The sequence below is a fragment of the Rosa rugosa genome, chromosome 1, assembly GCF_958449725.1.
Source record: "Rosa rugosa chromosome 1, drRosRugo1.1, whole genome shotgun sequence".
NCBI classification, from domain to species: domain Eukaryota; kingdom Viridiplantae; phylum Streptophyta; class Magnoliopsida; order Rosales; family Rosaceae; genus Rosa; species Rosa rugosa.
Genome location: NC_084820.1, coordinates 25,862,234 through 25,979,875, shown reverse-complemented (window position 1 = coordinate 25,979,875; position 117,642 = coordinate 25,862,234). Strand labels below are relative to the sequence as shown.

General features: G+C 39.2%; 12 protein-coding genes, 1 long non-coding RNA gene, 1 other non-coding gene and 1 pseudogene across 26 annotated transcripts; 10 read left to right on the top strand and 5 right to left on the bottom strand.

The window, feature by feature from the left end:
- The first annotated feature begins 5,230 nt into the window (after positions 1-5,230).
- Positions 5,231-6,216, top strand: LOC133724565 (uncharacterized). The gene is made up of 2 exons (XM_062151329.1): positions 5,231-5,514; positions 5,710-6,216. Exons 1-2 carry the CDS (start codon positions 5,343-5,345, stop codon positions 5,901-5,903), a joined length of 366 nt encoding a protein of 121 aa, XP_062007313.1. The 5' UTR covers positions 5,231-5,342; the 3' UTR covers positions 5,904-6,216.
- A 5,851-nt stretch (positions 6,217-12,067) lies between these two features.
- On the top strand, positions 12,068-13,731 carry LOC133724434 (uncharacterized protein At5g64816). 2 transcript variants are annotated; one of them, XM_062151167.1, is made up of 2 exons: positions 12,068-12,221; positions 13,150-13,731. In XM_062151167.1, exon 2 carries the CDS (start codon positions 13,183-13,185, stop codon positions 13,558-13,560), a length of 378 nt encoding a protein of 125 aa, XP_062007151.1. In that variant the 5' UTR covers positions 12,068-12,221; positions 13,150-13,182; the 3' UTR covers positions 13,561-13,731. The 2 variants fall into 2 exon arrangements, with proteins under 2 accessions (XP_062007151.1, XP_062007150.1); XM_062151166.1 differs by having other exon boundaries at positions 12,070-12,221; positions 13,122-13,731.
- A 92-nt stretch (positions 13,732-13,823) lies between these two features.
- LOC133724433 (uncharacterized) lies at positions 13,824-14,912 on the bottom strand. Of its 2 annotated transcripts, none has more exons than XM_062151164.1 (2): positions 14,533-14,912; positions 13,824-14,203 (listed from the first exon to the last, which is right to left on the bottom strand). In XM_062151164.1, exons 1-2 carry the CDS (start codon positions 14,775-14,777, stop codon positions 14,005-14,007), a joined length of 444 nt encoding a protein of 147 aa, XP_062007148.1. In that variant the 5' UTR covers positions 14,778-14,912; the 3' UTR covers positions 13,824-14,004. The 2 variants fall into 2 exon arrangements, with proteins under 2 accessions (XP_062007148.1, XP_062007149.1); XM_062151165.1 differs by having other exon boundaries at positions 13,824-14,197; positions 14,533-14,897.
- Positions 14,913-14,949: 37 nt separating this feature from the next.
- LOC133725221 (uncharacterized) lies at positions 14,950-16,622 on the top strand (annotated as a pseudogene).
- A 2,813-nt stretch (positions 16,623-19,435) lies between these two features.
- On the top strand, positions 19,436-25,003 carry LOC133724429 (disease resistance protein RPV1-like). Of its 5 annotated transcripts, none has more exons than XM_062151160.1 (7): positions 19,436-19,901; positions 20,139-20,334; positions 20,441-20,964; positions 21,258-22,371; positions 22,454-22,729; positions 22,822-23,756; positions 23,859-25,000. In XM_062151160.1, exons 3-6 carry the CDS (start codon positions 20,465-20,467, stop codon positions 22,834-22,836), a joined length of 1,905 nt encoding a protein of 634 aa, XP_062007144.1. In that variant the 5' UTR covers positions 19,436-19,901; positions 20,139-20,334; positions 20,441-20,464; the 3' UTR covers positions 22,837-23,756; positions 23,859-25,000. The 5 variants fall into 5 exon arrangements, with proteins under 5 accessions (XP_062007144.1, XP_062007143.1, XP_062007141.1 ...); XM_062151159.1 differs by having other exon boundaries at positions 20,109-20,334; XM_062151157.1 differs by lacking the exon at positions 20,139-20,334 and having other exon boundaries at positions 20,475-20,964; positions 23,859-25,003.
- A 575-nt stretch (positions 25,004-25,578) lies between these two features.
- Positions 25,579-27,505, top strand: LOC133724431 (DNA-directed RNA polymerase II subunit 4). The gene is made up of 5 exons (XM_062151163.1): positions 25,579-25,822; positions 26,010-26,087; positions 26,623-26,656; positions 26,754-26,822; positions 27,267-27,505. Exons 1-5 carry the CDS (start codon positions 25,665-25,667, stop codon positions 27,342-27,344), a joined length of 417 nt encoding a protein of 138 aa, XP_062007147.1. The 5' UTR covers positions 25,579-25,664; the 3' UTR covers positions 27,345-27,505.
- A 502-nt stretch (positions 27,506-28,007) lies between these two features.
- On the bottom strand, positions 28,008-31,485 carry LOC133724430 (uncharacterized). The gene is made up of 8 exons (XM_062151162.1): positions 31,406-31,485; positions 31,180-31,291; positions 31,004-31,087; positions 30,818-30,915; positions 30,426-30,718; positions 29,428-29,662; positions 28,639-28,843; positions 28,008-28,485 (listed from the first exon to the last, which is right to left on the bottom strand). Exons 2-8 carry the CDS (start codon positions 31,270-31,272, stop codon positions 28,360-28,362), a joined length of 1,134 nt encoding a protein of 377 aa, XP_062007146.1. The 5' UTR covers positions 31,273-31,291; positions 31,406-31,485; the 3' UTR covers positions 28,008-28,359.
- A 152-nt stretch (positions 31,486-31,637) lies between these two features.
- LOC133724428 (DNA polymerase alpha catalytic subunit) lies at positions 31,638-41,837 on the top strand. The gene is made up of 31 exons (XM_062151156.1): positions 31,638-32,885; positions 33,033-33,203; positions 33,312-33,395; positions 33,535-33,609; positions 33,843-33,907; positions 34,095-34,185; positions 34,294-34,482; positions 34,756-34,919; positions 35,045-35,159; positions 35,679-35,858; positions 35,997-36,110; positions 36,689-36,808; positions 36,918-37,235; positions 37,343-37,435; positions 37,564-37,682; positions 37,798-37,870; positions 37,993-38,049; positions 38,174-38,266; positions 38,770-38,892; positions 38,971-39,068; positions 39,183-39,228; positions 39,375-39,488; positions 39,597-39,680; positions 39,796-39,909; positions 40,014-40,103; positions 40,187-40,260; positions 40,612-40,831; positions 40,993-41,046; positions 41,142-41,261; positions 41,356-41,430; positions 41,529-41,837. Exons 1-31 carry the CDS (start codon positions 31,743-31,745, stop codon positions 41,673-41,675), a joined length of 4,623 nt encoding a protein of 1,540 aa, XP_062007140.1. The 5' UTR covers positions 31,638-31,742; the 3' UTR covers positions 41,676-41,837.
- A 906-nt stretch (positions 41,838-42,743) lies between these two features.
- On the top strand, positions 42,744-44,890 carry LOC133724505 (nudix hydrolase 26, chloroplastic-like). 2 transcript variants are annotated; one of them, XM_062151260.1, is made up of 4 exons: positions 42,744-42,851; positions 43,418-44,067; positions 44,348-44,462; positions 44,578-44,890. In XM_062151260.1, the coding sequence occupies exons 2-4, from the start codon at positions 43,553-43,555 to the stop codon at positions 44,641-44,643; spliced, it is 696 nt and encodes a 231-aa protein (XP_062007244.1). In that variant the 5' UTR covers positions 42,744-42,851; positions 43,418-43,552; the 3' UTR covers positions 44,644-44,890. The 2 variants fall into 2 exon arrangements, with proteins under 2 accessions (XP_062007244.1, XP_062007252.1); XM_062151268.1 differs by having other exon boundaries at positions 42,816-42,945.
- Positions 44,891-45,318: 428 nt separating this feature from the next.
- LOC133727625 (U6 spliceosomal RNA) lies at positions 45,319-45,419 on the top strand. Its single transcript, XR_009855303.1, has one exon. It is a non-coding gene; the product is annotated as a U6 spliceosomal RNA (small nuclear RNA).
- A 1,045-nt stretch (positions 45,420-46,464) lies between these two features.
- Positions 46,465-84,424, top strand: LOC133724426 (disease resistance protein RGA2-like). Of its 6 annotated transcripts, XM_062151151.1 has the most exons (6): positions 46,465-49,223; positions 49,772-49,889; positions 51,099-51,224; positions 51,329-51,387; positions 51,477-51,774; positions 52,168-52,721. In XM_062151151.1, exon 1 carries the CDS (start codon positions 46,552-46,554, stop codon positions 49,198-49,200), a length of 2,649 nt encoding a protein of 882 aa, XP_062007135.1. In that variant the 5' UTR covers positions 46,465-46,551; the 3' UTR covers positions 49,201-49,223; positions 49,772-49,889; positions 51,099-51,224; positions 51,329-51,387; positions 51,477-51,774; positions 52,168-52,721. The 6 variants fall into 6 exon arrangements, with proteins under 6 accessions (XP_062007135.1, XP_062007137.1, XP_062007136.1 ...); XM_062151153.1 differs by lacking the exons at positions 51,329-51,387; positions 52,168-52,721 and adding an exon at positions 83,972-84,424; XM_062151152.1 differs by lacking the exon at positions 51,329-51,387 and having other exon boundaries at positions 49,796-49,889.
- Positions 53,082-58,364, bottom strand: LOC133724425 (S-adenosylmethionine carrier 1, chloroplastic/mitochondrial-like). The gene is made up of 6 exons (XM_062151149.1): positions 58,153-58,364; positions 57,549-57,644; positions 56,191-56,242; positions 54,999-55,060; positions 54,682-54,762; positions 53,082-53,442 (listed from the first exon to the last, which is right to left on the bottom strand). Exons 1-6 carry the CDS (start codon positions 58,270-58,272, stop codon positions 53,317-53,319), a joined length of 537 nt encoding a protein of 178 aa, XP_062007133.1. The 5' UTR covers positions 58,273-58,364; the 3' UTR covers positions 53,082-53,316.
- A 417-nt stretch (positions 84,425-84,841) lies between the features above and the next one.
- On the bottom strand, positions 84,842-103,601 carry LOC133725203 (S-adenosylmethionine carrier 1, chloroplastic/mitochondrial-like). The gene is made up of 6 exons (XM_062152360.1): positions 103,169-103,601; positions 102,785-102,875; positions 102,181-102,276; positions 100,825-100,876; positions 86,923-87,296; positions 84,842-84,967 (listed from the first exon to the last, which is right to left on the bottom strand). The coding sequence occupies exons 2-6, from the start codon at positions 102,818-102,820 to the stop codon at positions 84,842-84,844; spliced, it is 684 nt and encodes a 227-aa protein (XP_062008344.1). The 5' UTR covers positions 102,821-102,875; positions 103,169-103,601.
- Positions 97,841-98,443, top strand: LOC133707656 (uncharacterized). The gene is made up of 3 exons (XR_009845251.1): positions 97,841-98,026; positions 98,119-98,217; positions 98,302-98,443. It is a non-coding gene; the product is annotated as an uncharacterized LOC133707656 (long non-coding RNA).
- A 278-nt stretch (positions 103,602-103,879) lies between the features above and the next one.
- On the bottom strand, positions 103,880-105,930 carry LOC133725195 (uncharacterized). Its single transcript, XM_062152350.1, has 4 exons — positions 105,763-105,930; positions 104,694-104,826; positions 104,285-104,392; positions 103,880-103,996 (listed from the first exon to the last, which is right to left on the bottom strand). Exons 1-4 carry the CDS (start codon positions 105,928-105,930, stop codon positions 103,905-103,907), a joined length of 501 nt encoding a protein of 166 aa, XP_062008334.1. The 3' UTR covers positions 103,880-103,904.
- Between the last annotated feature and the right edge of the window lie 11,712 nt (positions 105,931-117,642).

Genomic DNA, 117,642 nt, shown 5'->3' with positions numbered 1-117,642 from the left:
ACGAGCCAGGCAGTCTACGGCTCCGGCGCTCGACCCAGGCAGTCTACCTCTCTCCTCCAGACTCAGGCCGCCGACCACGGCGTCATCACCAGAGGAATCGACCTCGACGACTCGGTCCAGATCGGAGTCGACCTCGACGACTGGCTGGTCCTAATCCAGATTGGAAGAACGCTGAACCTGAAGGAAGTGAATCGGAGATTGGGGATGTTGACCAGGCTCCTTCGCCTCCTCCAGCCACCACTTCTCCGCGGATCACAGCGCCGAATTCGAAGTCGACGACTTCTCCGCCAACGATGACGGCGGTTCCACTCCCAAGTCCTCCTCCGCCGCGGCGATTCATCGAACACCTCGAGCTACAGGTCCACTGGTAGCCTCCGGGAACTCGATCTCATCCCCTCCGATGCGGTGATTGACCTCCTCAACATCACAGAGCAGATGATCGCCGCGGGGGTTTGATTATTAACTGGGCCTGTTTGTTTTGTGGAGTTTTGTTTAATGAAGTGGATGATGTACTGATTCTTGAGGAGTGTAATGGAATTAAGATTCTTGTAGCTTGTGTGTTTTTGCCATGGACTTTGTTTGATCAATGCTAATGAGATGTAGGCTTACCTGAAGCTGTTGGTGTTTGGTTTCATATAATGGATGTGGTTTTTGGGGCTTTTGTCGTATTTTTGTGCTGTTCTGACAACTATTTGGCTTAAAAAGAAAGTTCTATTGGGGCAATAGAGGTATATTAAATGTCTATTAGGGGGCAATAGACGTCTATTGGGGGGCAATAGATATTTTCAATCGATATTATCTCCTCGTTTTTTTTCTTTAATCAACATTTTATTTGTCTAAATTTAAGGAAATTAGTTCCAATTCTGGCGACCGAAAGTTCTATTGGAGGGCAATAGACGTCTATTGGGGGGCAATAGACCAAAAGTTCTATTGGGGGGCAATAGAGGTCTATTGGGGGGCAATACATGGTTGATAGACGTCTATTGGAAGGCAATAGAGGTCTATTGCCCCTTTATTGGTGGGCAATAGATGTCTATTGGGGTAATAAACATTTCCGGTGAGGTTTTCTAAAGGTCCGATAGGCGGCGGCCGGTGACCGGATTCCGGCGGCCGGTGACCGGATTCCGGCGGCCGGTGACCGGATTCCGGCGGCCGGTGACCGGATTCCGGCGGCCGGTGACGGGCTCCGGCGAAAGTCTCCTATGGCTTCTCTCTCTTCCATTTTCTCTCTCTCTCTAAGTAACAAAGGGGTGAGGGGTAAAATGGTATTAAAAAAAAATTAAAAACAAAAAAAAAATCTTAATGGGGTATTAGGGAAGAGTCCCTTAGAGTGTATTGGGTAAGAGAGAATTAAAAAAACTTAATCGGGTAAGTGGGAAAAAAATCCCTAAAAATGGGGTAAATGGACAAAAACCCTTTTATCAAATATCAAGACTCTTATAGCAATATCAACAGTCATATCCATCCACTTGGAAATTGTTCATACCTACACTAGCAAGACTAGTTTGCTATCATCACCAAGCATAAGTAACACCCATTTTGGGACATCAACGAGACATGGCAAGGCCCAACCGAGACTTGCATCGTGTAGCCCTATGTTCAAGCTACGCCACGGTATCCGGAAGTCACAAATCCGACGTCGGGAAGCCACCTTTCCGCCCTTGCCAAGATGCCACCACAACATAGCTTCCTACATGCTTTTCTAGACTAGAATAGTAGCTTTGCTTGTCCCACATCAAAGAACAAGTAGAGGAGATGGCTTCCTTGACTTATAAAAGGAATGCCTCCTCCCACTTAAACACCATCTCATTACACACTTTGTAATCTTGTTAGGCCGCAAGGCTCAACACACATAGTTAAACATTCAAGTGGACGTAGTCTCCCGTTCATGCGGAGGCGAACCACTATACTTCTTGTGTCTCCCTCTCTCTTTCTCTATCTCTCTCTCTTTGATGCTAACTAGAGTCCGCCCGGATTCTAACGTTAACATTTGGCGCCGTCTGTGGGAAGCCGACACACAAAGGCTTCGTCACTTACCACGAACTTCGACTCAAAAGTATCGACTCAACACTCATTCAAACATCAAATTATGGTTGGTCAACGCCCGGCGGGGTCGGTCAACGCCCGGCGGTGTCGGTCAACGCCCGGGGGGGTCGGTCAACGCCCAGCGGAGTCGGTCAACGCCCATCAAAGCTTGGTCAACGCTGACCATGGTTGGTCAACGCCCAACTCAAAAAAAAAAAAAAAAAAAAAAAAAAATTTGCCGCCAAACTTCTCTGGACACCCAGCAATTCTCTCTGGGCACCCAGAACAATTTTTCAAAGTCTTCAGCGGTAGTTCTTTTTCCCGCCAACGCTCCCCTCTGGTCACTGCCTGCAAATTGCTCCGCCAGGCTTCGCAGCTACCCTCCGCTCCACTGACCACATCCCCTCCGCCAGAGGGACATCCGCCCAACTCCGTCAAGCTTGGCTCCACAAATCCAAGTCTCCGCCCAACTCTTGCGTCTCCACCGGACTGAGATCTTCCGCCAGATCTTATCCGCCAGCTGCAACTTCGCCGGTCGACGCAACTCCTCCGCCCAATGGTCCTCCGCCACACTTATCCAGCGGCTAAACCTCCGCTGAGCTCCGAAGACCCGCCAGCGACCGCAGTTCCTCCGCCACCACTAGTTCCGCTGGACAACTCCTCCGCCAAGCTTCCGTCGGCGGCACCGCCCAACTCCGTCGAGTGCTCGGCTGGCCATCCATCAGCGGCAAACCTCCCGCTCACCTACATCAGCGGCGGCCCAGCGGTATATATAAAGAAAACCCAGCGGTAGTATCGCCGACGCCGGCGACCCTCCTCACAATTAAACCTTCTCTTCATCCAAACCGGAGAACAAGATAAGCTTTCAAACCATGTTTAAACATGCCTTATTTCTTATTATTATAATGGGTTGGGGAATGTTTACAGTACAATGACCGCATAGCTTCTAACACGTGATCTGCTATGCTCTAATTCATGACACGAAACCATGTACTTGTGCAAAAGCTATACCACACGTGTAAATTGATTTGACTTGCTATGCCACTTGCATGGTCTCTCTGCCATGTTACTTAATTAGGCACCTTCATCAGCCAACTCACACATGCATAAGGCTATTTCACACTTCACTTATTTGCTTCCGCCGACTATTCTCTTATGATTACAATTAAGCATCAGTGCAGAGCTTGTCTTGATTAATGATTAATGCTTGCACTACATTATCTCATACATAGGTTCCAGGGCCTATCGAAAATACATAGGTTCCAGGGCTTTGAGAACTTCAGCGGCACACTATTCAATATGCATGCTATTTCTCATCAACTACTACATATACACTTTGCTCAAAATTTTATCAAAGTACATATGCAAAAACACATGCAAATTATTGGTGTCGATTTTACAAATCCACATACTAATCATCCATTTTTGCAAGGAAATTCAACTATTTCTATCAAGCGTTCAAGCGCAACTACGAGTTGACGGACATTATCGGAGTACTTTATCAGCCCCAAGCAATTGACCGTCACACTCGGCCAACTCCGCTAGCCTCCAAATCGGCATAAGATAAGTAACTTCATCTTATCTTTTACGCTCTTGCAATTTGAGCTACCGCCGATGCCATGACTATACATGTTTCTATAACTCTTAAGCATGCCTACACAATGTTATTAGCAACTTTCCTACAAGTACATGCTACACACATACATGCTTAAATTCACTTTCATGCGACATTCATTGTGAACCTTGTCACACTTATAGCTCAATTAAACATGCTCGGATAAACGCTTGCGAAACGGTTACGACTCGCTTGGGTATCAAAGCATGGCCGTGACTCGCTTGGGCTACGCCCCGCACAGCGCCTACACCCAACTCGCTCGAACACCTAACTCGCTCCACTTATCCAACATGTTTTAGTTGCGCTCTCGGTTCACAATGCTTCTTACATGTGGTCTAGCCTCCGGGCACTACACTGTTTCACGTTTTCTTACATGTGGTCTCGCCTCCGGGCTCCACGAGTCTATGGTTGTGCACCTCCGATGTACCTACATATACGATTTTTTTTTTGGGTCTTTTGTGATGCAGGATAACGAGTCCCTTCTTGCTTGCGGAGCTCGGGGACTTGTAGGGGCCGTGCGCCTCTCGGGTATTACTTATGCTTGATGACTTCATGATTTGAACTCCCCAACCAAGAAGCTACTCTTACTCGGGGACTTCGGGGACTTGTTCATACCTACACTAGCAAGACTAGTTTGCTATCATCACCAAGCATAAGTAACACCCATTTTGGGACATCAACGAGACATGGCAAGGCCCAACCGAGACTTGCATCGTGTAGCCCTATGTTCAAGCTACGCCACGGTATCCGGAAGTCACAAATCCGACGTCGGGAAGCCACCTTTCCGCCCTTGCCAAGATGCCACCACAACATAGCTTCCTACATGCTTTTCTAGACTAGAATAGTAGCTTTGCTTGTCCCACATCGAAGAACAAGTAGAGGAGATGGCTTCCTTGACTTATAAAAGGAATGCCTCCTCCCACTTAAACACCATCTCATTACACACTTTGTAATCTTGTTAGGCCGCAAGGCTCAACACACATAGTTAAACATTCAAGTGGACGTAGTCTCCCGTTCATGCGGAGGCGAACCACTATACTTCTTGTGTCTCCCTCTCTCTCTCTCTATCTCTCTCTCTTTGATGCTAACTAGAGTCCGCCCGGATTCTAACGTTAACAGAAATATTTTCACCCAAGCAATTTTGGGAGATCAGAAAGTATGAGGATTACAAGAATTACAATACCTGAGAATGCCTGAGAATGCGTCTTGAGAATAACTTTGTTTTTTCAAAATTTGTACATTTTTTTTTAATCAGATTAAAAACTCAAATGCTACAATTAGTCTTTCGTGAGTCAAACTCACAACCTCCTACTTGCGAAAGAGAGACTATACTACTAGATCAAATGATGCTTTGCAAAATTTGTACTTTTCGTCATTCCTCGCTAGAAAATGATATAAGTTAAAAAAAAAAAAAAATACACAGTACGTCATTTGTCTAATGTTGAAGAGTTAAATTGTTTAAAATTCTCATATAACGGAGAAAATTGACAATCTAATAAAAAATCAGGGCCGTGGAGCTTAAAACATCTGCAAATATATAGTATAGACACGGGGTCAGGAATGAAATATGTAGTATTACAAAGGACTTGTTAAACAAAAGAAAAGGGCGAATCTCTATTAATGTTTAGCGGCCAGAGATTCAAAATTTGAAACACACTCCCTGTATTTCACAGAAACAGAAAGAGAGAGATAAAGGTTAGCGATGGCAACGAGATCGAATATGAAGGGTTTCTACAAGCAAAAGAAGAGCACCACCGCCGGTGGTATCTCCAAGAAGAAGAAAACCCAAGCCGCTTCCGCCGCCGCCGCCTCTTTGGGCTCCGACGTCACCCAACCCTCCGCCCTTATCTCCCACGGCGCTCCTGATCTCAAAGGTATACACATCTCTGATCTCGTCTCGCTTTCAATTTTGGATTCGAGTAATGTTGGGGTTTAGTTTTCAATTCTGAAAATTTGTTAGGGTTAGGGATTTAGGTCCCAATGGGGGGTTTCTGATTTGGTAAGGGAGGAATATACTCTTCGATACCGTAACAAACTGACTAGCTGATTTGATTGTTTTGATGATTTAGATGATTATGATGAGCAAGAGGAGGTGCTGAGGCAATTTGATTTGAACACGGCGTATGGGCCGTGTTTTGGGATCACCAGACTCGCAAGGTGGGAGCGTGCCTGCAAGCTGGGGATGGACCCTCCCAAGGAAGTGGAGAGTCTTTTGAAGAGTGGGAAGGTTCGACTCGAGTGCTTGTGGGATGGTCGCATTTAGAATTAGGGAATGTGCTTGTTTGTGTCATCTGATGTTACTGGAGTTGCTGTGGTATTAGAGGTGAAAGTTTTCAGCATCTTGCCGAAACATGGTTATGTTTTACAATGTATCTCGACTACTATATGCAGATCCTAGTATCTTTAGCTTAGCACTAGAAACTATGTTATAATTTATCTAATTTGATGTGTGACTACTGGAGTTTGATGTGGTTGGGAGTTGAGGGAACCGTTTAGCATTTGGCTGGAATATGCTTTTGTTTTGTAATGTTCTGAACTTATTATGCTAATCTTGATCATGGCGTTTCATTTTCGGATAGTTTCGTCTACAATTAGAAGTTATCCCTATTTGTTCAATTTGAAGTATGACTTACCTGGGTCTGTTGTGGCTTAGAGTGGGAGAAAGCATTTAGCATCTGGCTGAAACTTGCTTTTGTTTTATAATGGATTCAATTACTATATAGTATATACTGATCCTAATCCTGTTGCATCACAACTCGATGATCTTGTTTGCATCCGACACAAACTTTTTGGTGTTATCAATTGTCTCCCCCTCAACATGATCCTAAGAGTTGCTGGCAACAACTAAAGCTTCTTGCAGTGCAATTGTCAAGCCTGCTTCTGCGCTTACTTCTTGGGTTCCCTTGGTTGTTTTCTTGAAGATCCTTGCTCCTCAATTTTCTAGTATGTGAATTTAACTCAGATGCCAGCTTTTTGATTTGGCAATCTTTGGTGCTATATATTCTGTTATCAATAGTTTTCTTCTTGGTCAGAATTGTACTACCAATGTGAGAGTCTAAACTTCTAATTGCCTACCACTGCAGGCCTTACTACCACTTGAAGGGGTAAATAACCTTGTCCTAGAAAGTATAGTTTCGGAAGATTTTCTCAAGAATTTTGCAAAGATGTTGTTGCTCTATTCCCCTTTTCTTTTGAATGGGATACTTAGGAATTTATGACTATTGAACTGACAATTTACTAATGGAACCATACTGTTTTCCCTAGCAATAGAATGAGGTTGAAACTCTAAATCCTGTTTTGTATTGGTAATAGTTAATAAAAAAAGGTGCATTAGTTTTTGTGACAAGTCGTTCTTCAGTAACGATGGTCCATCAATTTGGCCTCGCGCTAATTTTATCGTTTGATATCCACTTTCAAGTATTGGTCAACCCTCTTGTGATCCTAAAAGAGGTTATGTTCCAAACTAAATTTCATCTTTATTCACGACCAGACCTATTGCCTAATATTTTTTAAACATTTCGCAAGCTCAAGTAGAAAATAAATGAACAGAAAAGATGGTAGATCACTATTGTACATATATCTAGCTAGCCTAAATGAAAAAGGAAAAAAAAAAAACACTAGTATTCTTCTAAGGATTATGAAATGGCACTATCATGCTGAACAATATGTCCCAAATTATGGGAGGTTGTTTTCAACATTTATCTCACATCAGTACCAATACGAAGTTAAAAAGACAGAGTTGATAGTAAAATACTTAAGTTCTTTAATAGCACCGTACATCAAAATTATTATAAAAACTACGTAAACATAAAACAATAGATGAACAAACTAAAGATATATCAAAAACTACTTTTCTTAGACTTATCAACTACTTGAACAGTTTCTCACTTAATCAACAGTTTATTACCATTTCGTGTTCAAATTAAGTGGGCTAAAAGAATCGTTATGCCCACTTTTTGGAGGTGGGCGCCTCGGGGTTGGCGGGCACGTAACTTGCTCTGGTGGAGTCAGTTTGCATCCTTTGTCTTTTGGGGTTGTTGAAGATGTCCACTTGTTGGCATCCGTGACTCCATACTCTTGTGAATTATTTGAAGAACTCATCTTTTGAGAATAAATATTGACTAAAATTTTAAACGAAACTTGCTGAGAATAAATTGAGAATAACAGGACCAAGGACCAAGGGCTTCTATATATAGGGCTTGTTTTTCCTTTCCAAAATACGAGAGGAATTTTAATAGGATTAGGAGTAAACTTTTCAAAACATAATAGGAAAAATTTCTTAATCCAAAAGGAAAAGGGAAAAGTTTTAACAGATCTACACACCTAAGGGACAGTTTTCGAGGGACTGTAAGGGACAAGTGGATTTGATGGCCACGGCTTTAAGTTGTTATGATCTCAGTCTTTGAATTTAATACAAATGGCTGAGATCACTTTTCCCTCACGGTTCCTTAAAACTGTCCCTTACGTGAACATTCCTTAAAGTTTTAATCCATATCACAATAAGAAAATTCAAACTAAAATGTATTATTAACTCTTGGTTTATCAATATTATTACACCTTGATATACAAATTTTTATTTTTGTACAACCGATCTGATCATTTGGAATGTCGCCAACTTGGAAGTCATGTGTTGAAGTCCAACTAAAACTGTCCCTTAAGTGAGCATTCCTCAAAATCTTAATCCATATCACAACAAGAAAGTTCAAACTAAAATGTATTATGAACTCCTGGTTTATCAATATTATTACACCTAGATTGATATATAAATTTTTATTTATGTACAACCAAGCTCATTTGGAATGTCGCCTACTTGGAAGTCCTGTGTTGAACTCCAACTGTGTTATAAGTCCACAATGCCTCTAGAATCCAGACACTAGAGTCATCAACTTTGCAAACATCATTTGAACAAATCCCACAGAGTAACCAAAATCAGTGTACTTCCTCAGTTTAGATAAAAAGGAAAAATAGTGTACTATTTCTCAAAGCCATCAGCTAAAGAGAAAGGATCGAGTGGCCAAATTTTGTGTGAAAGATAGAAGTGGTGGTGAGCGAAGTTTTCTGTAAAACATGCTCTTGTATGTTGGCTTTGCTTATGAATGATGTCTGTATATATTTGTAGTTTGGTTGGGGAGATGGGCTGCACTCTGAAACAACGAATGGTTATGCCAATCTGCGCTACTCATGTTAAAGAGTTTGATGCTGCATGCTTGAAAGTCGAAACCAATGTGTGAAAAGTAAAATATCGGCATATATATATATATATAATTATCTTCTGGGGTGTTTGTGTTAAAGTTATGGAGATACAGACGGCGCCACTACCCTTTTGTAATATGTTTACTGTTTGTTTGAGATAAAGCTATCAATGTGAAGGTAATCACTTCGAAGCCAGTGTGGTAATAATATTTCTACAATCTTAAAGAATCTCGTGTACTAATGTTACTTCCGTCTCAACCCTACAATTGCATTTTAATTTACAATTATGGTACTGAAAACTGATGAGAGCAATTTTTATGCATTTTGATAAACTGTAATGGTTTTGTAAGCACCTCTTGTTATAATTTTTTTTTTTTTGAGAATGTTGTTCGATCTGGTAGGGTTGTGCAAAAACCTGTTCAAACCAACTGATCCAAACATTTAGTCGAGTTCAATTCCCCATGTCAAAAAATTGAATCTTGGTCTAAATGTAACTAAACGGATTTGGTTTGGTTCACGAGTCTCTCAAACATATGTTAACTCAACCAACCACTGGATGTACAATAAAAAAATTGTAACAGAAATTTGCAATTGCTCAAGGGGACTAAGATTCTTCGCAGTAGAAGAATTTTTTAACATGTACTGGGGTTTATCTAAATGAAATTGCATGAAGCAGTCATTCTTCAATGTTTTCGGTTTTACAAGGACAAAAGGTTCGCCGCGCTTCTAGCACAACAGGATCGAACACCTTCTCCCTCACTATATATCTTTAGCAGCAAGTTAAACCAGAGCTAACTGGTTCCCGAGAAATCATCATGGCTACCAGATCAGGCTTTCAAATGGTAATATCCGATGATCTTTCTTCTACGATCATTTCATTTTGTTTCACTTGTAACTGCCCAATGGATTCTTTTATATTTACTGGTGCTGTCATTGCAAAGGTTTAAGTGTACAATAACAAGTGATTAATCAATCTGAAACATACAAGCAACTGTTTTAATTAGCTTTGTTCAGTGACGAACCTCTAACAATCAAAGTATCAAACTACCTAGTTCAGTGATCAAGCTGTTTTAGAAATTTGAAGACCTTTGCTTTTTTTAGGCCTCAGGCTCCGATAATGCACTCCAAATTATATTGTATTATTTTCTAGGGAAAACATCACAAATGGTGTATGAACTTTAGGCATTTCTACATTTTGGTGTACTAATTTTCATTACTATCAGAATGGTCTATCAAGTTTGCTCCAATCTTTCATTTTGGTGTACGCCGTTAAATTTTCCGTTATCTTTGCCAAAAAAAAAAAAAAAACTGACAAAACTAAAGGAAAGATAACGGATTTTTTTTTTTTTTGGCAAAGATAACGGAAAATTTAACGGCGTACACAAAAATGAAAGATTGGAGCAAACTTGATACACCATTCTGATAGTTATGAAAGTTGGTACACCAAAGTGTAGAAATGCCTAAAGTTCATACACCATTTGTGAAGATATCCCTATTTTCTAACACTCTAAACAGTCGGAGCTAGCATGAGTACATGATAATTCTGTCGGAGTATGAGTCCAAATAACATTGGGTTTTGTCACCTTTTCATAAAGATAAGACCAGTTTTACTCCTAATCAAAGTTATCAAACACGTGACGAGGTTCAAAGATAACCAGTTAAAGCATGATGAACTTAATGCGAAACAAAATTAAAATAACGCATGGTTGTAAATATGACTCATACAAGTAGTTTCTTCCTAAGTTCTAACTGCTTCTAAGTTTTCCTCCAAAGTTTATTCTTCGTAGATGACATCTTTGAACATGTTTAACTCCACCTCTCCAAAAACTGGCAATCTTTTGTTTTTCCTTGTGCCATCAAAGAACTCCATGTCCAGCCTTTTGTATTCCTTCTCGTCGTTCTTCGATATAATGTGATCCTTCGACGGAGTCCATGTCGAAACTAGAGCAGTCGTCGGTTTCTTTTGCGTATTCGAAGATGGTATGTTTGGTGAAGGTTGTCGTGGCACATACTTGTTGTTCTTGGTTAACTTCTTCGTGCTTTTTTTCTTCATATCTTTTAGGTAGAGCAATAACAAGCAAAACGTTTTATGTTTAGTTAGCTTCTTCGTGCTTATGCGTACGCTGTAATGAAAAGTTTCTGTGGTTTGGTCGTGTATTTATAGAAGAAGAGGGGCAAGATTATCCTATTCAAGGTTGGTTTTGAATTTGGAGTAAAAATTATTTATTTGGAAAGCAATTATGTGCCAACTTTGAAAAGGATTTGAATGGACCATTCAGTAACTTAAAACGTGACCATCACCTATAAGATTATGGAATTATAACTCCTAAAGTTTTTTTTTTTTTTTTTTTTGGAAAGGAGCTCCTAAAGTTTATCAGATTGAGTTTTATTGTGTTCTTTTTAGCCGATTGCAAATCAACATGACAAAAGTAACTATTACGTACTTAGACAACTTCATAAACACATAAAGCAATACATCATGAGACCATAAAATCAAACAGCCCACAAGTTTTTTTTTGACCCATGTACCGAGAAGTTACATATCCCACCTATGGAGAGTCAATAATCATGATATCACTTAATTACCCGCGTATGAAAAAGGTTGGGAGGCCCAAAAAAAGGCTCTAATCCACAAACAACAACATCACCTAAATTCTAAGATTCAATGAAATATGTTCGATATAAGAACAGAGATTTAATTATATTTGATATAATAGAGATTTGAGAAAATATATCTGGTCAATTTTTAAAGAACAAGTATAATGTGCAAAGAGTAATTATTCTATAGTTAGCGGTAGTCTGTAAGAGCATCTCCAACAGCTTCTCTATAATTTCTCTATTATAGGGAAGCAAAAATTAAAATCTCTAAAAAAATTTATGCTCTAACTCCAACAGATTCTCTATTTTACAGATTCCATAATTCTTCCCTAAATCCTTCCCTAAAATTTTACAGATTGCTGTAAATATAGAGAATTTTGTTTTCTCTCTCATCACTATCTCTATTTTAGGGATAATTATAGGGAATCTGTTGGAGCAAAACAGCCAAATTTTTCTCTAAAATGGAGAAAAATCATGATATGGGGAATCTATTGGAGTTGCTCTGTATGTCGGTACTAAATTTCAGAGACATCCGATAAAATTAGAATGAATCAAATAATGGTTCACTAGCTGACCAAAAAGAAAAGAACAAACGGTTGACTTTTAATATTTCTGTTTTGGGCCAATGTCCCGCTAATTCCGTTAAAACCTAACCCGAGAGGCCCACCTTCAGTCTCTGTTACTTCTCTACTCCCTCAGTCTCAATCTCTCTCTCTCTCTCAAAGTCTCAAACTTTGAAATTCCCAAAACCCTTTGGGGAGTGGAGCTCACAGATCGCCTTGTATTCCAGGTATGCTACTTAAATCCCCAATTCCCTAAACCCTAAAACTTGATTCACACACGTCTGCTCTACTTCTTTGTAAAGTTCAAGTATTTAGGATTCTAATTTTTCTTGTGCATTCAGAATTGTTGAAATTTCCAACGATTATTGATCATTTTGAGTAAATTTTTAGTATTATGTTTTTGCCGAGAGCAATCCAGATATGTGAGGGGAAAAAAATCGGAAATTGGGTTAAAGCTTTGGGTGTCTGGGGTTTAATCTTCCTAGTCTTGCTTAGGTTGATTTAGTATTTTCGTTTTCTTGTTGTGATTACTCTTAATTGGTCTGGTTGAGTGACAAAGAGCCCCTCTGCTTGAAATTGAATTGAGCAAAATTGTTGTTAAGGGTCAGGGTATGAATCGCAGTTAATGTTTTTGTGGGACTGGATTTTGGTTTAGTTTCTTTGTAAGTAACCATGGTCGTTAATTGGATCATAAATATCTAATGGTCATTGTGATTGTTCTGTTGTTCTCAGTTGCTCTTGTGAGTTTGGTTAAGTATATGTTAAAAATGAGTGGAAACTATTTTGGCAGCAAAACTACAATCTGTGTTAATGAGTGTGTTGTGAGTTGAAATCATGAGAAAGTTGCTTCTTTTAAAGTGAAATTTCAAAAGCTTCTCACCATCAAAGTTATAATGTTTCTACGCTGACATTACTGAACTCTGCACTATATCACACTGATAACGATTACAGTTAATGGTTTTCCTCATCTCATTTCCTGTAATTTTATGGTTTTGTTGACATTATTGTGTTCCCTTCTTCCCGAATTTCTTGACTTCTATTATATGGTCAATTCAATATGTCACAATGACCTGTTGAAATCTATAAAGTAATGCATATCCTAAAGTGATGACTAAATGACTATCTAGGTTCATTGTGTTTCTGTATCTGTTAAAGACTGCTGCAGAAGAGATTGACCTTGCATTGGTGATGGTGGATGCGTGGTGGTCCCTGTTAGCTGCTATCCCTGCAGTGGTTGCAGGACAAGCATATCGGGTCAAGAAAAGGCGCGCTGAAGAGCAGAGATTAAAGAGTGCTAGGGGAAGGGAGAAGAGTTCTGATGAGATTTTTGTCTGTGAGAGGGTATGCACATCAAAGAGAATGCTCAAAAAGGTAGGTGCATTCTCAAAGGACCCTATTCCTGATACATGTGTTACTGTATGTGGTGTCTCTGAGCTCGATGCATGCGCTGATGCATGTGCGCGCACTGTTTGCGTGAACCAACACCAAGTGCCCAACTGGAATGACATCTGCCTTCGGAGATGCCAGAGTGAATGTCTAAAACTCTCTTCCTCCAGTTCTTCATAGGACATTCTATTTTGATTTGAAAGAGAGGTGTGTATAACAAGTTGAGTTATCATAGTGTTGTCAGCTACTCCCATTTCTGATATGTATTTTCTGATTGCGGATGTCATTGAATTGGTTATCAATATTAAGCTTACAAGCATGAACTAGGTATTGGTGCTGCATTTACTTCAAGGCTTTTTGTTGCACAAACTTGGTTGGTGTTGGTTAGAAATTAGTCTTTCTGGTGAAAGTACCCTTTTCTGTCTATTTTGACAAAAAAGAAAAGAAAAAAAGAACAGCCCTTTTCTGCTTATTATTCATCCATCAATAGCTTCCCATCAGTTATCATTGATTGCTTATTGATTAAGTAGCGAATCCATCCATTTCTAAGAGAAGTTATGATGTTACAATGAAAAAGCTCTTAAAGCCGAAGCCTTACCCTTAACTAATTCAGCACTAAAATAATTAAAGCTCTGCAGCAGACTCATCACTGGCAACAGCTTCCTTTACCTTCTCTGCTGTCTTGTGCACAGCATCAGCAGCTGATTTAGCTGATTCCTCTACTGTATGTTTGCTTGTTTCGAAGCTCTTCTGAGCTGCGTCTTTCATCTTATCTCCCACGCCTTCACCCTCAGTTTCGCCCTTTTTATCCTGCCCCCTGAAACTAATTCACCGATTTAGAAGCTTGGCTTCGAAGAATTAACATAACTCAGCAAAAGTTTATCCTCATTTCAAAAACTAACCAAAAGTTGGGATGTGTAAGGAACAAAATGCGGAATTTTTCAAGAATCCTTATTTTCAAAAGAGGGGATAAACTTTGTTACGTGTTCTCAACGTTCCCAGTTTATCATCCCGCACTCTGTAAGGAGTACAAGATAACAAATTGATATGTTGGGACACCATTGCCATGTACTTTTGCTGGTTTGGACAAACCAGCGACATTGGTTTATGATAATGAAACAATAGGTCTACTATATCAATAATTATACTTACTCTAAAGATGGAGGCATAAACTGCATCTGCATATCTGATATGACGGTTTTCATCTTATCCCAGGCAGATTGATGAGACTTTTGCAGCATAGAGACTGTGTCTTGCAGCACAGACAGTGTCTTTGTATAATAGGTTTGCTGCTCCTCATTCTGTTGTCCTTCTTCTCCAATTGTTTTCGGAATCTGTAGTGAGACGATGATGAACCAGAAGAGGAGAAGTGCAGTTCTTCTGCTAAATTTGTCCATGCCACTAAAATTGGAGGATTAAAATAGGAGCTCAAATGGGTCATATCAATTATCATACATTAGGTTGTTGTCTGAAATTTGAACACTTTGTAGGCTTCTAGCTAGTTACATATGTAAGGTAACGTGGGGTGTGCTTCTTGTATGTAGGATTCAGAATTTGAATATGTCAATCATGGCTGAGATTAAATGGAAATGTAGGCCTAATGATTTATGGCTTGCAATTAATATTGACCAAGTGCAATAACTAATCATGTGGATCTCTAGCATGTTAATCTGATCTCAGTCGCACTTTTCCTGTTAAATCTCCTCTTACAATTTCATTTTAATTTTTGCCGACAAATTGGTGGTCGCGAAGTTGCCTTTTTATTTCTTTATATACACAATTACTTTTGTCAACGAAATCAATTGGCGGAAGAAGTTGTCTTTTGATTTTCTAAACAATGAGTTTTTGCCCATGAAAATGCCGTCACAAGTTTTGCCGACAAAGTTTTCTTAATAGAAATATTCGTTTCAAACTTGATAATATTCATTGTGTTTGTCTATTTTCAATAGGTCTTTATCTATGCTGAAATTGGGTTTATATGATTTGACTATAGTGTTGTAATTGAATGTATGATATTGATCCCCTATTTTCTCAATGATATATAATTTATGATTCAGTATCCTACATGTTACTAGAGGTTTCTTGACCCTCAAGGGATTTCATGCTTAGCCACTTCTTAAGGAAACCCTAGTTGCACTTTCATCAGGATGAACCCGGAAAGGGGCTTCCAATTTCACAGCCACCACCAACATACACCACCACCGATTGCATAGCAAATGCAATAATATCATGGAACCACTTCATATAAAATTATAAATTCTTTCGGAAGGATATGTAGAAAATTGTCATTGCTGTTGACATCGATGAGGTTTTGGGGAACTTCATGTCGGCTCTCAAGTCTCAACAGTTTCATTACTGCCGTCTACTACGTGTATGACTACAACAAGGTATGGAACTCTACGTTCCGAAGCTGAAGCTGATACGCGTGTACACGAGTTCTTCAAAACTTCGTATTTCAAGACTGGAATCCAACCACTCCTGGGTGCTCAGGAGGCACTTCGTAAGTTGTCAGCAAGTTGTAACATGTCAGTTGTAACTTTGCGGCAAAACATTCTTAAGCAGCAGACAGTTCAATGGCTTGAAGAGCATTATCCTGGACTGTTTCAAGGGATTCACTTTGGCAACCAGTATGGTCAAGATGAATGGAAAGTCCAGGCCTAAGTCAGAATTTTTCATGCCTACGAAAGCATTCACACTTTGGCATCTTTAACTTTCAAATAGCTTTATATGTTTCCATTCGGTCAATTTTCTAAGTTTCCATTCATCCATAGAAGTCCACATTGGAACCTGCTGGAGGGTTCTTTCATTATCTTTTTCATGGAATGATTGAATGGAACCTTCAAAGTTAATAGAAAAACTAGGGTACATCGGTACATGCATGCACATACCTATTTTAAGGGTGGGCGCCAATTTCGTAGACTGACCATTCCACTATTCCAATTTAGTTTAGACTGCTCTTTTTTTGAGTTGAAAACCCCATTTTCTGAACCTTCTTGTTACAAATCTTTTGGCATAGGAGCAAAGGTTTTAATTGACGACAATCCAAAATATGCAATTGACAGTGTCACAGTGCCAAGGTTGGGATTAGGGTAGTTCTACTATTCGATTATGAGAACTCATATACATGGTCTAAGACGGAGTCTATTAATCAACCCCCCTTGATCACCAAGGTTCATAAATGGGAAGCAGTGGAGAAGCAGTTAACGGGATTAATACACAAGACTAGTGATCCTTATTATTAGGAATAACAAAAGCATTTCTACTGGAAGTTTATATATAGTGGATTCGTCATATTAATTACTACAAAACTCCACACTCTAGGGTTTTTAGACGATTCTGTTGGCCCTCATCAATGGCTTTACACTCTTTTGAATTTGACCTATCACCACACTTCTATTAGTTTCAGATGACTGATAACGGAGTAGCTTCACGTTCCGGGGTTACATAGACTCCCATCATTTCAATTGCAACGGTATTCGAAATGCAAAATCATTTCAAGTCTCATATTTGGAATATTTCCATTTGGATACTTTGGCAGTTCTTTAAGGACTCTTACTATTACTATTACATTTCTTCATTGTTCGAGACTTCCGTTTGACATGCAGCGATCGGTTGATCAAGTTATTAGTCGGCCATATATTCTCTATGTGGTGATCGTTTTTTCATTTGGCACTAAATATAACAAATCGAAGCTCACAATTTAATTTGATTAGTACGTAAATTTATGGTGGTGAAGTTAATTATAATCTACAAGTATATATAAAAATGTGTTGAGGAAATTTTTAAGAACAGTAAATGAATTTAAGGCCACTCTGAATTAAGGTGGCCAACGTTTGTGAAAGTAATGGACTATGAAACCCGACCTATTTTTCATACATGCCGTTACTAACTCTGTTAACTCTATATTTTTATTCTTTTTTTAAAGGGTATTTTAGTATTTTTGCTCTCTCTCTCTCTCTCTCTCTCTCTCTCTCTCTCTCTCTCTCTCTCTCTCTCTCTCTCTCTCTCTCTCTCTCTCTCTCTCTCTCTCTCTCTCTCTCTCTCTCTCTCTCACTTTCAAACTCAAAGCCCAATACTTCATCATCACCATTTCTCTCATCAGGTCACTCACTGCCTTTAATTGATTTTACTTCTTTTCTTTCTCTTATTCATTTCATGTAGCAACTTATTAACTTTGATATGATTTTTTCTTCATTTCTATCCTTTTGTTGTGGATCAGTAGCTGAATCCAAGCATAGATAATGCAGAGGAACATTGGCTTCTGCAAAAGCATGGTGAAAGATCACATTACTATCATGACTAAGGCCACTGATGGAGATTCCAACAACCACAAGATGATCGAAGAATATTGAAGATGATGAACTCTCTCTCTCTCTCTCTCCAATCCTCCAAAGAATCCATTACTCTCTCAATCTTTGCTCTCTAAAGAAATCCAGAAAAACCCATTACTGGGTTTTGAGTATACTCCAAAGAACCATATCTTCTCTCTCAATTTTTGCTCTCTAAAGAAACCCAGTATACCCATTACCGGAATTTTTGAAGGCCGGTAAGCAAATTTCGCACCGGAACTGCCTCGATCCTCACCGCTCTGCTTCTTCTCCTCCCCGCCACCATGAACCGACTCCACAGAAGCTTCATTCTTTTCATCATCCCCGGTGATCTTCCCCAACACCGAGTCCTCACTGGAGGTCTCCTCCGCGACCAAATTACCGTCCTTAGAATTCAAATCTACGTCGCCTCTCGCGATCGGCAATCCGACTCGGCCCTCGCACTCGTGACGACGACGCCTCCGGCGAATCTGACATCACCATGGAAACTTGTTGATTTCATGCTGGGATGTACTGAAGGAAGATGGTGAGGACAGAGATAACTGGGTGTAGAGAGAAGTTTTGGGTGTTCATAGCAATTGCTGGTGTTACATATCATTTTTTTTTCAATCAAACTTGAAGAGACCGAATTGCCCTTATAAATATGACTTTTGGCATCCTTCATAACGGAGGAGATAACGACATGTATGGAAGGTGGGCTGGGTTTCATAGTCCATGTATTGAAGTTGGGTTTCACAAACGTTGACCACCTTAATTAGAAGTGGCCTTTTTTTGAAGGAAAAATTCATTGAATTAGCGATTGAAATCGCTCATAAGGACATCCCAATAGGGAGCATACAAAGGACAGAAATGGCTTTGGCCTAGAGCTAAGGTAAGACAAATCAGAAAGTGTACTACACCAACCAATTGTCCTTGTACAATAAAACAATGCTCTGAAACTTTTCTAGAGAAACTAACAGAAACTGAAAATAAATCTCCAGCCTCCTCAAGATAATTACCAACAATAGAAATATTATCACGACCTTGAGATTTGTAGATCCAACCATTAGAATATGCAATATGGATATGCAAAAGATCAGCAGACCAATCAAAACTAGACTCATCCCAGTATAAAGAATACTGCTGGCCAAGGCAAGCAATTGTGGTACTCACAATGTAATTACACTGAGACTTCTTGTAGAATTTAGGAATGAGCAGTTTACCTGTGAGTAAAAACAACACATCCAAGGGAATGAAAATAGCACAATTAAGCAAAAGACTCGGTAAAAGGTCTCCTGGGTCCCAAATCCAGACCCAGGGATAGAGCTGGCCCACCAAATCAGTGAAATTGGTCTCAAGATAGCCCAAAAAGCCAGGTAACCTAGAATGATGTGGACACCCATGGCAGCAACCTCCCGCGTGGCGTTGTCTTCGATCTTCCTGGCCACCAACTTAGAGGCCCACCACCTCCCTGAAACATATCTGCTAGCCCTAGCGGTAGGACACTAACGCCACCCATCCCCATAGCTGTGAGCGACGCCAACAGTCCCGAAATTGAAGCCAAGATCCAGCCGATCCAAAACAAACTCACCAGAAATCGAGGACGTCACCGAAGACGCCCACGCTTAAGCCGTGGCCAGAAGTCGCCCAGCCCAATCATCGCCATCAACCACTGCAGCAGAAAGTCCCCGCATCGGAGAACAGGTTGATTAAGGCTTGAAAACGGTAGGCGGGGTAGCGGCCTCCGCCGCTGGTGGGAAGGCACTGAGGAATCCCATTGGTGACGCCTGGTGTCGGCGACGCTTAGACGTCGAGAGTTTTTGCTCTCGCTAGGGTTTTTCATGCGTATATCATTTTAATTCGGAGTGCCTTAAGTTCATGTACCATTCTTAAAAATTACTCAATGTGTTATATATGATGACTAATGATGTATAGGTAATTCGGTACCAAAACAAAGACGAGTGTGAAGGATTAAAAGGGATCATGAAAAAAAACGTAAGGGTCCAAAATGAAAAATGCTCTAAAATTGGGACCTTCAAAAGAAGTTTCAATCCCTTGACTCTTGATGCCATGTCATTAATTAAGATTTAAGAACCCTGCCACTCCTGCATAATTACAAAACGTAATGCCATGCCCTTATGAGAAGACTTTTGCATCATTATTGCAAGACTATGCTCTTGGATTCTTTTCTTCCTCTGCAGACGAAATCCAAAGGTACATAAATTTCATACTCGATTCAGTTTACCATATTTGTGTTATTCTTCTTTGGATCAGTAGTTTGCAGTATATTTGTGTTTTTTCTTTTTTGAATAAGTGGTTTGCTGATTGCATGGTCTGCATTTGCTTCTCATGTTGATGAAATCAGTTGTCATTTGTATGCTGGGAATCTTACATAGATTTTTCGTTTTGGAATTTGATTAGGTTTTTTACTATTGTAATATCTGGCTTTAGGATGTCTGATCTTTCCGAAGTTTGTTGAGCGATTAGAAGTCAACTCCAACCAATAAGATTTTTAAGAAAGAGGAAAAGACAACGACCAACTCCTTTTATCTTTTGCAACATTCTGATCTTCAAGACTTTAACTATTATAATTTATAAACGCCTTTGTGATAGATGTATGTGAAAAAGTTGCAGCTGAATTGATAAAGTAAGGAGGGAATTGCAAACTTCCGCCCTCTGTTTTTTTATTTTTTATTTTTCAATTTTTTATGCATTCATTGCATATAATTAATCACCATTTCCAACTCTTTCAGCAATCTGTTTGTTCTCAAGCAAATATGCTTTCAGATACCACTGAAGGAGATTCCTCCTCTTCTTCACTCACTCCTCAATGGAAGTTCGATGTCTTTCTAAGTTTTAGAGGTGAAGATACGCGCTATAATTTCACAGACCATTTGTACAATGCATTGCTGCAGAGGGGAATCAACACCTTTATAGATAATGATCTTGCTAGAGGAGAAGACATATCAGGAGAGCTTCTCAAAACAATTGAGGATTCAAGGATTTCAGTCATCGTATTCTCTGAAAACTATGCATCGTCAAAGTGGTGTTTGGACGAACTTGTTAAGATCCTTGAATGTAAAGAATCAAAGAAACAATTGGTTTGGCCAATCTTTTACAAGGTGGATCCATCTGATGTGCGGAACCAAAGAGGTAGTTTTGGTGAGGCAATTGTGCAGCATGAACACAAGTTTAAGGATGACATTGAAAAAGTCAACAGATGGAGGGTAGCTCTTTCAAAAGCAGCAGATTTGTCAGGCAGCCATTTCTTTGACGGGTATGTTTCTACAAGAATAGAGGTCTTGTGTTGTATTTGTTGCTTTACTTTTGTTAATTTTGGTATTCTTGATTGCCATCTATTTGTTTTTTTTGCATTGGCTCTGCAAGGATCTAGGTGTAGTTCTTAACACTTCGGTGTGTGTTTATATATATATATATATATAACACAAAAGTACAGATTTTATTACTCAGTTGATCTAGCATTCTTTTGTATGATATTCTCTGCCTTGCTAAAAGATAAAGGGATACAAAATTCTACATTAGTTTCATATGCTTAATTCTATTTGGCAGTTATGAATCCAAATTTATCCATGAGGTGGTTGAGGAGATTTCGGTCAAGGTACTACGCCGCACATATTTGAATGTGGCTAAGCATCCAGTTGGGATACAACGTCGTCATCAATGTGTGGAAGAGCTCTTAGGTGTTGGGGAAAATGATGTTCGAATGGTAGGGATATGGGGCATCGGTGGAATTGGTAAGACAACACTTGCTAAAGCTATTTATAATTCAAATGCGGATAAGTTTGAAGCTAGCTATTTTATGTATAATGTTAGAGAACATTCAACGATGGTTGGAGGCCTAGTCCAACTACAGCAGTCCTTTCTATCTGAGATTATGGGAAAAAAGACGCTAGCAGTGGTTAATGTTGACAGAGGAATCAATGTGATAAAGGAAAGAGTGAGAAATAAAAAAGTTCTCTTAATTCTTGATGATGTCAATCAATTGGACCAGTTAAACAACTTAGCCGGAGGGTGTGATTGGTTTGGTTCTGGCAGTAGAATTATCATAACAACTAGAGATAAGCATTTGCTAGATGTTCATCAAGTTCATTCAATCTATGAGGTTGAGGGGTTAGATTTTGATGAAGCTCTCGAGCTTTTAAGTTGGAATGCCTTCAAAAGAAATGTACCTTTAGATGATTATATGGAACTTGCAGAGCATGCAGTAAACAATGCCCAACGCCTTCCATTGGCTTTGACAATTTTAGGTTCTCATCTTTGTGGTAGAAGCATAGAGAAATGGAAGGCTGCACTAGAGAGTTACAAAAGAGTTCCTAACAAAGACATTCAAGGCATTCTCAAAATAAGTTATGATGGATTGGATTACTCTGAGAAGGAAGTGTTTCTTGATATTGCATGTTTCTTGAAAGGGAGGAATATGGACTATGTGAAGCAAATACTAGAATCGTGTGACCTCGACCCTGTCATTGGTATTGAAGTACTTAAAGAAAAGGCCCTCATAACTATTACTAAATGGAGCCATGGTATTGAGATCATTTGGATGCATGACTTTTTAGAAGAATTGGGAAAAGAGATAGTACACCAAGAATCACCCACTGAGCCAGGAAAACGTAGCAGATTGTGGTTTCATGAAGATGTATACCATGTTCTGACAGAAAATACTGTAAGTAGAACAAAGCTGTAGAACACTTCCTTTGTTTATATATAGAGCCTTGGTTTTTAAATACTATTTCTTTTCATACTAGGGAACAGATCAAGTTAAAGGCATCATGATTCGGTTACCCCGACGAGAGGTGATATGTTTGAGTGATAAATGCTTCTCAAATATGAAAAACCTTAAATTCTTTATAAACTGTAATGCATCCCTCTCTGGAGATGTTGATCATCTCCCCAATGAGTTAAGGTTCCTTGATTGGCCTGGATGTCATCTACAATCTTTGCCTTTCAATTCTAATCGGAAGAAGCTTGATGTACTGAATATGCCATACAGTCTCATCAGACAATTGGGGGAGGGATTCAAGGTATGTACTTCACATATAATTTCAGTTTCACATGTAGTTTATGTTGCAAGTTTCTTTGAAGATTTTTATTTTTTTTCTATTTTGTCTCACAGATATGCAATATCTGAAGTCTATTAACTTGAGATTTTGTAAGTACCTCACAAGAGTCCCCGACTTTTCTGGAATCCCAAGTTTAGAGAGGTTGAACCTAAATCTTTGTAGACAATTAGTTGAAGTTCATCCTTCTGTTGGAGTCCTAGCTAAGCTTGTTAGCTTGAGTCTTGTGAAGTGCTCCAACCTTGAGAACTTTCCAAGAAGACTCAAGTTAAGATCTCTAGAAAGTATTGTTCTTCAAGGTTGCAGAAAGCTTGAGAGTTTCTCAGAAATTGTGGGGAAGATGGACAACTTGAGATATATGAATCTACAGGGAACTTCAATAAAAGAATTGCCTCCCTCGATTGGATATCTCAGTGGGCTTGAAATATTAATTCTCGATACTTGTGAAAGCCTTACAAATCTTCCATGCAGCATTTATGAATTGCAGCATCTAAGGGTTCTTCGTCTCTCTAGGTGCTCAAACCTTGTTGAATTTCCAAGTAGAATGAACTCTGGAGCTTCGTCAAGTGCATGACCACTTCCATTGCTTCTTTCAAATAATCAAAGCCATGATATTAGTTACTCAGCTGTGTCACCTTGTGAGCAATTTCATTTCAATCCCAAAAGAGGCTTGTCCACATTAGAATCATTTGATCTATCAAGAAGCAATTTTGTTAGTCTTCCTGTATGGATTAGCAAGTGTTCTAACTTGTTGAGGCTTAACTTGTGTTGTTGCAAGAAACTTCAAGAAATTTCAGAACTTCCACCAAAGATTAGATGGCTAAGCGTCGGTGGTTGTGACTCACTGGAAATATTGCCAATATTGTCGAACTTGGTGGAACACAATGTGTTGCAAGGCCTTCAGTGGATCGACCTGTCTCATTGCCACAGGCTCCTTGACAATCTTTGCTATGACACAACAAAGATCGATAATGCTATTCGACGAAATCAGGTGTCTATCTCTGTGTGTGTGTGTGTGTGTGTATAGTTGAGGGTGTGGTTTGGCATATACAAATTGGGAAAACTTCTAAGAATGGATTATTGTGTTACACAGGTGCTATCTTGTCTGGATTTTGGTGTTATACTTCCAGGAAGTGAAGTTCCCCACCGGTTCAACCCTTTGAGGAGTTGCAGGAGTTATGAGATTAAAAATTATTGTGACATTTGCATTATAATACCTCCACCTTTGAATTGGAAAAACTCAAGATTGACTCTATGTGCTGTTATAGGAATAACAAAAAATGAGTCTGGTCCCGGTAGAATTTCAGCCTCAAGTTACCTCAACCAGCTAGTGATTGATGAATTTGAAGAATATATCTATCCCTCAGACGAATCAAGTACTGATCATGTGTGGTTGCGCTATATTTCGTTATCAGGTATAGCTTGTGATGACATGATCCTTAACTGTCAAGCTATATTTTCTTCTGAAGGGTCCGTGGCATTAAAGAGCTGTGGAATTCGCCTAGTATATCCCCAGGATGATGATGATGAGAATGACAAAGAGCAATGGCTTCCTAGTACTTCTTTGTCTTTGGAACCAATGAATCCTCGAAAGCGGAAACATATAGAGGAGGATCATAACCTCGTCGCAGTCAGAAATAGTACTGCTAATGTTGATGATGCTCCACAGAATGAGAAGTGGCTTTCGTTGTCCTAATGTTGATCAAGCTTACAAATTAATAACTATGAGTTGGCTCCTCCTTTTAGGAAACCTCTCTGATTTGGTCTGAAACTCTGACTTGCAAGTTGGAGTGTGGCAGTAGATTTTGGCTTTCGCTTTGCTCATCAGTTTCTATTCTCTTTTCCTTGTTCTGGTTCATTTCCATGAGTCTAGGCATTGCAGCAGCTCAGAGCCTCCGTCTCCTTTTGCAGATTTCAGTGGTGCATTTGGCTTCTATACACAGCAATTGAGCCTTTTTTTTTCCTTACTAAGCAAGGAAACGTAGCTAACAAGCTATTGTCTCCTGTGTACTGCATCTGATATCGACCATCATTGATGCTAAAGTTGCAGTTGTAGTACTGGAGCCTGGAAGTCAGTATGATCACTAGGAAAACTTTGCCATATTGTTTAATAAATTCTGCCCTTCAAAACAAAACAGAATATCACTTTCAGTCTTTCACTTCTCAGTTGATCTTTTGCAAAATAGTTCACAATTAATTAGCGAAAATGTGAATGATTTCAAAGTCCGGCACTCTGTCATCTTCAAACTCATCACTGTTGTTGGAGATTTCATTGCCAACATTAGTCGATGGGTTTCACTAAAGCTAGTCTCAAGGTTGATTTTTTTTCTTTTTCTTTTTTTCTCTTCATTTTGACATTTCATCCTACCAGCCAATGTAGAACACCACATCTAAAAGATCAAAGGTAGTCATTTTGTTTCCTCTCTCGCATCAAAACCAATAGGTACAGATTCTCATTATTCTAAAACTTAATCAGAGAATCATACGTAACATGTGACACGACCGTCCCACCCAAGACTTTCTTAACTAATAAGTAAAATCGTAAACTTTCTCAAATACAACTTTTTTCTCTAAAAAGTCGTCGACTCATTGTAATTTCTTTACTCTATTATTCAACAACTTTCATTGTCGCCGCCGGTTGTCGTAAAATAAAAACAAAAACTTGTGTTATTGAGATTTAGGCAAATTGGCAAAACGTCCACCCGAGATCCGCTTCTTCAAATCTGGGTTCTGAAACGGGTAGAGGCCCAATCGAGCCCAACTAAGGTCGGCGCTTCCCAAATATAAAGTCCAAATCGTTTCGGTCTCGGAGAGAATTGAAATTCCTTTCTCCAAAAAAAAAACAGACTCGATCGTTCTCTCGTCTAGGTTTCCGTCACCGTCTGCTAGTTCGTCAAACATGTCCGGCGAAGAGGAAGAGAACGCCGCCGAGCTCAAAATCGGAGACGAGTTTCTCAAGGCCAAGTGTTTGATGAACTGCGAAGTTTCTCTGATTCTTGAGCACAAGTTCGAGCAGCTTCAGCAGATGTCTGATGATCCCAGGAACCAAGTCTCTCAGTGAGTAATTTCGCTCGCTTTAGGTTTAGATTTTAGTCAAAGTTACTGACTAGTTGATAGAGAAAACATATGAGATTGTTATTCTGTGACTCTAGGCCATTATAGGGTTAGATGATTTTGGACTGTTTTATCTTTAGAAAACTTGATTAGGGTATTGATTGTTTTTGTGTTTATGTTACTTTGTCAGAGTGTTTGAGAAGTCTCTGCAGTATGTGAAGCGCTTTAGCCGCTATAAGAATCCTGATGCTGTGAAGCAAGTGAGAGAGTATCCTTTCAGAGTTCGATGATAGATATGCACATTTCCATATTCATGCACATGTACATTTTTGTAGCTTGTGGTCTATACTAGAATGAAATAGCTAGGGCCTTGCGAGTTGGGATTAGGTTTTGTGAAGCATGTTTCTGGGGTTCGCGGAGTTGGGCTTTGCTTGATCTTTCAATCAATCATGCACCTGCTTTAGAGGGTGGGGCTCCGATCGTGTTATAAGTCCTACATTTTGATGTGTAGAGCTTAAGGAGTTCACTCATATGTTAAGTGCATGTATCTAGTCAGTAACTTATAGGATTTCCGATAATGGGTTAAAACTGAAGGATTCATTACTTCTATCGATTGGCAGAGTTGATATGGAGGTCTGAATTGTATCTGTTAAGTTCTTAATGGGGAAACATCAACATCACTAGTGATTAGGAGATATCTGGTGGTTTGTGTTAGTTACTTTTGAACTTCTGTTCTTCAAAATTTTGTTCTATCTTCTCCATCTGCTTCAGGAGTTGAACCTTAACTGAAATTCGAAATTCAGAATCCTCAGTAGATATCAGTTGACTGAGTTTGAGGTAATTGCCCAATCTTATACAATTAACTCTGAAGAATTTTTCTTTTCATTTCTAGCACAAGAATGTTGTAAATGTTGAATTGCTATCTGTTGTGCAGCTTTGTGTGCTTGGCAATCTCTGCCCTGAAACTGTCGAGGAGGCTATTGCTATGGTACCATCTATAAAGGTATATCTTATTCCTATCACATTTTGTATGGTGTTTGTGATTTTGTTAGTGGCGAACTTGGGATATATGATAGTCAGCATACTTCTACATTCTCATGTTAGTGAATGATGATAAGAACTGGTGTGTAGCTGCAAATGGTTAGAACATATGACTGGTGTTCATGTTAAAAAAGAACAAATCTGAAGAACTTTATTGATTATTTTTGGCAATGAGGATAATTGTAGTTCCTTAAATTACAGAGTGATTATCAATAATTTGGTTAATAGTTGAAATTAAAAAAAATAAAGGGGTGGGGGGAGGGAAGATACAATCATATAAGACAGGTAAGAAGTTGGTTTTTTGCTTCAGTTCTCAATCTAGTGGGAAGGAGAAAAACTACGGCATTTCTTCTGGACTTTTTGGTGAGCAAAATTAGTATCTATTAACGAAGCATCTCTTATGCAGGCAAAAGGACGTGTGCATGATGATGAGGCAATTGATAAAATGTTGAATGACCTGGCACTAATCAAGAAATTTGAGTAGTGGCTGATACCTCTGTCTTTTGTTTCATAGCAATGTAGCTTTGGATATTTGAGTATTGCCTGCTGTAATCTGCCAGTGTAGCAAAACGTTTGAACACTCTTATTCGACCCACTGTGGATCTTACCTCACTAAACTTGAATATCAATAACTATTGTAGAACATGGCCAGTGGTACGTTATTGGTACTTGTATTGTGAAAAATTTTAACCTCTGGCATTATTCCGACTTTCCACTAGAGAATTGAATGGTATCATGGCACAGATGTAGAAGTCTCACCAAGTAGAAATCTCATCGCCCTTTTAACACATTCTTTTTCAGTTTTTCTTTAATGAAACAAACCAGAGAGGACTATTTTTTTTCCCCTATAAGTGATTTTGCTTCAAGAAAATTTTAAGCATCAACAGCTCTGTACAATTAGACATGGGCTTATGGAATGCACCCATTAACTGTCACCTGAGTAGAATTTAAACAGTAATTTCCAACTCTCCATCCACTCGCCGGCCAAATCTAAGGTGAGCAAGGTCCTGCCTCTGTTGGGTCACTGGGTGCAATGACGAGGGGCTGATTTCATAGAAGCTCCGAGTTAACTGCCAACTTCTGTGGTTTTCTTAAACAACGGGAACTGGAGGAAGTGCCATCGTTGTGTCCCCTTGACACAAAACTATAGATGGAAGATCGATTTTAAATTATTTCAGACTGTTGATAGCACAACAGACTCGTAAACTCATTTCAAAAGAATACATTCAAAATTTCTCTTGAAAACATTCAAAATTTCAAGAGAATACAATCGAAACTCTTTACTGATACATTCAAAATTCTTTTTTACTTTACCACAACTATAACTATTATAGTCAATAAACAAAACTTGGATTCCACTTTGGTTCTGTGTCAATGCTACACAGCAACCACCGTCAGTAGTGAAGTGAAGCCCCTACTGCCCTCTCCTGTATACAATTTCAGCGGCTGGAATGAATCACCTGCTTCCATATTTTCTTCTTGCCCAGAAGCAATACAGATTATGATGAATAGCTATGTTCGGCTACCCCGGGAAAGGATTTCTCTAGTTGTACAAGAATAGCTTCCTCTGTCACAAGCCACTTCCCAGTGTTTGAATTTCCTTGATCAAAATGTTGAGAACAGCTCTGAAAAAGGTAAGAAGATTTACACTGAATTACTTTTAAAGAAACTTTAAGGATCACCCTACCCCCTACTGAATAGCATCTGAGCATGGTATAAAGTTATAAACAAATTCAAAAAGCTTTGATTATTCAAACTAACTAGCAATGTTGACTTACCTGGGAACAAGTATATACCATAAGTGTCATCCAGTTCCAGTTCTCCAGTGACCGTCTTTGGCAATCATCGGCAGCTCCTTGTAGAAAATATAATAATGGAGGCATTAGCTGCATTTCATAATGCCTTGATCCACCACACAATGTACATCTCCCAGGGTCGCCTTCGGCTTGTGTAGCCAGGAGTGGATTTCCACCATATGAATATCTGAAGTACAGAACATTAATAAGAGATAAGAAAGGCTCATCGGGAAGTTGAAAAACCGACATGAACACCAATTATAATTGTGTACACCAATTTCAAAAACCTACGGAAGATATTGTTAAAAATGCTTCCCATACTTTTAACATAGTTCAGATAAAAGATGAATAATAACATTGTCATTTCAAAAAAGCCAAAAGAAAACAACTTCAAGTCACCAGGGGCGACAAATAAGGGGTAGTAATCAATCTTTATCAGAACGAAACACAGGAAACATTAAAAAAAAAAAGAGCAGCTAGGTAAACAACTAAAAGATTTTCATCCTTGTCGTATACAACATTTGATAATTTCACAAAATCAATTTTCAAAAACATGAATAAAAAAGAAACTCAAACACACATAATGAATGTAAAAGTTACAAAACCAAACATATCCCACAGTTATGAACTTCATTCACTTTGCATCCTAGTGACCCTCAACATTGATATTGAGTCATTCACCACCAAATGTACAATAAGAAACTCCATAGTTTATAACTAGTCTGGAATAACAACTTGCATATAAAAACCATCAAATTATGAAATTAATACCTGAAACATTGTTCTGGGTTAACATCCAATCGTTTCTTAAACTTAAGGTATGTCCTGTCTGCAGTCAAAGCTTTATCATATTCATAAGCTTCCTCTGCCCATGTTTCACTTTGTGCATCATCCTCATCATTTGAGTTATTTTTGATGGAAAGCGATGAGTAGTTCGAACACATAGAAGTAAGGTTGTCCTTTGAAGATGCCTCTTCTTGAGTGTATAAATAAAAACAAGGCAGCACTGCAACAAGCACATCAAACGAGTTAAAGCTCCGAAAAGAAATACATACTAACATACTCAGATGCTAAACCAGTTTTTATTCAAAAGAATGTCAACAAAGAGTTGTAATATGAGCTTCCAACTCTGATCAGTTCCTGTAGATACACCCAACTCCCAACAGAAAACAAAAGGAAAAAAGAAAAGAGAGAGAGGCATGTGGAAATTATTACACAAATACTAAGTGTGACTGTGTGAATTGCATAAATAAATCTTGCTGAACAAACACCAAAACATGGTTTTTCAAACTAATAAGACTTTGAAACTTGATGAAGAAATGATTTTTACAATTATGTTCAACATTAAGAGAAGGCAAAAACTAATTTCTGGATAGCCTAAGTTTGATTACTGTCACCTTGTCTTTAAACTCAAAAGGAAGAATTAAAGCCAATCTCCATGTTCTTTATTTACTTAAGTTTCATACTGCCACATCTTAATGTTTGTAGCAAATTTGTTTTCTTCTATTTTGTGCAATTTCTCCAATGTCACTATATTATGTTCAACAGCCAAGAAGAATTTGAACCCAAAGAAACCGTGAAGTGGCAGCTTCTGGCCACAGGAAAATAAAAAATAAAAAAATAAAAAACTGCCACAACAACACAACAGTACAAGGAATAAATAAGCTGCGGGTCATTAGTTGGGAGACCATAGGTATACATGCAACTAATAAGAGCTGAAACGCAGTACAGGGAACATAGAGATTTATACTTCTAGAGTGCATTCATACCGGGTGTTAATGCGTCTACCACTTTTTCCAACTGACTTGAAGGCAATGGTCTTGCAACAGGCTTACTACGTTCATTCACATGTGGTTTCTTGGTATGAGAAGCGAAGCTCGCAGCACTATTAAGTGCTTTACCCAACTCCTCCAAATCGATATCTCCATCTTCATCATCCAAATCCTCCCACCAGCTTTTGTTTGAAACTGATACAGATGGTGAAGTCTGAGGCACCACTTCCTGAGAAGTGGTATTTGATTGCTCCGCATCGTCTAATTTTTGAAGACGAAGAGCTCGCCAGCTGCATGTCATGATCGCAAGTATAAAGTTAAAAACATTTGCACCAGCATTAACACTTAATATTTCAGTTTTGCAATATCAAAGAGATTCTTGAAAAGACCTAAGAGGAGTGCTCCCACACTTTTCCATCAGACAACCAAAAACAAAAAGAACACGCTCTTCAACTCTTAAGTTTTCACTTGAAACTGGAGCATAAACCTGGAACGAAATACATAATAAGTAGCTGTTCATTTCAAATGAATTCTTCCAAGAAAACTATGAATTTATCAGTTTCTAGAAGTAAAACCTGCGCTACAAGACATAGTTTACTTCCACAAGCACTACATTGAAGCAGATTCGGTGGCACGGATTCCTCAGGAAGGGGCCAATCCTGTTACAAAGAAATTAAAAAAGGGCTCAAAAACTCAAAATCAGCAAACCCTCTAACATAACCTGACATAGAGATAAGCTGTAATTGCTCACAGGTAGTCCACCAATTTTCGTTGTATAATGATCAGATGATTCACGAAAATCATCCGCCCATGGTCCCGGCATGCCTAACAGGACATTCGCCATCACTAACGCCACTAAAAGCCTACAGCAAAAACAGCGGCAACAACAACAACAATCAAAGGTAAGCCCAAAAATTACTCTTTGGTAAAAAGAAAAAAACTATTATTACCGGAATTTGAAACTCCGAAGAGCTTACCAACTTGGCTTTCAGACCAACGACGGCTCCGCTTTGCTGAATACTATTTGAACTTCCAAGATGGTAGTGCTGCAAACTTGGTCCCAGTCTTTTCAGAGATGAACAAAACTTTTTCTACAAGGACACTCTAGTCATTTCACCTAGCGAATGGCAATTTGGTCATTTCAATGATAAACCACTCGGCAGTCGAGCCAGCTCACCGCTCCCGCCAAAACCACAAAAGCCTTCCCGCCAGATTCATTTTTATCAAAACGAAGCCTCTGAAAACCTAGAGAGAGAAACAAAGCGACGACGCAGACACTCAGATCCAGAAGAGAGAGAGAGAGAGAGAAGAGCTATGGCGGACGACGAGCAACCGATCGTGAGCGGGAGGCGCCGGAGCCGAGGAGCCGAGGCTTCGGCTCGGTCCAGCGCCCTGGAGCGCCTCCGAGCTCTCCGGCAAGGCGGCCGCCGCTCTGAAAACGCCGACGACCGGTTCCAGATCAAGATGGAGAAGCCGATCTACGACACGGTCGACGAGGACGAGTACGACGCGATCATCGCCAAGCGCCGCGAGGAGTTCGGGGACTTCATCGAGGACGACGACGGCCTAGGGTACCGCGACGACGGCGAGGAAGAGGACTGGACCCGCCGCGGGCTTCCGACGTCGTCGGATGAATCGGACGGCGATATGAGGCCCAGGAGGAGGAAGAAGGTGGAGAAGAAGGAGAAGGAGAAGGAGCCGCGGCCCAAAAAGCCCAATTCGTCGCTTACGGCGGCGGCGGCGATGATGGGGAAGCAGAGGCTTTCGTCGATGTTCACGTCGTCGGTGTTTAATAAAAGTAGGGACGGTGACAAGGCCAAAGGATTGTCTTGTGATAGCATTGTGGATGATGTGATTGCCGAGTTTGCGCCGGACGAGGCTGATAGAGAGAGACGGAGGAGGGCACAGCCGGTGAGGAGTTTCGTTCCGATTACCGGTGTTAAGAGTGAGAGAGTGAGTAATGGGGGTGTTGAGTTATCAAGGAGGCCTGAATTGGATAGAATTGTTGCAAATGGTAGTGGTTCTGTGCATAGTAAGGAAATGGATAAAGATTCTGAGGGCAAGAAGGAGTTGGATTTCGGAAATTGTCAGCCCCAAATTGAGCAATTCCATGATTTTTTGGAGAATAGTGAGGTGCCCGAGGAGAAGAAGACTGAGGATTCTGCTGAGGTGCAGGCGGAGCCTGTGGTGAAGAAGGAAGAGGTTTTCACTTTGAATGCAAAGATTAAGGAAGATGAGGATCCGGCATTGAGTGCTATGGCAGGATGGAAGGCCGCTATGACTAGTGGGGCAGGGGTTACTGGTGGCGGCGGCAATGTGGAGGTCAAAAGTGACTCAATTAGTGAAGGGAGTTCAGATTTTGATCTGGAATCAGATGGGTCACTGCCCTTTTACATGCTTGATGCTTATGAAGAGTTCTATGGACCTAATATGGGCACTGTTTATCTATTTGGGAAGGTAAACATGACGAGTTTTATGTTATAACACTTATTTCGTGTTCTTATTCATGAATGTTATGTAATTCGTTTCATTTCTGAAGAGTTATTATCTTACAAGCTTAATCATGTCAACCTATTTTATAGTTGATTCATTGTTGTGATGTAGGTTAAAGTAGGAAGTTCATATCAGAGTTGTTGTGCGGTTGTAAAGAACATGCAAAGATGTGTCTATGCAATTCCGGACAGTCCTTTATTTCAAACTGACGAAATGATGAAGCTCGAAAAGGATGCCGAGGACTCAAGGATTTCACCCACAGATTTTCGTAAGAAGCTGCATGTAGGTGTTTTTCTTCTGTATAAGCTTGAATATAGATAAAATTTAGTTTGGCCTTGTCTTTGTCTTTTTTTTTGTTGCTACTGTTGATGCTCTTTTCTACATCATCAGGATGCGGCTTCAGAATTAAAGAATGAATTAGCAAAGAAGTTGTTGGATCTCAACGTATCAGCTTTTAGCATGGCACCTGTCAAGGTTTGCATACTCAATAATTCTGAAATTTCCAATTGTGCGTTGACTCAGTTATGAGAAAATATACTTTTTTGGAGGTTCATAGTACTTTCATGTTCTTTCTTCCTCTGTTTGCTCACTTTCTGTTATGTGAACACTGCAGAGGAACTATGCTTTTGAGCGATCTGACATACCTGCAGGGGAGAATTATGTACTGAAGATCAATTATCCATTCCGGGTATATCACTCAACCAGTATGAAATCAATAGGGTTATTAGGTAGCACTAAAGTGACCTTCAATCGCAAATCAACTGTATTACAGCTTCTTGCTCATAGATGTTTGGAGTTTCATAGGTCGTTGCTGTTTAACGTTGCCTGTGAAGCAGAGATGCATAATGCAGAATGACTTGATGATTTATTAGCGAAACTTTTTGACTCAGTTTCTTATGAACATTATTTGCACTGGTGCAGGATCCACCACTATCAGCAGATCTAAAAGAAGAAACTTTTTGTGCTCTTCTAGGAACTCATAGCAGGTATAAAGAGTTAGAGTTGTTCTTCATTTTTAATACCTGATATATAACTTTTAGAATCTTCCTTCTGTGATTATGTTTTCATTCCTGGCTTGATTACCTACAGGTAGATACAATCTTAAAGAAAACAATTATCTTACTATAAACTCTTCTTTAGAAGAAATAATGAAAAACAAAACATATTATGCAGCGCGTTGGAACTTTTCCTTGTTAAAAGGAAGATAAAAGGACCTTCTTGGCTATCAGTTTCAAATTTTTCCATCTGCCCAGCTCCACAACGGGTGAGATCTTCAAGTCTCAGCATACATCATCATCTTAGTCATATTGTGAAATCCATATTTGGCTTCTTTCTGGTTTCTTTGTTAAGATTATGTCATTTTACTGTACAGGTAAGCTGGTGCAAATTTGAGGTGATCGTGAATGCTCCGAAAGATATAAGGGTCTCAGCTTCCACAAAGAAAACTGTAGATATTCCTCAAGTGGTTGTTACTGCAATAAGTTTGAAAACTATTATCAATGAGAAGCAGAATGTTAACGAAATTGTCTCTGCATCTGTTGTCTGCTGTAACAAGGCCAAGGTCAGACCTAGAATCTATTTTACACTGCCTTGTGTTTTGCTAATTATTGAGTTGTCTTGTTGGAGTGCACAATTATCGCACATCTACTAGGATTTACCCATGACATGTAACAGAAAGTTTCTCCATTTATATAATCTTCATAAGCTTTATCCTTCGTATTCCACTTTCATAATGTGTCATCTCATAAATTCGTATTCATTCATTGCTTCTATTATGCTAAGTTACACAACATATATACTAGATTTCCTAATACAGTGCTGTTTGGACTTTTAGATTGACACTCCCGTGAAGGACTCAGAATGGAAGAGTCCTGGTATGCTGAGCCACTTTACTGTTGTCCGTAAGCTTGATGGTGGCATATTTCCTATGGGGTTTACTAAAGTGGCTGCAGATAAGAATTCTAAAGCCGGATCAAATGTCTTGAGCATTGAGGGCAGGTGGGGTTTACTCGCTTATCTTGTTCTCAATGAACCATTTCCATGTCACTCTTGAAAATTAATAATTATCCTAGTATAAACTAAACTGTCTTCTGCAATTAAGTATATTTGAATTTTGTTTGCAGTGAAAGGGCTTTGCTAAACCGTTTGTTCATTGAATTATACAAGTTGGATAGTGATGTTCTTGTTGGACATAATATATCTGGATTTGATCTGGATGTTCTTCTCCACAGAGCTCAGGTGGGAACACTTTTGGCTGTATTCTATGTACTCATCATGTATTTTTTTTTCAATCATTTGCAAGCAAAAATAAACAAGGAGATTGTTGAAAGCATTGCTTACATTGTTTTTGTTTGATTGGATTATACTTTGCTGCAATATCAGTCAAAGTAAATACTGCTAGCTGGACTGTATGACCTTTTCGTAAATTGTTGTAAACAAGTTGGAGAAATTCTCAAATGCAACTTTCTGCAACAATTTATGACCTTCCACTCTTTTAAATTCCCATTTCTCATAATTATGCTATTTTGATTATGGTGCTTGTCCAGTCATCCATTAATAACAAAAAAAAAAATCTGCTGGTTTGTTGATTGGATATGTATCTGATTACCTGCCATTATCTGCCAATTCCATTATCATAGTAACCCTGGCCTCCAATTAACTGATTTCTGATTAGATATGTTGTCATTCTTCTACTTTGTATGCACACATAATGAGCTGCCATTTACCATAAAGATATAAGATGTTTAAGTTTTGCAGGTTTGCAGAGTGCCAAGCAGCATGTGGTCCAAAATAGGCCGCCTCAAGCGTTCTGTGATGCCTAAGCTTGCAAAAGGAAGCACCATTTTTGGCTCTGGAGCAAGTCCAGGGATCATGTCCTGCATTGCTGGTCGGCTGTTGTGTGATACATACTTGTGTTCCCGTGACTTATTAAAGGAGGTAGGTTACTTGTGTTGGTCTGTTGGATGTATACACATAAAGATGAATATGCGCAGTTTTTTTTATTTTTTATTTTCTATTCAGGAAAAAAAAAATGTTATATGTAGTTTTCTAAGATATGTTTTGTTGCTCTTCCAGGTCAGCTATTCCTTGACACAACTTGCACAGACTCAGCTGGGCCAAAACCGGAAGGAGATCACACCGCGTGATATTCCTAGAATGTTCCAAAAATCTGAGTTTCTCATGGAACTTGTACGTTCTCATGCTTTCATTGATTATTTTTTTTGGTTTCATGTGCAATAAGAAAATCATTGAATATATACTTTTGGAAATGGATTAGTGTTATTATAGTTTTGGTATGCATGGGTGGTGGTTTAATTTATTTTTGTATTTTTGTTATTATTGCAACTGAGAACATCAATAGATGCTCTAGAAAACTGGTCGGAGGCCCATTTTGCATGGTATGTCAGTTCTTTAGTTCTGTAATTGACCGAGTATTCATGGTTGTGAAAATCTCTAATCATTTGTCTTTTGAATGCAATACTTTGACTGTTCTAGTAAGAAATGTAATGATGGACCATCACGTTTACCAGCTATGTCAGCTTTTTCTCCTTCCCAAAAAACATACTTGTTTAATTTTCCAGAAGCCTGTAAATTGATGCCTGTTTTGATTTTGAGGTTTCAAAATTCAAATCAGACTTAGTGTGGTATGACTTTTTTAGAACTTAGCTAACAGTTTAACAGGTTCAATTCCACTTATGGAAGTTTATGCTGTGTGTTTGCATAGTGGTTATCCTTATTGTGTTTTTTTTTTTTCATTATATGTTCAGATTGAATATGGCGAGACAGATGCATGGTTGTCTATGGGACTCATGTTTCATTTGAGTGCTCTTCCCCTCACACGTCAGCTGACTAATATAAGTGGTAATCTGTGGGGGAAAACTCTCCAAGTGAGTCTTAAGTTTCTTTTCTATTTCATTGATTTCTGTCACACTTTAATATGGAGAAGGCCTAAAAGTTATAGTGGTGTAATCTAATTTTTTCTACTTTTTTTTTCAGGGTGCAAGGGCACAAAGAGTAGAATATCTCTTACTGCATGCTTTTCATGCAAAAAAGTATATTGTTCCAGACAAGATTCCTCATCTGAAGGATACCAAATTGACAAAACGGAGAACAAATAAGGGTGTTGAGGAAAAAGCTGCTGATGAGTTGGATGTAAATGATGTAAATGTTGATAATGATGTACAGAGTGGTCATGGAAAAGGCAAGAAAGGTCCTGCCTATGCTGGTGGATTGGTATTGGAGCCAAAAAAAGGTTTATATGACAAGTATATATTACTTCTGGACTTCAATAGTCTTTACCCGTCTATTATTCAGGTTGGCAACATTTCTTTTCTGTTTGTCACATTACGACCTACGCTCTTGTAAAGTGACGCAAACGATTGTTGGATTTTTATTATATTAATAATTATTTAATATTACAGGAATACAATATATGCTTCACAACTGTTGAAAGAAATTCAGAAGGATTGGTTTCTCATTTACCTTCTAGTCAAAGACCTGGACTTTTACCTGAGGTATATGTCATCCTCAGATATAATCAATTCTAGTTTATTTGTTTTAGATCTCATGCCTCATATGTCTGTTTCCATTTCCTGTTGGAAGTAGTTGCATGTGTATAACGTCTTTTTGTACTACTTTGTAGTTGTTAAAAAATTTAGTTGAAAGGAGGAGAAAGGTAAAGTCATGGATGAAGAATGCATCTGGTCTCAAGTTCCAGCAACTTGACATTCAACAGCAAGCTCTGAAGCTGACTGCAAACAGGTCAGTGTTTTGTTCTTTTGGGCCTTTTAATGTCCTTTCGCGTTGATTACATACTAGTTTTGTTTTCTTCCGACTATAGCTAAAATGTTATTGATGTATATGGCTGGCATTGCAGTATGTATGGATGCTTGGGATTTTCAAACTCAAGATTTTATGCAAAGCCACTGGCAGAGCTTATAACACTACGGGTAGGAAAAAAAAAAGTTTGGCTTAGCTTCAAAAGAAATTGCATCTGGATCTTAACAAAGAAAGATGTTGGCTTTGGCACTGATTTATTCAATACTGAGCAAGTTCCATAACTTTAATGCAGGGCAGGGAGATCCTACAAAGTACTGTGGATCTTGTTCAGAACAATTTGAACTTAGAGGTCGTTTCTTGTGTATCATAATATAAGTGTATATATTCATAAAAGTCTACATCTGTTTTATTCAATTGGCTGGTTAAGATTTAGTTTTTGAAGGATGTGCCATTTGTTTAATTTCATCTGACAGGTAATCTATGGTGATACGGACTCAATAATGATTTATAGTGGGCTGGATGATAGTGCGAAAGCAAAAGCAATTGCTGTGAAAGTAATTCAAGAGGTAAGTTTATAATCATATTAGAGTATTATCTAAATAGGATGTGGTCCTTAAACATTAAATTCAAGACATTTCTCTTCTCTATTTGAGGATTTCATTCATATGAATTATTTTCCATTGGTATTAATGGCATGTAATGAGTTACGATGAGAATTTCATTCTCTAACACTCCTTTGGAGAAGTCTATTCCTAAATATGCTTGGAAGCTGAGAGAGCTTGAAATTCATTCTTGTGCTTGATGTGTTAGCAAAAGATAACCAACAATTATCATAACTATTTTCAGACAACTAAAAGCAAGATTTTTTATTTCCAGTTGAAGTAGATGCTTTAGCTCTAATTTTTGCACATCTGCCTTATCAAGACTATAAATATTTTCTTATCATAGATACTTTGCTTTAGCTCCAATTTTTGCACATCTGCCTTATCAAGACTATAAATATATTCTTACCATAGATACTTTGCTTATCGACTATGTGAGGTGTGATTTTGTATCTCTTTGCATCTAGGTTAACAAGAAGTATAGATGTTTAGAAATTGATCTTGACGGCTTGTACAAGAGAATGCTGCTTCTCAAGAAAAAGAAATATGCGGCTGTGAAGGAGCTAACGAAAAACGAGAAAAAATACGAGGTAAAATGAAGATTTCCAAACTTCTGGTTTTAGTTAACCCTTTCTTTGGGGATACACAAATAAAATATTCTGTTGCAGGTTATTGAGTGTAAGGGCCTTGATATGGTACGTCGTGACTGGAGTTTACTTTCAAAGGAACTGGGAGATTTCTGCTTAAGTCAAATTTTGTCAGGAGGGTATGTTGGGCTATCACTTTTTTTTCTTCTTCTCTTTTTATTTTGTTGATGTCGTCCATCTGATTTGGTGCTTAAGTTAATAGTCTGCCTCATTTGTTGCTTTTATGTTCACAGGTCATCTGAAGATGTTGTTGAATCAATTCATAACTCTCTTACAAAGGTGAATCCATGGTTCCTCTCATCTTGTTCGTCTTTTCATTTTTTTTTTCAAATTGTTCTTATTATTACATCATTATTTTGAAGTACTGTTCAAATAAATTTGAAGCATGCTTTTGAAATATAATAACTATTGTAAATGTTGAACAGGTGCAAGAGGACATGAGAAAAGGACAAGTTTCCCTCGAGAAATATATCATCACCAAGACATTAACTAAACCACCAGAAGCCTACCCAGATGGCAAAAACCAGCCACATGTTCAAGTGAGTTCAACAATCACATTTCATGTCCAGTAGTCATTGATACGGTTCGATCTAGCTGATATCTTTTTTCATTATCTGATGTTTTGCGATCCTTCTGGAAACATCTAGGTGGCGCAAAGATTGAGGCAAAGTGGTTACTCTACTGGTTGCTCTGTTGGTGATACAGTCCCTTATATTATTTGCTGTGAGCAGGTTTGTGATGCAGTTGTATGTTCTCTGTGGAATGGGAATTTTCCATACCCATTTTTCTAACATTTGACTGGTGATGTTCATCATGCATTGCCTCACTCTTGCCTTTTTTGGACAGGGCACAAATTCAGATAATTCTACCGGGATTGCTCAACGTGCTAGACATCCTGATGAACTAAAACAAGAAGATGGAAGATGGATGATTGACATTGATTACTACTTGTCCCAACAGGTTTTTCCTTGTATTTATTGGCTCTGTTCCAAAACGTCATGGACTACGATCACTTGTATAGTATATTCTGTGTGTTTGCCTGATGTCTTAATTCTTTAATGCAGATTCATCCTGTTGTATCACGACTTTGTGCTTCAATTCAGGGTACCAGCCCCCAACGCTTGGCTGATTGTTTAGGGATTGACTCATCCAAGGTAAAATTATCTCTTGCAGACAGTGCTGAAAGTGTTTGGCAGGATTTTCACTCTAATGTATTTTTAAAATTGGAAAATTTCAGTTCAAATCGAATTCAAGTGAAGCTGTCAGAAATGATTCTTCCAGCTTGTTCTTTTCTGTTGACGATGAAGAGAGGTAACTTTATTGGTGTTTAATGGCAATGATACCCCAGTTATCGTGGGAAATCTCTTTACTTGCTATATTATTTGTTTCGTGTGGTTATTATTACGTTCCATATACTCATTACTGCAGGCTACCCAAAAAAAGTATGGTTTTGAAAATACTAAAGAATATTGTTACTTTTCCCCAGTGCATATATTATGATTTTAATTTTGAAATTCCAGTTTCTTTAAATATTTTGAGTACAGTTTCCGAAATCTTTCATCGTATTGTACACTGATTCTTAAACTTCAAGTTCCAAATCTGAATAAACTAAACAATATTTCTCTTAAAAAAATAATAGATGTATTCAACTGACGATTGCAGATATCGGGATTGCGAGTCTTTGATCTTAGCATGTCCTAGCTGCTCTGGTACTTTTGATTGTCCAGCCATCTTCAACTCCATTGCCAAGTCAATCAATGAAAAGCCAACAAGGCCACAAGGAGAAGAATCTTCCAGCAATTTTTGGTGCAGATTGCGCTGTCCAAAATGCCCAGAGGAAGGTGATGTGGGCAGACTGTCTCCTGTAATGATAGCCAATCAGGTATCTTCTAACTCATCTATTTGTCCAGTTACCACAACTTTCACTGAAACGAAAGTTAACCTTGGACCTTAGATCTCTTAAAATGCTATATGCTTTTAATCAACAAACATTATTTAGCATCTTCTGAGAACTAATTGCTAGTCCTTGTAATAATCTTTCAGGTCAAAAGGCAAGCAGAGGGTTTTGTTTCAATGTACTACAGGGGCATAATGACGGTAATCTACGTCTTGTTGCATTCTTGGGACACATGATTAGTTGCGAGTTTTGTAATTATGGCCGCATTATATCACAATGTTATATTGTCTTTCAGTGTGATGATGAAACTTGCAAATACACCACACGAAGTCTCAACCTCCGGCTTGTTGGTGATGCTGAGAGAGGAACAGTCTGTCCAAACTATCCTCGCTGCAATGGGCGTCTTGTAAGAAAGGTGTGCATAACTAACCTGTTGCGAAAAAGCAGTATTTTTCTCTGTTTTTTTTCACTCAACTTACTATCTTGGTTATGGCTGTACCATGTATTAGTACACGGAAGCTGATTTGTACAAACAGCTCTCATTTTTCTGCCATGTCTTGGATACAGTACGCTGCGTAGAAAAGGTAATTTTATTACTTTCTTCTCAAGCCATCTCTGGTATAAGCTTGTGCCTTGTGCATATAATGATTTATTTATCTTTTCGCTGCAACTGGATTGGCAGATGGAACCTAAGACTAGACTGCCGGTAGAGTTAGAGTTGGCCAAAATTCGCCCAATTGTGACTTTGGCTGCCTCAACAGTTGAAAGGATTCGGGACCGTTGTGCCTACGGGTGGATACAGCTGCAAGATCTTTTTGTTACGGTTTAAACTGTTGAGTTGAGTAGATCTCAGCGTCAGCGAGTTGAATTTATTTGAGTTCTGTATATATTGTACACAGATGTATCTATAGCATTACAAGTTTACTACTATATTAGCTAGTAAAGAAGTAAAGCAGTCTCTCATTACTTGTATTGAATTCAATAAGCATTTCTTTCAATTCTCTCAAATCTTATGGCATGATTACTTAAGAGTAATCATATGTATACATATGATTACCAACACACATTTGATAGACCTAAATCATCAGAACCATTCATCATTTGTCTTTCCAAGAATAATCCTCAAAAGGTTAGCTTAGTCTAGTCAGAAATTGTTTGGTCGTACATTCTTTGTAACAACCATGAGATTAGCAAGTCAATGTCTAAATTTAACTATGAGATTCAAGTGCTTAACAAATTGTGACATTGCAACTTGGTTCGGGATATTTTTGAGATAAATATGTAACCATTCTTTGTCTCTTAAGTACATTATCAAGAGGAAGAGCTACAGCCTCTTGACTCGACAAGAAGACTTGCAATTTCCGTGCTCCCGTAAACTAAGTTGAATATTTCCATAATTTTTCAAACTAGATGTTCGTTCATGGAGATTTGGAACTCTCTAACATTTTACTTCAACAAAAAATGTAGCTAAAGATTTAGTGCAAAAACTAATCTAATCATTACCATAAAAACATATTTCAGCCCAATTAATATGAACCTCCGCCCCGTTTCAAAAAAAAAAAAAAAAATATGAACCTCCGGGGCTCCGGGCTTTGGCTCCAATGTTGGCATGTTCGGCCTTCGTAAAACGACCATCGAACCCATGTGGAAGTACTAATTTGGTCTTTTAATTACTTACTTTTTATTTATTTTATAATAAAAATAATTATTTTAAAGATAAACAATAAAATTAGTAGAGTGATAGGCTGTTTGGTTCGATAAATTACGAACCGAATCACACGATAATAAGATTAATGTTAAAAAAATAAAAAAATCAGTTTTTACTCTTTACTCTTTCTTCAATCAGTTTTTACTTTTACTTTTACTTTTTTACTTTTTTTCATTTGACGCATTCGCACCCGATTCGAACGCTATCTCCAAAAAAGCTACTCCCATTTTGTTCCGTAGCTCTCTCATCCTCCTCTTTCAAGATTCGCAGTGGCGCAGAGTTTTCTCACACAGCAAGGTCAGATTCATCGCTCCCTTTATTCTAGACCAACATTTGCTTCGATTTTCCCAAGGCTAATACTGTTTCACTTTTGTATCTTTAAAATTTCAAGGTACTAGTTTCTGGGTTATCCATGTATTTGTTGGGTTTTCTAAATGATCATCTTCTGGGTTGTTTTAGCTGAAATTGATTGAAAAGATGCTTCTGTAACAATTTTATTTTGGGTTCCGATTACTGTCTTTGATTTGATTCGATTTCATTCGTTGTTTGCTCATGAAAGGTCCGTAAGATTATTGGTTCGCTTATTTCTGATAAGAAGGAAAAAAAAAACATGGTCTTATGCTCTGTCATTGTATATTGTTGGTATACTTATAATGGACTACTTCTTTGCTCTGTTTCTATGTGTTTGTGCTGTATTTGAAGTAGTGTAGATTGGTGATTTTTTTTTTTTTTGTTTGAAGATTGTGTAGGATTTTCTTGCATATTGGTGATAAGAACCTTCTTCCTCGCTTTCGTTAATCTGCTTGAATTCAGTATGCATACATAGTGACATAGTGTCGGTAACATGTGTGTATTAAATGCAGGACAAGTTGTTCTGATAAGGGAGCATTACTGGCTGGTGGGGATCAGGCTTCAAGAATATATGATTTCTTAAAAGATACATTTTTTCAGTAATGCTTGGGCTAAGTAGGAGTTAGGAGATGCCTCTCCTCAATTGAATGGATATATGCCGATTTGCCTTGCATAGTTACCCGCTTTTTCTTCCCTCTTTATCAGTTCTCATCAAGCCTACAATTGTATTGCCATCGTCCTCAAGCTGCCGTCCTAAACTAGCTAAGTTCGCACAGCTGTCACTCATTTACTCGAAACCAACTATTTGTACTACAGTGCGCTGTGCCTCCTCCTATTCTTCATCAGCATCCTTGTCAATGGAAGCTCCTCCCGAAGGTTACAGAAGGAATGTTGGTATCTGCCTCATCAATGATTCAAAGAAGATTTTTGCTGCTTCAAGGTTAGATGTACCTGATTCTTGGCAAATGCCGCAAGGTGGCATTGATGAGGGTGAAGATCCAAGAACTGCAGCCATCAGGGAATTAAGAGAAGAGACAGGAGTTCAGTCAGCAGAAATTCTTGCAGAGACACCTCATTGGTTAACCTATGATTTCCCACCAGAAGTTAGGGCAAAACTTCAGAAACAGTGGGGATCAGATTGGAAGGGCCAAGCACAGAAGTGGTAAGTCATAGGATTCACAATGTATTGCTTGTTGTATTGCCTGCAACTTGTTTATTCATTACCTCAGAACAAAATTAGATGCTGGTTTTAACTACAAAAAACACCCATCATCTGCTTTTAACTATCAATATAAGTTTAATCATTTAAGCATGCTATCAATTTATGCAAATAGCATTTGTGTATGGTTGTATCGAAATTAGACTAGGTCAAAAGTTCTGCTTTATGAGGTATCAAAGGATGTTATGCTAAAACTCACATACATGTATGCGGAATTTCATAGGTTTCTTTTTCGGTTCACTGGGAAGGATGAAGAAGTCAATCTTCTAGGTGATGGCAGTGAAAAACCTGAGTTTGGCGAGTGGTCATGGATAACACCAGAACAAGTAGTTGATCTTGTGGGTTAACCTTACTCTACATTTTGTTTCTTTCCTTAATGCCTACTATATATTGCTTGAATAAATCTAGTACGTACTCTATTATATAACATTCACCCTTATCTTTTTTCTGCAGGCTGTTGATTTTAAGAAGCCTGTTTACAAAGAAGTTCTTGCAGTTTTCGCACCCTATTTTCAATAAATGATAGGTTCTGCAGTGGCAGAAGGCTTGTTCCAACAGGATATGATGTCCATTTTACTCATTTCTTGCAGAAATCAGAAGGCATGCTCAGATTTCTTGGACTAGTGAAATCTGATTTTGTTTGATTTAAATCATAGATTTCTCTACATAACTTATACTTGTAATATTCCTTCATGCAGATGTTTTGCCCTTTTTCTCTAATTATTATTGTTGGCCATGTTAATTATGCTAAAGCACTTTCGACTGACTAACCGCTCCCTGCTGCTTGTATCTAAATTCAAAAGAATTTAACTTACCATACTAAACATAAACCTGTCTAAACAGCATCCGACTTTTGAGTTTGAGTGTTGGCAATCTTCACGTGTGTACAATAAGTAGCTTGCATCCATAATGCAAGTGCTCCAACCATTGGAGCAAGTTTCATAATGCAGACCATGCTGATCTGCAGAGTTGTTGTTATCTTCGGTAGAGTACTAGGGCTTTGCATTACGAGGATAACACGAATCACTACCCTTTGGTCATTGGTGCAGAGCATCCAACTTATTTGGTGCTACAGGTTAAGACAGTGGAAGCAATCTCAATGTAACTTCTTAACGTACTAGACTGGTCAACTTAATTACTATTATTTTCATCTCCATATGCAGTTAGATTTGAATTTAGAACAGGTCATATCTCGTCCCTTCATGGACATCTGATGAATTTGGAAATATAGAGAAGATTAGCATGAGGCGTGCACAAGAATGACATTTATAAATTGAGAAATTGTCCAAACAAGCCATAGTTCACAGCGAAGCTAGACACGTCAATTATCTATGTTTTTTCACAATACTATGTTTTATGGTATTTTGGAAATATCAACTGAGTTTGCTTCCAATGAGCATGGATTTAGAGAGAAAGTGTCATCATTAACCATGCATTTATCAAACTTGCTCGCGAGCTCTAACCGAAACTTGGTTCGACATGGTTCTTCAAATGTGGTCGTCTGGCAATGCCCCCGCATTGAAAATGGCTTTTGGCCTCGTCAGTGTGGGGTGCCTACTACATAATGTTGGTTGGTGATTTGCGGTGTACGTTCTGGGGTGGCCGTAGTCGGAGTTGTTGCAATCGATCTCTCTCTTTCTTGGGTTGCAGTGGCGACGACTCCAATAAACTATCTGACTTGGTTTAACGACTATGGGTGACTCTGGCTGCATTTAATTGGTCAAGTTGCACTGGTGTCTAAAGGAGTTGGGGCATGTTCATGTAGCTGGAATGGTAGGATTGGAGTTAAACCTTTGCTGGGGTCGTTTGGATTATACGGTTTGTTTTTGGGCTGTGACGAACTGGGTAGGTGGTTATGAAGGATGGCGGTGGTGGAGGTTTGTTGGTCGGCTGGGATAGTAGCGAAGTTGACGAGTTTGATCACAAGGGAGTAGCGTATTGCAGTTGAAAATTGGTGCATGTAGGGAGAATGACGGTACACGTAATCCGACTACGGCCAGAAGTGTGATATAATGCTTCGTGGAGATAGTGTGATATATATATTGCAATTTGTCTTGGTACCAATTGCGTATCATTTCAAATCTCAAGCATACAGTTATATTTGTTGCACATGAAATATAATAGAAGATATAATTTGAAATTTCCCAAAGAAAGAAAAAACATGAGTTCAAACGATTCATAAAGGTTAGCAAAATCCACTAACGAAGAAGAATAGAGAACTTTAATATCTTTTTCAACAGTGGTAGGCTCCAGAAAAGTGGAGTTGATTAAGATCACTTTCAAGTTTACTAATTTAATCAAATGTTGATGCCTGCTTTGTTGCTGTCATCCATTTAATTATCCAACAGAATAATTGAGGGAAGACCTCTCTTCCTATTTCACTATTTCCTATTTCACTAGCCTCAGATTACCTCTCTTCCTCTTTTCATGGAGTTTGCCAGCAGCATTGCAGAGAACGTCTTGGATAGGCTAGCTTCACATGCTTCCCAAGAGATCTCCTTGGCATGGGGTGCCCAACTTGAGCTCACCAAGCTCGACAACACCTTATCTACCATCAAACTAGTGCTCGAGGATGCAGAGAAGAAGCAAGTGAGAAATCCCCTAATCACTCGTTGGTTGGGAAATCTCAAAGATGTTTGCCATGACGTTGATGATGTCTTGGACAAACTAGACTTCCAAAAGTTGCGGTTGAAAGTGGAGGTCGACAACTGTGGGAAGATCAAAGGAAAGGTACGCCAATTTTTTTCCCGTTGGAATCCAGTACTGTTTAACTTCAGAATGGGACATAAAGTGAAAGAGATTAGAGAAAGACTGGTTGAAATTGATAATGAAAAGAGAGAGTTTGGTCTAATTGAGGTTGATAAGATAGTTGAAGATCATCGTGCGCCCCAAGGGATGCACGATAATGAAAGAGAGACTGACTCTTTACTGGAGGCTACAGATGTTATTGGGAGAGATAATGATAAAAAACAGATTATTAGCCATCTCTTAAATAACAGTGATATCTCTAGTGAGGAGAATGTTTATGTTATTTCCATCCTTGGGTTAGGGGGGTTGGGAAAGACAACTCTTTCTAAATTAGTGTATAATGATAGGATGGTAGAGGAGAATTTTCAGATGAAAATGTGGGTATGTGTTTCAGAAAACTTTGATATCCGAACATTAATTCGTGGCATTATCAATGCTGCAATTGGACAAAAATGTGAGGATGAAAGTTTGGACCTTATGAAAAAAAGGTTGCAAAATACTTTTAGAGATAGAAAGTTTTTGTTAGTGTTGGATGATGTCTGGGATACGGAGTTGATTGGAATAACGATTGAAAAATGGAATGATCTAAAAGGCTTGTTAAATGTGGGAGCTAATGGAAGTAAAATCATCATAACAACACGACATGGATCAGTTGCTTCACTTGTGAATCCCGTATACATGCACCCCTTAGAAGGTCTTCCCCACAAAGACTGCATCTCCTTGTTCATCAAAAGGGCATTTAAAAGAGGAGGAGAGGAGCAGCGCTATCAACATTTGATAGAAATTGGTGAGGATATTGTGAAGAAGTGTGGAGGAGTTCCTTTAGCAGTAGCTACTGTAGGGAGCATGCTCTATTTGAATAGAGAGCGACACCATTGGTTGCGTGTCAGAGATGATGATATGTGGAGTATAGGAAATGACAATATTTTATCTGCACTCAAATTGAGCTACGATGCATTGCCACGACACTTGAAACCATGTTTTGCATTTTGTTCACTTTTCCCGAAGGATTATGAATTCAATAGTGAAATGTTGATTCCATTGTGGATGGCACAAGGCTACCTCAAGACATCTAAGAAAAATGAAGATTTGGATCAGATGGGTATAGACTATATAAGGCAGTGTTGCTCTAGGTCTTTGTTTCAAGTTGATATGGATCTCAAAACATTTATAAGTTTTAAAATACATGATCTACTACATGATTTAGCGATTTTGGTGGCACAAGTAGAGTACTCCACAGTCAATTTCCGTCCTTCTAGTGCTTTTGAAATGGTTCGACATATGTCAATATCCAAAAAGGACTTGCTTGGAGAAGAGGCACAAGTTCCCGATTTCATGCTCAAGTCAAAGAAATTGCGAACCATTCGAATTACTAGAGATGGCGAGATGAATCAACATTTTGTGAAGACATGCATCTCGAGGTTCAAATATATGCGGGTGTTAGATATCGGTGGGTCGCCTCTCGAGCAGCTACCAAGTTCCATTGGTAGTTTGTTTCATTTGAGATTCCTCGACTTGTCTGGTAATAGGAATATAAAAAGGCTTCCCAATTCCATCAGTAAGCTACTGAATATGGAGACCTTGTCCCTTGAGAATTGCGACGCACTTGAGGAGATACCCAAGGACATAGGGAACCTGATTAACCTACGAAGCTTGACGATAACAACCCAACAGACCTATTTGCCAAAAGGAATTAGACGCCTCACCTCACTTCAATCTTTAAGTTTTGTTGGATGTGTCAATCTTAAATCTTTGGGCGAAGAGATCCAATTCCTCAACAACCTTCGTAAACTGGCGATTTGCAGTTGTGATAAGTTGGAATCCCTGCCACCAAATATGAAACACATGACTGCTTTAGATACTTTGGGTGTCGGTGATTGCGAGAAGCTTCAGTTGATGAGATCAGGGGAAGGTCCTCGAGGTCTTCGATCATTGATTATCGAGAATTCAAGTTTGGAGGCTTTGCCCCCTTGGCTCATTGAAGATTCTGCAGACACTCTACAGAGCATATATCTTGGTGGATGTCATAATCTCACGGCACTACCGGAGTTGATAAAGTTCACATTCCTCGAGGAACTACACATTGAAGTATGCTCCAAATTGTCGGCTTTGCTGCCGCAAGGTTTGCATTGCCTTACTGAGTTGAAAGAATTGAAGATTATTGGTTGTCCTGAATTGAGCAAAAGCTGCAAAAGGCAATTAAAGGGTGAGGAGTGGTCAAAGATGGCACGTCAGGTGAAGATTACACTCGACGACTCTGATGATGAAGCCGACAATCGCTTGGCCGACGGTAGGATCGCGTACCTCACTTTGAGACGACGCCGTTAGTGACCTCAATTCCTCGTCTCCAGGTAACGAATCAGAATTCAATGAATTAGAGACAATTTTGATTGTGATTTGTGTGCTGATTGATGTAATTGCTTGGTGGAGACTGAGCACTTAGAGGTGAGTGCTCTGTTCAGTTTCTCATGAAATCTTTCCTGCATTTGAAAATTGGGTGAGGTTTATGGTGTTAGGAGTACAATTACAGCTTCTACTGTTCTATATATTGTGTATGTTACTGTTCTATATCAGCAGAACCTTAGATCACCACTTCTTTCCTTGAGTCAACTGTAACTTTCAGAAGAAATTAATACAGGATTTGGCTTCCTGAAACTGCATAAAGCAGAACGCAGAAAGTACTATATGAGTAGGTATACGAAAATCTGAGTATTGGTCCCCGCAAGTTATTATTTGTGAATTGTTATGTGGTTTAATCATATAAAGAAATTTCTCTAGCATAATATTTCTATTAATCGAATTGGTATCTTGTGTAAACTTCTGCATGTCTATCTGCAAAAGTTTGCCTAATTTGTCATCATGCTATCTGTCTTATTAAGCTACTTGTTCTTATTTTTAGTATCCCTGCTGGGTTTGGAATCAGGTCAGAGGAAGAAGAAGGTCGCTAGCTAAAAGTTGTACTCTGTGGAGAGCTTCAGGTGGCTCAAGGAGACCTGTGATAGAGTGGTCTATGCCCGGTAATGGTTGTTTCATCAATTTTAATGAATATATATTGGTTTTGAGTGAGATATCTTGTTAACTCTACTTGTAACATAATATAGGCTTTGGCATAGTATGGATTGTTGATCCTTTTATCCATCATATATGAGAACGATACAAATTTGTGTAATCATAGCCGAAAGGCCGAGAAAATGATTCAACAATGTTGCCATGCTTTGCTATGAGTCCTGCAAACCCATTTGACCCATTTTATATCTAAATTTCTTATCACAACACATGGTTTTAAGATTTTTCATGAAAAGTTTACTTCTAATTTTTTGAGTTTTTATGGTGGTGGCAAGTGGTAACACAGAAGACTTCTATAAGGTGCAGTTGGCAACTTGGAATGTTTTTTAAATGTATGTCTTATGTGTCTTAGAAACCTCAGTGGGTTTTGCCCAGGTTTGATAGTTGACTTGGTTTATGTGAAACTAGTCTTAGAAACCTAAGTGGGAGCTGTCTTTGGATTGATAATATTCAGGAACTGATGCTTGCAGTTTCACCAATAATTAAGCCATTGCAATCCCAAACTCACCTGTAATTTGCTCATGGAACTACAATGCCCTTCCATCTAAGTCATTTTACTTTTCTCTTGGTCAATGTCAAGTGAGATTGTGGATGCATTAAAAAAAAAAAGAGAGAGAAGAAAATGGTTTACAATTGCTTTAATATGCTCAGTTGATGCCGAAAAAATAAATAAAAGAATGATCAGGCTGACCACTGATTCAATCTTGAAACCGATCTTACTACTAGAAAACCGAAGGAGCACACAATTTGGACCTTTAGATCCACCCTTAATCTGAGGGTGTGTTTTTGCTGTATGTTTTGTTATTTTCAAGTATTTCTCTTTAGTGCTTGCTGATTAGTTCTTCTGCTTCACGCGGGTTAAAATTTGAATCTGTTGACTTTTTTCTTTTTTTCTTTGTGTTTCTGTGAATGTGATGAGCTAACAAATGAAGGAAAAGTGAACAGCACTTGATGTGAATTTGGAAGAAATAAACATGAGAATTTGCTAGAGGTGGTGTATGTTCTGAATTATATGATTGTCATTGTAACAAAGCCTTAGTTTATTTGCATCTGGACTACTACATGGTATTCTGCTGATTTCATATAGCTTAAAATATATTTGTTCTGTGAATCAAACTCTGAAGTTTCTGTTCTTATTTTATGATTGGCTTATGATGCAGCTTGCATTGGGTGAGTTTTTTGGGGTACAGCAGCCGACTGCATTGTAACTACTGGATTTTCGAAAGCATTGGAGTTGAATTAGAATTTACCTGATTTCAGGAAAGAGATCCATCTACTGATTCCAGGTTCCATTTCCCTGTATTCCTCTGTTGTTCTGTAGCTAATTTCTTGCTAGTTTCCTCTCAGTTTGTGGCATTTTCTTATTTGGTTACTTTGGATGATTTACCAGACGGAGATGCTGGATTTATTTCTTTGGAGAACCTCTTGTTTTTAGCAAATTTATTTTCGGTAAAATCCCAAGATTGATCTGCTAATAGCAGGATAAAAACCTGAAGAAAGATGTTCCTCTCTTCATATTTTTGTATATCAATTTGCAGACATCTTTCCAATGCCTATTGAACAAGCAAGGAGGAAAACTAGCTGCTTGGGAATATCCATTTGTTCCAATCAGGGTGCTTCAAAATGAAGAAGTCCTGCACTGCTGTATTGTTCGAGCTTGGAGTAGCTTGGATTGGTCAAAGATGGCATGTCAGGCGAAGATTACACTCGACTCTTATGTGGATACTGATGATGAAGAAGACGATGATGAAGGTACACCAATGATCGACTGAAGATGAAGAAGATGAAGGTCAAGAAGGAGCTTTCAATGACAATACCAAATCAACTGATACCTAGGTAACTAACAATCTGTTATTTATTCTTTACATATGTGGCTTTCATATGTCAGATAATTAAGAGTTTTAACAACAACAAAAAAATGGTTAACAATATCTTATTTAAAGCATAATAGATCATAGATCATAGATCATTAATTTCTTATTTTACACTAGTATATATGGTAGCTACTAGTTTTATGATATTTACCTTGTCCAATCTTTCACATGCAACTGCATTGCAAGATAGAGTACCAATAGCTGCTTATTCAATAAAATATGTAGAATGAGGATTCAGATTAGGAGTTAGTACCAAAAGAATGCGAAATTTATTAATTACACCATATTATAATCAGAAATGATTCTTATAACAAGCAAGCTGGCTACCTGATTTTCATAAACTTTTAACATGTAGGCTTTACAGCTAAAGCATGCGTGCCACCATTGGAGGTGCTTCAAAATGAAGAAGTCCTGCACTGCTGTATTATTTACTTGTTTTACGCTTGGATCATGTTCGAGCTTGGAATTAGAGAGATGTTGATGAACTCAAAAGTTGTGTGATAAAGCATGAGATTGTTCGAGTAGCTTCATTTGTGATGGTGTGATTTTACTGTATGATAAGGCATAAGCAAGAATGTTTCAAAAAACTTGAGAAATGTATAGTCGAATTTGAAGCTGATCAAACTTTCAATTATTATAATCATCTGTGGAAGGCAGCCAAGCTTTGAAGCGAAAGACATCCACTTTTGAGATGGTTATTCCCGGCATAGGCCATGTTTGTGAGGATGCTCCGTTGGCAGAGCCGATTGAGGACTGATATAGAGGCGTTTATGTCAATTTACCGGTCGTAGTGTTTAAATGCTGAGGTTGTTTATATCAATTTACCGGTCGTAGTGTTTAAATGGTGATCAACAGTATTGAGGTGATGGATGTTGCTAACCATTTATAGGCTAACTTGTTTTGACACTTTGGACAATTACTGCAAGAAGCAACTCAATAAAAATGCAAGGCATGAACAGGAAAATACATAATGCAATGGGGGAAAAAAAAAATGGAGAATAGTCACTTTGGTCACTCAACTATGACTCATTCGACACTTTGGTCACTCAAGTTTCAAATATATCACTTTGGTCACTCAAGTATTACACTGTCATTCACAAAAGTCACTTTGTTGTGAGAAAAAATGTCCCTTAGGTGACTTTTGTGAATGACAGTGTAATACTTGAGTGACCAAAGTGATATATTTGAAACTTGAGTGACCAAAGTGTCGAATGAGTCATAGTTGAGTGACCATTTGTGAAATTCTCCCAAAAAAAAAAGTGCAAAGGAAATTTATATAACAATGAAGGAAAAGGAAATGTGTTCGACTAGTAATAAAATTTTTCACTTCCTGGTACAAGCTATAATGACAACTTTGGTTCTTTGTACAGAAAAGGAAAAAAAAAAAAACAAAGACATTATAAAAGCCTTTCAAAGCTGATGGCAAGATTTTCAAACTACCACCCTGGAAATTTCACACCCAAAAAATGGAGAACATAAAGGATCCCCCTAGTTTATCTACAAGTTAGTCCTGCTTCGCGTCTTCACCAACTGTTGGTCGTCTCTGAGCAAGTAAGCGCTTTGTTCTTTCGAGAACACCAAAAAAGATTGAACTGCCAATCCCTATCCACAGCACTCTTGGTCCAATACCCTGAAGTAAACATATATGTAAACAAAACTTGCATCAATCAGATTGCCTCCAGCAACAACAGATTGCCTCCAGCAACAATCACATCATACCCTGATTTGTAATGACTTGAGGGGACCATAAATTCATTAAGTTGTAAAAAATGAGAGAACTTCCTGATTAATAATGACTTCATACATAGAGAACTTCCCCGGAAGTAGATAATGTTAGTCTAGGCATATCTATACAAACCAAGGGACTACTAGTCTCTTTTGTTTCACCTTTTCTTTTATTGAAATTAAGGACAAGTCTTTATGGCCCCAGGAAGGAGGAAACTAAGAGGCCACTTTCTACCAGCACAGTACAACTCTCTCTCTCTCTCTCTCCCTCGTGTGCATATATATATATATATATTTTTTTTTTTTTTTTTTTATGTTCACAATAAAACCTCCATCTCACGCCTGCCTTCATGCTACGAGATTTAAACAAAAAATGGAAAGCAAAAGCAACAGATAAAAGTGAAATATACAAGTCTGGTGTTTTCAAAACAATTTTGGGTATGAAACATTCATTACAATAAAACAGAAAATGCCCGTCCGAAAGGTTTTTGGGCAACTAGTTTCGAGAGAATGGGTTAATGCATCTGCATGTGAGAAAAGGGTAGAGAACGGAGGGTTATTTTAAAAATATGAAGTTGTTGATAAGGAGTGAATTTCATTCCCCAAATATAAATGGCTGAAAACAACATTCTAATCTCTGACAGCCCAATCTCAGAACCCTATCCCAAATGAACCCACCTCCTCACAACTAGTTTCCACAAAGATATATTTTTATTCGTTCCATCCACACTACCCACAGATGCTATCATATCACATCTTCCCAATACAGTTCCCCTCTTTCCGGCCAACAAAGAGCTTATATTTCTCTGCCAACAATGCATTACATGAAGCTGGGTTATCTGAGTACACATTTTACTTCCCAGTCACCATATTGACGTTATAGTCAAATGTAAGTCAAGTCAGCATATTAGTGAGGTCCAGTCAAAGTAACTACAAGATTCTTGATGAACAAGGGACAAGACTAAACAATCAATTTCAGTTCCCCTAAGAAACATAACTTACAAGAATTGAAGAAAAAACAAACTCAACATTAAGAGCACAACATTTTGCATAATTGTTTAACTTTTCAAGGGCTGCAATAAGATACATGGCAATCATATTTTATATTTTTATATGACAAGGGATATAAAGGCTCAATGCATACCTTCAAAAGGGCGGGAGGTCCTTCTTCCCTCACAATAGTCTGAACACAGTCAACAATTCCTTTGTACTGGTTGGCAGATCCCTTTTGAGAAAGATAAAAAAAAAAAAAAAAAAAAAATGAGAGCAAACCATTGGACGCACAGTGTAGTTAGTTATCAATTTTGATTTGGCCTTAATTTTACAGCCCCTCATATATATGATAGACAAATATATGGGACCGTTGCAATAAATTTCAGGCTTTACCACGAGGGTGCACATATTATTTGGAAGTAACATCAAGGGGAGACAAATATCATGCAGAATAGCAGATGGCCTTACCTGTACAATTAGTCTAGTTTTAATCACATCAAGGGGAGTGGTTATAGCTCCAGTTAATGCACCTAGAAGAGTTTGATATTAAACATTTAAATGTATCAGATAATTGCTTTAGGTCAAACAGATGGATGATTAAGTTAACTCTATCTGTAGTAAAAGACAATGAACAGTCCTCTTCTATGAAGACAATCAGACAAACAGGAACTTGTCCCAACCAAACTAAGCCAATTGAAACTCAGAACCAAGAACATAAAGTACTTTTTCACCAGAACTTATCATATTTATCTCACAATACATAAGAAAGACAACACACTATTGTTATCTGATTATCCTATGTTGCCAACATTAAGTGCACAGAGATAGTATGATACCACTTTGGTACTCTATTACAATTTATGTAGGAATTATTTGATCGTACACAGAATACTGTACAACTGCCAAGTTATTCTGGAGGTACACAAGTCAATATGAGGAGCTGAATAAGTAAAAACTCATTTTAGAATATCTCATGTTGTGACAAATACTAGTAATCATCCCACCTCATGTAGGCTGAGTACTCACAGCAGACTTGAGTTGTCAGGCCCCAATGAGGACAGAAGAATTTCAAAAAGGGAGACCTTAGCACCCTAATTTTGTCTATATGGGACTCTGAATTTTGGGTGAGTTCCAGGTCGAAAGTTGTATTAAGTCGGTCTATGTCTATAAGCTATTACAAGAAACTCCATTCGTGACATGGCCTTTTGGGTATTACATCGATGTGCCATGAAGATCTCCATATATGTGAAGTTGTGGACTCTGAGTTTCTCATTTGCTAAGGATAAATACCAGCTATTATTAACATCAGTATCTGATGTAGAAATATTTTACTGACTGAATCATAGTGCGCAGCATACTTGGTAGGCTTGCATGAATGATACTTAATAGATATAGCATAATATCCTGATATTGTTTGGAAACATTAATGTGTTCCCCATTTGTAGGTAATAAGCTATGGACTAGTGTGAAAAGCCAAAGTTCACACTCCTTAAGAGTTGCAATCAGACAAAGAGAAACCAAAGGCACGCACTGGATTAGCATTATGCATGTTAAAGAAGATCACACAACCATCCCCAAAAAAGATAGAGTGGACAAGACTTAAAATAAAATAATATGATTGCTGATGTCCTATGAAACGGGAGAGTAGACAGCTAACTACCTGCAAAAGCTCCAATTATAGCATTCTCAGGATCGTTGAGCTCTCTCTTTGCCTGATAAAAAGAGAAGATCAGAAAGCTAATTATAGATATCAAGACAAAGAAAATGAATATACAATACACATATATGTATATATACAGACCATGTATTCATATGTTAAAGAAGCATTCAAGAGGAGGCATGTTGTCTCATTGACATGCACACTTTTTGTTATATAAGTCATGATCTCATGTTATATAACCATAGATTATTGCTCATGGAAGGGCTACCACTTGTGAATTTGGTTTAGAAGAGAAAAACTAATGTTTGTGATCCTCCCATTGGTATATTAAAGGGGAAGTTGAAAGGGCAGAAAATTGTTTCATGACTACTTGTTCAGAGTTTAGAGAATTCCACTTTGGGAAAAAGACAAGCAAGTATTCTTCGTGATCTTCAGTATCTTCAGAATTTAAGGCTTCCACTTTTGGCTGTTTATGCAGATTGGGGAGCTGATGTAATTTAAGAGTGGGGGTCTAACGGTAATTTCTCATGCGTGCAGCTGGTATATGTAGCTTTCTAGTAGACATCTTGACGTATCGTCCTAAGTAGTAATGTTCCATGTTTAACCCATTTTAATAAAAGCTTCCATCTAAAATATACAACTCAAAGGTGAACTTAAAAAATAGAGAAATAACGCAACTGCAAAACACATTGGCAAAAGCAACAAACAGACAGAGGCCAGAGACTCAAGTTGAAGTATAGAATTCTAGACGTGGTATAACACATGTAAAGAAAGCAACATCCTGAAAATAACAGCAGGGAATACTTTTTGGATATGGATTTTTCTTATAAGATCTGAGTGGAATACAAATCAGAAGAGAAAGTGAGCTCTGACCTACATATCCTATCTTTTTGGATAAGGATTCAACCCAAAGGAACTTGTCTTATTAATCACACGTGGAAACACATCCTAGATACCATCCATTACAAACATATTAAGCACAATGGTGCTACAGAAGCATCAACCCCATAGTCACCAGTTCGTGCATCAAGGCTATAAATCCAAACATTACTAGGCATCATAAGTTTACCAATTATTTACTATAATCTGCAAGCATATAATAGGCAAAAAGAGGAGCTTACGGCCACTTTATAACCTATCCGAAGCTGCTCATATAGACAAAGTTGAATTGCATCAAATGGCAAATCTCGCTATAAAAATGATCCGTATCCCTACCATCTCAAAAAGATAAAGAAAGTTAATATATTGACAATAACTTAAGAAACACAACAGAGAAGTAATTATTTGTTTCTTTTATATATAGAAAAGAGGGAAACAAAGTATGAACTAGTATGATTATCCACAGTGGAAACACCTACCGCATAGAGTCCTTTGAAGCCCTCCTTAGCAGCAATAAGGCGAACAGCAGCAGAGGCGGATGTGAATTGCCCCGTTTGCATCCTTTGCTTTACAACCTAAAAAGTATTAAAGAGAAAGAAGGTCAGGTCAAGCAAATTTATGGATGGACTGAGTACTATAAACTACTCTACATTCGTTGGAACACGAATGAGCGAAGCAGCAATGCCTCCACAAGCCCCCGCAGTCTACATAAAGTTCCAAAAACAAAGCTTGATTCAGAAAAGAAGTTTGCATTGCCAATTTTCAGCTTAAGAATGGAACAACCACATAAGGGATTTCCATTGAAGACAAGGAAACAGAATGTTTTAATTAAGGTAGATGATAAACCAGTACTTCACATAATGTAAAATATACAAGAAAACCGATCCCAGGAAGCATGCATCAAACTGTTTTTGAGGTTTCAACGGTGTGATGACCAAGCATCCTGAGGCTGACAGCAACACTGTTTGTGCTGTCAAAGTCCTTCAAACAACAAGCTCAGTAAACTTCTCAGACCACTCAATCATCATGTTCCTATCGAGAATACATAAAACATAAAGAAAGGAAGAGACAAGATTCACTTACAAAATGAGCTAAAGCGCTTAGATTTTCAGGAAACATCTTTAACAATTTCTGCTTTGTAGGTTCATAAACTCCAACAAAAATTGCAGAAGCCCTGTACATAAACAAATAATTATCAAACATAAATTAAATTCTTTTACACGGTAAACATATTCAAATTGCAAACGAAAAGTAACTGATAGGTAACCAGAATGATAAATGAACTCATATAACTATACCCACATGAAAGCAACATCCCAGCAGTTGAAATCACAAACGCAAAATCAACATCCTTTGTTCGACAATAAAAATAAAAATAAAAATAAAAATAAAAAATAAATAAATAAAATATCAACATCCTTTAAAAAGGTTGAAAAGCACATAAAGCATGGATAGCAAGTCCAGGCAAGCTCACACATACCATGCATGAAAGCAAGGATATGTGCATTACGGATAGAGCTCCTCTGCAGTGACTTTTCTGCAGTTTTTATGAATTTCATAAAATCTGCGCCATCAATGGAATCCTATGGTTTAGAACTATGCCACATCATCTTGCATACCATTTGGTTTTTTGTTCCTTCACCACTGACAGCAAGTCTGCAACTCTTGCCAGCAACACTTTTCTCTCTCTTGCTTCATCTCCAAATTTATCCAGAAAAATTGATTTTCTTGTATATTGCTGGGTTCTAAGGAGGGAGTTGTCGACTCTAAATTGTTTGGGTTCTAATCACTTTTGGATGTTTCTAAACAGTATTTTCATAATGAGAATGAAAGAATGCTTTAATCCCAGATTTGTGTAGTCGAGAATTTGGTGTTGCTTCCTTTCAATCTATCTGCAAGTGGTACGAGCAGTGAGAAGAAAAACCAAGTAAAATAGGAGATGGAGTGACGTGACGGTGTTAAATATTTTGGGTTATGAAAATATAAGAAAAATGAAGGCATATGATGTGGCACATTGTAAAAATAGACGAAGCGGGAGGAATGACATTAATCTAGATTAATGATTTCGTGAGCCGTTGTAGCTTGTTCTATCCCAGAAACAAAAAAAATATATATATATATATATATATATTGAAGAGACAGAGTACTAAGAGATAACTGTGTCTGACTACGCACATAAGTTGAGTTCAGTTGATTTTGCATAGTTAACCAGCCTGCAATCTTGTCTTTATAGTATCAATGGGATATAAAGCTGTTTCAACAACCACCCCAGCTGTACCTCCTGCTATAACACCCTCTGCAAAATTCACCAGAGAAGCTAAATCACAAATAAAGTAGGAAAGTAAATAGTTTTGTCCATTTAATATATTATAACTCTAAGGTCTTTTTTTTTTTTTTTTTTGGTACAATGGGGGTCAGAGACCCAGAAAAGAAAGCAAAAAACAGAAAGAACTAAGAAATAGCTGTGGCAACAGCTCTAGGCCTTACAAGGCCATTAGTATCATCAAGGACGTCTTGGACAATGAAGTTAGGCATTAGAGGCAGCCTCCATAACCCCCGATCCTGATCAATGCTTTTCTTTGCCAACCCATCTGCAACCATATTTCTCTCACGGTGGATGTGAGTGAATAAACAGCTGGAGAAAGATTCCATAAGCTTCCTGCAATTAGCGAGTAAAGTACCAAGAGGATGTAACCCTGTGTCAGAACTCTTAAGAAGGTTGATAAGGATAGCTGAATCCGATTCAACCACAAGATTATCTATATGAAGCTCGATAGCAATACGAAGACCAGTAATAAGACCCCACGCTTCTGCCTGTAAAACCTCGCCATGACCAATATTGAGCATAAAACCATAACACCATTGACCATTGCTATCTCTAATTACTCCACCAGAGCCAAGAACACCCTCCCTAGACCTTGACCCATCCACATTCAATTTATAATACCCAGCGGTAGGTTTAATCCAACTCAACAACTCAATCCTAGAATTAGGAGGACTGGTAATGGCAGTAGAGTTCTTGTGCCATTCAAGAAAATATTGCAAAATAGATTCTCTGGCATTATAAGGACCATGGAAATTATTATCAAAAATGTTCTTATTGCGCCACTTCCATATAAACCAACAAGTAAAGATGAAGGCATGAGACCAATCAGTATGCATAAACTTACTTCCTTTCTGAAGGATATTTGCAGCAATCCAGGCTTCCCAGTCCAGAGTAAAGGTTCTGCGCATAGATATAGGAACATCGATAACATTCCAGGTTGCAGCAGCTTTAGGACAATCTCTAAAGAGATGGGTCATAGTTTCTTGTATTCCGGGGCAATGCTTGCAATGAGGATCATGAGTGAGTCTTCTTCTAGCTCTGTTGACATTAGTAAGAAGGCGACTTTGGACAAATAACCAAGTAAAAGTCTTTAACTTGGGGGGGATATTAAGAGCCCATATGTACTTCCACATCTTCTGGGAGTTGGTGTAAACTGAGGCAAGGCTATTATAAGCACTTTTAACAGTGAACTTGCCATTAGAAGTGTGTCGCCAAATCAGCTTATCACATTGTTGTCCAGTAACATCAATGGGAATGCATAAAATTTTATCCACAACCTCAGCTGGCAGACAAGCATATAGAAGAGTTGCATCCCATTCATTGTTACTCCAAAAATCTTGGACAAGCATGCTATCATCGACCATTGTAGAGTCCAGTGCAAGATCTTTAAGAACACCGAACTCAGTCCAGTTATCAGTCCAAAAAGAAACAGAATTCCCATTTCCAATTCTCCAAGTAAGACCTTTTTTTAATAAGGCAGCACCAAAGCAAACACTAGACCAGGTGCTAGAATACCTAGATGGCATTGCATAATCATTATCAAGGAATTTCCCCCTCTTCAAATATTTTTCAGAGAAGATTTTGCACCATAAACCATTATCATTTTGAATAATCCGCCAACCAATCTTAGCAAGCATAGCCTGGTTCATTTCCACAGATTTTTTAATTCCCAAACCACCAGCCATTTTAGGTTTACAAATGGTATCCCAATTTACAAGATGGACACTCCTTTTGTCATCACAATCACCCCAAAGGAAATTTCTATTCATCTTGTCAAGATTCTCACAAATAGAGATAGGTAGTTTCGCAGTTTGCATCGAATAAGTGGGGATGGATGATGTAACAGCTTGAATCATAGTCAACCTACCTGCCATGCTCAAGGTTTTACATTTCCAGCCTGCGAGCTTATTTTGGACCTTATCAAGAAGATCAGCATATGTATTTTTAGTAACCCTAGAGTGAATTAAAGGCATACCTAAGTATTTACCAAGATCCCTTGTCAAAGGGGAGCCACATATAGCACTGATCTCCTTAGCTAGCCTTTTCCTGGTGTTAGGAGAGCAATAGAGCTTAGACTTTTCAAAGTTGACAGTTTGACCTGAGAGAGCACAAAAGATATCCATGCATTGCTTGAGAACTTTGGCCTGTTTAGTAGAAGCTTCAGCAAACAATATAAGATCATCAGCAAAGAATAAATGGGAGATCAAAGGTCCAGATTGTGAAGACTTAATAGGCTTCCATTGTCCAACTTCAACGGCAGAATGAATCAAATGGGACAATTTTTCCATACATAAAACAAAGATATAAGGGGAAAGGGGATCCCCTTGCCTTACTCCTCTGCCAGCACCAAATCTATCAGATAGTTCACCATTCAAAATTACCTGAAAGCTAGCAGAGCTAATGCAGTTCATAATCAGGTGAGCTAGCTGAGTAGGGATCTGCAACTCAAAAAGAACTTGAGCAATAAAACCCCAATTAAGCTTATCATAAGCCTTAGATAAATCGATCTTCCAAACCATAAAGCCCTTTTTCCCTTTGGACAACCTGCATTTGTGTAGAATCTCTTGGGTGATCAGAATATTATCCGATATGTGTCTTCCAGGCACAAAACTGACCTGATTTGGGCTGATCCAGTTGCATAGTAAAGGTCTGATTCTAGCCACAATAATTTTTGTAATAACTTTGTAAATAGTGCTACATAAACTAATGGGACGAAAGAGATGCATGTGTTTAGGACTTTGAATCTTCGGAACCAATGTAATTAAGGTGTGGTTCAAACCATCAGGAACTTTACCATCCAGGAAAGCAGTTGAGACGAGTCTGATAATATCATCACCACATAGGCTCCAATGTTTTTGGTAAAACACAGCTGGAAAGCCATCAAATCCAGGAGCTTTAAGACCACCAATAGAAAAGAGAGCAGATTTTATCTCATTGGCACATACAGGTTTCTCCAAATCCATTACGGAAGTAGCATCAATAGACGGAAATAAAATTGGGATGTGAAATCTCAAATCAGAGCTCTCATGGAAGGAAAAAAGATCTTGGAAAAATTCCATGGCAATGTTTTTCATACCTGTGGAGTCATCACACCAATTACCAGTCTTGTTAAAAAGCCCATCAATTTTGTTCCTTCTCCTCCTCACCATGGTGGTGATGTGAAAATATTTAGTATTTTTATCTCCAGCTTGGATCCACTTATCTCTGGATTTTTGCTTCCACAACAAATTTTCACAGTTTCTGACATGCTCATATTCTTTAATAAGATCCAGCTCCAGCTTTTGAAGAAAAGCATTATCCCTGGTACTTCTATGTTTTTGCACACCACCAATTCTAGCAAGAAGTCTCCTCTTTTTCTTGAAAATATTTCCAAAAACATCCTTATTCCAAATTCCTAGCATATAAGCAAGTGATCTAGTTTTTTGCAGGATATCTCCGGTTGTAGCATTCCAAGAATCCTTAACAAAAGTCGTATAAGATTCATGTTGCATCCACATGGTATGAAGCGAAATGGGGGATTGACCCGTTGAGATCTAGTATGAGGACTAAGCTTCAGTAAGAGAGGGCAGTGATCAGACCTTATCTTTGGGAGATGAACAATTTTTGCCTCAGGAAAGAGGAGTCTCCACTCGCCGGTACAAAAGCATCTGTCCAACCTCTCTTTAACTCTGCCATCAGACCATGTGTAATCAGCACCCTGGTATCCAATATCAATCATAGCATCATTGTAAACCCAGTTTTTCAAACCACCAAATTTTCCTACATAGGAACCACCATTTTTATCAGCATAGGCAATTAATTCATTGAAGTCCCCAATCACAGCACTAGGCAACTGATGAGTAGCATGAAGATTAGCTAGATAAGACCATAAACCTCGTCTAGTAGCCGCACAAGGGCTAGCATAAATACCAGTAATTAACCAACATGTAGAACCAATCCCTGATACTTTAACAGTAATAGATTGAGAAGTAGAGTCCACCGTATCAATTTGAGTTTTATATTTGTTCCAAAGCATCCATATACCCCCTGAAAAGCCCTGGGCCTCGACCACTTCAAAACTAGTGAAACCAAGATTCAAAAGATGATTTTTAGCCTTAGAGAATTGCACTCTAGGCTCACAGATAATCAAAAGATCAACGGAATTTATTTTAACAAGGTCTGAAATTGCAGACCTAAAATCACCACTCCCTGCACCCCTTGCATTCCAACATAAGATATTATCCATGAAAGTATATGAAAAAGAGGGGGGTATAAACCCAGAATTAGGATACAACCATATCCTCCCCGACAGGAGAGGGCAAGTGAGGCTCAACAGTAGCCATGTCGGAGGAAGCAGAATTCTGCCCTGTATTCGATGAGAGATTTAAACTCCTGTGGGAAGTAATATCACAAGAACTGCCATCACCACCAACCTTATTAATTCCAAATTGCTCCATATTCTCCTCAGGAGGCGTGTGCCCAAAGGTAGCATCAAACGAGCTATTACTATGACACACATTATTGGAACTGCTCAGGGTGGCATTATGAATATTACCAGACAAAGGTTGATCGTCAACAGAACCACCCTTGAACACTCCTTTCATAAAAGAAAATGACGCAATATCCACAGTGGCTTCAGAATTAGATATTTTGATGTCTTTTCCAGCAATATTCTTTGATTTTGAGGAGGAGGAGCTACCCTTGGAACCACCTCCCTGATTGGAAATATCCTTTAAGGGATTCCTGCTTTTAGAAGCAATTTTCCTTGTATTGGCAGGAGGGATACAATCAACAGTGCTTTTACCCTTAAGTTTAGCCTCCTTTGCAGCAATTTTGCCAGCTTTTTCCTGCACCTGCTTCCAAACTTTCACAATTTTAGGTTCATTTGCAAATTCCACCGAGCCAAAGATAGGCTTACTCACAGGAGTCTCCTTTTCTACATTGTCTGTAGGGTTTTCATCATCATCTTTCTGCAAGGGAGCAAATCTAGAACCAGAGTTTCCTTTCCCCTTAGCTTGGGTTTGGCTGGAGGTAGAAGCTTTCCTGTTCTTGTAGTTCATTATCATCCAAGGTCCCATGTTAGGTTTTGCCATTTTAACCGTAGTGGTAGCAGGTTCAGTATCACTGACATTTGACTTTTCTGCAATAGGCGCCTCAATGCAACTAGGGAACTGCACAGCAACATCATCTTGCCTACCATTTGAAATCTCAGTAATCATGGGTTCATCCACTTTTGTATTGACAGAAATAGCTGAACCAGAGGCTGCATTCTCACTTACGTAAGGGCATTTGTCCTTTACATGACCATAAACCCCACAGTTGAAACAAATTGTGGAGATACCTTCATACACAACACCAAATGGTTTTCCATCAATTTCCACAAACGGTTTCAGGGGCTCATTGAGGTTAATCTCCACACAGACTCTGCAGAACTTCCCTCTGGCTTGTGCAAGAGTGTGCTGATCAACTCTCACAACTCTTCCAACCATACTGCCAATCTTTTCCATGGTGTACTGCTTGAAGTATTTGACTGGTAGTCCATTGATACGAACCCACACTGCCATAGTCTTGATTTGCTCTTCAGAAGGGTCAAATTCTGGTCTCCATTTTTGAACCACAAGGGTTTGGCCTGCAATAATCCATGGTCCATTGCATAATGCATAATTCATGTCTTCACAAAGCTGGAATTTCACAATGAAAAATGAATTGGGCAAATCCACAAGCTGCCATCGTCCTTTAAGTGTCCACTTACGGGTAAGTGCTCTTCTCATAAATTCATATGCATCATCAGAGTTAGGGCGACCCATAAGCTTCACAATCACCGCACAATTCCATTCTAGGTCAAGCTTAGCTTCAACGCGCTCAGAGAAAGAAATATTTGGGCCAAGTTTACCTTCAGTGATTGTATAATCACTATCATCCAGAGTGAATTCTTCCATCATCGCGTTGGATAAGCGAGCTCCCAGTGGTTGTAGAACTGAGCTAGCATAGCTCATAGGTGTCTTTAGTTGAATTGACTCCGGCGAAGTCGCCGCCGGAGATGGTGCAGACTCGATCGAAACTTTCTTATTTTCGGCACACAGTGAATCATCATATCGGGTGCGCTTATACTGAATCAGAGTAGTCGAAGCTCCTCCACCACCCCCAGAGGGAGTGGCGGAGAACCGAAATACCGGTGTCGCCGTCGTCACGCAGTCGGTGATGCAACGGTGCCGGAAATTGAATCTGGGTGGGTGGTTAGGTAGCGATTAGAGCAAAAGAGGAATCAGGTCCGTGCGCGTGGGGCGCGTTCTTTTTTTTTTTTTAGCTAGTCAGGAACAGTAATTCGAGAAAAGCTTTTGCTAACATAACGTTCGTCAATAAGGTTACTATATGTCTGAATTTCTTTATTTCGTTATAACTCTAAGGTCTTTTGAAGATATGAAGGATGCTCTATACTTTACATAAATTTCAATCTTTAGAACTGAGCAGCCCTCTCACAATTATCAACTCAAGGAATCAAATTAATAACAATGATGCATAATGAAGTGCAACCTAGCATTCAGTGCATATGTAACTTCAACAATAATGCACATGCAGCACAGGAATTTCAATCGCAGTAGTACACATACCAAATAAAGTACGTAAGAAATCACATGGCTTATCATCCTGCATGCTGACAGATGCAAAAGACTTCCGCTTTGCCATAGTAACATTCTGAAATTTCTTGCCACATGCATCTGCAAAACCATATCACCTGTTCAATCAAAAAGCAAAAGCATACCAACTCTATCTATCCATCATTCCTATATCCAAAAGCCAAAGAACTTTAACTATTCTTCAGTAAATCAAATAAACTTCACTTAACTGAGGGTAACGCTGAAATAGACTACACCAACTACTGTATATAATTTCCTCAGTTAAAACATTTAACCCGAAACCAAAAAATGGATGTCACAAATTCTAAGATAAAAGGCTCTGATCTCTCCAAATTACCAAATAAAAATCCAATTCTTCCACAATGCATGATGGGTTTTAACAAAAGCTTAAACTTTCGGCAAGGCATTTCGGTGACTGGAGTCAGCGGATAAAACACACAACTTCAGCAATTCAGAAAGAATGGTTTACCTGATATGAAGAAGCTCCGGCTAAGCTTTCCGAATTGATCTCTCAACCACACGATTAGGTAAGAAGTAAAGAACTATATGATAGGTTCCATCCCCAATTTCTCTCTAATCCTTACTGTATTGGCCCAATACTTTGTAATAGTGGAATAGCCCATTACAAGATCCAGTGTTCATGGCAGTATTATACAGTTTCTTTGAGTTCTCTTTGTTAATTTCTCTTGTTTCTCCAAGTTGAGTCTATCAACTGATATCAGAGCATGGCTCCGCCTAGGACCGTGCAAGCTTCAGCTCCCTCCACAACCAAGAATCCTTCCAAACTCATATCACTGCACATCTTGCTGCTTTGCAAAGCACCATGGTGCAAGCAATCCTACACCAACCCTCCCTCATTCCCAAACCATACGCAACCCACTCCAACTCTTACCAATCCACGTACCTACACCCACTACCAATTCGTACCTAACCCAACCACTGAGGACTCACCAGATAACATGGAGTTTCACGATTGTGTCAGCACACAGGAAAAAACCATACCTGCATGCACCAGAAGAACCATACCCACTACCACAATCACAACCATTGGTGAGGTCATGAAGATTCAGGGCACAATCAACGGATCTCCAGCAACAATCTTTATTGATTGTGGAGCCGCCTCCAACTTCTTGAATCCCCAATTTGGGCCTAGCCATTGATCCTACTTCGGAATCACAATTTACCTCAGCCTCCGGCGAAACCCTTTCACCTACAGGCACAGCTGAAGAGGTTACCATCCTCGTGCTCTTTCCTCTTACTGAAGAGGTTACCATGGCTGGATTCTCTTGGCCTCATAGGCCAATGCCATGTACTTCGAGGTCTCACACAACGACCATCTATCGCTTCCACAGCTTTGTTACCGTCGGATCAATGGGATCGCTTAGCCCAAAGCCCAACCATACCCCCTCAAGCCCACACCGAAATAGCCCACCCCTTAATCCAAGCTCTCCTTATTTCCTTTTCAGATATATTTTAAAGAGACCCATTGACCATCAGATTAACCTTCTACCCAACACAAGCCCAGTCAACGTCCGGCTTATCGATACCCTCAATCTCAAAAAGCCGAACTTGAAACCCAAGTAACCAACATGCTCACACAAGGCGGCCTTATTGTAGCCATTTCTCTGCACCGGTTCTCTTAGTGACGAAAAAAAAAAAGGGTACTTGGAGGTTTTGTGTAGATTATCGATCCCTCAATGCGGTGACGGTTAAAGACTGGCTCCCTATTCCGGTAGTAGAGGAACTTTTGGATGAATTACATGGTGTCACCATTTTCTCAAAGCTCGATCTACGTTCCAGTTACCATCAAATCCGCATGAAGGAGGAAGACATTCCAAAAATGGCATTTCGCACTCACAAAGGTCACTTTGAATTTGTCGTAATGCCCTTTGGGTTAACTAATGCTCCCACTACATTCCAAGCTTTGATGAACCATGTTTTCAAACCACTACTTCGCAAATGTGTCTTGGTTTTTTTCGATGATATTTTAGTCTATAGTCCGGACTTACAATCTCATGTGAAGGATTTACAAGATGTGCTTACTTTATTACAGGCTAACCAGCTTCAAGTAACGCTTTCTAAATGCTCATTTGCCCAGCCTAAAGTCCATTATTTGGGCTATGTTGTTTCAGTCCATGGAGTGTCAATTGATCCAGAGAAGGTTAGGGCAATCAGAGAGTGGCCCAAGCCCAAAACCCTCAAGGCTCTGCGAAGCTTCTTAGGCCTTACAGGGTACTACCGCCTTTTCATCCACCACTACGACATCACCGCAAAGCCATTGACAGACCTTCTCAAACAGGATAACTTCAAGTGGTCTCCGGCTTCTGAATCGGCCTTTGAAGACCTCAAGCAATCGCTCATGACGGCGCCAGTCTTAGCATTGCCGAACTTTACCCAACCTTTTGTCTTGGAGACCTACGCAAGTGGCATGGGCATCAGCACGGTGCTATCCCAGCAGCAACACCCGATCGCGTTCCTGAGCAAATCTCTATCCCCTCGCAATCAAGCTTTGTCCGTGTACGATAAAGAGATGTTCGCTGTCCTATTTGCAATTGAGAAGTGGCGCCCATATGTGATCAGTCATCCATTTAAGATACTCAGTGACCACCAAACCCTCAAGCATTTGTTGGACCAACGCATCTCAACAAAAATAGCTGGCCAAATTGATGGGTTACAAGTACTCCATCGAATACCGACCTGGGAATACCAACACAATACCAGACTTGCTATCAAGGCAGCATGAATTTTGCCCAATTTCAGCTATCTTTGCACCGTTGTTCGACTGCCTAACTCAAATTGACCAAGCTTGTCTCAGAGATCAGGAAGCTCAAGTCATTATCTCTCAATTACAGAAGGGTCTTACAACCAAGAAAGGTTTCACTTGGGTGAACAACAGATTACTTTACAAAGGTTAGATCTTTGTGCCTTCTTCTTCAAATTGGCGCACTAGGCTTCTTTATGAATTTCATTCTTCACTGCAAGCTGGGCACTCAGGATACCTGCTCACTTATATGCGTATTTCAACAATTTCTCTTGGCCAGGAATGCGTAAAGATATCAAAGCCTTTATTGCTGAGTGTGATCAATGCCAAAGGCAATCATATGAGACCATCAGGCCCCCTGGCCTCCTGCAACCTCTCCCCATCCCCGAACACATCTGGTTTGACATCTCGATGGATTTCATTGATGGTTTGCACCCCTCGGATGGAAATAATGCAATATTTATTGTTGTCGATCGACTCTCCAAATATGGACATTTCATTGCCATCTCCCACTCATACTCTGCTACTCAGATTGCTGAAATATTCATGAAGGAAGTCTTTCGCCTTCACTGTATGCCCAAGTCTATTGTTAGTGATCGAGATCCGGTGTTCATCAACCATTTCTGGGCTGCTTTCTTCAAGTCACAAGGCACGAAGCTGTGCCACAGCTCAGCCTACCATCCCCAAATGGATGGCCAGACTGAGGTTGTCAATCAATTCCTTGAACACTACTTGAGGTGTTTTGTGCAAGACAAATCATCTTCTTGGTCTGGTTTACTCCACTAGGCAGAACGGTAGTACAATTCCACCTATCATTCCACCATTCGAATGACTCCATTCCACGCTGTTTACGGTACTCCTCCCCCATATGTGGCAATGTATACTCCAGGGTCCACTGATAGGAGCATTTTAATGTGGTATTTTAATAGTTAATTCCTCACATTTTGCTTAGTTAATTCCTTAATGAATCGATTTTTAACTTAATTTCTATTTTTTTAGGTACATTGGAGTAGATGATGATGAAATGAGCATTAGGTCCATAATTACCTATAAATGATGGAGAAAAATGGAAATGTACTAAAAGGTCAATTTTACACATTTTCCTACTCCGGCTAGGAGAAACCAAGCCAAGCAAGGAAGAAGGAGCGGCCGCCGGACCAAATGAACTTCAAATGAGCTGAAACTTTCCAGATCCATTCTAGACATCCTAAGGATCGTTTCTTATGAAGAGTGCCAGAGCTAGAATTGAGTGGAAGGCCTTCAAACAGTCAGCCCAATTTCCTGCAGAAGCAAAACTGGAAAACTGGACCCGTAAGGAGTCCAGCAGCATTTTCGGCCCAACCACATGGAATAAAAATCTGAAATTTTACCAGGGTGATCTACACTCATAATGGAACATTTTTTATGAAGAGGTCATAGTGAAATTGGGAATGCTTGTTGGAGAAATAATTGAAGGAATAAAGGGGCAGAAACTGATCTAAAAACAGCTCAACACCACATGTTCAAGTTTCCTACCCACATGAAGAAAGCTAGATGCTTTTCTCTTTTTCCTTGGATATATTTTTCTGCTCCAATAGATCATCATCACTTCCATACTTCTACACCTTCATGCCTTGCTTTCATTTCATCATTACTCCATCTTTTCCATATTTTACAAACCACTTTCATTATTTTTCTTCCATTTATCATTTCACTCTTCTTTTTCTTCCCTATATAAACACCTTCTCCTCTCACTCTAAACACATTTCCTTCATCCATTTCATCTTCTTTGTCTCTCCATTTCCATTCCATTTTTCTCTCCATTCTCTAGTTGCAAAATTCTGCGTTTTCAAGTAAGAAGAAGAAGAAGAAGAAGGAGCCGGGAATATCATATCCTCCATCGTCCACCTTGAAGGCTTGCTTCCAAGATTCAAGATTTCAACGTTTCAAGCACTCCATCTCCATCTCCAACTCACGGTGTAATTCATTCTTTTTCCTTATTTAATTTCGTAGGAATTTGTTTCTAGTTAACAATAACATTAAGGGCAAAGTTTAAGCCCAATTTCTATGTTTGAATATAAATTGTGATTTCTTTATGTTGATTTTTATGTTGCTTATGTGAGATTGCTTAACTGATTTTGGATTGTGGAAAACTTTTATATGTATGTGTTCTTTGATGGCCAACTTAGGATATATGCATGTAATTGGTGCTAGATTTAAGTAGTAAAGGCTTTGGACAAAAGTCGAAATCAATTAAGGAGGATTGCAAATAGATGGACTTTTTCATACTAGGTTGTGCACTTTGGTTGACATCCTTTCTTTGTTCTTCATGCATTGAATGTGTTCTTGATTAGCTAGTTTTCTAGACTATGATTGCATGTTCAATAGGTTTAATTTAGGTGCTTTCACTTAGATTAAATATTCAAGGAAAGTAAAATATGGGAAATCATTTGCTTCGAATGTTTCACATGGTCAACTTATTTCTCATGACATAGATAATCAACTATAGGAATTGTAATTGGATTTCATTCATATGATTGTAGTTTTGATCTTTGTTTCTTGTGTTCCACCTTTGTATATGTGTTTTTACACTTTCTTTATTTCATTTAATTTTAATTCCAATTCTATAATCTCAAAACCCCCCTTTTTATATTAACTTGTATATATTTTTATTCTTTATTTTATTTTTGTACATAATACTTTTTACTTTATTATTTTTATTCTTTATTTGTTTTTTTTGACAATGACAGGTGTACCCTCAATCCCCGGAATAGAACGATCCCTATTTGCTTATACTACTAACGATGTTTTCAGGGTTAAATTATGCGCTTGCTTTTAGCGTATCATCCACTTCTGTACAAGCAGTAGATAGAGCTCTACAAGACCAAGACACTCTCCTTCAAATGCTCAAAACCCACATGTTGGCAGCCCAAAATAGGATGAAACAAGCTACTGATATTCACCGCACTGAACGGGAATTCAAGGTGGGTGATTGGGTGTTTTTGAAGTTACACCCATATCAATAGCAGTCCTTGGTGAAACGGTCTTCCCACAAGCTATCCCCTCGCTACTATAGACCTTTTTTGATCAAGGCTCGCATTGGCGAAGTGGCTTATAAACTCGAACTACCTCCTCAATGCCGCATCCATCCTATTTTTCATGTGTCCGTCCTGAAGTAGCGCCTATGTGAAGGTACCCCCTCACAACTTCTCTCCCTGACTTTGATGAACATGGTGAGTTGCTATGGCATCCTGAATCAATCCTTGATATGGTTGTCGTGCGCAAGAAGAAAAGAAATGTCACCCAATGGTTGATCAATCAAATGGATTGGTCTACCGACTGAGGACGCCATATGGGAAGACACAGTACTATTATTTGTCTATTTTTGATCTGTGAACCAGTTATTGAGTTTGAGAGAAGTATAGGTCGATTTATTTTCAGGTGGCAATAATCCCTCACCTATAGCCCTGAAAAAGCCGGAAAAAAAAAATTAATGTATCAGTGTCTTCATAGGCTTTTCAATCTCAAATTACAACTTTTGTTGAGAAAATGTGTAGATGTAAAGAAATTTACTAGTGTAAATGGGATAAATTTCGTAAATATAAATGGGAAGGTGGTTTTAGTTTTTGAGATTTGAAAATCTCCAATCATGATTTCCTTGCCAAGACACTTGAGAGGCTCGTGTCTTTGCTTTCTTTCTCTCGTTAGCAGATTATTTTGAGTGAAGCATTTTTCTGGGGCATAATGGGGTTAATGCAACTTAATAATAACATAGCCAACACCTTCACATGTGAACCCGAAGATTACGATCACCATATTCAAGCAATTAACTCAGTTAAAATGTCTTCAATGGCTCTGGCCTCTGGGTTAACTATTCAAATTTGTCTTGCTGGCAACTAAGTTGACTAGGCTATATTATTGATCCTTATTAATTTTAGTACATCAACACCTGCCCAATAAATTTGGTGCAGGATAATCGGTGCATGTTTTTATGGCATCTGATAAAGTTGTCGAACAAATTGATTGAGCTAGGGAAGACCAAGTGTAAAAAGCAATTTTACTGAAGATGTAATAAGGCATGAATGAGAAAATATAGGATAAAATTTTATTATATTTCTGAGTATTGAAATTATTGAGCCAAAAACTGTTAAAATGCAAACTGCTTGCAATGTGTTCCACACTTCCATCCAATGTGTATGACAGGACTCGCCCCCGGATTTCACCCTGAAATCCGAAGTGGCCCTGCGGGGTCCACCTTAGAAGAAATTCTTCCAAAAATTTGGCAGAACTTCCCCTAAAATGGACTACCCAAAACCTGTAGAAAGGAAATTTACACTTCTAAATCACTCATCCTTATTCTCCTAGAGTCACCCTGCTCCCCAAATCACAACATCGTCCAATTCACATAACACAAAACGCAACTTGAATAACATTAATCCCACAGGTAATCAGAGCAATTCTAATAGAAAGGTAAACAAGGAAAACCTAATTCAAAGGCCAACGCGGAAGCCATGCTGTTGACTATGCCTCAATTCCATGTACGCCCGACCTCAACTAATTTCGCCTGCAAACTGGGCATTTGAAACCGAAGGACCCAGGGGAAAGTATTGAAAAAAAACACGTTAGTGTGAGTGGACAAAAATAAATAATTAAGATGATTTAAATGAAGCAAACTTGAATACTCTCCCACTTATTTAAATTTATAAAACCTCGATGCATGCAACGTTTATAAAACATATTTCTTTAAACTCAAAATCTCATGAAAACATACCTGCCCCGCTGGTTAAGAGAAATCGGACTAGGCCCCACTAGTCAAGTAATAATAGGATATGGGGAAGAGATATCACCATACGGGTAAAGGAGCCCCTTAGGCTCTACCTACCCTCGACTGTCACCCACACATAGATTGTGTGAGGAGGAGAACTAATAACCTCGACTACCACTCACGTGAGGAGAAGAATAAACTACCTCAACTGCCACTCACAAACACAAAGTAAGTGAGGAGGAGACCTAGTATTGGACCCCGGTATGGTAAGGAAAACAATCGAAAACCAGTAAATCCATAAATCCATAAAGCTTCCCCAATATCTCACGAGAAAAGATATCTTCCAATGATGTGGCCCCGCACGCCAAAATAGTCTCGAAGTCATAAACAAATGGGCAAGAAATAATAAATAATTATAATTTCCTTAGGAAATCCCATTTCCGATAATATTCCAGAAAATCTCAAAATCATCATTAAGGCATTCCCAATGCCAAAACCGAAAGTCGATAAATAAATAAGAAATATAACTCCAACGAAATTCCATTTTGAAAATCTTTCAGAAATCTCAAATCGACGAATAGAAATATATTTAATTCCGAAAACCACCTCAGAAATAATTCGTCGAATATCCATATCAATCATAAATTCAAATCCGAGCATAGAAACTCACGTTCGAAAATCATGATGGAAAATCCAATCAAAATTCCAATAAATATTCAAAACCAAATAATATCCGAAACTAAATAATATGCTCAAAGAATAATATGATAATTAAATAAAGCATTAATTTAAGAAACAACGCATGCATCAATTCTTAAAAACAAAAGTCCACTCACAGTACTATTTCGACAATCACGTAAACGAGTTCCTTCGTCGAGCAGTAGCTCGATACATCGCCCTGTACAATATTATAATTCGTGAACAACGATTCGGCAATTAAATACGATTCTAATATCTTGTCCTCCTAAATCAAACTTCCAATTTAACCAAAACTTCATCATTAACACCAATTCTTTAATTCAAAGTTTCTAGGGCAAAGTTGAGAGAAATCCAACGGTGGAATTCTCGAAAATCAATAACCAAACTATTGAACTTTGGAAAAATTCCGATAAATATCCAAACCTCCTCCAATTTCCACCAAACTTCACATACAAGCTCCACAACATTTATAGGATTTAATTGGGCTAAAACAGAAAATTAAAAACCTACTTTACTCGCCTTCACGCGCCACCCACAGTGGCAGCGTGTGGGCCCCACGCGCCGGCGGCCACCACCTCCGATGGCCACTAAATTTTGGCAGCAGCAACATCACAACAGACCCAACAATTTTCTCAACTACATCACACTCCAATTTTACCTTAAAGCACTCGAAATTGGCCAGTGAAGAAAACCCAGAAAAACCTCCGAACCCTAGAACTTGAAATCGTCGATTCGACCTCCACACTGCAAATTGAAGTGAATGGCCTTGGGGGAAATGATCACCGGCTTGAGGCGCCCCTACGGTCCCAATTTGGTGGTCGGAAATGGCTGAATCGCCGGAAAAGCTCAAACTGCCCCCGTGAAGTTCTTTGCTTCGATTCGAGGTTTTCCGGTCAAATTGCCGAAATCCAAGGGCACTAGCGTCAAGAGGAGGAAGAGGCGATCACGTGGTGGCCGGTTGCCCGCCGGTTAATGGCCGGACGGCGGCGAATCGAAGGGGATAAGGAATCGCCCGAAGAGGAAAGGGGAGAGATCGGGGGAGAGGAGAGAGAAAGGTGGGTTTCCGGATTTGGAAACCTACCACAGTAAATTTTCATTATTTATACAAATTTCTACCATGAACAGTAACTTTCTTAATTCACTCATAACTTTCGCATAGGAACTCCGATTTTTACAAACCACATATGCACACGCTCGGTTTAACGTCCTCTAAAATTTCCATGAAGAACATTTTCTCAATTTTTGACCCGAACAAAAAGTCAACTTTTAGGGCTACTAAAAGTACCGAAACGACACTAAAAGTGAAAGTAGTTGTCGTTTACCGTCCAAATGACTAGTAAACGGGTAAATTAAGATACGGGACGTTACAGTGTACCTCTAATAATTAAATAATTTTTACCCTGGGATTCAAACTAATTACAAAGAAGAGAAAACGAAAGGTGGAGTTGATGATATCCGCTCTGAGAAAACAGGGAAGAAACCTAGGGTTTGGAAATTGCACAGAAGAGGTTGCTGCCTGTCCGGCGGCGCCCCCGCGTCTGCCGTGCGTGGGTCTTGGCCTCATCAACGAGTGGCGGGTGTTGTTAGACAGGATCGTGGGGTCTTGGGGCTCCAGTTCAATTCTGGTCTCTGCTTCGTCCTTCTGAGTCGTGTCTGACGATTCTTTCCTCTCGGGCGGCAACGCAGGATGGGTGGTTGGTGATTGACACAGGCTTCAAGCAGGTGGTCAGAGGCTACATCGTGGCAGCGGTATGCCATGGATCATATGGCACCGACTATCTCTCTGAGATGGGTCTATAGGCGGAGAGTGCAAGGGTGGTATCGGGCCATTAAGCTGATGGACGAAGCTGGGTGGCAAGGCAAGGCAAGTTTCTTACTGGTTCTCGGTGTGGGCTCGTCGGGATTTGACTTTAAGTCTGGATCCGGCTGACAACAGTTGAGTTTAGTGTGGCTTGCTGCTTGGATTGCGTCTCTCTGGCATTGCGAGTTCGGCAGGACAAATTTATGAGGGTGGTCTACCGGTGGGCCATCTAAGGAGAAGGAAGACGGTTGGGGTGGCAATTCTAATTTTTTGTTTAAAGTAATTTTTTGGGTTACAGTTTTGATTAGGGTTTTGGTTAGGTCTTGTTAGAAACTTGTTGGTGTTTTGAGTCCCACATTGGAAATAAGTCCTACACTTGTGTCCTTTATATGTGTATAAACAAAACACATATTAAATGGATAGTGGAGAGACAAGGCCCATCGGGGTGAAAGCCCATTGGGTTGGAGCTTTGTAAATATTTATTTATTTATATCAAAGACTGGAATTCCAACAAACAAACACAAGTGAAGTTCGCCAGGTTTCAAGGCATCTTTGCAAGGCCTTGGAATGAGAGTTGTATCCTGCAGGGCAGACATCTATGATCAACCACAACACAGGTGTGGGGACGAAATTTTGTCTTAGGACATTGCGCTGCATACACAAGCCTCTCTCACAAAATCAACAGCTAGGATTGATCAGGGGTTATTAATCCCCATGTGAAATAACAGGTCTTTATGGTCTTTAGCATGTCCCTACTCTTTTGAGCTAGGGTTGGGTCAAATTGAGGTGTTATGGATGTGGTGTCTTTCCTAGGGATGACTTGGTTTATTTTGGTTTTATCATATGATCAATGTGCTGACGAGCGATCCTTGCACGTGATCTGGCATCTTTGGGACACGGTGTGGAAGTGGGCGTTGGTTTTTCTAGTGGCTGTCTATGAGGTGGTATCAAAATTCTCGAGATTCTCAGTAGCCAAAGAGGTTGGGCCCTTTCGGCTCATGGAGGTCATTTATGATGACGGATCCGTAACTGAGTTTATATCCACCACCGGTCATTCCCGTACTATGTAACTTTGATTAATTTTAATAAAGGTTTCTTATTATATAAAAAAAAAGTTTGTACATAATAATAAAATTGTGGAGATAGTGTCATATAATGCTTCGCGGAGATAGTGTGATATATTGCAATTTGTCTTGGTACCAATTGCGTATCATTTCAAATCTCAAGCATACAGTTATATTTGTTGCACATGAAATATAATTGAAGATATAATTTGAAATTTCCCAAAGAAAGAAAAAACATGAGTTCAAACTTCAAATGATTCATAAAGGTTAGCCAAATCCACTAACGAAGGAGAATAGAAAACTTTAATATCTTTTTCAACAGAGGTAGGCTCCAGAAAAGTGGAGTTGATTAAGATCACTTTCAAGTTTACTAATTTAATCAAATGTGATTTCAAAAAGTAGTGCAAAATAATTGATGCATGCTTTGTGGCTTTGTTGACTGGACTTCATCCAACAGAATAATTGAGGGAAGCCTTTGTTGACTGGACTTCATTCACAAATTGAGTCTGGGTTGAGTTCCTTTATACAAAACTCTATTTCCTATTTCACTAGCCTCAAAATACCTCTCTCTCTTTTCATGGAGTTTGCCAGCAACATTGCAGATAACGTCTTGGATAGGCTAGCTTCACATGCTTCCCAAGAGATCTGCTTGGCATGGAGCGCCCAACTTGAGCTCACCAAGCTCCACAACACCTTATCTATCATCAAACTAGTGCTCGAGGATGCAGAGAAGAAGCAAGTGAGAAATCCCCTAATCACTCATTGGTTGGGAAATCTCAAAGATGTTTGCCATGACGTTGATGATGTTTTGGACGAACTGGACTTCCAAAAGTTGCTGTTGAAAGTGGAGGTCGACAACTGTGGGAAGATCAAAGGAAAGGTACGCCAATTTTTTTCCCAATGGAATCCAGTAGTGTTTAACTTCAAAATGGGACATAAAGTGAAAGAGATTAGAGAAAGACTAGTTGAAATTGATAATGAAAAAAGACAGTTTGCTCTCCTTGAGTTTGCTAAGATAGCTGAAGATCCTCGTGCGCCCCAACAAGTGCACGATGACTGGAGGATGACTACCTCTAAAGTTGAGGCTTCAAATGTTATTGGAAGAGATGATGATAAAAAACACATTATCAAGCATCTCTTGAATGACACTGATTTCTCCAGTGAGGAGAATGTTTCTGTTGTTTCCATAATTGGGTTAGGAGGGTTGGGGAAAACAACACTTGCTAAATTGGTGTACAATGATAGCATGGTAGAAGAAAATTTTGAGACAAAGATGTGGATATGCGTTTCAGACAACTTTGATATTCAAACATTAATTCGAGGTATTACTAATGCTGCAAATGGACCAAAATGTGAGTATGAAAGTTTGGATCTTATGGAAAGAAAGTTGCAAGATATTCTTAGGGGTAAAAAATTTTTATTGGTGTTGGATGATATCTGGGATACAAAGTCTATTGGAGTAACAATTGAAAAATGGACTTATTTAAAAACTTTGTTAAATGTGGGAGCTAATGGAAGCAAAATCATCATAACAACACGAAATAAATCAGTTGCTTTACTTGTGAGTCCCTTATACATGCATTCTTTAGAAGGTCTTTCCCACAAAGATTGCATGTCCTTGTTCATCCAAAGGGCATTTAAAAGAGGAGGGGAGCAGTGCTATCAACATTTGATAGAAATTGGAGAGGATATTGTGAAGAAGTGTGGAGGAGTTCCTTTAGCAGTAGCTACTGTAGGGAGCATGCTTTATTTGAATACAGAGCGACACCACTGGTTGAGTGTCAGAGATGATGACATGTGGAGTATAGGGAATGACAATATTTTACCTGCACTCAAATTGAGCTATGATGCATTGCCACAACACTTGAAACCATGTTTTGCTTTTTGTTCACTTTTCCCAAAGGATTTTGAATTCCGCAGTGGCTTCTTGGCTTCACTGTGGCTAGCACAAGGCTACCTCAAAACATGCAACAAAAATGAAGATTTTGAACAGATAGGTATAGACTATATAAGGCAATTTTGCTCTAGATCTTTGTTTCAAGTCGAGATGGATCTCAAAACATTCATGATTTTTAAAATACATGATCTAGTTCATGATTTGGCAATTTCAGTGGCACAAATAGAGTACTCAACGGTCAATTTTCGTCCCTCTAGTGCTTTGGAAATGGTTCGACATGTGTCAATATCCAAAAAAGACTTGCTTGGAGAAGAGGCACAAGTTCCTGATTTCATGCTTAAGTCAAAGAAATTGCGAACCATTCTAATTCCTGAAGATACCCAGATGAATCAATGTTTTGTGAAGACATGCATCTCGAGATTCAAATATATGCGGGTGCTAGATCTCAGTAGGTTGCCTCTTGAAGAGCTACCAAGTTCCATTGGTAGTTTGTTTCATTTGAGGTATCTCAACTTATGTTATAATAATAAGATAAAAAGGCTTCCCAATTCCATCAGTAAGCTGCTGAATTTGGAGACCTTGTACCTTGCGGGTTGTAACGCACTTGAGGAGATACCCAAAGACATAGGGAACCTGATCAACCTCCGAAGCATGCTGATAACTACACAGCAGACGTATTTGCCGAAAGGAATTAGACGCCTCAACTCACTTCAATCTTTATATTTTGATGGATGTGTCAATCTTAAATCTTTGGGCGAAGAGATCCAATTCCTCAACAACCTTCGTAAATTGTGGATTAAAGGTTGTAATAATTTGGAATCCTTGCCACCAAATATGAAACACATGACCGCTTTAGATACTTTAGCTGTCAATGATTGCCAGGAGCTTCAGTTGATGATGAGATCAGGGGAAGGTCCTCAACGTCTTCGATCGTTAGTTATCGCGAAGTCAAGTTTGGAGGCTTTGCCCCCTTGGCTTGAAGATTCTGCAGACACTCTACAGAGCATATATCTTTATAGATGTCATAATCTCACGGCACTTCCGGAGTTGATAAACTTCAGATTCCTCGAGCAACTACGCATTGGCGAATGCTCCAAATTGTCGGCTTTGCCGCAAGGGTTGCATTGCCTTACTGAGTTGAGAGGATTGAAGATTGGAGGGTGTCCTGAATTGAGCAAAAGCTGCAAAAGGCAATTAAAAGGTGAGGAGTGGTCAAAGATGGCACGTCGGGTGAAGATTACCCTCGACGCTGATGATGAAGAAGATGAAGCCGACAATGGCTTGGCCGACCCGCGACGACGCCGTTAGTCACCTCCCAATTCCTCGTCTCCAGGTAACGAATCAGAATTCAATGAATTAGAGTGATCTGGAGTATTGAATTGTTGAAATTTGAGATAATTTTGATTGTGATTTGTGTGCTGATTGATGTAATTGCTTGGTGATGCTGTTGCTCTGTTCAGTTTCTCATGAAATCTTTCCTGCATTTGAAAATTGGGTGAGGTTTATGGTGTTAGGAGTACAGTTACGGCTTCTACTGTTCTATTGTGTATGGTACTGTTAGGACTACAATATATCAGCAGAACCTTAGATCACCACATTGTTTGTTTGCTTTAGTATCTTCTTGTTTAATGGCTACTTCTTTCCTTGAATCAACTGTAACTTTCAGAAGAAATTAATACAGGATTTGGCTTCCTGAAACTGCATAAAGCAGAACGCAGAAAGTACTAATTACTATCATTTAGAGTAGGTATACGAGAATCTGAGTTTGGTCCAGGCAAGTTATTATTTGTGAATTATTATGTGGTTTTATCATGTAAAGAAATTTCTTTAGCAATATATTTCTATTAATCGAATTGTTAAAATTTTCCCAAGTTCTAGAAACACAGATTTGGTTCAAGATAGGTAGCGAGTAAAAGTCACACATGTACTCATCTAGATTGACATTTGGGTCCAGTTCAGATACTTGGTGATTGCGGCCTTGAGATTGACAATGTGGAAAAACTGGGGATATCTCTGTTCTGTGCTAATAATTGTTAATTTTTTGAGTTTATTATGTTCCTTTTTTTTGCTTGATTTAATTTTACTAATTCCTACTTAGTCTCTAATGAGTTCATAGTCTTTGTTTTATAGTCTATGAACAAGTACCAGCAATACATATTCATACTGGGGCCTAATAGGCCTAGCCTACTCCCTAATGAACACAGCATAAAGAATCTTGAAACTGATTATAGTCTACATATTTAGAATGAACAATCTTTCTATTTAAACTATACTTACCGTGTGCTCTGTACTCCAAATCAATGTTACCATCTTAAGTCTTGGGGTCTGTTTGCTTTATTTTAAGGGGGAGTCAAATATTTATTGTACTTATCCCATTTGCTCTGTGAGCTGTACTCCATACATTTTGATTATGTTAACTTTAAAGAAAAACTGTACAGATGTCTGATATTCCTAGTTATGCAATGTCTGATATTCATAGTTATGCAATTAGATCAGTTTTCATAACTTTAAAGTCCACTTCTCTTGTGTAAACTTCTCCATGTCTATCTGCAAAAGTTTGTCTAATTTGTCATCATGCTATCTGTCTTATTAAGCTACTTGTTCTTATTTTTAGTATCCCTGCTGGGTTTGGAATCAGGGCAGAGGAAGAAGAAGGTCACTAGCTACAAGTTGTACGCTGTGGAGGGGAAGCTGAAAGGGACTCTCAGGAAGAGCTTTAGGTGGCTCAAGGAGACCTGTGATAGAGTGGTCTATGGCCGGTAATGGTTGTTTCATCAATTTTAATGAATATATATTGGTTTTGAGTGAGATATCTTGTTAACTCTACTTGTAACATAATATAGGCTTTGGCATAATATGGATTATTGAGAATGATACAAATTTGTGTAATCATAGCTGAAAGGCCGAGAAAATGATTCAACAATGTTGCCATGCTTTGCTATGAGTCCTGCAAACCCATTTGATCCATTTTATATCTAAATTTCTTATCACAACACATGGTTTTAAGATTTTTCATGAAAAGTTTACTTCTAATTTTTTGAGTTTGTATGGTGGTGGTAAGTGGTAACACAGAAGACTTCTATAAGGTGCAGTTGGCAACTTGGAATGTTTTTTAAATGTATGTCTTATGTGTCTTAGAAACCTCAGTGGGTTTTGCCCAGGTTTGATATTTGACTTGGTTTATGTGAAAATGTCTTACTAGTCTTAGAAACCTAAGTGGGAGCTGTCTTTGGAGTGATAATATTCAGGAACTGATGCTTGCAGTTTCACCAATAATTAAGCCATTGCAATCCCAAACTCACCTGTAATTTGCTCATGGAACTACAATGCCCTTCCCATTTTACTTTTCTCTTGGTCAATGTCAAGTGAGATTGTGGATGCATAAAAAAAAAAAGAGAGAAGAAAATGGTTTACAATTGCTTTAATATGCTCGGTTGATGCCGGCAAAAAAAAAAAAAAAGAATGATCAGGTTGACCACTGATTCAATCTTGAAACCGATCTTACTACTAGAAAACCGAAGGAGCACACAATTTGGACCTTTAGATCCAACCTTAATCTGGGGGTGTGTTTCTGCTCTATGTTTTGTTATTTTCAAGTTTTTCTCTTTAGTGCCTGCTGATTAGTTCTTCTGCTTCATGTGGGTTAAAATTTGAATCTGTTGACTTTTTTCTTTTTTTCTTTGTGTTTCTGTGAATGTGATAAGCTAACAAATGAAGGAAAAGTGAACAGCACTTGATGTGAATTTGGAAGAAATAAACATGAGAATTTGCTAGAGGTGGTGTATGTTCTGAATTATATGATTGTCATTGTAACAAAGCCTTAGTTTATTTGCATCTGGACTACTACATGGTATTCTGCTGATTTCATATAGCTTAAAATATATTTGTTCTGTGAATCAAACTCTGAAGTTTCTGTTCTTATTTTATGATTGGCTTATGATGCAGCTTGCATTGGGTGAGTTTTTTGGGGTACAGCAGCCGACTGCATTGTAACTACTGGGTTTTCGAAAGCATTGGAGTTGAATTAGGATTTACCTGATTTCAGGAAAGAGATCCATCTACTGATTTCAGGTTCCATTTCCCTCTGTTCCTCTGTTGTTCTGCAGCTAATTTCTTCCTAGTTTCCTCTTTCAGTTTGTGGAATTTTCTTATTTGGTTACTTTGGATGATTTACCTGACGGAGATGTTGGATTTATTTCTTTGGAGAACCTCTTGTTTTGAGCAAATTTATTTTCAGTAAAATCCCAAGCTTGATCTGCTAATAGCAGGATAAACACCTGAAGAAAGATGTTCTTCTCTTAATATTTTTGTATATCAATTTGCAGACATCTTTCCAATGCCTATTGAACAAGCAAGGAGGAAAACTAGCTGCTTGGGAATATCGATTGTTCCAGTCAGGGTGCTTCAAAATGAAGAAGTCCTGCACTGCTGTATTGTTCGAGCTTGGAGTAGCTTGGATTGGTCAAAGATGGCACGTCAGGTGAAGATTATGCTCGACTCTTATGTGGATACTGATGATGAAGAAGACGAAGATGAAGGTACACCAATGATCGAGAAGATGAAGGTCAAGAAGGAGTTTCAATGACAATACCAAATCAACTGATACCTTGGTAACAGACAATCTGTTACTTATTTATTCTTTACATATGTGGCTTTCATATATCAGATAATTAAGAGTTTTAACAACAACAAAAAATGGTTAACAATATCTTATTTAAAGCATAATAGATCATAGATCATTAATTTCTTATTTTACACTCGTATATATGGTAGCTACTAGTTTTATGATCTTTACCTCGTCCAATCTTTCACAACTGCATTGCAAGATAAAGTACCAATAGCTGCTTATTCAATAAAATATGTAGAATGAGGATTCAGATTAGGAGTTAGTACCAAAAGAATGCGAAATTTTATTAATTACACCATATTATAATCAGAAATGATTCTTATAACAAGCAAGCTAGCTATCTGATTTTCATCTTTTAACATGTAGGCTTTCCAGCTAAAGCATGCGTGCCGCCATTGGAGGTGCTTCAAAATGAAGAAGTCCTACACTGCTGTATTGTTTCCTTGTTTTACGCTTGGATCATGTTCGAGCTTGGAATTAGAGAGATGTTGATGAACTCAAAGGTTGTGTGATAAAGCAATGAGATTGTTCGAGTAGCTTCATTTGTGATTGTTGTGTGATTTTACTGTATGATAAGGTATAAGCCAGAATGTTTCAAAAACTTGAGAAATGTATAGTCGAATTTGAAGCTGATCAAACTTTCAATTATTATAATCGTCTGTGGAAGGCAGCCAAGCTTTGAAACGAAAGACATCCACGTTTGATATGGTTATCTCTGGCATAGGCCGTGTTTGTGAGGATGCCCCTGTTGGCAGAGCCGATTGAGAACTCTGATACAGAGGTGTCTGTGTCAATTTACCGGTCGTAGTGTTTAAATGCTGAGGTTGTTTATGTCAATTTACCGGTCGTAGTGTTTAAATGGTGATCAACAGTATTGAGGTGATGTATGTTGCTAAATTGTTTTGACACTATGGACAATTACTGCAAGAAGCAACTCAATAAAGATGCAAGGCATGAACAGGAAAATACATAATGCAATGGGAAAAAAAAAAAAAAGGAGGTGCAAAGGAAATTTATTTAACAATGAAGGAAATGGAAATGTGTTCGACTAGTAATAAAATTATTCACTTTCTGGTACAAGCTAATGACAACTTTGGTTCTTTGTAAAGAAAACGAAAAAAAAAAAAAACAAGACATTATAAAAGCCTTTCAAAGCTGATGGCAAGATTTTCAAACTACCACCCAGGAAATTTCACACTCAAAATGGAGAATATAAAGGTCTAGTTTATCTACAACTTAGTCCTGCTTCGTGTCTTCACCAACTGTTGGTCGTCTCTGAGCAAGTAAGCGCTTTGTTCTTTCAAGAACACCAAAAAAGATTGAACTGCCAATCCCTATCCACAGCACTCTTGGTCCAATACCCTGAAGTAAACATATATGTAAACAAAACTTGCAGCAATCAGATTGCCTCCAGCAACAACAGATTGCCTCCAGCAACAATCACATCATACCCTGATTTGAAATGACTTGAGGGGACCATAAATTCATTAATTTGTAAAACATGAGAGAACTTCCTGATTAATAATGACTTCATACATAGAGAACTTCCCCGGAAGTAGATAATGTTAGTCTAGGCATATCTATACAAACCAAGGGACCACTAGTCTCTTTTGTTTCACCTTTTCTTTTATTGAAATTAAGGACAAGTCTTTATGGCCCCAGGAAGGATCTCTCTCTCTCTCTCTCTCTCTCTCTCTCTCCGTGCATATATATATATATATATATATATACAGCGGTTCTCCACTGCGGACGTCCACAGTTTTTCGATCCGTACGGATTTCCAGTTTTGATCCACTTTTCGATCACATTTTCACATCTTAACCGTTCAGTTTTTAGGTCCTAATGTATAGATCACATCTGCAAAATTTCAGCAAATTTGGTGATCATTAAGGCATTCAAAACTGCAAATTACAACAATATATACGAACGGTTCCGGTTCGACAGATTTGGTTCGTTCGTGTAAATTGCAGTTTTGAATGCCTTAACGATCACCAAATTGGCTGAAATTTTGCAAAGGTGATCTATACATTAGGACCTAAAAACTGAACGGTTAAGATGTGAATGTGTGATCGAAAAGTGAGGAAAAACACAAAATCCGTACGTTTTTGCTTAGGTGCGGATATCCACACCTGAGCAAGATTATATATATATATATATATATATATATATATATATATATATTTTTTTTTTTTTTTATGTTCACAATAAAACCTCCATCTCACGCCTGCCTTCATGCTACGAGATTTAAACAAAAAATGGAAAGCAAAAGCAACAGATAAAAGTGAAATATACAAGTCTGGTGTTTTCAAAACAATTTTGGGTATGAAACATTCATTACAATAAAACAGAAAATGCCCGTCCGAAAGGTTTTTGGGCAACTAGTTTGGAGAGAATGGGTTAATGCATCTGCATGTGAGAAAAGGGTAGAGAACGGAGGGTTATTTTAAAAATATGAAGTTGTTGATAAGGAGTGAATTTCATTCCCCAAATATAAAGGAAAATTCTACAAAATGTTAACGTATGACATGCATACAATTGCCTTAAAAGTGGTAATTTGAGTCCTCAAAATAGTAATATTAGTCCTCAAAGTGGTAACATGAGTCCTTAAAGTGATAAATTTTCTTAGTTACCACATGAGTCCTCAAAATAGTAATATTAGTCCTCAAAGTGGTAACATGAGTCCTTAAAGTGGTAAATTTTCTTAGTTTACCATATGAGTCCTCAAAATAGTAATATTAGTCCTCAAAGTGGTAACATGAGTCCTTAAAGTGGTAAAAATAGTTGATGTATGAGAAATGTTAACATACTATAGCTTTACCCCAAATATAAATGGCTGAAAACAACATTCTAATCTCTGACAGCCCAATCTCAGAACCCTATCCCAAATGAACCCACCTCCTCACACCTAGTTTCTTCAAAGATATATTTTTATTCGTTCCATCCACACTACCCACAGATGCTATCATATCACATCTTCCCAATACAGTTCCCCTCTTCCCGGCCAACAAAGAGCTTATATTTCTCTGCCAACTTCCTAAACCATATTGACGTTATAGTCAAATGTAAGTCAAGTCAGCATATTAGTGAGGTCCAGTCAAAGTAACTACAAGATTCTTGATGAACAAGGGACAAGACTAAACAATCAATTTCAGTTCCCCTAAGAAACATAACTTACAAGAATTGAAGAAAAAACAAACTCAACATTAAGAGCACAACATTTTGCATAATTGTTTAACTTTTCAAGGGCTGCAATAAGATACATGGCAATCATATTTTATATTTTTATATGACAAGGGATATAAAGGCTCAATGCATACCTTCAAAAGGGCGGGAGGTCCTTCTTCCCTCACAATAGTCTGAACACAGTCAACAATGCCTTTGTACTGGTTGGCACTTGGCAGATCCCTTTTGAGAAAGAAAAAAAAAAAATGAGAGCAAACCATTGGAGGCACAGTGTAGTTAGTTATCAATTTTGATTTGGCCTTAATTTTACAGCCCCTCATATATATGATAGACAAATATATGGGACCGTTGCAATAAATTTCAGGCTTTACCACGAGGGCGCACATATTATTTGGAAGTAACATCAAGGGGAGACAAATATCATGCAGAATAGCAGATGGCCTTACCTGTACAATTAGTCTAGTTTTAATCACATCAAGGGGAGTGGTTATAGCTCCAGTTAATGCACCTAGAAGAGTTTGATATTAAACATTTAAATGTACACTATGCCAAAAAGGCCTTCAGACGACACACATCAGACGACATAAGTTTTGTTTTATGTCGTCTGGGTTTTTCAGACGACATAATTTTTTTTTATGTTGTCTGAATATACACTGAAACCATACTGGTTTAGTTTGGAAAAATGGTGAGAATTCAGACAACAAATTTGTGTAGTTGTAGAAGGTGGTGATTTCCTATCTCAAATTTGGATAAATGGTGAGAATTCTGATAACACATTTGTGTAGTTGTAGAAGGTGGTGATTTCCTATCTCAAATTTGGATAAATGGTGAGAATTCTGATAACACATTTGTGTAGTTGTAGAAGGTGGTGATTTCCTATCTCAAATTTGGAGGGATATCCAAAAGTTGATTAATTCTTTTCCCTCTCAAATAGCCGTATGCCTTAGTTGACTGGAATATGTTGTGACATTTAGACAATATTTAATTGTTGTCTAAATGTGGGGGTTGTTTTAAAATTTCCCAAGTTATTTGACTTGTGCTATTTGACATATATCCCTCGCAATTAAGTCACTTTCGTTCTGTCCTTCTCGCTCGATCAGTCAGCTCTCTCATCTCGACCTAGAAACCGCGAAACCTAAAACACCAGCCTCGCTTTCTCCTTTTCACTTAGCTCTCTCAGCTCTCTCCGATCTCGGTTCTCTTTCAGCCAATTTCGATTCGGTTATTTTCAATTTGGGGATGGGGTGCCTTTCATCATCGTTCAGTGTTCCGGTTACATAAAACCCAGACCTCTCTCTCTCTCTCTCTCTTTCAGCCTCCTTGATAGACGACGACGGCGAAACAGTCTCATCTCGACCTAGAACCGGTGAAACCTAAAACACCAGCCTCTCTCTCTGTCCTTTTCACTTAGCTCTCTCTGATCTCGGTTCTCTCTCAGCCAATTTCGATTCGGTTCTTTTCAATTTGGGGAAGGGGTGCCTTTCATCCTCGTTCAGTGTTCCGATTACTTAAAACCCAGACCTCTCTCTCTCTCTCAGCCTCCTTGATAGACGACGGCGGCGAAACGGCGGCATTCAATGACTTTGCTTGGTGTCTCCTTCAATCCGAAGTCAATCACTCAGTGAGTCATCGTCTTCTCTCTCTCAATCTCTCATGGACGGTCGCCGGTACTAGCCCTAGCTCTCCCTCTGTTCTCGAAGCTCGACTGCACCATTGAAGCTTTGTTTTGAGAAAGGTATTGGCTTTAGTCAATTTTTCTGGGATTTATATGATCTGGGTTTCGTTCAATTTCGTTTTTATTGGGTTTTTAATGCATGTGTTTTGTTTCTCAATAGATGAAATTGGTAAGTTTAATTGAAACACGGTTGTTTTGCAGATCTATACCTTCAAATTCTTCACCCCGAAGCAATCAAGAGCCAACACAAGAGTTCCCTACAAGAAAGATTAGTTTGCTATATCGACCATTGGGGCTTGGTTGGTGTGATTGTAGCAAGGTTAGTCCTTTGTACACTTTTGAACTGATTTTGTTAATAGCAGATTAAGAATGGGGAGGACACCGTCCCGATAAGCATGGTTGATTTTTTGAAGAACCAAAAACTGAATTGAGTTTGGTGATTGAAATAATTTTATGGTCTATTTTGTTGCCCAATGAATTGAATTAGTGCAGCAGTGGAATGGTATTTGCCTAAAAGAGAGTAGGTTTTCAATTCAATGGTAGAAATGTGGTGGTATATTTTGATATTTGTTCAGATCACTAGTGCAAGAAAATTTAAGTGGTGTAACTGTTTGTTCTTTTCTTATTGGTAGGGTGGTGTCTCTCTATGTGATGCTGATGATCTGTCTTTAACTTTAGAAAAGGTTAGTCTACTACATATGTGATGATACATGTGGTAAAGATCAATGATTTTTTAATATTCTGGATTAGGATGAAGCACATTTTAAATTGATCATTTCTTTTGTGAGATTGTTGCTTTTGTTTAATTGTGTAGTGGTGCGAGTGGCTTCTACTTTCTGATTTTGTGTTTCTTTTCTTGATAATTATGTTTTATTGATTATACTTTACAGCTGTGCATATACTTCTACTTTGTAATTACTATATGGAGTACTTTCTGTGGTTTGGTCGGTAATCTTGTTACCATAAACTTCTTACTTGCTTTATTAGTAGTTAATGATGTTTTGGTTCAAGTTTTGAGCTGGGTCTTTACAGTAATGCATTTGGATGATTTTCTTTAATAAATGTAGTGATAGTTTGCTAAATCTCTTTTTACTATAGCTCTCAGAATTACATTCCATTGGGTTGGGGTTAAATTGAAAAGAACAAAATGAGAAAAATCAGAAACGGAGAATAATAAGGTTGCTCTTTTAAGAGCTGAAATGTTCGAGGACCCTTTGCTTATGCATTGCTAAGACTGCCATATATGATTATTATTTTTTTTTTATAAAAGTAAACTCTTAAGGATTGAATAATTCTAGTGCTCACTTTAGTGATGTGTTTAGAGGCTAAATAGTCTGAGGTCAGATTGTAACCCCTTTCTACCCTCTTTAAACTTATTTTGTAACTTCTTCATGATGGGTGGTCAAATGTACATCTGCATTTTTTTTTTCTTTTGCCTTTGTTGTACTAACACAAGAATATATCAAATGCAGCAGGAGGGCGAGATTGGCGTACAGGAGAGACGCTTTGAACACAAAGTAACAATTTTGTAAATTTTTATTCCCAAAGTGAGTCGGCAATTTATATGACACTATGATCCTTTATAATATTTTTGATATTTTGATTTTGTTTGTCTTTTTTTCTTGTTTTGAGTTTGAATAATAGTTCTTCTTTTTCTAACATGTTCCTTTTGTTTTGTTGACCTTGATAGGGAAACTTGGTGGTACAAAAGGATTTGTGAAGGAAGGCTCACTGCTAGTAGTGTAGTGGAGAAAAATAGAAGGTTTTTTTGTTAAAATTTCTGGTGAGTCTTCAATGTTTGTGATTTATATATATATATATGAGTCAGCAAGTAGCTAATTATCGTTTTGCTGATGTCTTTGCCTGCACATAATGATTATATGTTTACTGCTAGCTAGTTGAGTATAATCATAAGTTCATTTTTAACCACTGTTATATAGTATTGTATTATTTTGTATAATAGAAGTATCAGCATGGAATGCAATCTGAACATTAGAATTGTCATGGATCGATGTAATTGTTGCAGCTATATGTGGATGAATTTGTATGTGTTAAGACCACTCTTACCAGTACTAGTCTTAACAAATATACTGTATATTAGAAGTATGAGCATGTTAAGCAATGTTACTTTTACAATTAGCATCTATTTGAGTGTGTTGAATTTGTTATATATGAAGGAACCTATATATTTAAGATGGATAAGTCATGGATGCATGCTGATAGAAGATCAAAGAAGTTTGAGCTAGGAGTAGCAGAGTTTCTCAAGTTTGCCGAGTCTAATGCCAATAACAAAAACAAGATTTCTTGTCCTTGCTTGAAATGTAGTAACACGGAGGGATTTTCTGTTGGAGTTATTAAGGATCATATATTTTGGAATGGTATTAACGAAAGTTATAAGCATTGGAGGTGGCATGGGGAAGCTGCTACATCTGCTATGAATGACAATAGAGTTGAATCTGAAACTGTAGATTGGGAACCTGGGATGGGGGAGAATGATTGGGGCTTTGGGGAAAGTGAGGATGAGCAGATTTCCGAAGACTCTAATGAGTTTTTGAAGTATGTAGAGGATGGGGATCAACCTTTGTACCCTGGTTGTACGAAGACAACCAAGCTGAATGGTCTGATTCAGACCTTCAATTTGAAAGCAAAGCATGGAATGACCGATGCTTGCTATTCAGATATGCTTATCATGATTGGGGGTCTGCTTCCTGAAGGGAATCAGGTTCCTTTGTCTTTGTATGAAGCGAAAAAGACACTTAGTGCTTTAGGGATGGAGTATGAAAAAATTCATGCATGTCCTAATGACTGCATCTTGTATAGACAGCAGCATGCAGATGCACTCATCTGCCCCAACTGTGGTGTTCCAAGGTGGAAATTGGGTAGGGATAAAACTGTGAAAGAAGGGATACCTGCAAAGGTTTTATGGTACTTTCCACCAATCCCAAGGTTCAAACGATTGTATCAATCGACCAACACAGCTAAGAATCTTACTTGGCATGAGTTTGGTAGAAAGAAAGATGGAATGATGCGACACCCAGCTGATTCTCCTACTTGGGAATTACTTGACAAGCAATATCCAGAATTCAGTAGCGACCCTAGAAACCTCAGACTAGCTCTATCTTCTGATGGATTTAACCCGCATAGTTCTCTAAGCAGCAAGTATTCTTGTTGGCCAGTTATACTGGTCACATATAACCTTCCTCCATGGCTTTGTATGAAGAGGAAGTTTATGATGTTGACATTGTTAATATCGGGACCAAAGCAACCTGGTAACGATATTGACATCTACTTGCAGCCATTAATAGATGATCTGAAAATATTGTGGGATGGGGTTGAGGGAGTATACGATGCACTAAGAGGGGACTACTTCAAATTGAAAGCGGTGCTGCTGTGGACTATTAATGACTTTCCCGCATACGGGAACTTGTCTGGTAGCATTGTTAAAGGATACAATGCTTGTCCAATATGCCTTGACCAGACTCGATCTCATAGGTTGAAGAGAGGTAAAAAAATGGCATTCATGAGGCATCGCAGGTTCCTACCTAGACATCATCCGTATAGGAAACAGGCTGCTGCTTTTGACAACACCATAGAGGAGGACCTACCTCCTCTACCATTAACCGGAGAGGAGGTGTTTTCTAGAGTAGAGGGTCTGAATTGTGTGTGTGGGAAAAAGAAACGCTCTCCTCCTGCCAAGGGTGTTGAAGAGCAAGGGAGACCTTGCTGGAAGAAGAAGTCTGTCTTCTTTGAACTAGAGTACTGGAAATATATTCCGGTACGACATAATCTCGATGTCATGCACATTGAGAAGAATTGCTGTGATGCCATCATTGGTACGCTGCTGAACATTCCCGGGAAGACAAAGGATGGGGTTGCAGCGCGTTTGGACATGGTGGAAATGGGTATTAGGGCTGGTTTGAACCCAAAAGTTGGTGCCAAAAGGGATAAATTACCTCTGGCTAGTTGGAACTTGATGCTTGCTGAAAAAAAAATAGTTTGTGGCTCTTTTTTTGAAATGACAGTTCCTGTTAGGTTTTCGTCAAATGTAAGGAATCTTGTCTCTATGGAGGATTTAAAACTTGCTGGTCTGAAATCGCATGACTGTCACACTATCATGCAGATTCTTCTTCTTGTTGCTTTACGTTCTGTTCTTGAGAAGCCGGTTAGGTATGCAATAATCCGCTTTTGCCTTTTCTTCAAGGCAATATGTGCTAAAGTGATCGATGTTTCGAAGCTGGAAAAAATGCAAGCAGACTTGGTTGTTACTGTTTGCTTATTGGAGAAGTATTTTCCGCCTTCATTTTTCGACATTATGATCCATCTAACTGTGCATCTCGTACGAGAAGTTCAGCTTTGTGGTCCAGTATTTTTTCGGTGGATGTACCCCTTCGAGAGGTACATGAAAGTCTTTAAAGGGTGGGTTAGATGTCGAAGGCATCCTGAGGGATGCATAGCAGAGTCTTATATTGTTGAAGAGGCTGTTGAGTTTTGCACTGAACGTATGCTTAGTGATGCTTCTACTGCTGGAATCCCTGAAAGTTCCAAACCACGAGCCCGTAATGCATCCAAACCGCTATCAGGCGCTACCATGATTTCTGTCTATGGCAAGGAGATGCATGAAGCACATCTGTGTATATTGCAGAATACCGAGGATGCAAGTCCTTATTTCATGTAAGTCATAAACTTTTAATTATCATCAGTTTTCCTACAGTCCATGAATTGATTCAATATTTTGTTACTTAAATCATTGAGTTTTCTGTGTTTGATATTCAGTGAACATCTGGAATTGTTGAAGCTTCTCAATCCAAGGTTTTCCAAAAATGAAAAGTGGCTCAAGGATAAACAAAACCAGACCTTTTCTGTCTGGTTAAAAGAAAGGGTATGCGATCATATACTTGATTCTTAGTGATTAACAAAAAATAAGATTTTAACATTACGCTAATGTAATCTATTATTGATTTGAAAGTTTCAAATGAACTGCAGTTTCCGGACAATAATGTTTCGGAAACAATGAGGTGGATGTCAAGTGGACCGAATCATGTAGTGCCGACCTTTAGTGGATACCAGGTTAATGGTGTTGATTTCAACACTAAGGAGCGGGACAATGTGCGATCAGTGCAAAACAGTGGGGTTTTTTTGGTGGCTGATGCAATGCAAGTTTCTAGTGCAAAGGATAAAAATCCCAAAACTAATGATATGGACTTCTATGGTGTCATACAACAAATATGGGAGGTGGATTACTACAAGTTTAGGGTACCGTTGTTTAAATGTGATTGGGTTGAGAATGTTAGGGGCATTAAAGTAGATGAACTAGGGTTTACATTGGTAAATCTGAATAGGAAAGGTCATCTTAATGATGCTTTTGTCTTAGCTAGCCATGTTAAGCAAATATTTTACATTGAGGATCCCCTCGATCCTCAATGGTCAGTGGTTGTAAGGGTCCCAGATAGAGACTATCAAGGGACTGATTCAGATGAGGAGTTAGAAGATATTGAAGTAGAACAACAGCCATTTGAAGCAACAATGCCATCGATCGAGACTTTTGATAATATAGATGGTGATCAGCATAGCAATTATATGCGTCCTGGAGATGAAGCAATATGGGTGGAAAATGACTGCAATCAACGTGGCTGAGGGGAAAAAAAAACATTTAGTTAAAGTTGTTTGTTCATGATTGACTTGTTTTAGAATGCCTATATATATGTACTGATGTGTTTGATGAAACATGTATATTAACACTTCCAATTATGTTAGTTATTTCATTGTCTTCTGTGTTGTTTAAATTTGAGTTGTGTTAGTAATTTCATTAATTGCTTTATGTGTTTGTTATTTCATTGTTTTATGTGTTTTTGTTTCATATGTTTATTGACATTAATTGTTAACCTATATTATGGGGCTAACTGTGTTTATTGTGTATTGCAGGTCATGGCTCCATCTGCAAGCACATCGAAAGTTGCTAGATCTATAGCCTTAAGGATGAAGGCGGTGCAGATGAAACGTTGTAGAAAAACCGTCTCTGAACCACCTATTACTTCTCCAAATCATAAACCTACTACCCCCAAAAAGGCTGCAGCAAGACTGATAGAAGCCAACAAGGCTACCTCTCCTAGGAGAAGTCCGCGAAAACATAAAGCTACTCAGTCCAGCAAGGATGTGTCCTCTAGGAGACGTATGGCACCTCCTAAAGCAGTAAATTCCAAGGTGGCTGTGGCAGCAAAGAAGTCGTCGTCCGGTCGTAAGTCTGCAAAGAGCAAGTCATCCGAGGATTCTGATGATGATGACAACATCACTGGTGGATTGAGGTTGCTTAAGCGAGGGATGGTAAGCATGAATAAAATTACTAGGCGACTGATTCGAGGAAAGAAGCTAAAGGTGAATTCTAATGCTGATGGGGAGCCAATTGGGAAGGCAGCTAAGGAGATGCAGTCATACATTGGGGTGTTAGCACGCACCAAGATCCCAATATCTATAAATGATTGGAGAAATGTGCCTTTGGATGAAAAAGACAAGATTTGGAATAGTATTCAGGTAAACAATCAGTCGATATATAAGTTGTTGCTGTTCACTAATTTACATTTCATTATTCTTATTTTTTTCAAAACACAGTAACTAAAGCTATGATACTTTGTATTCGTTAATGTGTAGGATGCTTATGTGGTGCCAAAAGAATGGAAGAAATTGGTGATTACATCAGCCGGCCACAAATGGAGAGAGTTCAAGAGCAAACTAACGAACTGGTACATTATTCCCTATCTGGATTCTCCTGAACTTTTAAAGTTCCCTCCAGATGATTATCGATCCATTGAGGTAGATGAATGGAATACGTTCGTGGCTGATAGAACTTCAGAACAATTTCAGGTTTCTCTAATACCATACTTGGACATGCAGTTGTGGAACAGTTTATGCATTATTAGTTACTGATTATGCAAATACTAAAATATAATGCATAATTCACATATGCTTTGTAGGTACTCCGTGAAAAGCAGAAAATAAAGAGGAAGGAGAATAAGTATCCTCATCGATTGTCACGGAAAGGATATGCTAACTTCCAAGAAGAATTGGTCAGTATTCGTCTTACAATCTATTTACAATATATTTGTTATTCTTTTCGGTTTACATAAAGCTGATCATGATCTCACACGTATCTATTCATATTTATAGGCTGAAAAAATACCGATTGAAGAATTGGATCGTGCTACGATGTGGATAAAGGCCCGGCAAGACAAGAGCGGCAACTTCAAAGGGCCAGCAGTGAAGAAGAAGGTCGAAAAAATTGTAAGTTCAGTTTTTTATAATTGTTTATTACTTGTTGTTTTTTTTTTTTTTTTTTTTTCAGGTTTTGTATCCGAAGGATAATTTTTGTGTGCTGTGATTGATGTCTATATCAGGAAAGTTTGAAGAGGAAAGTGTCTGAAGGAGAAATCAACCCTGAAGGAACAGATGATGTTCTGACTTTGGCGTTGGGAAATCCTGAGTATCCTGGTAGGGTACGCGGTGTTGGTGGCTTCGTCAAGCCTTCCGCATATTTTCATCTACCTAAACGCCCAATGCTAAATGTAGAAGATAGTGTTAGGGTAAGTGTTAAGAAGATACTAGCAGAAGAGAAAGAAAATATCATTGCTCAGGAAAGAGCCAAATGGGAGTTGGAGATTGAGCGACAAATTGCTAGGGAAAGAGCTGCTTGGGAGGAAAGATTTCAGAAGTTAGAAGCGATGGTTAATGGAAAAGAGATGCCAGCTGACTCACCCAAACCTGTGACACCGCTGAATGATTTAGGCTCTGGTCAGGGCAGCTGTTCAAGGCTACTTGAACAGGCTGGTTTGAAAGCTATTGAAATTCAAGCCGCCAAAACTGCCAAGAAGAAGTTAGTTTTAGGGGAGGACCAGCAGAAAGTAGTTGAAGAGAATGAAGTCTTTGTGGATGGGGAGCTGAACATCAAACTAACCTCGATTATTGAGGAGGAGGTTAGGAATGATTTAACTCCAAAAAAAAATGCAGTTGTGGAGCAAGTGCAAGTGCCGGTAATTAATCGCTACCCTAGCTTTACTTTCTTTTTCCTTACAATTAGTTTTCTTTTCTTTTCTTTACAATTACATTTGATCAACCATATTGATGACATTGCTGCCTCAAATGTGACTAATGCTTACATATTTTTTGGTTTGAATTAGCAGGTTCAGTCCACCAATATTGTCCAGTCAGGGTGTAAACTTGCGATAGATTCATTGGACAACATAGTCGCTGAAGGAACGATCATTCAAGTGGATGTTGAGTCCAGCAAGCAAACCATCCATGGTGTTCCATTGGTTGAGGAAAATGTCCGAGTGTCGATCACCAAATCTATTGTTGCCAATGCTTTGCTACCAATTCCTATTAAGGATGAGATTCTGTTTGTCCGCGATGCAATTGGTACATGCGTTGCTTGGCCTAGAGACTGGATTATACCCACTGCAGCTGATGCAAAGGTAATGCAGTTTGCTTAAATTATTTGTCATTTTTAACCTTTTTATTCTTACCAAAATGACCATATGAGCTGCTATATTACATCATATAGAAATACTAATCATGCAATGTTATTTTTTATATCAATTGCAGCAACAAAAGCATAAAATTGTGAGGAGGAAAAAGAAGGATACATATGATGATTTTTTTGATCATGATGATTTGGACAAGCTGCCACCCAATTTGCCTCCACCACTTAAGACGTTGGCCACATGGGCTAATGATAACTTAAAGGATGGGATCACCATCCACACAACCTTAGGCGAGGAATTATTTGGATATCGAAAGAAGGTCGCCATCTTCAGAAGGGATGTGTATGCCATGACCAACATGGGGGAGGTTTCTGCCGGCTGCGTTGTGATGTATATGAGGTCTGTAATGCATTTTAAATGGAGTTGTTAATTCAGTGTTATTGAATGATATTTTGAGACTTGTGGTTTTACAGCTTCCTTTATCAAGTGTTGAAGAAATCGAAGATGCTTGACATGATTGGCTTCGTAGATCCTGCTAATACTGGTGTCATTGGCTGTGGAAATCCGACTGAACGGGCTCGTTCGTTGTCAGTTTCTTATGAAAGAGGGAAGCCTGGTCAGATTTTTTTGGTCCCCTATAATTCAGGGTATGAAAGCTTCATTCATGCATTTTTGTTTTTGTAAATATTGACTTTTGATCTCATAAATATAGCAATGCAAGTACCTAGATCAGATTCGTGTTGGTATTGATTATCAAAAATTTGAATGCCAGCTGTCATTGGATGTTGACGGTGGCGAACCCCACTGAAGAAGTTGTGTATTTTATGGATCCGCTAAAGAGGCGACTCATCACCGGTGAATGGAGAAGTATTGTGGACAAGTAAGTGCAGCTAGCTTGTTGGTTTTTTGTTGGTATTATGTACAAACAGTTTAGTCCTCTTTTTTTTTTGCAATCTTTATCGATTCTCAATTTATAAGTTGTTAGTTTCATCATAATTTTGTGTATTATGTTGTTGTTGAAGCTCCATCAAAATATTCAATGCCCAAAAACATAGGAAAGGCCGAAAGACTGTTCAATGGAAAAACTGTGCAGTATGTGTTCCCCATCTAGCTAACTATTTATATTTGCATTTTTCTAGTTCAGGCAAGGTTTATTAGGTACTGAAAATATTTATTTCTTTCAGGGCATTCCGGAGCAGATGGGTGATAAGACTTGTGGATATTGGATTATGCATTACATGAGGGATATAGTAGAGGACAAAAACCAAGAGTGGAGTGCTAAGGTAATCAGTAACTAATTTATTGTACTAGTGATTTATTGGATTAATTATCCATTGTTATGCATAACTAAACTTCTGTCCTTGCAGTGGGAAAGAAAAGCAAATCACTATTACACAATGGAGAATGTTGATGTTGTCCGGGCAGAGTGGGCAAAGTATGTTATGAAGTTCAGAGATAACTAGTGCATGTGTAGGTTTATTAACTAGTGCATCAACTTTTGGACATGGATAGTTGATATATATATATATATATAGGCCAGATTTTGATTGCAGTACTGCTAGCTATTTTGCTTGTTGTTTAGTTGGTTGCCCACATTGTGTTGTGCTTCTGGTTTATTAGCAAGCAGTACTGCATGCATATATTTTGGTGGCTGCCCAGTTTAGTATATATGGGCCGTTTAGAACTGATGTTGATGATTAGAACTGTGATGTTGATGATTAGGTTCTGATGTTGATGATTAGAACTATGTTCCTGAGACAATGGTAGAACTGATGTTGATGATTAGAACTGTGATGTTGATGATTAGGTTCTGATGTTGATGATTAGAACTATGTACCTGAGACAATGGTGGATTAATGGAAATTGCAATGAATGATTTTGGATGTGGATTTTATGGTTTCAGGAATAGCCAATTTTAATTTCCAGAATGCATGCATACCAATTGTACAGGGGACTACTAAAATGTGTCATCACAAACTGCAAGCTACAACAAAAGCACACCAAAATGTGTGGTTGCAGCTGCACAGACATAACACAAAAATCAATAATAAGTCTATTGTCTGTTTGACAATGGGACAACAGAAAATTGTAGTCTGAAAGCCAAAACAACAACATAAGTTAGTTCAAAGTACTGGCTAAAGTGTATAACAACAACAAATAAGTGTGATTGGACGTGATTACAGACAATATAAATTAGTGGTCCTTGTTATATTCAGACCACAAAAATTTGTCGTCGTAATGAGATTGACATAACAAAAATCTATTGTCTAAACCATTTCCCAACATCACATATGTATAATTGAAAAATATTTCACACAACACTTAAATGTCATACAAATAAACCATAGAACGACACTTAATTGTCCTCTGATACACATTACGACCACATATAATTGTCGTGTAAAGTAAATTAGCACAACCTTTAAGTGTTGTTATATGAGAGAAGACACTACATATGAGTCTTCATATTTCTTATTTAAAGGCATTCACACCACACAAATAAGTCTTGCAATATGCTTCACAGAATAGTATTTCAAAAAATACTGTCATTGTTTTGTTTATCAGACAATACAAAACAGTTGTTTGAATGCTTTTAAAGAAACAGATCACAATGTTCCCAAAATGCAAAACTCATCAGACGACACATTTTTTATGTCGTCTGAAAATTCAGACGACAGAACTCTTCTGTCGTTCGATACGCCCAAGACACGACATCGTACTAGACGACACATTTTGGTTCGTTCAGACGACAGAACAGTTCTGTCGTCTGAAGGCCTTTTTGACATAGTGGTATCAGATAATTGCTTTAGGTCAAACAGATGGATGATTAAGTTAACTCTATCCGTAGTAAAAGACAATGAACAGTCCTCTTCTATGAAGACAATCAGACAAACAGGAACTCGTCCCAACCAAACTATGCCAATTGAAACTCAGAACCAAGAACATAAAGTTTTTTTTCACCAGAACTTTCATATTTATCTCACAATACATAAGAAAGACAACACACTATTGTTATCTGATTATCCTATGTTGCCAACATTAAGTGCACAGAGATAGTATGATACCACTTTGGTACTCTATTACAATTTATGTAGGAATTATTTGATCGTACACAGAATACTGTACAACTGCCAAGTTATTCTGGAGGTACACAAGTCAATATGAGGAGCTGAATAAGTAAAAACTCATTTTAGAATATCTCATGTTGTGACAAATACTAGTAATCATCCCACCTCATGTAGGCTGAGGAGTACTCACAGCAGACTTGAGTTGTCAGGCCCCAATGAGGACAGAAGAATTTCAAAAAGGGAGCCTTAGCACCCTAATTTTGTCTATATGGGACTCTGAATTTTGGGTGAGTTCCAGGTCGAGAGTTGTATTAAGTCGGTCTATGTCTATAAGCTATTACAAGAAACTCCATTCGTGACATGGCCTTTTGGGTATTACATCAATGTGCCATGAAGATCTCCATATATGTGAAGTTGTGGACTCTGAGTTTCTCATTTGCTAAGGATAATACCAGCTATTATTAACATCAGTATCTGATGTAGAAATATTTTACTGACTGAATCATAGTGCTCAGCATACTTGGTAGGCTTGCATGAATCATACTTAATAGATATAGCATAATATCCTGATATTGTTTGGAAACATTAATGTGTTCCCCAATTGTAGGTAATAAGCTATGGACTAGTGTGAAAAGCCAAAGTTCACACTCCTTAAGAGTTGCAATCAGACAAAGAGAAACCAAAGGCGCACACTGGATTACCATTATGCATGTTAAAGAAGATCCCACAACCATCCCCAAAAAAGATAGAGTTGACAAGACTTAAAATAAAATAATATGATCGCTGATGTCCTATGAAACAGGAGAGTAGACAGCTAACTACCTGCAAAAGCTCCAATTATAGCATTCTCAGGATCGTTGAGCTCTCTCTTTGCCTGATAAAAAGAGAAGATCAGAAAGCTAATTATAGATATCAAGACAAAGAAAATGAATATACAATACACATATATGTATATATACAGACCATGTATTCATATGTTAAAGAAGCATTCAAGAGGAGGCATGTTGTCTCATTGACATGCACACTTTTTGTTATATAAGTCATGATCTCATGTTATATAACCATAGATTATTGCTCATGGAAGGGCTACCACTTGTGAATTTGGTTTAGAAGAGAAAAACTAAGGTTTATGATTCTCCCATTGGTATATTAAAAGGGAAGTTGAAAGGGCAGAAAATTGTTTCATGACTACTTGTTCAGAGTTTAGAGAATTCCACTTTGGGAAATAGACAAGCAAGTATTCTTCGTGATCTTCAGTATCTTCAGAATTTAAGGCTTCCACTTTTGGCTGTTTATGCAGATTGGGGAGCTGATGTAATTTAAGAGTGGGGGTCTAACGGTAATTTCACATGCGTGCAGCTGGTATGTAGCTTTCTAGTAGACATCTTGACGTATCGTCCTAAGTAGTAATGTTCCATGTTTAACCCATTTTAATAAAAGCTTCCATCTAAAATATACAACTCAAAGGTGAACTTAAAAAATAGAGAAATAACACAACTGCAAAACACATTGGCAAAAGCAACAAACAGACAGAGGCCAGAGACTCAAGTTGAAGTATAGAATTCTAGACGTGGTATAACAGATGTAAAGAAAGCAACATCATGAAAATAACAGCAGGGACTACTTTTTGGATATGGATTTTTCTTATAAGATCTGAATGGAATACAAATCAGAAGAGAAAGTGAGCTCTGACCTACATATCCTATCTTTTTGGATAACGATTCAACCCAAAGGAACTTGTCTTATTAATCACACGTGGAAACACATCCTAGATACCATCCATTACGAACATATTAAGCACAATGGTGCTACAGAAGCATCAACCCCATAGTCACCAGTTCGTGCATCAAGGCTATAAATCCAATCATTACTAGGCATCATAAGTTTACCAATTATTCACTATAATCTGCAAGCATATAATAGGCAAAAAGAGGAGCTTACGGCCACTTTATAACCTATCCGAAGCTGCTCATATAGACAAAGTTGAATTGCATCAAATGGCAAATCTCGCTATAAAAATGATCCGTATCCCTACCATCTCAAAAAGATAAAGAAAGTTAATATATTGACAATAACTTAAGAAACACAACAGAGAAGTAATTATTTGTTTCTTTTATATATAGAAAAGAGGGAAACAAAGTATGAACTAGTATGATTATCCACAGTGGAAACACCTACCGCATAGAGTCCTTTGAAGCCCTCCTTAGCAGCAATAAGGCGAACAGCAACAGAGGCGGATGTGAATTGCCCTGTTTGCATCCTTTGCTTTACAACCTAAAAAGTATTAAAGAGAAAGAAGGTCAGGTCAAGCAAATTTAGGCACGGACTGAGTACTATAAACTACTCTACATTGGTTGGAACACGAATGACCGAAGCAGCAATGCCTCCACAAGCCCCCGCAGTCTATATAAAGTTCCAAAAACAAAGCTTGATTCAGAAAAGAAGTTTGCATTGCCAATTTTCAGCTTAAGAATCGAACAACCACATAAGGGATTTCCATTGAAGACAAGGAAACAGAATGTTTTAATTAAGGTAGATGATAAACCAGTACTTCACATAATGTAAAATATACAAGAAAACCGATCCCAGGAAGCATGCATCAAACTGTTTTTGAGGTTTCAACGGTGTGATGACCAAGCATCCTGAGGCTGACAGCAACACTGTTTGTGCTGTCAAAGTCCTTCAAACAACAAGCTCAGTAAACTTCTCAGACCACTCAATCATCATGTTCCTATCGAGAATACATAAAACAAAAAGAAAGGAAGAGACAAGATTCACTTACAAAATGAGCTAAAGCGCTTAGATTTTCAGGAAACATCTTTAACAATTTCTACTTTGCAGGTTCATAAACTCCAACAAAAATTGCAGAAGCCCTGTACATAAACAAATAATTATCAAACATAAATTAAATTCTTTTACACGGTAAACATATTCAAATTGCAAATGAAAAGTAACTGATAGGTAACCAGAATGATAAATGAACTCATATAACTATACCCAAATGAAAGCAACATCCCAGCAGTTGAAATCACAAACGCAAAATCAACATCCTTTGTTCGACAATAAAAATAAAAAATAAAATAAATAAATAAAATATCAACATCCTTTAAAAAGGTTGAAAAGCACATAAAGCATGGATAGCAAGTCCAGGCAAGCTCACACATACCATGCATGAAAGCAAGGATATGTGCATTACGGATAGAGCTCCTCTGCAGTTTTTATGAATTTCATAAAATCTGCGCCATCAATGGAATCCAATGGTTTAGAACTATGCCACATCATCTTGCATACCATTTGGTTTTTTGTTCCTTCACCACTGACAGCAAGTCTGCAACTCTTGCCGGCAACACTTTTCTCTCTCTTGCTTCATCTCCAAATTTATCCAGAAAATTTGATTTTCTTGTATATTGCTGGGTTCTAAGGAGGGAGTTGTCGACTCTAAATTGTTTGGGTTCTAATCGCTTTTGGATGTTTCTAAACAGTATTTTCATAATGAGAATGAAAGAATGCTTTAATCCCAGATTTGTGTAGTTGAGAATTTGGTGTTGCTTCCTTTCAATCTATCTGCAAGTGGTACGAGCAGTGAGAAGAAAAACCAAGTAAAATAGGAGATGGAGTGACGTGACGGTGTTAAATATTTTGGGTTATGAAAATATAAGAAAAATGAAGGCATATGATGTGGCACATTGTAAAAATAGACGAAGCGAGAGAAATGACATTAATCTAGATTAATGATTTCGTGAGCCATTGTAGCTTGTTCTATCCCAGAAACAAAAAAACAAAAAAAACAAAAAAAAAAAAAAATATATATATATATATATATATATATTGAAGAGACAGAGTACTAAGAGATAACTGTGTCTGACTAAGCACATAAGTTGAGTTCAATTGATTTTGCATAGTTAACCTGCCTGCAATCTTGTCTTTATAGTATCAATGGGATATAAAGCTGTTTCAACAACCACCCCAGCTGTACCTCCTGCTATAACACCCTCTGCAAAATTCACCAGAGAAGCTAAATCACAAATAAAGTAGGAAAGTAAATAGTTTTGTCCATTTAATATATTACAACTCTAAGGTCTTTTGAAGATATGAAGGATGCTCTATACTTTACATAAATTTCAATCTTTAGAACTGAGCAGCCTTCTCACAATTATCAACTCAAGGAATCAAATTAATAACAATGATGCATAATGAAGTGCAACCTAGCATTCAGTGCATATGTAACTTCAACAATAATGCACATGCAGCACAGGAATTTCAATCGCAGTAGTACACATACCAAATAAAGTACGTAAGAAATCACATGGCTTATCATCCTGCATGCTGACAGATGCAAAAGACTTCCGCTTTGCCATAGTAACATTCTGAAATTTCTTGCCACATGCATCTGCAAAACCATATCACCTGTTCAATCAAAAAGCAAAAGCATACCAACTCTATCTATCCATCATTCCTATATCCAAAAGCCAAAGAACTTTAACTATTCTTCAGTAAATCAAATAAACTTCACTTAACTGAGGGTAACGCTGAAAGAGACTACACCAATAAAATTATTGGTGTACCTGATATGGCTTTCCTCAGTTAAAGAGACTACTGTATATAATTTCCTCAGTTAAAACATTTAACCCGAAACCGAAAAATGGATGTCACAAATTCTAAGATAAAAGGCTCTGATCTCTCCAAATTACCAAATAAAAATCCAATTCTTCCACAATGCATGATGGGTTTTAACAAAAGCTTAAACTTTCGGCAAGGCATAGAACACATCAAACTCAGAAGCGGGGCATTTCGGTGACTGGAGTCACCGGACAAAACACACAACTTCAGCAATTCAGAAAGAATGGTTTACCTGATATGGCTTTCCGAATTGATCTCTCAACCACGCGATTAGGTAAGAAAAGAATGAAAGAAAGTAAAGAACTAAATGATAGGTTCCATCCCCAATTTCTCTCTAATCCTTACTGTATTGGCCCAATACTTTGTAATAGTGGAATAGCCCATTACAAGATTCAGCAATTGTTCATGACAGCTGGCAGTATTATACAGTTTCTTTGAGTTCTCTCTGTTAAGGCCAAGTTGTAGCCATTTCTCTACACCGGTTCTCCTAGTGAAAAAAAGAAAAAGAAAAAAAGGTACATGGAGGTTTTGTGTAGATTATCGATCCCTCAATGCGGTGACGGTTAAAGACTGGCTCCCTATTCCGGGGGTAGAGGAACTTTTGGATGAATTACATGGTGTCACCATTTTCTCAAAGCTCGATCTACGTTCCGGTTACCATCAAATCCGCATGAAGGAGGAAGACATTCCAAAAATGGCATTTCGCACTCACGAAGATCACTTTGAATTTGTGGTAATGCCCTTTGGTTTACTAATGCTCCCACTACATTCCAAGCTTTGATGAACCATGTTTTTAAACCACTACTTCGCAAATGTGTCGTGGTGTTTTTCGATGATATTTTAGTCTATAGTCCGGACTTACAATCTCATGTGAAGGATTTGCAAGATTTGCTTACTTTATTGCGGGCTAACCAGCTTCAAGCAAAGCTTTCTAAATGCTCATTCGCCTAGCCCAAATTCCATTATTTGGGCCATGTTGTTTCTGTCCAAGGAGTGTCAGTTGATCCAGAGAAGGTTAGGGCAATCAGAGAGTGGCCTAAGCCCAAAACCCTCAAGGCTCTGCGCGGCTTCTTAGGCCTTACAGGGTACTACCGCCTTTTCATCCACCACTACGTCATCATCGCAAAGTTATTGACAGACCTTCTCAAACATGCGCTCAAGTGGTCTCTGGCTTCTGAATAACTTCAAGTGGTCTCTGGCTTCTGAATCGGCCTTTGAAGACCTCAAGCATGCGCTCATAACGGTGCCAGTCTTGGTATTGCCGGACTTTACCCAACCTTTTGTCATGGAGACCGACGCAAGTGGCATCGGCACGATGCTATCCCAGCAGCGACACCCGATCGCATTCCTGAGCAAATCTCTATCCCCTTGCAATCAGACTTTGTTCATGTACGATAGGGAGATGCTCGCTGTCCTATTTGCAATTGAGAAGTGGCACCCATATTTGATTGGTTATTCATTCAAGATACTCAGTGACCACCAAACCCTTAAGCATTTGTTAGATCAGCGCATCTCAACAAAAATAGCTGGCCAAATTGATGAGTTACAACTATTCCATTGAATACCGACCTGGGAATGCCAACACAATACTAGACTTGCTATCAAGGCAGCATGGACTCTGCCCAATTTCGACTATCTCTGCACTAGTGTTCGAATGCCTAACTCAAATTGACCAAGCTTATCTCAGAGATTAGGAAGCTCAAGTCATTATCTCTCAATTACAGAAGGGTCTTGTGGCCAAGAAAGGTTTCAATTGGGTCAACAACAGATTACTTTACAAAGGTCAGATCTTTATGCCCTCTTCTTCAAATTGGCACACTAGGCTTCTTTATGAATTCCATTCTTCACTGCAAGCTGGCCACTCAGGATACCTGCGCGGCTGCGCACATATATGCGTATTTCAACAATTTCTCTTGACCGGGAATGCATAAAGATATAAAAGCCTTTATCGCTGAGTGTAATCAGTGCCAGAGGCAATCATATGAGACCATCAGGCCCCCTGGCCTCCTGCAACCTCTCCCTATCCCAAAACACATCTGGTTCGACATCTTGATGGATTAAATTGATGGTTTGCCCCCCCCCCCCCAGGATGGAAAGAATGCAATATTTATTGTTGTCGATCGACTCTCCAAGTATGGACATTTCATTGCCATCTCCCACTCATACTCTGCTACTCAGATTGCTGAAATCTTCATGAAGGAAATATTTCGCCTTCATGGTATGCCCAAGTCTATTGTTAGTGATCGAGATCCGGTGTTCATCAGCCATTTATGGGCTGTGTTTGGCTCCAATTTTGTTGCAGCTGGTCAACAGTCTCTTTTCTGCGCGGGCGTGCCAGCACCGTTCGGGTGCGGTCGTCGAGGGTGTCCCTTGACCTGACTTCTTTCAAGCAATTGTGGACGAGGAGAGCACCAACCTCGTCGTGGGATTCTTTGTGCCTCGTGGCGAGGACTTTTGCTGAGCTTCTTGAAAATCACAATCGATACTCGATGTTGTAGATGGAGCAGAGCGAGAACCACTGGGAAGTGAGGAGAACTTGCTAAAGCGTGACTTTAGCTTGGCTGGGTTGCTAGGGCGTTACCCTTGCTTGGCTGGTTCTGTAACCGTTGTGGTCGCGGCACTACCGTCGGCTCCCGAGGAGACTAGGACCGAAGTACGTTGACAGAGGGTTTGGTGGCACTGAAAGTCGGCTTCTGAGAAGACTAGGACTAGGAGTGTGATCACCGCTAAGAGAAAGAGAAGGAGAGGAGTTGCTCTTAGAGAGGTTTGCTCTAGAGAGAACTTAGATCATCTTAGAGATGTTTTGATGTTGTGAATGTGTGTGTTAGAATGAGAGGAGAAGGTGTTTATATAGGGAAGAAAAAGAAGAGTGAAATGATGAGTGGAAGAAAAATAATGAAAGTAGATCTAAGTTCACTTGTAAAATATGGAAAAGATAGAGAAAAGATGAAATGAAAGCAAAGCATGAAGGTGCAGCAACATGGAAGTGGTGATGATCTATTAAAGAGATTGTAGAAGAAAAATATATCCAAGGAAAAAGAGAAAAGCATCTAGCTTTCTTCATGTGGGTAGGAAACATGAACATGTGAATATTGAGCTGGTTTTAGGTCAGTTTCTGCCCCTTTATTCCTTCAATTATTTCTCCAACAAGACTTCATTATATGCCTTCGACTTCTTCATATGAAATGTTTCACTATGAGTGTAGATCATTCTGACAAATTTTCAGATTTTTATTCCATGTGGTTGGGCCGAAAATGCTGCTGGACCTCTTACAGGTCCAGTTTTCCAGTTTTGCTTCTGTAGAAAATTGGGCTGATTGTTTGAAGGCCTTCCACTCAAAAAAAGCTCTTGCACTCTTCATAAGAAATGATCCTTGGGCTGTCTAGAATGGATCTGGAAAGTTTCAGCACATTTCGATTTCATTTGGTTAGTCTGCCACCCCTCCTTCCTTGTCTAGCTCGGTTTTTCCTAGCCGAAGTAGGAAAATATGCTAAAGTTGACTTGTCATACTTCCATAGTAGGCTTTATTTAGCCTCTAAATATATATTTCGAGCTTGTCGACAATATATAGCTTGAGCCACTGACATTGGCTCAATTTCTCCAACACATGCCTTGTCAGGCCAAAATGTTCATTTTGGGTCCAAACATTGCCCCCCAGACCTCGAAGTCAAAGGTCTTCATCTTGACTGAAGAGGTCTTGAATCAGCACTGCTCTTATAATGTCGTTGCTTCAAAGTCGTTGTTCCAAAGCCACTTGTATTGGCTTGACTGTTTCCATATAGGCCTCTAAATAGGCCATAAAGCTTGAATGCCACTACTGAATTGCCTTTGGCATGAACTGACGCTTCCTTTGCCAACTTTATTGCCCCCCATGGATCTAGCGAAACTTGGGCAGGTTGTAGGCAATCAAAACTTTAGCGTGCCCCCCATGCGAAGGAGACTGCTTTTGATCGCGAATGAGGATCCTTCTCTTCCTTGGTGGTAGCTTCGCCATGTGTATAGCAACAAGTATCTGCCTTGTTTGCTGGCTCTCTGTTGATTTTCTCAAATGTAGGTGTTGGAGCCGCTTTCCTGGCTAGATCAAGGCCTATAGTACTTGGCGAAATAAGATGCAAAATAGCAAACTGTTTGCTTTCATTTAATCCTTCGCGAGTCTTATGCCAAAGAGGATGATTGGATCATGGCTATCGTCATCATGACGTGTGACCAATTGAAACCACCATATTTTGCTGCAACTTTAGCATCTAAAACCGCATTGGTTTTAATCATGTTTTATTTAAAAAACATCAGGCCACTATGCTGGCCCTGCGGTGGTAGGAAAAGGTGGAATATCTTCACTGTCGCCTTAGATGCGATTCTCAAGATGGAATAATGACTCATTAATTATCAACTAGGGCCACTCACTGGCCCAGCTAATAAATTAATCTCCAAACATATTTGAGCTATAAATCAAAGCGTATTGGAGAAGTATCTTCACTATCGCCTTAGATGCGATTCTCAAGATGGAATAATGACTCATTAATTATCAACTAGGGCCACTCACTGGCCCAGCTAATAAATTAATCTCCAAACATATTTGAGCTATAAATCAAAGCGTATTGGAGAAGTATTCCTTGCGACCTAGAAATGGCATCCAAGAAACCATTCGTTATCGATCAGGTAGATGAAATCACTGAGAAAGCCGCATTCGCCTGGCGAACTAACATGAGTGTTCGATGTAGAAGTCAGAACGGAGAGGAGAGAAGTCGACTGATGGGCTTTGGTGGCGGTGATAGTCAAGCGAGTCTGGGTCCCACACCTCGCGATCGTTTGCCAGATGATGCTATGGCCTATTATGGGCTTCCCATCCGCCGTCCCATAGCGGCTCTTCGGCAGGTGCCTGGTGATTTTAGCAGTTGGGGACCAAGGAGGAAAGTGGGCTACTGGCCTACCGTCGCTCCCGAGGAAAATATTTGGTATCAGGAGGTCCGAGCGAGAGATTTGGCCCGATGGGATGCGGTGGGTATCACCCAAACCATCGATCTATGCTTCTGTCTTCCCAATAATACTAGCCCTGCACCGCTAGCTGCCGCTCTTTGCTTCTGGAACACCTCCAGCAATACATTCGATTTCCGGTTTGGGCAGATGAGCATAACTCTGCTGGATGTTCTTACCATCACGGGGTTGCCCATTGACTTTGACCCCTATGTGCATGGTCAGTTTGATGGCACTCAATTTTCTTTGAGAATGGATATGGCTGGTCGAGGGCATCACAGCAGATCCTACCCATCCTGGCGCGAATATTACTGCACTCGGCGTGACCATACAGGAGGTATCGCGTTCCTGGAATTCTGGCTTTGCAAATTTATCTTTTGCACTTCTTCCAACAAACCTACTGGACCTTGGAATTCTCTGGCCACTGCTCTCTACAATGGTATTTGCGTTGGCCTTGGGCAACCTGTATTGGGTGCGTTATATCGCTCCCTTTATAGAGCCGTAATGCGCCCATTTGATACCGAAATTAGTGGCCCCTTCTGGATCCTTGCCTTTTGGCTGCAGATTTATTTCCCTCTCTTCCGTCGCGGTGATATTCCAAAGGAACCTCCAGTTGATTCCCTTTTGGGGAACTGGCTTTGCCGCAACGTAAGGTATCGAGCTCCACCCTACTCCGAGTGTTTTATTTACTTGTACTTGCTGGGAGAGATGCCGGACCCAAAAATAGTCCTTTCTAGGCGATTCCCTCCTCCCCTTGATGATGGCTTTCTGCCCAGTGGACGGGATCATAGCGAAAGAGCCTTCCTGGCCTTTCGTCGCGCCATCTCCTGCTTGGATATTCGTCTTGCCACTGAACGCGTAAGTTATGAGCTCTATGCCCCTAACCATTTTGCTCGCCAATTTGGGTTGGCCCAGTTGGTACCCTGGCCTCTGGTTGATTCTGTCAATTACTACACCTCTTGGCGGAGATTAGCCCCACCTGGGTCTGCCCCCTTTCAGAGTCAGTTTACTTTGATAGTGATTCCCCCTTGGGTCAGAGCGATGTACCCCCTCAACGATGTCGACGATGATTATGCTGATTGGTGGAAAGAAGTGTCCGTGAACTGTTGGGACCTGCCACATGACGAACTCTTCGTCCTGATCTTTCGTGGCATGAGTAGTCCTGGTCAGGAGGACCGCAAGATTCTTGAGCGCTTCTCCAACCCTGCAGCACAACCCCCGCGACCTATTCTACCTTCTCGCTCATCGCGTCCAGGGATACAAATCCACGAGCCTAGGGCAACAATAAGTTTTTGTCTTTCTTCACCATTCTTTTTCCTTGTGTTGATTTTCCCGCTCTTCTTCCTGAGTGTGTTTTGCAGCAAACTACCTGGAGCAGGATAGCCTCTGTTCAGGCGGGGAAACAAAAGGCAATAGCAGAGGAGACTTCTGAGGGAGAGTCTTCGCATGATGAAGATCCCGCTGAGGTAATTTAGTTAAGAATGATCCCAAACTTGTATATTTGGTGCTTCCCCCCCTTTTGAGTTATGACTCTTTTCTCGTACAGGCCACTGCTGTCTTTGCTTGCAAACGCGATCGAGCTCAATTCATCAAAGAGAGTTTTGAAGATGACGAACCTCTGGGAATGCGATTGGTAAACTCCGACCCCGTCTTATCCTTTTTAAATTTTAGAATCTGGGCAGGATCTTCACTATGTATCTTTTGACAAGTCCGTCAAAGGACCACTAATCCCTCTCGCCTGAGCGAGGCTGAACCCTCAGCCACTGCAGAAAAGCCAACTCTCTCGCTAGTTCAAGCATCAACTAACCCCGTGGCGCCTCTTCCGTCTCCCACATCTACAGAGCATCTGCAAGGTCCTACCATTCTAATAACGATCTCCGATGACGACTCCTCGGAGCATGAAAGTGTGGAAAGCCACTCTGAGGATTCTGCCGCTTATGAGGAACTGATGACGACAGAGATTCTCGCGGCACTAAAGGTCCAAGAGGTGAATGAAGTGAGGCCTCTTCCTCTTGGTGACCACGTACCAGATATTGACCCGACAACTCGAGAGGTAAGCCACTGTTGGCCAATGCTTTCCATTTCCCTTTTGATCCAACCCCACTCTCTGACATTTCTGAATCTAACCAGGATTCTGTTTGTACCGAGGAGGTGGCTACAAACGCTGAAGGTCCTATCGGTCGGACAGTCGCCCAAGAGATGAAAAATGATACTGACGGTGGTGGTGCCCCCCAAGTCTTGCGAATAAATGAGACAACCGTCGAAGCCGAGGGCCCTGTGCTTGAATCTGCTCCACTTGCCCATGGTGAGCCGCGAGTTGAGTTTCCAGATTCTCCCGCGGCTGAAGGGACAGACCAACCTATTGAAGATGAAGAAACTGAGGAAGCTGTCCACCCTTTTGCATTGGTGGTTCGTGATCATGTGGCGCCTCCGCCGCCTCCTACCAGATTCGAGAGATTGATGAGGGTGTTAGAGGTAACTCCTCCTTCTGCTGTGGATGAGGCTAAGATGGTGCTTCACGAACATCTGGGTCCTCAGGTATTGGAGACTGACATCCTCTCGCGAGTCTTGGAAGCCCTAAGGTATCTTTGCCAGGAGAAGGCATTGACCCTGCAGCAATTTAGTGCCATTGACGATCTGCTGAATGAACTTGGTGAGGCCCGCCAACGTCAACCGGCCGCGAACGCCCAGGCTCACGACACTCGAGAGGCTTTGAATAGCCTCTCTCAAGAAATGGACATCTCTCGCGGTATTTTAAATGAGCGAACCAACCGCCTGCGGGAACTACAAATCCAAAGGTCCGACTTCAAACTTCGGATCGAGGACCTCCATACCGGTTTAGCCTTTGTTGAAAACGCGATTGCTACAGAAGAAGCCCAACTCGATGAACCTCTGGCTGCTTCTGAAGAAATGGGCCGCAACCTGGCCCATCTCAGAGAACGGGCCACTCAGGCCGAAGCTAGTGCTATTGCGGCGAATCTCCGCGTGGAGGAACTTTGCTTGAAATTGAACTTTGCGGGCCAATCTCTGTAGGCCCCCTCGAAAACTGTTCGGTCTCCTCACATACTGTTAATCCCTTCTTTTCCGATATTTAAGGCATTAATCACTCGTTGAAAAACAACAGTCGTGAAAAAATAATCTTGTGAAAAGAACAGTTACCTCCTTGAAAACCGTTCGGTTTCCTCACATGCTATTAGTCCCTTTTTTCCCGAGATTTGGAATCACTAATCTCGATTTACTGACATCGGTTTGACTTTTTAACCATCCATCCAAGGGTGGGGATTTTCCTGAAGTCCCTTTAAATAGTTGTATTTTGGGCAAGGAATACTCACAACAAATTTTCTGAAACATTCAAGAAATGACCTTTCAGTCCTTGCTTCTCTTTCTCCTTCTTCACAAATCTTCCCCTCATGAAATGACCTTTAGCCTCTAAATTTTAGGCTTTATGGCGTAATCTTAAGCCTGGGTTAGGCCTTATGGCGTAATCTTAGGCAAACCCTTGTTTCGTCCTTCTGGGAGTCTGTAACAACAATGCCAGGCTTCAGATTGGTTTAGAAACGCGAGGGGGCTCCGAGCGTGGGATCCACGATCATGCGAGATCATCTTTGTCATAATCCTACACGCGGAGCGAAACGGAGAAAGGGAGGACGGCCACTCTGAGGTTCGTCTTTCCTCCTCTGTTTTCTTCCTTCTGGACCCGGCCCGTGTTGTGCCCTCCAGATGGAAGGGGCTTTGGTTCTCACCTCCTTCTCCCCCTTTCTCTTCTTCATAGAATCTTGGAGGGATGAGAAGGGATGGACTCTTTGAAGGAATGGGTTCAAGCTACATAATGGCTGTTCCTGTACTTCACGTCCAGCTAATGGTGGTTACCAAGGCTAGAGGGGGTGCAGAGACTCAAGCTGATATTCGGTTCCTTCACTCTCTGCCCCTCCAGAAGATAATGGCGCGGCTCAACCCGGCGTTGGATTCCATAACTGCTTCCAATTGAGGGGGCTTGGAGGCTCCATTTTCTTTCACTCGAGTCTCCCATTCTCATGAATAATGGTGTTGGCCAAGCCTATGTTGTATTCCTCTACCGCTTCCATGTAAAAGGGGCGCGGGGGTTCCGTTACTCCTCTTTTTCCTTCCCTGAAGTCTGCCCCTCCTTGGGATAATGGCGCGGCTCAACCCGACGTTGGATTCCATAGCTGCTTCCACTTGAGAAAAGATTCAGAAGATATCGGAAGATTCCTGTTTTGTATTCTAGCCACTTTTGGCTTTGTAATGAATGTACTGCTTTTGGCCGCAAAGTCACTTTATGAATATAATAATATTTTCTTATCCTGATATCCAAATATCCGTGAGAAGTCAATAATTGTGTCTCGCAAAGCCCCAAATATAGGCCCCCATAGTTGTATATTGAAAATAATATGAACTTTTAAAATATGCTCAGCGTCAAAAAGAGCCTCGCGGCGAGGTTTTTGAGGACATATGTATCTTTTGGATCCACTTGCTGGCTCCCAACTCAAAACTCGTAGCGCCAATAATTCCTTCTTTTCCGAGATTTAAGGCACTAATCACTCGTTGAAAAACAACGGTCGTGAAAAATAATCTCGTGAATAGAACAGTTACCTCCTCGAAAACCGTTCGGTTCCCTCATGCCAATAATCCATTCTTTTCCGAGATTTAGGGCAACTTTAATCACGCTTTACTGACATCGGTTTGACTCTTTAACCATCCGGCAGGTGGAAATGCTTTTCCGAGACTGTCGGCCAAGGGTGGATATTTGCATGCCTATATCTTCCTCCACATTATAAACCCAAATTTCCAATCCCAAAATCATATCATCAACTCGAATATTTCTAACAGCAATTACTCATCATCATCACTCTTCAATTCTCGCATTCTCTCAATCCATCACCAATGGAACCACAAACCCAGGAACCAACCGAGGATGGAGGAAGCAACAAAGCAGCCGGGAGTAGTGCTAACATGCTTTGTAGGCGGAACAGGTGGAATCCCACTACAGATCAGATAAGAATCCTCAAGGAGCTTTTCTACAATAAGGGAGTTAGGTCCCCAACTATAGAGCAGATTCAGAGGATCTGTCTCCAGCTGAAATGGTACGGCAAGATCGAGTTCAAGAACGTCTATTTTTGGTTCGTGAACCAAAGGGCTCGGGAGAAGCGGAAGAAGAGGTCCACTTCGGATGTTCATGTGCCCATGCAAAGATCAGGGATTGTTGGTGATAACAATGGTACCAATTGGAAACCTGAGGATCAGTATATTAACTTCGGATCTTCTGCATCTGCTTCTGCTTCTTCAGCTGGTGTGATTGCTTTTAACGGGCAGATGGGGAACTATGGTGGTTATGGATCTATGGACATGGAGATTGAAACCCTTCCTCTGTTCCCCATGCATGGTGAGGACATCTTTGGTAACATGAAGACTACTTCCGATGGAGGTGGCGGTCACGGTGGTGGCTCTCACATTTCCCTTGAGCTCAGTCTTTCCTGCGAGGGCAAAGCTGAAAAAAATTTCCGGAGCCGCTGACTCGGCTTAGTATTGTATAGTGTTGCCCCCTAGTGTTGCTAGGCATAGCGAAGAAATGATTATGGGCCTCAAAAACAGGCCTTCATGAATGGGCTTCGCGAGTGTAGGAACACTAGAATTTCCCACGAAGGCTTATGCATGCGAAGAGACTGGCTAATAAATTAATCCCTCAGTGTTTTGACTCCTCAGTAATTTTTGGATCGCACTAATTTTTTTTTATTTTTTTTTATTATATTTTTTTTTTATAAGTAGTTGAATTCAATAAGACAATGTGAATCAAGGTTTAGACATGCGGCCCAAGTATAGTCGCCTAGACACAAATTTTCTTTCAAATCCTTTGGGCAACCTTACTGAAATGGCCAGGTGGGGGAGGGCGAACAAGAGAGGCAGAATCCATTTTGGCATGAGCTACTCCCACATAGTGGTTTAGGCCCATTTGCACGCACTTCTGGATTCAAGAACCTGTCATGAACGTTGTCCCCTTTCTAGACACCATTTCACATAGGCTATACTTACTAAGATGAGAAAGGTCATAAGTGTGAAGACAGTTCAACAAGTGTTAATAAAAGCCGCCCTTAACCTTAAGGGACCTGAACTAGGCACCAATAAGGAGTTTAGGCCAATATTAACAAAAGAGACTTCACCTATTCTGTTATGATTCACAACCCCTTTACCAAATTCAACTTCTTTTTTTCTTTTCTTTTTTCTTTTTTTTTTAATGAAAAGAAAAATAGAAACGAAAAATTAACAAAAAATTAAAAGCAAAGAAAGAAAGAAGCTAGCAACACTATGTTTGGCTAACCTCTAGAAGACCACGGGGGAGGCCATCTATGCTTCACTCCAAGCTCCGATGAATCAAAATTTGTAGGGTAAAAATCCCTCCTATGAGAGCTTGTAGATAAAGAACAAAGATACTTCTCGTTGAAGAATTTGGAGGAATTTGGCTCGTGAGAGGGGTATTCTTGCCCCCAAGTATCTTTGTTGGTTGACGAGACATGATCTCCAATTGTAATTTGGAAGATGACGGTGTCCCAAGATCGGCTTTGTCGCCAACTGTCGCCAACTTCTCTTGATCAAAGGGATGATCATGGGTCATATCTTGCCCCCCATGCATCTGATCAGTAGCCACATATTTGGCTTGATCAGTGGAGACATCAGATATTTGTTCAGAGACAATTTTCTTGTCTGAAGAACAATCTTGTTGATGACGTTCTCCATAAGTAGCCTCTATGTAAGGCTGTGATTCACCAATGAGGCCATTAGGTTGATTGCCACCTATAGGCAAATCAGCCTCATAAATGACCTCTTCTCGAGCGTTCTGCTCAATTTCTAGGTCCCAATCGCGAAACCTCTGCTTTGTTTTTGCGATCAAAATGGCCATGTCCCTGGCTTGCTTTTCTTTATTCCTCTCGATGTTGGCCATGATGATCGCGAGCTGTTCATCAATGCTTGCCCCCTCTGGGATGGGAATAGGCATAAACTCATCATTAATGGCGGTATCGCCAATGGTGGCAACATTGTCCATCAATTCACTTTAGGAATTTCTTTTGGTAAAGATTTTCCCCTGGCATCTCAATGATGACGAAAAAAGACTCTAGTATAGTCCCACTGGGCGTGCCAAAATGTTTGGCTCCAATTTTGTTGCAGCTGGTCAACAGTCTCTTTTCTGCGCGGGCGTGCCAGCACCGTTCGGGTGCGGTCGTCGGGGGTGTCCCTTGACCTGACTTCTTTCAAGCAATTGTGGACGAGGAGAGCACCAACCTCGTCGTGGGATTCTTTGTGCCTCGTGGCGAGGACTTTTGCTGAGCTTCTTGAAAATCACAATCGATACTCGATGTTGTAGATCGAGCAGAGCGAGAACCACCGGGAAGTGAGGAGAACTTGCTAAAGCGTGACTTTAGCTTGGCTGGGTTGCTAGGGCGTTACCCTTGCTTGGCTGGTTCTGTAACCGTTGTGGTCGCGGCACTACCGTCGGCTCCCGAGGAGACTAGGACCGAAGTACGTTGACAGAGGGTTTGGTGGCACTGAAAGTCGGCTTCTGAGAAGACTAGGACTAGGAGTGTGATCACCGCTAAGAGAAATAGAAGGAGAGGAGTTGCTCTTAGAGAGGTTTGCTCTAGAGAGAACTTAGATCATCTTAGAGATGTTTTGATGTTGTGAATGTGTGTGTTAGAATGAGAGGAGAAGGTGTTTATATAGGGAAGAAAAAGAAGAGTGAAATGATGAGTGGAAGAAAAATAATGAAAGTATATCTAAGTTCACTTGTAAAATATGGAAAAGATAGAGAAAAGATGAAATGAAAGCAAAGCATGAAGGTGCAGCAACATGGAAGTGGTGATGATCTATTAAAGAGATTGTAGAAGAAAAATATATCCAAGGAAAAAGAGAAAAGCATCTAGCTTTCTTCATGTGGGTAGGAAACATGAACATGTGAATATTGAGCTGGTTTTAGGTCAGTTTCTGCCCCTTTATTCCTTCAATTATTTCTCCAACAAGACTTCATTATATGCCTTC

Bases quoted from the DNA above. Each gene is read 5' to 3' on its own strand.
- LOC133724565 (XM_062151329.1), top strand. From the start codon at position 5,343: ATGGCAACGAGATCGAATATGAAGGGTTTCTACAAGCAAAAGAAGAGC. The intron at 5,515-5,709 runs GTATACACATCT...TTGATGATTTAG, and splicing joins CGGCGCTCCTGATCTCAAAG to ATGATTATGATGAGCAAGAG.
- LOC133724434 (XM_062151167.1), top strand. From the start codon at position 13,183: ATGGTGGATGCGTGGTGGTCCCTGTTAGCTGCTATCCCTGCAGTGGTT.
- LOC133724433 (XM_062151164.1), bottom strand. From the start codon at position 14,777: ATGGACAAATTTAGCAGAAGAACTGCACTTCTCCTCTTCTGGTTCATC. The intron at 14,204-14,532 runs GTAAGTATAATT...TCGGTGAATTAG, and splicing joins TTTATGCCTCCATCTTTAGA to TTTCAGGGGGCAGGATAAAA.
- LOC133724429 (XM_062151157.1), top strand. From the start codon at position 19,826: ATGAGAAGACTTTTGCATCATTATTGCAAGACTATGCTCTTGGATTCT. The intron at 20,965-21,257 runs GTATGTTTCTAC...TCTATTTGGCAG, and splicing joins GGCAGCCATTTCTTTGACGG to TTATGAATCCAAATTTATCC. The intron at 22,372-22,453 runs GTAAGTAGAACA...TTTTCATACTAG, and splicing joins ATGTTCTGACAGAAAATACT to GGAACAGATCAAGTTAAAGG.
- LOC133724431 (XM_062151163.1), top strand. From the start codon at position 25,665: ATGTCCGGCGAAGAGGAAGAGAACGCCGCCGAGCTCAAAATCGGAGAC. The intron at 25,823-26,009 runs GTGAGTAATTTC...TTACTTTGTCAG, and splicing joins CCCAGGAACCAAGTCTCTCA to AGTGTTTGAGAAGTCTCTGC. The intron at 26,823-27,266 runs GTATATCTTATT...TCTCTTATGCAG, and splicing joins CTATGGTACCATCTATAAAG to GCAAAAGGACGTGTGCATGA.
- LOC133724430 (XM_062151162.1), bottom strand. From the start codon at position 31,272: ATGGCGAATGTCCTGTTAGGCATGCCGGGACCATGGGCGGATGATTTT. The intron at 30,719-30,817 runs GTCTTTTCAAGA...CATGACATGCAG, and splicing joins TGTGGGAGCACTCCTCTTAG to CTGGCGAGCTCTTCGTCTTC. The intron at 28,486-28,638 runs GTAAGTCAACAT...TACCTTTTTCAG, and splicing joins TGGTATATACTTGTTCCCAG to AGCTGTTCTCAACATTTTGA.
- LOC133724428 (XM_062151156.1), top strand. From the start codon at position 31,743: ATGGCGGACGACGAGCAACCGATCGTGAGCGGGAGGCGCCGGAGCCGA. The intron at 33,610-33,842 runs GTATATCACTCA...GCACTGGTGCAG, and splicing joins AGATCAATTATCCATTCCGG to GATCCACCACTATCAGCAGA. The intron at 34,483-34,755 runs GTCAGACCTAGA...TTGGACTTTTAG, and splicing joins TCTGCTGTAACAAGGCCAAG to ATTGACACTCCCGTGAAGGA.
- LOC133724505 (XM_062151260.1), top strand. From the start codon at position 43,553: ATGGATATATGCCGATTTGCCTTGCATAGTTACCCGCTTTTTCTTCCC. The intron at 44,068-44,347 runs GTAAGTCATAGG...GGAATTTCATAG, and splicing joins AAGGGCCAAGCACAGAAGTG to GTTTCTTTTTCGGTTCACTG. The intron at 44,463-44,577 runs GTGGGTTAACCT...TTTTTTCTGCAG, and splicing joins CAGAACAAGTAGTTGATCTT to GCTGTTGATTTTAAGAAGCC.
- LOC133724426 (XM_062151153.1), top strand. From the start codon at position 46,552: ATGGAGTTTGCCAGCAGCATTGCAGAGAACGTCTTGGATAGGCTAGCT.
- LOC133724425 (XM_062151149.1), bottom strand. From the start codon at position 58,272: ATGTTTGATAATTATTTGTTTATGTACAGGGCTTCTGCAATTTTTGTT. The intron at 56,243-57,548 runs GTAGGTGTTTCC...TCTTTTTATCAG, and splicing joins GCTTCAAAGGACTCTATGCG to GCAAAGAGAGAGCTCAACGA. The intron at 54,763-54,998 runs GTAAGGCCATCT...CTTTCTCAAAAG, and splicing joins AAACTAGACTAATTGTACAG to GGATCTGCCAACCAGTACAA.
- LOC133725203 (XM_062152360.1), bottom strand. From the start codon at position 102,820: ATGTTTCCTGAAAATCTAAGCGCTTTAGCTCATTTT. The intron at 87,297-100,824 runs GTAGTTAGCTGT...AAACTCTTCTAG, and splicing joins TATAATTGGAGCTTTTGCAG to GTGCATTAACTGGAGCTATA. The intron at 84,968-86,922 runs GTATGCATTGAG...TGTTTACTTCAG, and splicing joins GACCTCCCGCCCTTTTGAAG to GGTATTGGACCAAGAGTGCT.
- LOC133725195 (XM_062152350.1), bottom strand. From the start codon at position 105,930: ATGCCACTTGCGTCGGTCTCCATGACAAAAGGTTGGGTAAAGTCCGGC. The intron at 104,393-104,693 runs GTAATTTGGAGA...ATGGTTTTGCAG, and splicing joins AAGAATTGGATTTTTATTTG to ATGCATGTGGCAAGAAATTT. The intron at 103,997-104,284 runs GTATGTGTACTA...TGAATTTTGCAG, and splicing joins TTTCTTACGTACTTTATTTG to AGGGTGTTATAGCAGGAGGT.